Source organism: Adiantum capillus-veneris, chromosome 11, assembly GCF_014529385.1.
Source record: "Adiantum capillus-veneris isolate H3 chromosome 11, ASM1452938v2, whole genome shotgun sequence".
In the NCBI taxonomy this organism is placed as follows: domain Eukaryota; kingdom Viridiplantae; phylum Streptophyta; class Polypodiopsida; order Polypodiales; family Pteridaceae; genus Adiantum; species Adiantum capillus-veneris.
The window spans coordinates 117,131,834-117,276,012 of NC_140941.1; the positions used below are offsets into that span (position 1 = coordinate 117,131,834).

The following is a 144,179-nucleotide window of genomic DNA, read 5'->3' on the forward strand; positions in this document are numbered from 1 at the left end:
GAAAATAACTTACACATTTCTCTCTATATATTTTTATAACAATAGTCCCAACCATTTTCAAAGTTAATAAGATGGAGGAGATATTCAAGGGATAAGATTCTCAATTTAAAAATTTCCAATTTCCTTTATGTTTTATAATCATGAATCAAATGACAACGTCAACTCCCATATTTTCATAGTAGTATAAACAAGAAAGACTTCCAAGTAATTAATCAAAATCATCACTTGCCCAAAAACCATCCTTGTTTTCAATCATTGTTTAAAATATCTTTAGAGTCCAAACAAATCTAGTTTGTTTTGTCAAAAACTCAAGGGAAGTCTCAAATCTATCAACAACAAAGAAAGAAATTCTTTAAGTCCAGCAAGTCCATCCTTCCTCAACAAAATTCCATTATTAGTACAGAATCTATAAGAAACAAAAGGAACCAGGTTTGACAAAGGTTTCAAGAGATCAAAAAGCATAGCAACAATAGCAATTAGTAGGTATCCTTATCGATACATCCATTGCTAACAAACCTTGTAGAAATAATCAAATTTTCAACTCAACCAAGGATAGTACAATTAGTAAATGAGAGATTTGCCAGATACATAATAGTCATGCTATTTCCATGTATGCAAGCTCCCATAGGAGGGCCATCTACAAAAGCCAGTCATCCATTCGGCTAGGGTTTATAACCAACCACGCATTGTGCATATCCAACCATCGACACCATTAGGTAATCCAGACAAAAATCAAACGATTTAAGCAGTAAACAGTTGTATGGAACCTTTGATCTTGCTACACCCTCGACACTCTTAAGAGAGGATACCACTCAAATTTCAAAATCTAGAAGTACACGAGTTTTAGTATCCACGCTAATGCCTATTCCCTAACCAATAGCATCTCTTGGACAAAAACCAATAGTAAAGTAAGGCCAAGACTTTTTCAAAATTAGAATGATTTATTTTAAACGACACTAGATCAAGGGCGAGTGTTAGGCAAGCATACCATTAACAAAGTGTGAAGGAAAGGAATTTAAATGAGGCAAAATCCATGTAGGGGTTAGCTACTCAGACTTATCCATGTAAGTATAAGAATCCAGTGTTGGCACCACCTTAAACCACTCCCTAAGCAGTTTCAACCAGTATTATCCTTAAGGAGGCTACTTCGATGGCTAGGTTGTTTACTAGTAACCTTGAATCCCTCCGCATCTTTATATGTATAATGCAATAATCCAAGTAGTTTGGCCTTAATCCAAGTAGTTTCATCTCAACTGGAAAACCAAACCAAAGACTCAATTATGCTACCAATGACAATCACTTATTGTGTATTTGATCCAAACTTTCAAATGTAAAACGATGTGAGTAAAGCAATATCTCCCCAAAAAAATAAGCACCAACTATTTCAGAATTATGCCACAGTAAGAACATATATTTTTTCAAGCCTGAATCATGCTTTAGAAGGAAATCTATGAAGAGGAGGCATCCTCCTTACATCCATATTGAAAATAGAGTTGTAAAGTTACGTGCGTTCAAGGCTCCATAACATACACTCTCTCATTCTCTCTCGTTTAAGCAAGACAAGAAGACTAACTAAACAAAGGCTAAGTGAGGGACAAAGATCCAGCATCTGGGAGTTGGCAATAGTAGGAAATTATTGCCTTCTAGTGTAATTCTTTGAGCAAGTCACCACTTTATAGTGTCTAGAAGTTGAGAAAGGCTAGCAATCACTTTTTACAAAGCCTTGAGCAAGCATCCATGACATTCAATGACCACTCGGGCCATCGATTGCACATGTGAAAGATGTGCAAGCCAAGATAAGCACACCAAGATGATCAAGGGTATCTTGTGTATAGCTTGTCTGTGTGGGTGTGTGTGTATGGCTTTGAAGGCACCAAAAAAATGAATGTACAATGCAAAAGGAGACTTGCATGAATTACATCGGGAGGTGGAAACCATCAACAAACGAAAGGGAAGGGAAGGGAGTCACCTAGGTGTGCCAAGTAGGACATGGTTATGTAAATACACCTCATGGAGGGGGAAGAAATCCATAGACCACGCATACATAGGCCTCACAAAGGGAGAGAGATATATATATAAATATACAAAAGCAAGGAATGTCATGTTGCTTTTGAAAACTACCACCCAACCCAAAGGAAGGGATAATCCCACATGGGCATGCAAACTAGAAGATGTACTTAGATGAATATAGGATAAGCCCAAATTCAACCTTCAAGGAAAGTGCAAGCTATAGCTCATGGTAGTCACTCACAAGAAAATATAACCATCATCTCCATCATGCATATTGACCAAATACCACGATACCCCACTAACATTGGCAGTGCCCAATACTGAATGTTGAACAAGGTACCACCCTCTGACCCTAGCAATGCTATGAAGATGGAAAGCTTCATGCATCACGAGCATAACATAAAATTTGTAAAAGCATTAACCATCCCCGGCCTCAGTCCCAAGGCCTCAAACACCTTCAAAGGTGGAGAGAGCTAGTGGGGGATGAGGGTAGGAAAGAGGAAGAAGAAACATTCATAGGAGAAAGAAATAGTTCCTGACTTATCATCACTCTTCTTGCTAGCATACATAATAGCATAGTGATGAAGATGGCAAGCTTAAGCATTGAAGCATGGCTCTTGGTTGGATTTGCATTCCATAGCCAAGAGTGTTGGTGTAGGCACTCAACTTCTCAACAAGCTTGGAGAAGGAGGTGGAGTTCCTCCACTTTCACCAAGTGAGAATCTTTGAAAACTAAGTGTGTGAGAGGGTGTATACCACCAAGCACACCCCTTACTTGCTTTGGTCGACCCCTCCTTTTTGCTCAAGCTTGAAGCTCATTGGACCCCTCTAAGGTTAGCCAATCACATGCATAATGTATTTCAAGCAACATGGGTAGCATTAGGACAAGTGTCCTCCTTACCTCTTTGAGAGAGAGAGCTTGAAAATATCTAGATATTTGTTGAATTGAACTAGAAGCTCATTGGACCCCTCTTTAGCCAAGCCAATAGGATCCAAGCACACCATGTGGCTAAGCATAGGGAGAGCCTGACATGTGTCCATGTGCCCCTTGAGAAAGGGGGTGCTTTGGGTGAGTGGGAGGTTAAGTCAAAGATTCCCCTTACTTTGGGGCTTTCCCCCTCCTTTGTAGGGTCTCTTTTTGACTTAAGCACTTTACCCCCCATGCATGGGAAGCTTCTCAAGCACCTTCCTCATCAAGCATGACAAGCACCACAAGCACCTCAAGCACCTTAGTCACCAAGCATGACAAGCACCACAAGCACCTTAGTCACCAAGCATGACAAGCACCTCAAGCTTGGGCCAGTTCCCACCTCAAGCACAACCCTAGCTTGCCTAAGGTCTAATGACTTTTAACACTAAGCTTTGGAGGTCTTCAATGAAGCTAACCCTAAGGTCTTTTAAGCTCCATTAGATGCACGTTTCTCTTTGATAAACTACCTCCTTTTGGACCCCTATTGAGATGTAACCATCTCTCCTCTTGGTCCCCTGTTGAGATAAGTCTAGAAGTACTTCTTGCACATTGCTCTTTGGTAGACCGTCTCCTTTTGGACCCCTATTGAGATGCGACCATTTCTCCTTTTGATCCCCTATTGAGATAGGTCTAGAAGCACTTATTACATATTGCTCTTTGGTAGACCATCTCCTTTTGGACCCCTATTGGGATGTAACAATCTCTCCTTTTGGTCCCTTGCTGAGCTATGTCTAGAAGCACATGTCTCTATTCTAGCTCTTGTTCCGGTTTATTCTCCCACAATTGATGATCAATTTAATATGAGAAAATCATTTGGGTTAGCTAGATATTAGATTTTATGACAACAAGTAAGCTAAAGCCAGCACCCCGGTCTATCCAATTTCCTAGGAAGAGCTTGTGTTTAGGGTGTGTGTTATTGCTTAAAGATAATACCTAAATACACAAAAGGACATTATGTTTAAGAGATAAGTGGCTTTAGACAACAAGAAGGTATTTGTATATAGAATTTTCTCCATTCGATAAATTAGTGTACAATATGGTCTGAATGAAGCACCACTCCATTTATCATACAAATTAGGACAAAGAATGAAACTATAGATGAAACTGGTCTTCATCTTCAAGGTCTGGACGATAAACCTAATCCTATTAAGCAAAGATAGAATTCTCACCTGCATCCATATAAACAAGACAACATATTTCGTTAGCCTTGGATACATATTACATGTGTCAAAGTATTCATCTCATACTTAAAAATTATTAGGTGTCAAAGTATTCACGTCATACTTAAAAATTATTAGATTAGCTACTATCCTAATTAATTTCAAAAGAGCTATTGTAGTTAGGTTTTTTTGAAGTGTTATTTTGATTCAAGATTACCATCAAAAGGCCATCACCGGGGATGGCAACAAGTTTTTTAAAAGAATTAAGAGGAATGTAGTCATTTTCAAAGTTTATTTGATCCCATATTTAAGCTTAGACGACCATCCCGTCCTTTGAAGCTTACTGCAATGCATTCTGGAAATAAGATGCGAATCTCTTTACAATATTCTCTCTATTTTATTTTTAATTAAAAAAATCTTAACCATTTGTAAAGTTAATAAGATTGAGGAAACATTCAAGAGATAAGAGTCTCAATCTTAAAATTTCCTGTTTCTTTTATGTTTTAGAATCATGAATCAAATGATAATGCTAGCTCCCAAATTATCATAGTACTATAAACAAGAAAGACTTCCAAGTAATAACTGAAAATCATAACTTGCCCAACAACCGTCCTTGTTTTCAATCATTGTTTAAAATCTCCTTAGGGTCCAAACAAGTCTAGTTTGTTTTGTCAAACACTCACCAAAAGTCTCAGATCTATCAATAGTCAAAGCAAGCGATTTTTTAAGTCCGGCAAGTGCAATCCTCCTCAAATAAATTCTTATATTTTGCTAACAAACCTTGTAGAAAGAATCAAATTTTGAACTTAACCAAGGATAATACAATCAGTAAATGAGAGATTTGCTAGATACCATAATAGTCATGCTATTTCCATGTATGCAAGCTCCCGTAGGAGGGCCATCTAATGCTTATAAAAAAAGAAAAGAAAATTGGTTTGTTAAAGAGGGGATAACACTCAAATTCCAAAAACTAGCAGTACACAACAAGCGTTTTAGTACCACCCTAACGCCTATTCTTTGACCAATAGCATCTCTTGGACAAAAACCATATGGTAAAGTAAAAGAGACATATTAGGCCAAACCTTTTTCAAAATTAGAATGATTTATTATAAACAACACTAGATTGAGGGCTAGTGTTAGGCAAAACAAAGCCAAGCATACCATTACCAAAATGAGGGAAATGAAGTAGGACAAGTCAGAATCCTTGTTGGGCTTAGCTACTCAGACTTAGGCACGTGTAAGCAACCAATGTTTCACACCACCTTAAACCATCCCTGAATCAGTTTCAACCACTATTATCCTTAAGGAGGCTACATAGTCCACTCCCCGAGGTAGTAGGATCTCCTTTATAGCCAAAAGAAAATATAACAGTCAAAATAGCATAAGTCCAATTAGCACGCAATCCAATAAGCTCTATCATATCATAGCCTATGGCATTTATCATAGCGAGTAATGCTAAGAATACCCACAACATTCTCAAGTATGGACAAGAGCAGTAAACAAGCTATTATGTAGATGCAATGCATCTTTTCCAACATGTGCTCATCATATGTATGTTATGGAGCACTTTTAGCCTAACAATATGAAGGAATCCAAAGCAGGTATGCAAGAGAAATCCCAACATAACCTTGTTAGCCATCACACGTACCAAATTCAACCATAATCCAAAAAAAAAAAAAACTACTCAAGAAAATCTTTTAGAGGTTTTTAAGAATGTCAGCTACAACATGTCAAGCTGTAATCGTGTGCGAGTGAAAAATGCTATGTGGGACCTATGATGATGTGCCACCATCACATTCTTCATGTGTTGCACAATCCTTCTAAGAGAGCTTAGAGGTATGAGGACATCAAGTCAAATATTAAAAAAGTACATCAGGAAAACAAATGAAAAAAGTATATCAAGTCAAATATTCAAAAAGTACATCAAGAAAACAAATGAATACTGACTGGGAGTAATTCAAATGCATTACACACAGAAACATGGGCAGGAATTCAAAGCCATTAGTAAACAACCAAGCCATCCAAGGTCAAAGCCATCATCACTTCAAGCCTTGCCATAATCTAGGCCTTAATCCAAGTAGTTTATCCTCAAATGGAAAACCAAACCAAAGACTCAGAGTGAGTATGCTACCAATGAAGTTGCTAATTGTGTATTTGATCCAAACTTTCTAATCTAAAACCGATCAAGTACAACAATATCTCCCAAAAAAACGTAAGCACCAACTATTTCAGACTTATGCCCTAATAAGGACATAATTTTCAAGCCTGAATCATATTTTAGTAGGAAAGTCACTGGAGGTTGTTTAGGACAATAAGACATCAATTAATGAGTGTAATAACAAGAACAATTAGCGACGGCCTGTCAGTTGCGGGTGCGAGCTGTCGAAGCTGGATGGCAGAGGTCTCTCCTCCTGCTTCCTCGGACGGTCCTACTCGCACCAGATCTAGCAAGCTCTTTTTCAACATCTCCCAAGACAAGGCAAGCGCTTACTTTTGCGATTTGAACAGAACAGAAAGCAATCCCACAGACCATCACTTCACTTCAATCGTTCAAGCTACTTTCTTTCTTATCCCACCCATTTTTCTAGAACCCTCAAAATTGATATTTTCTGATTCAGGTCCCATTGATATATTCACCCTCTTACAACATTGCCTTTTTGGGCTTCGAAAAACTGTAGGTGCCTTTACTTGATATTCATTTGAGTAAATCTTTCTGTCATTTTCTGACTTCTTAAGTTTTGACATCAGTGTGAGCCTCACGTCCTTCATAATATCGTTTATATGACATTTTACAGTTTGGTTGGCTTGGTTTTTATTGTCCATTTTCCCCTTCTTTCTCCCAAAGCCAATCAATTTTTTTTGCTTAAATTGATTCTTCTTCGCTTTCCTTTTGCAAGAAGAACTATGTTGTGTGTTTGCATGTATATATACTTTGTTCAGCTTCTTGATTGATGTGTATTCTCCAATGCAACGGACAAGCATCCTCTGTTTATACATTGAGACATTATTATTATTGTCCTTACCTCCTCATATAACTATTTGGCACATACAGTTGGAAGGTTTCATTGCATTTGATCTCCTATCTTTCTACTAACATGATACATGTAACTTGGGAGAATGAAGCTATGTGTACCTAGTACTCATATATAGTGTTCATTTCATGCCACATAGTTGTTCTTGACTTGGGTATAAGGGAGGGACGTCTCATGAGCCTGCCCCATTCTCATAACCACTAAAAGGAACGAGAGAATGAGAGGGTTTCTACCTCCTATGACACATTGAAGTGGGCTAGGCAACTGTTTGTCTTGATTTTGAGAGGGCTTGTAATAGGGGTTATTGGAGTGTTGTTAAGCAGGATTCAATTTTGATGATCACCCTTGCCGGTCAAGTTTCAAAGATTTCGGACAATTTAGTGCATTGTTTGAAGGGGTAGTGTAAATTTTTACCCAAAACCCAAAAACGGGTAGTGTTGTAGCTGGAAGGGCACCACATGTTGTCTGAAATGAACAATTGGAAACAAATTTTAGCACTTAAACACTTGAATTGAAAAGAGAAATGCACACTTGATACGAGACATAGAGTGGCGGAGTTCCACTCCTAGATGGGCTGGTCCCTAGCTAGGTGCCCCTTGTAATATTCTTTATTATTGATCTTCTTTGATACAATTGGAGAGAGGAGCTGCTGATACAAGCACATAGTGAAATAGCTTTTCTAAGGCACATATTTAAAGGACCTTGGCCTTAGCTTTTACAAGTGGTCAAAAGCACCAAAAGTAACCGAGATGAAAAGATTTGCAAAAAGTCAATGCTTTCATATCTTTGCCAGAAAGTGCCAGTGTCCATGTGCGACGTCAGGAAAGCATATGGCTTGCCATGTGAGCACTATGAAAAGTGTCGTAGAACTCACCGAGATTCTTGCCGCGTATTTTGTTGTATATCGGCTATTGTTACGTCGGGTGTCACGTGCACATGGCTTTGTGTGCCACGTGGACACGCTTCATCAACTTCCAGAGCCAATTTTCCACCCATCCCTAGATAGGAGTGTCTAGAATCCTAGGAGGATTAGTATTGGCAAATTTGGGAGCCTGTTCGCAGGACTTGCATGTCCGTATGAGTCCATTAGATTAGGTTTTCCAGTTTTGGAACTCTCTGCATAAATGGATTATACAAGCATTTTGACAGATCTTGTTACGATCCAGAAATTTAGCCCTGGTCAAACTTATCAATAAATCATTCTAATGATTTATTTTATAAGAATTTGACAGAGGTTTATAAAGGGACGAGAAGAACCAGCGATCTTAGGCAGTTGCAGTAGCGCCCAAAATCAGCCCCAGCATTTTGCAGACAGCAGATCAGCCTGGCGTTTTTGCAACTAGCAGCTCTAGCGTTTTGCAGAGCCATCCCTGGTGTTTTGCTGTAGATCAGCCCTAGCGTTTTGGAGGCAGATCAAGCCAGCGTTTTTGCATGCTCAGCCCCAGCGCTAGCCATTCCCAACAGATAAGCAAGCGTTTTCAGTTTTCAGCCCATTTCCTTGTTGGAGATCCAGTATTTTGGCAGTCCATTGAGCCTCTTCTTGGCCATTCCCTCGCTGCATTGAGTGCTCTTATTACTGCCCATGATCGGCATCATTGAGAGTAGCACTTTCGGCCCTTCATTCTTCTCACATCGGGAGCTCAAATCAGCCCGAGATCTACTCCTTGGTGGTCATCAACAATCCCACATCGAGACGGATCCAAAGGTGCATCAAATCAGCCCCGGAGGTGCTTCATCTTGAAGAGTTACCATGGTGACATTCCCCATTTGAATCAGTAGAGTTTGCACTTGAGGTATTGCATGTGTGTACATTGCATTTACGCAATCAAAAGCAAATGCCACATCGGCAACGGTGTGGAGGGCCCTTGAGAGAGAGGGTTGGGATCCCATCGGGTGTCATTCTCCTCCTCCTCCTCCTCTCTCTCTACATGTCTCTACCTCTCTCTCTCATTGTCTCTCTTAAGGAAGTAAAAGGAACCATCATTCATTCCAAGTTGTAGTCATTAATGCAAGAAAAGAAGTAAAGATTTGTGGAAGTGTCAAACCTAGATCTTCACCATTTCAATTCCGCTGTGTCTGACATTGATATGAAAGCTTTGAAGATTTTGCACTAATCCACTAATCCCCAAATTTTTTTCTTCCTCTTGTGTTTTCGGTTGTGTTTGCAGCCCTTCGGTGATACTCCTTCCACTTGTGGAACAACAGGTCTGCCATAGCGTGTGGGACCGTGCTGTGAAAGTGTGCGTGTACGGAAGAGAGAGAGAGAGAGAGAGAGAGAGAGAGAGAGTAGACCACAAATGCAAGATATGGTGAAGAAGGGGCGATTAGCCCCCCATGACTACCATGAGAAGAAGACCCAATACACAATAACTAGATGATGGAAGTGGGTACCGGGTACCCCCCCTGCCCCCATAAATAGGTGCTCAAGGGGAGGTAGGGCAATGCCTAGAAAAAATCCCCCACGACCCAACAAGAAAAAATGAAATATGAGGGCGCCCCGGACAAGGTGGGTGGCGGGACAATGCAGTCTATATGCATATGCAAAGGGTGGCTAGCCCGGAGGCACACTAGCCGTACATGCATGCCCTAGACGTGTGAAGCAGTAGAGTGGTGTAGGTCTAACACCCCCTCTCAACACCCGATGCTGAACAAACTGCGTAAAGCCGAAGATGTGAGACAAATGATGAAGATGTCTGTTGCAATGTCCATTGAAGGATACTCCATGAGTGTAGCAGCAGTCTGGGGTGTCCCGACCGTCAAGAAAACTCTATGGTGTGATGCTGTCACAAGCAGTGTAGCAAACTGCCCTACTCTGCTAATGTAGGGTGAAAATACTGCGTGAAGGTCCCGAATTGAGTGTGAAAACAATTCCTTGTCGTAAAAGAAGTGCCAATAGGCCTGCAAGTGTCCTGCCCAATAGGATCTGTGGTGTCTGTAGTCAAACCGTCTGGAGAAAATGGGGAAGCCCAGGAACCGTCATGAGAATGACCGGAAGCCTGTCAATGCATGAACCTGTGACTTAGTGTGGCCAGGTGGCTAAGCTGTTAAAAATTCCAGGAAGGCCAGATGTAGCAATTTGTGCCGTAAACGTCCTCCGAAACAAGGAAAGCCAGGCTAAGCAATCTACACTGTAGAAGCTACGGTAAGTTGTAGCAATCACCAATAGACCGCATGGACCACCATCAGATGGTGTCCTATCAGTAGGTAGGGTACTCCAAGATGAGGGAAAGCTAGACTCAACAGTTTGCACTGTGAAGAGCCTCTGAGAAGAGACGTGGTCAGACCAAGCTGTCTGCACCGTAATCATCCTGTATGAAGAAGGGAAGCCAGACTAAGCAGTCTGCACTGTGAATAATCTCTAAGAAGAGGAGTGGCAAGACCAATCTGTCTTCGCCATCTTGCTTGTATCTCCTGCCTCCAATCCTCTGGTGTGAACTGAAACATAATCCACGCCAACAACGCCACCAAACCGCATCTCAGTGTGGCTCTCAATGTGAATGAGCTGGGAGTGGCCTATTGCCCAGCTTGGGGGATACGTCCGCTGTAAGGTTACTGAGGTGAGTGTAAGCAACTTGGAAGGTAGCAATCCAAATGATCAGGAGTGTAGAAGAGCAACTGTACTTCCTTCCAAGCCAAGCTCCAGGTGACTCCAGATGTAGTCGCGTAATGATGCCTGATCTCCCGCATCTTGCGGGTAAACCCTCCAAGAGAGTCCAAAGCACTGAAGTCCCACTCCAGTCTGTAGATCCAAGCAATGAACTTGTCCAAGAAGAGATCTAGGATCCTCTCCCCAAGTCCATGTAGATGCTCCTATGTAAGCAAGTGATATGACGTGTCGAGGTCAAGTGGTAAGTGTATGTCCACCTAAGATGATGGTGTCTTCTTTGGGAATGTCGGAATCCCATATGCCATGAGCATGGCCATATCTGGTGTGAACTCCTTTGATGAGTGCATAGGTGTGTCCATAGCAAACTACAAGTCACCACCCCCTATGGAGTGCGCAATCGCCGAGTGAAGGTTGGAATGAATGGATCTCCCAAGGATTGTATGCCCGTAGATGATCAAGCCGATGTCGAAGATACCGTGTATTGCAGCAGTCACTGAGAGACCGCATGGACCACCACCAAGGGGTGTCCTATCAGGAGGTAACTTCATCCTCTGTGAAAAACACAAGTCAAGTGTCTGCCGTCCACCCAAAAACGCATGTAGAGGGAGGAGTGTTCGGGTGACGAGTTGTTCCAAAGTGTAGCGCTAGCAATAGAAACAACAGATCTGATGGTTACTTGCAAAAAGGCAGGTGGCAAAGCATTCCTTCGCGATGGAAGCTGTCCAGAAGATGGCAGGCTGAAAAGCTGCATTTTTCACGATGGAATGCTGCAGAAAGCTAGCGCTAGGCCTCAGCAAGTGCTGGATCACAGGATCTCCCATGTATTGGCGACTAATACCATGTGAGTGCGTGTGCGCAGAGAAGAGAGAGAGAGAGAGAGAGAGAGAGAGAGAGAGAGAGAGAGAGAGAGAGAGAGAGAGCACAAACGCAAGATATGGTGAAGAGGGGCGATCAGCCCCCTATGACTACCATGAGCAGAAGACTCAATACGAAGTGGGTATCCCCCTGGCCCCATAAATAGGTGCCCAAGGGGAGGTAGGGCAATGCTTGGAAAAATCCCCCATGACCCAACAAGAAATTAATGAAATATGAGGTCGCTGGACAAGGTGGGCGGCTGAACAGTGCCGTCTATATGCATATGCAAAGGGTGGCCAACCCGGAGGCACACTAGCCGTACATGCATGCCCTAGACTTGTGAAGCAGCAGAGTGGTGCAAGTCTAACACGTGCGCCTTGAGCGTCTGAAAATAGCAACCAATTGTATACCGGGTATTGCATGCGGGGTGCACCGACGAGGCGGTAGATAGTCTCCCGAAGATTAGTCTGTGACCTTCCTTGAACCAAGAGCCGAAATCCTTGCATGGTCAAAAATCGTAGCGGTATAAATACCTCCACCAATTCAAAAGGCGAGCAAGTTTCATCTTCGGATTCTCCCACGAGTCCTCCCCGTACCCCTCCATCCTTGCCGCCAATTCCCATGGATGCCATGATGCGGATGATGATGGAGATGATGGTGCGGCAAGAACAATCACGCCGACCAGAGCACGTGGACGTGGAGAAGGCATGTCGACAAGAGCGTGTGGAAGCGGAGGAGCGGGAGGAATATTGATTGGCGCCCGAAGCTGAGACTCGTAGGTTGGAAAGGGCAGCCATGCGTGATCTCATCGCATCTCTGGCAGTACCCCATCCCCGGAGGTGGATTATGAAAAGCTTGCCAAGGCCATCGCGGAGGCGATGAATGCTACATGGACGACCAAAGAACCAATTCTGGAGAAGACTATGTTCAGTAAGTATGACTGTTGCTAAATAGACTATTTTCTTATTTTCTTATTTTCTCGAGTAATTTCTTTTTATTGAAATTAGGATATTTAGAGATGTGCACTTGAACCGTAAGGTTAGGAACTGTAGATTTACTGGAATTATTAAAAGCCATCAGGAACGGAAAACTCTGATGCGTCATATGATGGGTGACATTAAGCATCGCGAAGGGGTTTTACCGTTAGTTCGGTGGGAGAGACCGGGAAACGAATATTCCTGATGCGTCACGTGATGGGGTGACGGGAGCATCGGAAAGGGAATATCTCGTGGGTCTGGCAGGAAACCCGAACTGGAAAGAGGAATACGCATAAAGACGCAAGCACAAGAATAAAGATGGGTTCAGAGAAGCTTTTCTTAAAAAGCGGAATATTTTAATGAGTTTTCCGGGAAGGGCAAACGCTTTCCCGCAAGGAATCTATGTTTGCATTGCATTCGTGCATGTGGTTGCATCCAGGGACGCCTGGGAAATGTTGTGTAAGGCATTGTTTTTAACTTATAAGGTTTTATTGAGTTTTTGAACAGGTTCAGACCAATTTTAAAAATATGCCGGCCGCCCACTTAATAAGTGGGCAGCCACTTAGAAAATAAAGCAACAAAACCAGCCAACAAATTCTCTCTCCCTATTTCGGGTAAAGCAGCGCAAAAAAAAGAAAAAAGAAAAAAGAAAAAAAAACGGCTGCGATCTCTACGCAAGCAGCTATTCGTGCCGTGGCCAAGGAGCTATAAAAGCACCACATGCCCTCACTGAAAGGGAGGTTACCAACGTTAGCAAGAGAAGACTCTACCGCAAGAGATCGCGAGACTACGAAGCACGGAAGTCGCTTTTCCCGTGCAAGAGCGACAGTGGTATCAGAGCTCGGATTCCTCTCTTTCTCTGCAAAGAAGGACGATTCCAGGAAGGAACGGGAAGAACCATGACAAGCCACGGAAGAACCGCTGAAGACGAACTTCAGCAAGTGCGAGCCCAACTCGCGGAATTGCAACAACTCATTTCGTTGCCGGCTGTCCAAAAGGCTTTGGACAGAATCAAGAAGCCACAAGGAACGGATGCCGATGGGCGTTAGGAAAATCCTGTTAATGGAAGCAACCAACAGGTGGATGGTGCGGAAAAAGGTGCCGAAACGCACAAGGGATCTCCGGATCAGGACAAACGGTCTTCTAAGAGCAAGGGCCAGGAAAAAGAACTCTCTCTGCTTAATGAAAGCAAGGATATCTCTCTCTTCTCCATCATACTCTCTTGATTATACTACTACATCTACTTCTCATACAGTATCTAAATCTTCTCCCAAGAAGAAAACTCCTACTACTTCCCTACATGCTACTAAAGAGAAGCCCCAGTTCAAGAGGGATAACCGCAGACGTCATCGCAAGATGCGGATTTTCAAATCCGGTGACAAGGATGTGAAGTTTGATAACTACACAGGACGGAGAGATATCTCCAAGGCACTGTCTTTCATCAGGCAGTTTGAAGTTGCTTTTGCCAACGGAAACTTCAGAGAAAAATCCAAGTTGCGTCATGTTGGGATGCATCTCAAGGAGACTGCAAGCAATTGGTGGCTAGCCAAAATTCTGGAAGGTACTCAAGCCAGAATCTGGGCTCAATTCAAAGCTGAATTCTATGAACAATTTCTTCCACCGGATTTCGAGAAGGACATTCGGAAGGAATGGGACTGGCTCGCCCAGAAGGAACAAGAGAAAGTCACGGCTTATGTTGACAAGTTTTGGTCGGTTCTTCTAAAAGTTACGGCTTTTATGAAGATTTCCGACAAAGAGAAGATGCGAAAGTTTGAAGCAGGTCTTCAACCACCACTTCGGAAGAGCATGAAGGTGTACCCACATGACACCCTTCAGCGGATGATGGAGTCGGCAATCATTGCCGAGGATTTACATTCCACTGGTACCCCCACACGGATGGAACATAGCACATACCGTGCAAGGCAAAGAGCAGTCTATGATGACCATGGCAACCAAGGCAAAAAGCGTTCCCCAGAGGATCCGGATGAGCCTAAGAAGCCAGAGGGTACTGGAAAACGGCTTAAGTATCTCACACCAAACCAAGTACAAACCTTCAAAGAGCAAGGAAGGTGCTTCTACTGTGGTGAAAAAGGACATATGAAGCCCGACTGCCCTATTCGGCAGCAACGGCAGGAACAAGTATCTTCGAAGAGGGAACAATCGAAGAAGGAACCCGCTCCACCGAGCTTGAATTCCATTCCTGATGTGCAAGGGAATATAGAAACCGAGAAAGGGAAGCGCCAGCTCCTTAAAGGCTGGGGTTCTGTGAATAACCAGCGGGTGTTGATCCTCTACGACCCTGGATCGACGGACAACTTCATTTCACTGGAAACTGCAGAACGTTTGGGCCTTACACCGGCTCAGCTTGGAACTCCAGTCACTTCCGGATCGGCATTTGAGGGGTTGACCACCAATGCAACTCCCGTGCAAGGACAACTCAATCTCCGGATTGGTGAATACAAGGACCGCGAATGCTTTTTGATGGCACCTATCGAGGGATGTGATATCATCTTGGGTATGCCATGGCATTACCATATGCAACCGGTCCTAGATTATGTAGAAAAGACCCTCGCTTTTGAGCATGAGGGCAAGAAAATTAAAATTTTTGCTGATGCAGGGGATTGGCTATTCCCTATTGTAAGCCATATCTCCATTAAGAAGGAAATAAAGAAGTGCGTTTTTGCTTACTTGATTTTTGCACGTGAAAGAGATAAAACTAATGAGGGTTCGCTCTCTAGTTTGGAAATTAAACGTTTTCAATTTCTTGAAAAGTATAAAGATTGTTTCACGGATACTCTACCAGACAAGCTACCTCCAGAACGTCCGGAAGATCATCGCATTGATCTTGTACCAGGTAGCTCTCCCCCAAACCTACCCCCTTATCGGGTTAGTCTTGCTCAGCAAGAGGAAATTTTGAAGCAAGTCAACGAGCTTCTGGAAAAAGGTCTAGTACGACCAGTACTTCGCCTTACTGCTCTCCAGTTCTACTGGTGCAGAAGAAAGACGGCACGTTTCGAATGTGCATAGATTATCGATCTCTAAACAAGATCACTATCAAGAATCGCTTTCCAATACCCCGGATTGATGATATTCTCGATAAGGTGCAGGGAGCAAGCATCTTTAGTCGCATTGACTTAAAAAGCGGGTATCATCAGATACGCATAGCCCCTGAAGATGTCCATAAGACTGCCTTTCGCACCACTTTTGGACTTTATGACTTTTTGGTAATGCCGTTTGGCTTGACCAATGCTCCTGCCACATTCAATCGAATGATGGACTGAATTTTCAGCCCACACCGAGGAGTGTTCTTTGATGACATACTCTTCTTTTCAAAGACCGAGGAGGAACATCGGAAACACTTGGATATAGTGTTTCAGGAATTGTGAAAGCATGAGTTGCATGTGAATGCAAAGAAGAGTGAGTTCTTCCTCACTGAGATACACTATCTCGGCCATATAGTCTCACACAACCAAGTGAAAATGGATCCCGCAAAGATCCAAGTCGTGCAAGATTGGCCAACTCCCACTACGGTACATGATGTACGAAGTTTTCTGGGATTGTGTTCTTACTATCGGAGGTTTATTCGAGGCTTTGCTCAAGTAGCAGGACCACTTCATGACCTAACAAGGAAAAAGATCCCTTTCAGGTGGGGATCGAGACAACAAGGTGCCTTTGGTAGGCTAAAGTACCTATTAAGCCATGGACCTATTTTGATAGTGCCAGACTTAAGGAAACCATTCGAGGTTCACTGCGATGCTTCAGGTGATTGCATCGGTGCAATGCTTAACCAAGAAGCCCATGCAGTGGCTTATGAAAGTAGACGACTGAAGGATGCAGAATTGCATGCCTCGATCTACGGGAAGGAACTTATGGTTGTGATCCACGCCTTGTCTACCTGGAAGCATTATCTTCTAGGAGCGGATTTTGTGATCAAAACCGATCACCAGAGTTTGCGGTATTTTCTTACGCAACGGAAATTATCTGAGAAGCAAATGAGATGGGCCAACTTTTTGTCCATGTTTCACTTCCAGATCCTCCATACGGCTGGGAGTAAGAATGTGGCTGCAGACGCATTGTCTAGACGGCCTAGGGTGAACGCAGTTACTTCTGTGTATCACCAAGAATTGGAATCACTTCCAGAGTTGTATCCGAATGACCCAGACTTCTCCTCCACTTGGAATAAATTACAGAACGGAGAGGATGAATATCCCTATTCTATTCGGGATGGTTACCTCTATCACCACCAAGCAATTTGCGTGGCAGAACCATTGAGAAAGAAAATCATGGAAGAAGCACATGCTTCACCATATGCAGGTCATCGGGGAATTCTCCCTACGACCCTTAGCATTGGAAAGATATTTCTTTTGGCCAAGCCTTAAAGCAGACATTGATCAATATGTCAGGGAATGCTTGGTTTGCCAAAAAGTAAAGTATGATCGGCATAAGACGCCTGGGTTACTCCAACCTTTACCTGTGCCTGATCAACCCCGGGAGAGTCTTGCCATGGATTTTATTATGGATCTCCCAAAGACTCAAACTGGAAATGATGCGATCTGGACTATCGTGGACAGATTTAGCAAGCAAGCTCAATTTATTCCAGTTAAGAAAACAATCAAAGCAGACCATATGGCTAGAATTTTTCTAGCACAGATCTTTAAGCATCATGGGCTGCCCAAGTCTATTGTGAGTGATCGAGATCCTCGCATGACAGGCAACTTTTGGCGTGCCTTGTTTGATAACCTTGGCACAAAGTTGAATTTTTTCTTCTGCATATCATCCTCAAACGGATGGGCAGAGTGAGATCGCTAATTCCACAGTATTGGATATGCTGAAATCTTATGTGTCAGAAAGACAGTCTGACTGGGAGAAGTATTTGCCCCTTGTTGAGTACATGTATAACAATACCGTACATTCGTCTACGGGGAAAGCACCTTTTGAGATTCTTTATGGTAAGCCTTTGCTTCCACCGATCCTTGTCACTAAGGATAAGATTTTCGTAGCAGATGAGTTTGTCCGAGATTTGGACACGGCCTACGGCCAAGTTAAGAGAGCAATTTTACGCTCTCAGGAAAAACATAAGAAAGTTGCGGACAAGCACAGAAGGAATCTGGACTTAACAGTCGGTCAATTAGTCTTACTCAAGTTTGAGAAGGCAAGACTAAAGAAACAAACGACTCATAAAGGGAAAGTGGTAAAACTTTCCAATCGCTATTATGGGCCGTTTAAGATAATTGACCAAGTGAACGATGTGACGTTCCGATTAGACTTACCATCTAATTGGAAGATCCACAATGCTTTCCATGTTAGTTTACTCCGGCCATATGTCGGACCGCCTCCAAGTCAGCCTATTGCTGAGGAACCTCCTGAGGTTGAGGAAACGGAAGAAATACTCCAACCGGAACAGATCATTCATCATCAGGAGCGGCCACTTAAGTCCGGGAAGATTACACGGAAGTATTTGGTAAAGTTTAAGAATTATTTAACTCTAGATGCGCAGTGGATGACCGAGCAAGAATTAGCACCCTATCCCCAGGTTCTGGAAGGATATGTACAAGCACTACAGTTGAGGACAACTGTTAGAAGCCAGAGGGATGTTGCTAAATAGACTATTTTCTTATTTTCTCGAGTAATTTCTTTTTATTGAAATTAGGATATTTAGAGATGTGCACTTGAACCGTAAAGTTAGGAACTGTAGATCTACTGGAATTATTAAAAGCCATCAGGAACGGAAAACTCTGATGCGTCATATGATGGGTGACATTAAGCATCGCGAAGGGGTTTTACCGTTAGTTCGGTGGGAGAGACCGGGAAACGAATATTCCTGATGCGTCACGTGATGGGGTGACGGGAGCATCGGAAAGGGAATATCTCGTGGGTCTGGCAGGAAACCCGAACTGGAAAGAGGAATACGCGTAAAGACGCAAGCACAAGAATAAAGATGGGTTCAGAGAAGCTTTTCTTAAAAAGCGGAATATTTTAACGAGTTTTCCGGGAAGGGCAGACGCTTTCCCGCAAGGAATCTATGTTTGCATTGCATTCGTGCATGTGGTTGCATCCAGGGACGCCTGGGAAATGTTGTGCAAGGCATTGTTTTTAACTTATAAGGTTTTATTGAGTTTTTGAACAGGTTCAGACCAATTTTAAAAATATGCCGGCCGCCCACTTAATAAGTGGGCAGCCACTTAGAAAATAAAGCAACAAAACCAGCCAACGAATTCTCTCTCCCTATTTCGGGTAAAGCAGCGCAAAAAAAAAAAAAAAGAAAAAAAGAAAAAAAGAAAAAAGAAAAAAACGGCTGCGATCTCTATGCGAGCAGCTATTCGTGCCGTGGCCAAGGAGCTATAAAAGCACCACATGCCCTCACTGAAAGGGAGGTTACCAACGTTAGCAAGAGAAGACTCTACCGCAAGAGATCGCGAGACTACGAAGCACGGAAGTCGCTTTTCCCGTGCAAGAGCGACAATGACGATAAGATGGATACTATTGTCATTTATTCTTGGTTGCATCAATTTACATCCTATTTTGCGGTTGTTAAAAATTCTAATAATAACAAAGTTCTCTTGGCTTTTGTAATGGGAAGGCCCCAAGTGCCTACGGAAAAGAACAGACGAGACAAACTTTTAAGTGCTTCAATAACAATTGAACTGAAGAGAGAGACACAACACACAAGACTCGAAGTGGCAGAATTCAACCCCAAGATGGCGCCCCTTTCGGTATATCTTTATATTACTTCAGCTGATTACAATGCCTGTACTCTTGCTCTGCATCTGCCTGCGGTAGAATGCCGGAGTATGAGCCCTTGGTACATATTTAAAGGCCCTTGGCCATGAAAAGTAGTACACATGAAAAGCATCTGATCCTAAAAGCATCTGGTCTCCAAAAGCAATTGGCACAAAATCAAGGAATTTCGTACACTGCCATGTCAGCACTTGTCACTGCAAAACGTGGAATGTGCCGTACTATGCCACATCAACACCTATCAGCGCAAAACGCGGAGTCTGCCACGTCAGCCAGTTAGTGTAAATTGCAAGGATCCATACTGCAGTTGCCATGTCAACAGTCTTTTACGCTAGTCTTTTGTGTGTGCGGGTTCTGCTTTATTATAAGCCTTAGGAACTTGGGCCCCATCGGACAGGGTCTTATAAGTTGGTGGAAACTCATTTAATAGTTTGCTCCACTCGTCGAGGATCTGGAAGTTGGTGAGAACTTCTGCTTCTTCTAGTGCTTCTAGGGTTTTGGCCCCTGGGCTTGGATTTGCAAGTCGGTTAGGGTTAAGTTTGGGAAACCTTAACCCGTCGGGTCTTCAATGGGTTGGCACGTAAGCAGTTTGTGACATCTCCCCTTCTTGAAAGAAGAATAATTGTCGGTGATTACAGTGTATCTGCAGAACAACTCAAGTTAGCTCAAAAAATATCTGAGAGGCATTCAGAGGGTCATTCAATTTCCTCATTGCATATTAGAGCTCTTGATATTGTGGCGTAGCAAAATTAGCCATCACACCCAGACCGCTCTAATCTATAACAGGTGTCTCGATGCACTAAAATTACATATCCAAGCAATTTCACCCAATTAGGAATATTTAGTAGTTGGCACACCACAATGCAACAAAAATGCTCACATATGCATGCTACAAGACACAACGGACAGTGCCATTAGCACTCCTCCGAGATGGACGGTTTGTGGCGTGAAGCTACTCGACGATTACCTCGTCACTCCCCCCGCAAATAACCTAAAAAGGTTCGGGCCATGAGCTCAGAGGACCCAGACCGCTGCCTGCATCCCTTGGAGGTTTCAAGCATACAAATAAATGCTCCCTAGACACCCGGTCTGCGTCGTTGCGAGGTTTTCTAGCATACAACGAAACGCTCCCTAGACACCCGATCTGCGTCGTTTCGAGGTTTTCAAGCATACAATGAGATGCTCCCCAGACAGTGAAACGAGTATTAAAGCCAGAGTCAAACAATTTAAATGGGCATCAAGACAGGTTTAAAAGAGGTACCATCTTGTCACAAAATGCTGACGTGTCAAGTCACTGAAGAATGGAGCCAACCTTCAGATTCGGCCAAGGGGCCTAAACCCTAGAAGCAGCAGCAGGAGTTAAACCCTAGGAGCAGCAAAAGAAGTTGAAGTTCTCACCAATCAACAGATCCTCACCGAGTAGGTCTATTTTTAAAGAAGAGTTCCCACCAACTTATGGGACCTGTCCGATGGGGCCCAGGAACCTAAAGAGATTAAAATAAAGCAGGACCCGCTTACACACACAGATAGAGGTGTCACGAGGACGTGGCAATTGCTAAGCTTGGTTGTTGGTTTCTTTCCAATGATTTTTGTTTTATTTTTGAGACTCTTTTTTTGAAGTTGCAAATGGTTGGACATTGTATGGCCAATTTGGACGGTAGTTTCACCCGCAGACAGGAAGTTGGTCGGCATTGGAACTCGTAAAGTAAAAGGATGTCTAGGTTCAGTTCAAGATCATGTAGGTCCCGCCGTTGCACTTAGCAAGTTGGTGGATACTAGGAAGTGAACTCAATAAAGGCATAAAGTCAAGGTGAGACTATGAGCAGAAAGTATCCGACAATTGGGCCACATTGCACTTTTGGATGCGGTCCCAATGAGGATAGATGGTCAGATGACCAGTGGGAGCCCAACAGAATCATTTTCTAAAATTTAGGGAACTGCTATTTTGGGCCATGAAATCTGTTCGCGTCATTAGCTTCAGAATGACAAGGGGAAGATTTTAGTACTCTGCTGCAAAGTCAACTGATGCACCAGTTGAGAGATTTTCAAGCGGGAAGCCCAATGCGGGAAATTGCATGCATGAGTGCCAAGTGGCACTTTTTGGCCAATTTACCAAGTTTGGGACAACAGAACTCGTAACGGACTTTTTGGAGTAGTTTTGGAGGCTGATAACTGTGATTTTCAGCCATTTCTCTCCATTTTTGAGCTTCCCATGACTTTACCTAGGACCAAGGACATCATTTTCAGCATTGGAAGGAATCAGATGTGTGTTTACAGGACTGTTTTGCTGTGTTTTCAGCGATACGCAGGTTTTGGCAGCCATGGAAATCTTCCCCTTTTTGCATCTATTTGTTCATAGATGCATTATAGGTCAAGGGCAGCAGAGGGGGCGCTCGATTTATGATGGGGGGATGCTTCATTGAGAACCTCACAGGTTAAGAGCTATGGAGTGCTTTCTTTCCCTCCCATGTATAGTGTGGTGCTAGGAGTGACGCCCTACACGTTACACACTGCCCTCTCTCCTCTACGTGCAGTTATGTGATGCCCCACAAGAGGGCTCTTCATTTGATTGATGTACAGCTGTGTGGTTTCATGCTTTTGTGCTGAGGCAAGAGCCTCCTTGAGCAGGAACAGGGGTAGCTAATTGCTACTCCAAAGCAAGCACCGGTGAGGGTCATAACCTCACCGTACAGGTGCGTTTCCAGTGCTGTGTATGCGCTGTAAATTGACTGTTTTTCAGCCATACGGATGCCAGAACACTTTGGAATAGTGCCTCACTGGCAGAGGACAGTTAGGGGACTGTTTGGGGCTGAAAACAGGGCAAAAACCAGTAAATACAGCGTGCTGAATTTACTGTTTTTTGGCAGGAATTAGAGGGTTTATGCCAGTGGAAGTGAGTTCCAGCAGGGGAATTGGTTTTGCGCAAGTTTTGGGGTTGTTATGCTGCCGAAATTTGGCCAAATCAAGTGGTATCTAGCTGGATACAGGTAAAGGATTCCTAGGACTCTACTTTGTAAATCAACCCTCTCAAAGTATAAAGAAATACCGAAAGGGGCGCCAATTTTGGGGCCTACAAGTTGTCGGCGTCTGCTCGGGGCATTCTAGCTTCCGAGCCGTGTGTGTATTCAAGTGTTAATTCCCGTCGCAGATTCTCTCTGCAAAGTGCTTTGTGTGTGTGTCTAGAGTAAAGAATTTTCGGGTGAAAGCCAACGCCTACCGCCCCACGGGCCGGTTTCAAGAGGTTCGTAGAAGATGATGACGTGGCAGTTGTACGGACGCCCAGGATTTGCCTTGACAGTGCCCCATGGCAGCTTGTATGGAATTCGCTGATTTTACATTGGCGTGTTGATGTGGCATCCTGTATGGATTTCCGTGATCTACGTTGTAGTTTTCAGCGCCAGCTATTGAGCTAGTTGCTTTTGAGTTTCAAGCTTTTCATGTAAACTGTTTTTCAAGGCCAAGGGCCTTTAAATAAATGCAGAGGGCTCAGTCTCTGGCACTCTTCTGGGAGAAGGTGCAGAGCGCGAGTACCGGCGTTGTATTGAGTTCAAGTAATATAAAGAAATACTGAAAGGGGCGCCAAGGTTTGGGGCCAATACTCTCTGGGGTGGAATTCCGCTACTTCGTGGTGCGTGTGCTCTCTCTCTTTCAGTTTCAATTGTTATTGAAGTGCTAAAAGTCTGTTCAGTCTGTTCTTTTCTGTTGGCACATGGTGCCCGTCTTGTGACAGTGGCATCAGAGCATCAGGCGTGTGCTTTTCTGAAAGCATACCGGTCCTACAAAAGAGCAGACAGAGCAAACCGGCGCTTCCAAAGTCTATTGGAATCTTATTTGGAGTATCTTCGGGTCCACCCTTACTTCATCGCGCATTGGGCACGCTCTTGTCTTCACCGCTCATGTTTTACAGGGCATAAGCCAAAAAGATCACTTGCAAGAGAAGGATTCAAGATTTGTTTCGAGTCACTGTTTTTCTCAGAAGCAGTGCCTTACAGAGGTTGATGACTATAGCTACCAAGCCGCACACATTAAGGACTTGGCAAGCTTTCAAGAAAAGTTTTGCCCGAAGTTATATGGTTTCTGACATCTTCCATCAGAGTGCAACTTCTGGCAGAGTGGGGTATCCTGAAATGCTTGTCATGGAAAGCCTAGCAAATTACAACTTCAAATTTCTCGATATTTCTCAGTTGGTGTCTCTTCTCGAGCTGATAACCTTGGAGGTCTAGTGTGATTGCTATGTTTTGAGACTAACATCACCGCCAGAGGAGGACTCTCTGTCCAAGAGCTGATGGACCATGCTGTGGTCGGCTACGACCTTATGGAAGGAATCTAACCCTGATTTTTGGTGCAGGTTTTAGGATGGAAAGTGAGTCGACTTTTCGAGCTCGACTGATATCGAGATTGCTTTTTAAGTTTTAATTTGATTGAGAACTTGTTTGGTGATCCTGTTTGGAGTTTGTTTGAAGTGGATGGTATCTATTTTGAACCTGTCTTGGTGCTGATTTGAATTGTTTAATACTGGTTTCATTGATTGGTGATTGTACTCCTGGGTCAAGAAGTGAGAAATACTGTTTTGGTATTGTTTGAACCTCGGAATGACGCAGGCCGATGTTTGGGGAGCATTTCATTGTATGTTTGAAAACCTCGGAACGACGCAGGCCGATGTCTGGGGAGCGTTCTATTGTATGCTAGAAAACCTCTGAGCGACGCAAACTGATGTCTGGGGAGCGTTTGGTTGCATGCTTGAACCTCCAAGCGACGCAGATTGTGGTCTGGGGAGCGTTTGGTTGTATAGTCCTTTGAGTCATGGCTCCGACCTTTTTTACGTTATTTGCGGGGGGAGTGACGAGGTAGTCGTTGAGTAGCTTCATACCGCAGACTGTTCGTCTCAGGGGAGTGCTCAATGGCGGTGTTCGTTGTGTCTTGTAACATGCATATGTGAGCATTTGTGTTGCATTGTGAAGTGCCAACCACTGAATATTTCTAATTAAATGAGATTGCTTGGGTATGTAATTTTAGTGCATCAAGACACGCGTGGAAGATCAATGCGGTCTGGGTGTGATGGTTAATTTTACTACAGCTAGAATATCAAGAGTTCCGATCTGGACGAAAGGAGAAGCCAACTCCGTGATCAAAAGAGCCGAAAGGAGAAGCCAACTCTTTAACAAAAAAGAGCAAACTGATATGGACAAAGGAGAAGCCAACTCCTTAACAAAAAAGAGCAAACTGGTTGTCCCTCATAAATTTTTTCTTAGCTAACTTGAGTGGTTTTGCAGATATACTATAATCACGGACGATTACTTTCTTTCAAGAAGGGGGGGATGTCACAAAATGCTGACGTGTCAAGTCACTGAAGATTGGAGCCAACCTTCAGATTCGGGCCTAAACCCTAGAAGCAGCAGAAGAAGTTGAATTTCTCACCAATTTACAGATCCTCGCCGAGTGGGTCTATTTTTAAAGAAGAGTTCCCACCAACTTATGGGACCCCGTTCGATGGGGCGCAGGAACCTAAAGAGATTAAATAAAGTAGGACCCACTTACACACACAGATAGAGGTGCGTAAAAGATGATGATGTGGCAATTGTACGGACGCCAGCGATTTGCGCTGACAGTGCCACGTGGCAGCCTGTACAAAATTCCGTGATTTTACACTGGCCTATTGACGAGGCAGCCTGTACGGATTTCCGTGATTTACGTTGGGCAGTTTTCAGCGCCAGCTGTTGAGCCAGTTGTTTTTGAGTTTCAAGCTTTTCATGTGAACTGCTTTTCAAGACCAAGGGCCTTTAATAGTGCAGAGGGCTCAGTCTCTGGCACTCTTTTGGGAGGTGCAGAGCGCGGGTACCGACATTGTATTGAGTTCAAGTAATATAAAGAAATACCGAAAGGGGCGCCAAGTTTGGGGCCAATACACTCCGGGGTGGAATTCCGCCACTCCGTGTCGCGTGTGCTCTCTTTCTTTTAGTTTCAGTTGCTATTGAAGTGCTAAAAGTCTGTTCAGTCTGTTCTTTTCCGTTGGCACATGGTGCCAGTCTTGTGACCATCAATTTCAAACAGTAGTTTCTCAAACAAACTTCAAAAGTATCTTAAGACAAAGCAACTAGAAAATTTATTCGGGTTTTTATTCGGACAGCGGAACTCTTGAGGACGATTGGCTTGTCCTTTTGCATCAAGGTAATTGTACGGTTCTTGATTTGGAGTGTTGCGTCATTCTTGTCGCGCTAGGCCACACCCAAGAGAACGTCGCAATTGCCCAACTTCATGATGTGGAAATCGGCTTTTCCATAGTATCCTTGGATGGTCATTGGAAGAGCACCCATAAGTTGTACCACCTTTTGAGTTTGGCCCGTGGCTAGCTTGGCCTCAAGTTTGCCACCTCGTGAGTCGTATTCAAAATCCATCTGCTTGAGGAATTCGGGATGGATGAAGTTCGTGGTAGCTTCGGAGTCAAAGGAGATTAGGGCTTTCAAGCGGTTGACTTTGCCATAGGCTCGGCACAATTCATTTGAACTTTCAAGATTAATTCCATAAATATGGGGTACAAGTCCAATGGCAAGTCTAGCTCTCTTAGTCGGAGGTAGCCCTGGGGATCTATTTGCTGTTGGAGCGAGAGGTTGCTCTAAAGACGTCGAGGCTCTCTGAGGACATGTATTGAAAGTATACTCGGTTTGAAAACATTTAAAGCATCAGCCTTCTTATAACAAGGTTTCTCATCAACGTTGTGTCAAACAAAGCCTTTGGGGTCGACTTTCACGAGATTCCCGAGGATTTGTTCGTTGTCCGAGAGTTTTGATTGTTTGCTAGAGTTGCTTCTGTAGTAAAACTCTAGCTTCCCTTTCATCGGTTTGTAGCTGACCGGGGCATGGTCCATAAGTTTTTGCATTGTCGATAAAAGAACAAATTGAACAAACTTTTAGCACTTCAATAACAACTGAAGTGAGAGAGAGACGACACGCAACACGGAGTGGTGGAATTCCACCCCAGAGAGTATTGGCCCCAAACCTTGGCGCCCCTTTCGGTATTTCTTTATATTGCATCAACACAGTACAAGCCGGTACTCTAGACTCTGCACCTTCTTCAGGAAGCATGCCAGAGAATGAGCCCATGGCCTCATATTTAAAGGCCCTAGGCCCAAAAGCAGTTTACATGAAAAGCCTTCAAACTCAAAAGCATTTGGTCCAAAAGCAATGCCCAAAAGCTGCCATCGTAAATCACGGAAATCGTTGTACCACATCAACAATCAGTGCAAAACGCTGAAATCCATACAATTGCCAAGTCATCATGTCAGCGCAAAATCAGGAAATCCGTAAATTTTGCCACGTCAGCAAGCCAACATGAATTGCGGAAATCTGCTGCTGCTTCTTCTGTTTCTTCTGCTAGAATTAGGGTTTAAGCCCCTCGGCCGGTAGCTCCGTTCTTCAATGGGTCGACACGTCAGCAGTTTGTGACAACTTCCATTGGTTCTCCAAGGGAATCAACGTAAAGAAAGACACCGGAAGCTATACATCGAGAAACCTTTGGTTGTAGTCTTCCATGGTCTCCGTGGCAAGCATTTTTCTTGCCCCATTCTGACAAAACCTGGACAAACAAAGAGGTCATATAATTGCTTGCAAATATTGTCTTGAAAGCTTGCCATGTCCTTGGAGCATGTGGTTGTGTCGCGATTGAACTCCACCACTGCATAGCATTATCCTTGAGAAATCCCGCTCCGAGAGAAATCTTTGATTCTTATGGATAGTTCCCCAAAGCATTAATGTTGTCAAATTGTTGGAGAAACTGTAAAGCTTTCTTTTGATCTTTCACTCCAGAAAAAGTAAAAAATTTTACTATCGTGCCGGCATGCTTAAAATACTTTGGTTGGTTAGGCGCAAACGCGGATATGGATAATAAGGATATCCATATGGGCTCCAACCATTGTACCCAGGTGACGGTGGTGGTGGGGGAGGTGGTGGCAACAACAATGGCAGAGGTGGTTGCACTAGATCAGGGTAGATAGATGCACCATGTTCTTGAAGACTCCCCCAATCAAAAAAGATGGTTGAGAAGGTTACCGGTTAGAAGCTCTTGCACTTTCTGGTGCCGGAGGAGGGGGTATCACCTGGGGCATGAGAGGGGGTAACATGTAGTTAAAAAACTGTTGGAAACTTTGTAGCATCGGGAGATTCTGACGAGGATACCGTGAACATATGTTGCAAAGCTCGTTGAGAAGAAACTGGAGGTGCTCTGCCGAATCTATAAACGCCATCATGCTCTATCTATTCTTGGTGGGACCGGTATGCATATAGAAAAGCAGACGAGTGAAGCTCTGATACCATTGTAACGGGAAGGCACCACGTGCCAAGGGAAAACTTCTGCTTCTTCTCCTGCTTCTAGGGTTTAGGCCCCTCGATCGGGATTTGCAAGTCGGTTAGGGTTATGTTTGGGAAACCCTAACCCGTTCGGTCTTCAATGGCTTGACACGTCAGCAGTTTGTGACAACTTTTGTGCATCTAACGGGTGATGCCATCACCTGGAAGGATGAGTGGATGGAGGAGGAGGAGGTGTCACCAGCGTGTGACTACTATCTATCCTTTTTGTTGATTTCTTTCTTATTATCTATTTACTTTCACTTTTTGGAAGCACCCCTCGGGAAATCTAACTGCCCTGCATTGCATAGCTAGTGTGGAACTGTCCAGAGGGAGTCCAGGCCTGAGGGCAAGAGAGCGGTAAGGTTGGACAAGGACTATGGTTAGCCAAGTGGGGTCATTGACTAGCCAAAGTGGAATCCTTTGCTACAGAGGCTACATTTCAGTTCTGGATGTGGCCGCAGTGTACAAAGAGGGTCGGATGACCTAGAAAGATACAATGGCAGCATCTCCTAAAATTTAGGGAACTGCTATTTTGGGACCTGAAAATGTCTTCGCATCATTACGTGCAGTTTGACATGGGGATCATTTTGTTACTCTGTGGCCAAGTCAACAGAGGCTGCAGGTGAGATATTTTTAGACCCGAGGGTCTAAAGTGGGAAAATGTACAAATGAGTGACACTTGGCACTCTGAGGCAAGTTTACTACTAATAGAGAAGGCAAAAACGTGATTTATAGCTGGGAGGCTCATTTTGCAAGTCTCTGTCACAGGTTAAGAGCTATGGAGTGCTTGCTTTCCCTCTTATGCACAGTGCGGTGCCAGGAGTGATGCCCTACACGCTACGCCACTGCCCTCTCTCTCCCCTTTGGCAGTATGTTATGCCCCTCTAGTGGGCTTTTCATTTGACCAATGTACAGTTGTGTGGGTTCACGCGCGATTGCCGAGGCAAGAGCCTCTTGCACAGGTACTGGATTAGCTAGCGGCTAATCCCCCCGCAGGTACAGGTGAATTCGGAGAGGTTTCACGCCAGAAATCTCGTCCGATTCAAAGGGCAAGTAGCCCTACAGGTGCGGGAGCTCGAGGACTTGCTACGGATGCGACCGGCACGCGAAACGGAGCCCGAAACAGTGAATTACAGCCTGCTGTGTATTTTTGCAGGTTTAGGGTTTTGGCCCTAAACGGACCCTAATACCCCCAGGAGGTTCGGGGACGCAAGGGGACCGCTGTACAGGTGATTTGGCGCATTTTCAGGGCTGAAAACAGAGAATTCAGCGTGCTGCAGATTCTCGCCAGGTTTTGCGAAGTGCCCGTATGCGTCGGGAAAGTCAGTCAATGCGCGGGAATACTGACTGTGAAGTGTTCTAGTACAGTTATGCTGCCGAAATCGGGCTGGAACAGTGGAAATTCAGCCGAGTTTGTGCGGGGCAGCTTGTAAAGAACCACAGTGAATATTCACTCTTTTTTAACAATAAAGAAATACCGAAAGGGGCGCCTAAGTTAGGGGCCAATCTGGTGTCCGTCTACTCATACAGGTGCAATCTAGCAGCCTGTATCCCTCTCCCCTTTGTTGTGTCTTGAAAGTACAGGTAAAATAGACGACTAATAATGGGTGAAAGCTAAATCAAGGTTTAAAGTAAAGTCTACCGCCCTTTTTGGAGTGAACAGGCCGGTTTCATGGTTCCATCGACGCGATTAAATCACTTTTTCCCATAGAAGTGAGCCTTGGTCAGTTTTGGGCTTGAAGACAGAGGGGATCATAGAGGCTTGAAGACAGAGGGGATCATAGACCAGACACAGGGAATTGCAATTATGGCTGACAGACCAGATGATGTGACTGAAGAGGTTTCCTCTTCACAGGGTCAACAGACACATGAAGTGGGTGAGTCTTCAAGACCACCACAGACAGATGACGATATATTTAGGACCCAGTTGGCTACTGCTGTGGCTATGTTCACACAAGTAATGCAGAATCCGAGGTTTTTAGCCTTTTTGCAACCTCCTGTTCCGTCTCAGCAAGTTGGGTCACTGGATCAAATTCAAAGTCCTGTTAAGGCTCGAGCACAGGTGATTCATACCGCACAGTCAATGGAAACACCTGTACATTTGACGGAGAACATGCAATCTCCACAACCTATGCCTAAGGTGCAAGAACAGGTGGCTGAGATGCCAGTATTTCAAACTGTACCAGTTCAACCCGCCACCTTTCAGCAGCCTATAGCTAGTTCTAATGGGCAGGGAAGCAACCTACAGGCTATGCAACAGGTCTTCCCACCACCTTAAGTACACCCTGGCTATTTTGGAGGTGGATCCGTATTCCAGAGCATGGATGGTCATGCACCTGGAAATCAGTTTTATACGCCAGGAACAGTGTTTGGGGGTGCTCAAACAATGATGCCTAACCCCATGTATGGTGTCACAGGCATGCTACCAGGGTTTCAAAACACTCAGGGCCAATTTGGGATGCCACATGCAAATTTTGGTATGGCTGGAATTACAAATCAGCAGCCAAATATGGCATTTCCAGGTCAAGTTAATAGCGGCCAAGGAACACAAATGAACCCTAACAGTGTTCCCATGTTTCAGTCACTTCCATATGACAATTTAACGCCGCTGGAGAGGCCAACTCCGTACAAAGAAGGTGGCAAAGGTGTGACATTCACGACCTTTACAGGGTTTGATGACAGGAAGAAGGCTCTTTCATTCCTCCAGCAGTTTGACAAGGCCTATGCAGGGGGAAACTTTACAGAGGCTTCAAAGGTCCGCAAGGCAGCCACTTTCTTGACAGGGAATGCGGGACAATGGTGGACAACTTTATTGCTTCAAGGGCAAGCTCCGTCCACATGGATTTACTTCAAGCAGATTTTTGCAGCAGCATGGTTATCTGATGACTTTGAAGCAGATGTCATGACAAAATGGCACCAGCTTAATGCTGCCACTTGCAGAAATCTGGATGATTACAATCGGAAGTTTTGGAAAGCTCTACTTCCAGTAACTTCCTATAGGTTTGTGCCATTGACAGAACAGATTGAAAAATACTGTTGTGGCCTACCCAAAGGATTGAGAAAATACTGCACGAAGACAAAAGTCACTACTTTGACGCAGCTCATCGAGGTAGCAAACACTGGCAATGGTTTGCTCAAGGGAGAAGATTGTGAATTTAACACTGGCGTCAAGGCAGGATTAGGCAAGAAAAATTCAGCCAAGAAGCACGTTCCCAATGAGGCTCCTAAAGGGACTCAGGAGTCAGCCAACGCAGGGAAAGATAAAGCTACGGCTGAATCAGAAAAAGGACCAGCAAAGAAATGGAAAAGACGTTTTCCTCGCAAGTCAGAAGAGCAAAAGAAGGTCCTGAGGACAGAGAACAAATGCTTTATATGTGAGCAGCCTGGCCACATTGCTTACAACTGTCCTACAAAGAAAAGGCCAGCTGATTCTGATGACAAGGAAGACAAGAAAGGAAAGAAGCCCATGGCTGGTCTAGTGCCAGATATGGTGGGCGACAAGCCAAATTCAGATGCAAGTGAGCTTTGCAGAGCATGGGGAAAGGTCAGGGATCAAACAGTGCTTATCTTCTTTGATCCAGGTGCCAAAGCCAACTTTATTTCCCCAGAATTGGCTTCAAAGTTGGGAATCAGACCTGAAGAGATGGGGTATACAGCAGAGGCAGGTTTGGCATGTCCTGGCCATACAGAGGCTGTGACGCCCATCATTGGAAAGTTGCGTCTACATATCCAGTCCTATGCAGATGCTGAAGAATTTTACATCTGGACGGATGTGATGTGTTGTTAGGTATTCCTTGGTTGTTTCGTGTACAGGGAATCATGGATGCCTACAACAAAAAGATCACTGTACAGAGCAGGGGAAAGACTTACATTCTGGATGTAAAGCTTAAAGGGGAGTCTATTCCTACTGTATCAGCTTCTGCTATTACTTCTGTAATGAAAAAGCATCTTTCTGCGTACTTGGTTTTTGCACGTGAAGTGTCAGATTGTGATGAATCAAATTTATCTGTGCTAGATAAAGAAAGGTCAATGTTTTTACAACAGTACAGTGATTGTTTTTCTGATTCATTACCGTCTCAATTACCGCCAGAGAGACCCGAGGACCATGCGATAGATTTGGTGCCAGGCAGTAGCCCACCAAATAAGCCTCCGTACAGGGTTAGTGCGGCTCAGCAGAAAGAGATAATGGGCCAAGTACAGGAGTTGTTAGAAAAGGGGCTGATTCAGACCAGTTCATCTCCATTCTGTTCTCCAGTGTTGTTGGTGCCGAAAAAGGATGGCTCATGGCGTATGTGCATCGACTATCGTGCACTGAACAAGAATACCATCAAGAATAGGTTCCTATACCTAGAATTGATGATATTATGGACAAATTAGAAGGAGCAGCTATGTTTAGCAGGATAGATCTAAAGAGTGGGTACCATCAGATCCGCATTAGATCAGAGGATGTGCACAAGATTGCTTTTAGAACGACGTTTGGCCTTTACGAATTTTTAGTGATGCCCTTTGGTCTCACAAATGCTCCTGCTACGTTCAATAGGATGATGGACAGAATTTTCCGTCCACAGCAGCAGTTTGTTGGTACATTCTTTGATGACATGATAGTCTACTCAAAGAATGAAGAGGAGCATAGGCATCACTTGGCCATTGTGTTCAAAGAGCTACGCAGTCATAGGTTGCTCATCAATGCAAAGAAAAGTGAGTTTTTTCTGGAAGAGATTCACTTTCTGGGACACATTGTCTCAAAAGATGGTGTCAGAATGGATCCTGCAAAAGTTGAAGCGATCAAGTCATGGCCAAATTTGAAGACGGTGCATGATGTCCGAAGCTTTTTGGGACTATGCTCCTATTACAGAAGGTTTATCCGAAATTTCGCTGAGATTGCTACACCTTTACATGCTCTTCAAAAGAAGGCAGTCACTTTTAGATGGACACAAAAAGAGATTTCAGCTTTTAATCTCTTAAAGGAAAAGATGACTTCAGATCCAGTCATTGTGTTGCCAGATCTTAGGAAGTCATTTGTTGTCCAGTGTGATGCCTGCGGTAGTAGCATTGGTGCAGTGCTAATGCAAGATGGCAGGGTAGTAGCCTATGAGAGCAGAATTTTGCAAGGGCCAGAGATGACCATGCAGGTCTATGAGAAAGAGTTACTGGCTGTGATTCATGCGCTCTTAAGTTGGAAACACTACCTGTTAGGTGCAGATTTCGTTGTCCAAACGGATCATCAGACCTTGCGATACTTCTTGACACAAACAAAGTTATCTGAGAAGCATATGCGATGGGCAAATATCTTGTCCATGTTCCATTTTCAGATTGTGCATGTGGAAGGCAAGAAGAACGTTGTGGCTGATGCCTTGTCAAGGAAGCCACAAATTTCAGCTGTGTCAATTCCTTATCATCATGAACTTGATGATATGAGAGAACAGTATGCAAATGATGAAGATTTTGCAAGGGTCTTCGAGCAACTAATGGATGGACAACGTCATGAACACTATCTTCTTAGAGACGGGTTCATGATGATGCATGGCAGATTGTGTGTCACAAAGCCATTGCGACGCAAAGTTATGGAAGAGAGTCATGTCCCACCGTATGCAGGGCATCGTGGTATCGATGCTACAGTTAAAGCGGTTGAGACATTCTTCTATTGGCTTCATTGAGAAGAGATGTGGATGCCTTTGTGCGAGAATGCCTAATATGCCAAAAGGTCAAGTTTGACAGGCAAAAGGCACCAGGGTTATTGCAACCACTACCTATTCCAGATAAACCATGGGAAAGTATTGCTATGGATTTTATCTTTGATCTTCCGAGAACGTAGACAGGAAACGATGGTATTTGGACCATTATTTGCAGATTCAGCAAACAGGCTCATTTTATTCCTATCAGGAAGAAGATAAAGCCAGATCATATGGCACGCTTGTTTATGAGCAATATTTTCAAGTATCATGGCATGCCACAGTCGATTGTTAGCGACCGTGATCCACGCATGACAAGTTTGTTCTGGAGAGGTTTGTTTGAGAATATGGGCACCACGCTCAAATTCTCTTCGTCATTTCATCCTCAAACAGATGGGCAGTCAGAAGAGGCAAATTCTACTGTCCTAGATCTGCTGAAGTTCTATGTGTCAGAGCATAAAGGAAAGTGGGAGCAGTATTTGCCATTGGTGGAGTATGCATACAATAATACAGTGCATTCATCAACTGGCAAGGCACCTTTTGAGATAGTTGAAGGTGGCAAGAAAGTTCCTCCCATACTGCATACAAAGGACAAGATATTTGAAGCAGATAAGTATGTTCAGGACATGGATGAAATGTACAAGAAGGTCAAAGTGGCCTTAGAAAGGACTCAGGCAAAGCAAAAGAAAGCAGCTGATCGTCACCGTCGTGAAGTGGTGTATTCACTTGGTGATTGGGTGCTTTTACGCTTTGAAAAGGCAAGGTTAAAGAAGATGAAGGGCAAGGAAAGACTGTTTCCAAAGCTCAGCATGCGTTACTATGGGCCTTTTCAAGTATGCGACATAATCAGTGATGTTGCATATAGGCTGAAATTGCCTGACAATTGGAAGATTCACAATGCGTTTCATGTGAGTCTTCTCAGACCCTATGTGGGTGATGTGCCAGAAGATATGCCAGCTGAAGATCAGCCGGAAGTCGAGGAACTTGACGAGATCTTGGTCTCTGAACAGATTTTGGCACACAAAGAAAGGAAAGTGAAAGGCAAGGTTGCTAGGCGTTACTTGGTAAAGTTCAGAAACTATCCACCAATGGATGCTAAGTGGATGGAAGAAGGTGAACTTGCAGAGTCACCAACTGTGTTATCACTTTACCTGGAAGCCTTCGATTTGCAACCTACCTTGACCCCTTGAGTTTCAGAGCTACATGGATTGTCAGTGTGACAATGGCTTCTGAAACAAATGATGTACATGGTGTTTAAAGTGAGCTCAAATCAAATACCTGTTACATGAATGTTAGAGCTGTACAGATTGTCAGTTTGGCAATTGCTCTTATGGAATGTCCAAAAGTTTGGTTAGTGCTATAGAAGTGAGTATTTCTTGTCAGTTTGTCAAGGATACAATGATTGCTTCTATTGAAGAGTACATGTGTAACTGCATTCTTAAACTGTCGGTTTGGGTATGCTCGAAAGTGTTACGGGATCCAACGTGTACTATAAGACAGTGGCAAAATGTGCAGCTACCATTTTGTCATTGGAAAGTGGGCAAGAGAGCGCTAAGGTTGGACAAGGACTATGGTTAGCCAAGTGGGGTCATTGACTAGCCAAAGTGGAATCCTTTGCTACAGAGGCTACATTTCAGTTCTGGATGTGGCCGCAGTGTACAAAGAGGGTCGGATGACCTAGAAAGATACAATGGCAGCATCTCCTAAAATTTAGGGAACTGCTATTTTGGGACCTGAAAATGTCTTCGCGTCATTACGTGCAGTTTGACATGGGGATCATTTTGTTACTCTGTGGCCAAGTCAACAGAGGCTGCAGGTGAGATATTTTTAGACCCGAGGGTCTAAAGCGGGTAAAATGCACAAATGAGTGACACTTGGCACTCTGAGGCAAGTTTACTACTTATAGAGAAGGCAAAAACGTGATTTATAGCTGGGAGGCTCATTTTGCAAGTCTCTGTCACAGGTTAAGAGCTATGGAGTGCTTGCTTTCCCTCTTATGCACAGTGCGGTGCCAGGAGTGATGCCCTACACGCTACGCACTGCCCTCTCTCTCCCCTTTGGCAGTATGTTATGCCCCTCTAGTGGGCTTTTCATTTGACCAATGTACAGTTGTGTGGGTTCACGCGCGATTGCCGAGGCAAGAGCCTCTTGCACAGGTACTGGATTAGCTAGCGGCTAATCCCCCCGCAGGTACAGGTGAATTCGGAGAGGTTTCACGCCAGAAATCTCGTCCGATTCAAAGGGCAAGTAGCCCTACAGGTGCGGGAGCTCGAGGACTTGCTACGGATGCGACCGGCACGCGAAACGGAGCCCGAAACAGTGAATTACAGCCTGCTGTGTATTTTTGCAGGTTTAGGGTTTTGGCCCTAAACGGACCCTAATACCCCCAGGAGGTTCGGGGACGCAAGGGGACCGCTGTACAGGTGATTTGGCGCATTTTCAGGGCTGAAAACAGAGAATTCAGCGTGCTGCAGATTCTCGCCAGGTTTTGCGAAGTGCCCGTATGCGTCGGGAAAGTCAGTCAATGCGCGGGAATACTGACTGTGAAGTGTTCTAGTACAGTTATGCTGCCGAAATCGGGCTGGAACAGTGGAAATTCAGCCGAGTTTGTGCGGGGCAGCTTGTAAAGAACCACAGTGAATATTCACTCTTTTTTAACAATAAAGAAATACCGAAAGGGGCGCCTAAGTTAGGGGCCAATCTGGTGTCCGTCTACTCATACAGGTGCAATCTAGCAGCCTGTATCCCTCTCCCCTTTGTTGTGTCTTGAAAGTACAGGTAAAATAGACGACTAATAATGGGTGAAAGCTAAATCAAGGTTTAAAGTAAAGTCTACTGCCCTTTTTGGAGTGAACATGCCGGTTTCAGGAGGAGGAGGAAGCCCACAAGGCAGCCCATTCTGAGTCTCTCCTCGTTCCCCCTCTTGAGCGTAGTTGGGAGGAGTTCGAGGACAAAGACTCACTTCTTGCCTCCAGAGTACTTGAAGCAATTGAACTTTGAAGGAGGATTTTCGGGCTTTGTCTCAACAAGGTAAACGTGTGATGTTGTATGCTAACCGTGTGTCCTAGTTAGGTGAACAGTTGAGGAAATTAGATGAGCAAAGGTTGGAGGTGTCACAAACTGATGACGTGGCATGACCACTTAATAGTTGCTTCCAACTTATGCCGAGGGGCCAAAGGGACACCTAGGCATTAAATTAAAGCGAAGGACCTGCTGACGTGGCTACTGTACGGACGATTGCGATTGGCGCGGACTGCTGTACGGATGGCCGCAAAACAATAGATAAATCCTTGTCACGATTGTGACTATGTTACAGTATTACATCTACTCCTAGTTTCAGATATGCGAAGTGCCATGCCAAGGAGGATCCCTCCGCTTGGATGGTTACGACTCTTCACTCATAGGACACGCCTCTTCGTCAAAATCCACACTCCTTCTACGACTGGTCACACCCCTTCGCTCTATGGGTGTGACCCTTCGCCCAATGGTTGCAGCTCTTCGTCCAAGGGTTGTGTCTCTACGCCTAGAGTCATGTCTATTCGCCATGAGATGTGACTGCCACTCGTGACTCTTCGTCTCCTATATAAGGAGCCTATTGTACTCAGTAAGAAATCATTCAATCAATGAATCAATCAAACACAGAGTCTTCTGAGTCTTATCTCTGAGTCAAGTTCAAGTTTCTTAAGTCTTAATCATGAGTTTAAGTACTACTTAAGGATTAGTAACTAGAATCCTTAAAGTGGTATCATAGTAAATTTTTTCCCAGGACTCGAAGGTTGTGAGTCTCTCACCCTCGCCGCTACATTCTACCCCCTTCCTGGAGTTGCATGGAAGCAGAATAAAGGTGGTGCACACACGCATACGCGTATGAGGTAACATGAATTTTTCTGTTCCAATTACATCAATACAGGACAGAAACGCAGATGTGTGTGTGGGGTACCCGATGAATTTTGGGAGCACAACAGGACAGAAACACAGATGTGTGTGGCGTACCCGATGAATTTTGGGATCGTTGTGCTTAGCGTGCCCTTTCATTGGGATGTACCATTTCGTTGGTGCCCCTTCACGTAATAAGGTACTGGTGTTTTTATTTTATGCAAACAAACTCCAGCAGCGCATGACCTTTTAGCTGGCTGAATTCTTCGCTTGTGTTTCTACGTACACAAGCCAGCGCAAGGCATTTCCCATACTTAGTTTTAATGCCCGAAAGTCGCTGGTCAGCCCCAAATTTTTAAGCCCATGTGAATACACTTTATATACATTAAAGCCCAATTCACTTTTTTAATTAAAAAAAAACTACATGACCAGCAATTCCCTTTTACCTGCACTGCTCTCCATCCTTTGTCCTCCAGCGCTGGCCTTCTGTGCTTTTGCCGTGGAAGGGATACTTTTTTGTAGCCATGGCCGCGGACGACTTCAATATGCGGTCCCATTTCTCTAGATGAGATTTCGGACACGTTCTCTCGGAGAATCCTCCCGCACCCTAAGTGATTATCATTCCCCAATACTCTAGAACCCGAAGTAATTGTGGTTCACAATACCCCGGAGCTGGAAACCGTTCCAGATATCGTTCTTGTTCCCGGAGTACTCATTCGAGAACCTGTTCCTGCAGCAGCATCTACTGCCGCACAGGTTCCGGTTCTCGAGCCTCGGCGTGAGCTTATTCCAAGTTATCAATTACTTTCTTTAAGGAGTCAGCATGACTCGATCACAAGGTGGCGACGACCATATTATGCCCGAAAACCTGATAGCAGTTCTCAAAAAGCAGATGGAAGCAATTTCAACAAGCCTTGCATCTATTCACACTTGCTTGGATCAGATGCAGACGCAAAACATTTCCTGGAGTCATACTACTACTTCTTTGACTACACATGCTGCTTCTTTGCCATCTTCTTCCGACGCTTCAGTGGTCGACCATGAAGAACCACTCAAACAAAAGCCTTCAGAATGCAAATTTTCTCACCCGAAGCATGGTTTCTCAGAAACAACTAGACACAAAGTACCTTCGTTCGAGCAACAAAAGTCTCAGCATGAATATTCTTGGAAATGTTACAGTTCTAAGCAACCAACTTCTTATTGGAATCATCAGCAACTTAAGTAGCAACATGAAGCTTCCAAAGGATCTTATCTTAAAAAGCAATCAACCATGTCAAGAAATGCTTACTTAGTGGCACATATATCCGACCCTAGTACTCGGCCGTGAATGCCGCGACGTTGGACAAGTTCCCCCTCGCTAGCCATGCCCTACATTTAAGTCTTTCTTGTCTGATGGTGGTAAAGTTGAAGATTTATTGATCCTTTCCTTGTGCAAGAGGATTCTTTAGAGGTCTAAGAGACAACAGCTCCCTCGACCTCCCCCTTCTCAATTGGAAGCCTTAATACCCGCTGAAACAGCTGAAGATTCAGAAGATTCTGGTTCTTGTGTGATAACCAATAGGCACATAACCACTTCTTTGGCTGTGTTCCAGGCAGAAAAATTTACCTCGTCACCACCCTTGCAGAGTAAAGTCTTTGTCACTGAACAGATACCGGATGTTGTGGTGAATGATATTTTTTTCAAACTTGAAGATACCAATCCTTACCTTCAATGGTGCAAAGGATAAAACAGATGCAGACCCTGGCAACACAACTTTAGTCGCTGCAACTGAATCTTTGGACACAACTTGTTGTATTGATAAACCTTTACAGATGTATATACCTCCAAACACTACTTTGTTTCAGTCTACAACATCCCTTCAGGAGGATTTTACTGTTCCAGACAAACCAATGGAATACCTTATAGATTTCCAACCAGTGGTCATCACTCAACAGAAAACTCAAGTCAGTTTACCAATAGTTTCACTCGAAGCAAATAAAGATTCAATCTTTTATTGGACAAAGCTCGAAGTTACAAATAACTTTGACAAAGGCACTAATCAAGTTGCAGTTTTCAGTTTGGCAAAATAGTCATGGTAAATAATAGTGCTATGACATGGGACTCAACAGTTAGAGCTTTGGATGCAGAAGCAAGAAGACACCTCTGCTAAAAGGCAGGCCTGGAGGAGATCATGCACCTCTCCTCTGCTAGGTAGGGTGCCGATGATCTTGCAGATGACGGAGTCGCTTGGAGGCGCTCTCCTCTACGGCTAGGCTCGCTTGCTCTGTCGGCGAGAGAGCAAGTCGGATGGTGGGCTTTGCAGGGTTGGGCGAGGGGGCTTCTGGAGAGTCCCTTTGGGGCGGAGCATGAGCCTCCATCTGTGTCTACTGCTGTGAATGTGGCGGATGAAAGGACCAGTCGACTTCTGATGAGCTCCAACGGTGAAGGACAATCCCTCAAGGTCGAGGCGTAGGAGAAAAACCGATGGCACAAGGGGGGTGTTGTGCAGGGGAGAAACGGGAGGGGGGAGCTGGAGGTGGTGGTCAGCGAAGGCCGGGGGGGGGGGGGCTGGAGGCTTAGCGTGTGAGGACAGAGGGCGAGTGGGGCGGGCTGCGCGCCTTCGCGCGCAGCATCAGCGCTCAGGACAGGGCAGTGGGCAGCACGTGGCGAAGAGGGGGGGGGAGTTCAGCGATGGCTGGAGGGGCAGCGTACAGCAGCAGCGAGCTCTTGTTTTACCGTCTTCAGTAATTCAGTCAAGTAATCTTCTCTCACCTATTATTTTTTTTTTCTCAAATTTTTTTTTGAAGTTCATATTATTATATTGGTTTGTTTATATCTTTTTTTTGTTTAAACAACTAAGGTGATTTAGTTTTTCTTCTTTATCCATTGTCTTGTGTGCTTTCTGTAAGTGTTTTAGCCTCACTTATCATTCATAAGTTCAGACTTTTGGACCTTATGAAGGTATATCTGTGTTTGTATGTATATATGTATGAGTATTTTGTGTTCATATACACACATATGTTGTGCCTCTGCTTGTGTGCTTCATTCATGCATTTTCTGCTTATATGTATCTTCCAAAATAGATAGCATGCAAAGATGCATGAATAGTTGTGTAATTGTTTTTGTACCATTGTGTGCAATTTTCGATTTCAGGTCAAGGTGCACATGCATGCTTGTATGCATGCATCCAAGCATGCTGTGTGGAGCAATGGTTGACGCTAATCTATTGCATGCCTTGTATTTATGTGCATCACTTCATTTAGGTTGATTATGTGTTAACTTCTTATGCTGTGGTATTGCATGTGGGCCACTAGGCATCCTTTTGATTCAAAAAAATGGGGGCGGATCAAGGATCTTCTTGTCAAAAGTGGACTTGTGGATCCAAAGCAGATTGTGGAGCCTAATGCGGCTACGGAAGACGACCTACTCGTGGTAATGCCAATATGTTTGCGTGTCGTTGAAAATTCTGTTTTCTCCACCCATATCAAGTTTGTGTTAGTATTTTGCGAAAGTGAACATTATTTTCGGGCTTATCAAGATGTACAGGTAACCCTAGAGAATCTCCTCCATTTTTGCAAGTTACCTGTGTTAAATTTGTCTGAATTCAGAGGCCAAAAAGGCTGAAGGTCTTTTAGCTAAGACGAGTTTGAGATTGCAGTGGATATCAAGATTTGCAGCCTAGGTGGCAGCAACAATTTGCTGTTTCCGTACAACCTTTTGTAAAATTCTCTGAGCTTTGTTAGGCTGATTACATCTAAACCAATTGAAAACGAAGATTTGCGAGACTGCTTTTCTCCAAGCCAATTGAAAATGAGACAAGTTTGTAGACTGCAATCTGATCTGTCAATCTGAAAATCCAACTCTCATTGAAAGTTGAAACTGCGATGTCGTATAAAAGAACATACATCAAGCACTATGAATGCAGCGAGCTTTTTCTGAGGATTGATCTCCTGATGCATGGAAGTCAGCCCAAAGAGGGTCTTCTTGTACCTTGCATAATAATGATGCTATTTTGACCATAGAATGCACCATCTCTCAGTCTGCTGACTGTAGAAAGGACATTTGATATTACATCTCCTTCGACTGTGCAGTGATCAGCATAACAGGAAAAAAGTACTGCCTGTACTTTGAACCATGACCTCTGCTTTCACCACAAGTTCTTGATAGTGCTATTGCTTTTTGTTTATTCTGAATGCACACTTGGTAGAATGCAGAAGACATCCAGGTGACTGACTGTGCCGGCTCCAATGATGTCTGTGGGTTGGCTGCTAACATCCTTGGTTATCCATCTCATGGATTACACCTCCTGTGCAGCCGAGGTAGCGCCTCGTGGATCGGTTGAAGAAGCTGTTCCGTTGTAAGGAGGTCTTCATTCGTGCATGCTACTGTGAAGGTGGCGGGCGAGGCGACCAGGCACAAGTGGCAGCGGGAGAGGATGAGATGGAGAGGAGCACCCGACCAATTTCTAGTGAGCTGTGCCCGTGCAGAATCTGGTTGAGAGTAGTTCCTATCCATTGGCACTCAAGGTGGAACGGTGGCTGATGAGGAAGGGGAAGAAGGGAGGAGGCGTAGGTCGCAGAAGAAGAGACTGACCTGTTGTTGGAGGGGGCAGGCAGGGAGTTTTTTTGTTTTTTTTTTGGGGGGGGGGGGGTGTTGGAGAGGTGACAATAGCAGTGAGTGTAACGTCCTGCAATGAAAACATCTTTATTTTGGAAGAAAGAGGAAAAGATAGACGTTACTTCTTGTTTTGCGATGGGTTGTACTCGTTCTCCTAAGAATTGTCCTCCTCTAGAGAAAGAGAGTAGACCTTGTGCCAATACTGCTTTGGCAGACGAGCATATGAATAGAGATATAAAAAGGTCTTCAATTCATCAAGGAACTGTGAGAAAAAGGGATTTGACTTGACGTTACTTCTTGTTCTGCGATGGGTTGTATAACAGACTTGGACACTCCAAGTCAAGAATCAACCGCGACAGCACCAAATAACCACTTCAAAACAATTCACAGATCACGATAGATTTGCACTGGCCCGGCGGAGTTCCGTGCCTAGAGATATTGGCCCCAAAGACTGGCGCCCCTTTCGGTATTTCTTTTTATATTAATCAATCATCAAAGTACAAGAGAGCGGTTAGGGTTTCACTCTCAGACTCTGCGTCCAGATGCTCTGAGAAGTGAGGCCCTCACCACTAATTTAAAGGTTACAAGGGATGCCCAAAAGCAGAGCCCCAAAAGCTTTTAAAATCAAAAGCATCAGTTCTCTCTCTCTCTTAGAGAGTCTTTTCTCTTTTTTTAATAAAAAAAAAGCAAAAGCAAAATTCGCGTCGCTCATCATTTTCCATTTTTTTTTTTTTAATAAATAATCCGCCTCCGCGATTTCCGGAATTTAGGGTTTTTGGCAAAAATTAGGGTTTGCAAGAATTTTAGGGTTTCTGCTGTCCGCCACGTCATCACTTTGTGACATACCCCCCTCTTGAAAGCATTGTAATCGACCGCGATTACGCCTGCAAAACCGACAAAAGCCATAAACCGTCTTAGCAGACACTGACTGTTAGTACCTACGTACTAGGAACACACATCTAGCACATGTACAAAATCGACAGTCACATCACACGACATCACAAGACATCACCAGACATCACAGGACATCACATGACATTCAACATTCATTCGGATCTTAGACCATGATTTATCGGCAATGTAGCTAGCAATCACATCTAGGTCCAATCGGGACCTCAACGATGTCCGATTGACTAACCCCTATTGCAACCATGTCTATTCGAGATCAATCAGACCAAAATGCTGCAGTCATTTCGTCTATCAGTTCCTGCACTCACAAGAAGTCAAGAACAAATTAGTATCATAATCAGGAATTCCATTTCATAAAGTCATACAGCAGAATACTGTCAGCTCTCAGTATCCCTGAAGCTCAAAGAGACATCAGTGACTCTAGTATCTAAATCAAGGCATCTGTTGACAAAGGAGTGGAGTGACTCCCCTCTTGTGCATCCCACTGCACCAGATCTCCGGCCAAGCTGAATTCTGGGTTCCATTTGGAGTAGACTATGCTAAACCAAAAGCATCGAGGTAAAGTTTCACAATCTGAGGAGTATCTGCTAGGTCCTCCTCCTCCATCCACTTCGCATCAAGTGCAGGATAATTCTTGAACTTAACCAAGAACCGCCTTCGGACTTTACCCTTATTCTTCGTATCCTTATGTGCCAAAATCTGTTCAGGAACAAGGATCTCCTCGTTTTCTTCCACTTCGGGTTGCTTATCAGGCTCCCCATCATCAGGCACATCACCTTTAAAAGGTTTCAAGAGACTCACATGAAATGCATTGTGAATCCTCCAAGTATCTGGCAGTTTCAGTCGGAAGGAGACTTCATTTATCTTTTCAGTAATCTGGAAAGGGCCATAGTATCGCATACTAAGCTTTGGAAAAAGCCTCTCCTTTCCCTTTTTCTTTCGTAGGCGTGCCTTCTCAAAACGTAAGAGCACCCAATCATCCTCCTTCAATTTCATGTCGCGACGATGGCGATCCGTTGCCTTTTTCTGTCGTTCTTGAGACTTCTGCAAAGTCTCGCGAACCTTGGCAAAAGCCGTATCCAGATCTCGCGTATATTCATCCGCTTCAAAGATCTTATCTTTCGTGCTCAGGAAGGGTGGAACCTTCGCAACACCTTCAACAATCTCAAATGGCGCCTTACCCGTCGACGAGTGTATCGTGTTATTGTAGGCAAATTCCACCAAAGGTAAAAATCTTTCCCATTGAGTCTTCTGATCTGAGATATAAGACTTCAATAAATCTAGAACCACTGAATTGGCAATCTCGGATTGCCCGTCAGTCTGCGGGTGGAACGATGACGAGAACTGCAACCGCGTGCCAATGTTCTCCCAAATTGCCTTCCAAAACAAACTCGTAAATCTGGGGTCTCTGTCGGAGACAATTGTCTCAGGCATGCCATGTAATCTGAAAATCTGGGCCACAAACAGTCTCGCCAAGTGATCCGGCTTGACTGTTTTCTTCACTGGAATGAAATGAGCCTGTTTGCTAAATCTGTCAATAACAGTCCAGATACCATCGTGACCACTCTGTGTTCTCGGGAGATCAAAAATGAAATCCATTGCTATACTTTCCCAGGGGCGGGTGGGTATGGGTAAAGGCTGTAACAATCCCTGTGCTTTATGCCTGTCAAACTTGACCTTCTGGCATACCAAGCAACTGCGCACAAACTCTTCCACATCTTTCTTGAGTCTCGGCCAAAAGAAATATCTCTCTACCCCTTTCATGGTGGTAGCAATGCCGCGGTGACCCGTAAAAGGTGGACAGTGGCATTCAGTCATAACCTTTTCCCTCAACGGCTGTGTAACGCACAACATAGTCTTTTTCATCAAGTAGCCTTCCCGAAGGGAGTATCCCGCTACTGTCTCCCCATCCTGTATCCGTGTGAAAATATCTGCAAAATTTGTATCTGTGGCATACTGATCGACCATATCCTCGAAGCTCCTATGATGTATCGCGGAAATAGCCAGAACCAACGGTTTCCGAGACAAAGCATCTGCCACCACATTCTTCTGTCCCTGCACATGGACAATCTGGAAGTGAAACTGTGACAAGATGTTCGCCCACCGCATCTGCTTTTCCGAAAGCTGCTTCTGTGACAAGAAGTAGCGCAAACTCTGATGGTCTGTAAAGACAATGAAATCCGCTCCGAGTAGGTAATGCCGCCACTGAGTAAGAGCATGGATAACCGCCAAAAGCTCTTTCTCATAAATCTGTGCTGTCATCTCCGGCCTAGAGAACAAACGGCTCTCGTAAGCTATGACATGGCCTTCTTGCATCAAGACCGCACCCAGACTACGACCACAAGCATCACAATATACTTCGAATGACTTCTGCAAGTCCGGCAAAGTCAAAATAGGTCTCGTAGTCAATTTCTCTTTCAATGTCTGAAAGGCAGTCACCTCTGTGGGTCCCCACGAAAAAGGTACTCCTTTCTGTGTCAAGATATGCAAAGGGGAAGCAACCTCTGCAAACTTTCGTATGAACCGCCTGTAGTACGAACATAGTCCTAAGAAGCTTCTAACTTGATGGACATTCCTCAAGTCGGGCCAATCACGGATAGTCTCTATCTTGGCCGGATCCATTTGCACTCTTGCTGCTGACACAATGTGTCCCAAAAAGTGTATCTCTGGTAGGAAAAATTCACTTTTCTTTGCATTAATCACTAACTTGTGATCTCGTAATGCCTGAAAGACTTGAAGCAGATGATCTCTGTGTTCTGCCTCATCCTTGGAGAAAACAATGATGTCGTCAAAGAAAGTGCCAACAAATAGCCTGTACTCTCGAAAAATCCTATCCATCATCCGGTTAAATGTCGCAGGAGCATTGGTTAAGCCAAAAGGCATCACCAAAAACTCAAATAACCCAAAAGTCGTCCGAAAAGCTGTCTTGTAGACGTCTTCCGGCGCTATTCTGATCTGATGATATCCACTCTTCAAGTCAATCCTGCTAAAGCACGAGGATCCCTGTAACCTGTCGAGTATATCATCGATCCTAGGAATCGGAAATCTGTTCTTGATGGTGATTTTGTTGAGAGCTCTATAATCGATGCACATTCTCCAAGATCCGTCTTTCTTCAAAAACCAACAACACTGGAGAGCAATACGGTGAAGTACTAGGCTGGACAAGACCCTTTTCCAAGAGGTCTTTCACTGGGTTCATAATCTTTTCATTCTGTACTCGGCTCAAACAATAAGGTGGCCGATTCGGTGGCGTGCTTCTAGATATCAGATCAATGGTATGATCTTCAGGTCCTCTCAAAAGCAATCGGCATGAGCGTGGAGAAAAAAAATCTTGGCGTTCTTTTCTTCAGGTCAAAACATATTCAACCTTTATCCATTGTTCAGTTCTCCCAAAAGAATGAGTAAGAAAACTGAAGTTCATCAAGTACAATCTCTAAGCCCTTTATTTATCAAAGTCGCTTTCTCGGCCCGGTAGTCAACCACGGCGTAGTTCTTGTGGTACCAAGGGATCCCGAGTAGAACGTCACTCACGTGCCCTGAACACCCTTGTCATTGCAAACGAAGTTTGCCAATGCTCGGTGTAATGGCAACATCCCATCCGGGTGCCAGCCGAACTACCTCCGCCTGTGGCGTCAGTCTGTCGGGCGTAGTTCCAAATCGAGCCGCCAATTCCAAGTGAAAAGAAGTTGTCCTTTGCTTCTTCAAAAGGGCTTCCTAATCCTTCACTTTGTCCCAAAAGCGGCAAAGTTTGTACTTTCATTCATTAGATTTGGTGCAGGTCACACGCCATGTGGTACCAGTTCTGCTTTTCTGTCTGCCTTTTCTGCCACATTCCTCAGCTGCTCTCGAACTCTCAGACCTGTCGTCGTCTTTATCATTCTGTTCTTTCTATGCCTTTTTAGGGCTCTTCGCAGAGATATGTCCATGTTCCCCGCATCCAAAGCACTTCCCCTCTCTGATGAAGCGAGCTCTCTCCTCAGGAGTAAGCTTGGGTTGTGCATCCTTTTTCTCTGGGTTGCTCTTTTTCTTTCTACTTTCATTCCCAGAAGTCTGTTCGGCTCGTTGTGTCATGGCCTCATCTGTGGGGTAGGTCAGACTGCCAGAGTGAATGGCAAAGCCCCGCTTCGCATGACTCATCAACTCCTGAACAAAAGCTGACTTCTGTTCCAAGCAGTGATTTCGGATCTCTGTAGGTAAACCCAAGGTAAACCGCTCAATCTGTTCTCTGAACGAGATCTTCTTGAATGAAGAGGCGGGTAGAAAAGAGCTCCAGAATCTTTCACAATAAGAATTCACTGTATCGCTCTTGGTCATCCGGAGATGGTTCCAAGCAGCTCGTATATCTCGCTCAAACTCTTGAGTCAACCAAGAAGAAATAAAAAGCCTCTTGAATTTCAGCCATGTAACTGGCACAGTCTTGCTTAATAGAAGCGTGGACCACCAAGTACGAGCATTCCCCTTAAAGTAAGACGCAGCTCTCCGAATCTTGGAGTGCTCTGAATAGCGTCCTCCCGCGAAAGCGATGTCAAACTGCTGAATAAAAAGACAAAAGCCTTCGAAGCATCTGAGTATCCTGAAAAGTATCAAACTTGATCGAGTGGCCACCTTCCTTAAACTCTCGGACTTTCTTGCTTTTATCTTCGAGAAAGTCATACTGGTTGGCTTTGTAAAAATTCTTCTTGTTCGCATAAAACTTTCCGTCATCGGAATCTGAGCTGTCGGTAGACGAGTCCTTAGTAGAACTGTCAGTCTCTGGGCGAGATTTAGCCTTCTTTGCCTTTCTCTTGCCCTTTCCAAAGCGTTGCTTCTTGCTTCGCTTTTTACCTTTTCTGTCTTCTTCGCTCGAATCCGAGGAGCTAGAAGAACTGTCAGAAGAAGAAGAAGAAGAACTGGGTAGGTCTTCAAACTTGACGCGCTTCTTCAATTTCTTTGCCTTGTCAAATGTCGACCGACGACCCAAATATCCTGGGAAGTCGGTGCCTTTCTTCTGCTTTTGGCTTTCTTTTGCGTGTCAAAAAGCTGAGCAATCCGTGCATCAACCACGTTCTCCAGTTCCTTCTCCGTATATTTCTTGGAGGCAGAAGGTTTCTTGAGAGCGGGTTTCGGGAGTGGTGTTGTGGTTCTCTGCCACTCCGTCTGTACCTCTTCCAAAGAGGTCTGGTTCATATATTTTGCCATCTTCGGGTCCTTGGCAAAATTGAGCATCATCTTTGTTGCATCGCTGATCAACTGGCGACGCTCTATCTCTCGCTGCTCCGCCTAAGTAGGCCAAGGCGGGCCATACTCTCTGCCTGAATCTTCGTTGTGATCCCAGCCCGCATCTCCAAATGCAGAGGGAGTCGACTGATCATTGCTTGAAGCCATAGGTGCCGCGGAAAAAAAATTCGGGGATCGGATTTCCCGTAGAAGAGAAATCGGCCGTGCTCTGATACCACTGTAACAGACTTGGACACTCCAAGTCAAGAATCAACCGCGACAGCACCAAATAACCACTTCAAAACAATTCACAGATCACAATAGATTTGCACTGGCCCGGCGGAGTTCCGTGCCTAGAGATATTGGCCCCAAAGACTGGCGCCCCTTTCGGTATTTCTTTTTATATTAATCAATCATCAAAGTACAAGAGAGCGGTTAGGGTTTCACTCTCAGACTCTGCGTCCAGATGCTCTGAGAAGTGAGGCCCTCACCACTAATTTAAAGGTTACAAGGGATGCCCAAAAGCAGAGCCCCAAAAGCTTTTAAAATCAAAAGCATCAGTTCTCTCTCTCTCTTAGAGAGTCTTTTCTCTTTTTTTAATAAAAAAACAGCAAAAGCAAAATTCGCGTCGCTCATCATTTTCCAAAATTTTTTTTTTTTTTTTAATAATCCGCCTCCGCGATTTCCGGAATTTAGGGTTTTTGGCAAAAATTAGGGTTTGCAGGAATTTTAGGGTTTCTGCTGTCCGCCACGTCATCACTTTGTGACAGGTTGTATTGCCAAGAATTGTGCTCCTTTTGTGTGTGTGTGTGTGTGTGTGTGTTAGAGAGAGAGAAGAAGAGAGAAAAAGAAGAAGAGAATTTCAACGTCGTAGGAAACTATCCCAAGAGACCTTAAAGATCTATCCGACGAGGAGTTGGACTCAACTAATCTACCACACTTAGAGATAGAGAGAGAGAGAGAGAGAGAGAGAGAGAGAGAGAGAGAGAGAGAGAGAGAGAGAGAGAGAGAGAGAGAGAGAGAGAGAGAGAGAGAGAGAGAGAGAGAGAGAGAGAGAGAGATGAAATGTCATATTAACGTCTTCAAAAGGCCACAATGACCTATGAGACCCGAAAGTTACAAAGTGGTGGATCTGATACAAAGTCAGAGTAACAAAATAACCTAACAACAGTACAAAACAAAGATATATACTATGGGGTCCTAAGTGGGTCGATGTGAGTCAAGCAAAAACTAAGCAGAATAATGGGCGGCTTGTTGGGGTAGCTGAATCACAAGAGATCTAGCATCGGTCGTTGGCGAATCTCATCAATTTCCTCCATGGTTAGTAGTCTGACCGGGCGTCGTGTATGCCTGGCCAGCGTGCTCCGAATTTTCTGTCGTAGCCTCCGTCGATGCTGGGTAGTTCTTCGTAGTCGCTAGCGCCTGGATTTCCCCAGTTCAATCGCTCGGTCAATCAGTGTGCCTCTGGTGTGAGACGGGGGGGAGCTCTGTTGTGGGAGTGGCTCTTGCGGCTGTCCCATGTCTGCTCTGAAGAAGTCTATGATCCGTCTTTGAGACTGGCTAGCCTTGCCATTCATCAGGCTATCTCTGTGTCTGCGTAGCTCGAGCAAGAACAAACCCCGACATCTCTGATCTTCGTATCCCATGACTCTTGAGAGTGGTCCAAAACCCTCTCTGAACAAGCAATGGAAGCGGCCTCGTATCTCGTAGTAGACTGGGCAGCGGCATGTATAGTGTAGCTCTGTCTCAGGTTCCATGTTACACAAGGGGCATGTCCTGTCCTCTGCTGGTACTCCGCTGTATCTCCCAGTTTCAATCCGCAACTGGTGAGAAGATGTGCATAACTGGCCAATAGCACATCGTATCCCATGAGACAAGTGGGTATCCATGTATCTGGGTCTCGCCACAAAACCATCTTCCGTAAGCTGGAGGAGGTGGTCTCTGTAGAAAGCCATCTTCGTGCCCAATTCCTGTGCTGGTTGTATCCATGTCCTCCTGGTGTCTAGCTGGGTCAGGTCTTGGCGGATGAGCTTGGTGATCTCTGACTGTGTAAGAGTGAGAGATGGTGCATCCAATGAGTACTGGAATGGTGGCAGCCTGTCTATGCGAACCCATGTGCCTGAAACCATGATGTCATCTCCCCATACCAGCATGTTGTATCTCCTTGTATGGCTAGCTGTCGAGAGGATTCAAGTGCTATGCGAGCATATCTGTCTCTAGGAAGTGCCCATGTGCGGTTTATCAAGGAGACCGATCTGGTGAGCGCCTCCACCACAAGTGGGGGGGCCGCTAGCTCTGCTCGGATAATGGCCCGTGGTACTGATGCCTTGGCTCTAATGAGCCGCGAGATCATAGAGACGAGAGGTTTCTCCGTGTTCCCCCATCCGTCTGAGAGACCCGGCCTCCCGTGGTGATCCAGTGAAGGTCCCCATATCTCGGTTCCATAGAGCAATGCTGAAGCCACCAAGGTGTCAAAGAGCCAGAGCTTTGTCCGTGGCTCCTGAAACTGAACCTGCAAACAAATCCTCTCCAATCTACCCAATGCTGCGTGGGCTCTAGTAAGTCTGGTCTTTGCTGCTCTTCTGAGTGAGAATGCAGGTCCGCTAAAAACGACTCCAAGGTAAGTGTAAGCGTCTGTGTACTCCAGTCTCCTGGCCGTATGTGAATGTAGGTGCTGACCTCCCGATCCACTGTGGGGTGGTATTAAACACCATAACCTTGGTTTTACCCAGGTTGACAGACAAACCACTTTCGTGGGCAAACGTATGCAAAGCATCCAATTGACGTTGCATTCCCTCTGGGGATTCGGAGATCAACACTTTGTCATCAGCATATAACAAAAGTGGAATGCATGTCCTTGCCAACTGAGCACCTTTATCCCCATCGCTGTCAATGTAGTCAGAAACCTCATCCACATACATACCAAAAAGAGTAGGAGAGAGCGGGCAGCCCTGCTTCACCCCAATAGTGGAGTGAACCAGTGTAGAAAGTCCCTCCGGGGTGCGTACATGCCCTACTACTGATCTGTACAATGCCATGATCCCCCAAATGAGTTCTGTGGGTACTCCCATTTCTTGGAGTCTGCGCATCAGTCTAGCTCTGGGTACCGTGTCGAAAGCTTTGCGGAAGTCCACAAAGCTACAATAGATCCGTCTCCCATGAGATCTGCTTTCTTCGATGATGGCCCTGAGTGTTTGGATATGGTCAAGAGTAGAGAAGCCTCTCCTGAATCCTGCCTGCCCAGTTGCACGTATCCCTTCCCTCTCTGCCCATCTACTCAGCTGTTGCTCCAGAATGGATGCATACAACCGTGCCAGTGTGTGCCCAATCATAATAGTGCGATGATTCCCAGGCTCCATGGGGTCTCCTGATTTGAAGATAGGTACGATCGTAGATAGGCTCCAAGTTTCCGGTAGGCCCTCACACATGGCTCGGTTAAACATAATTGCTAGAAGCTCTGCTAGTAGGTCTTTGGCATGCATGAAATGCTCAGCGACTAGGCCATCATGATCATATGCTCTCCCAGTCTTCATCCTGTCAATAGCTTTCTTCACCATCTCAGCGGTGAAAAAGACACATGCGTGTGGGCATGGATCGGGGGGGTTGGGGAGGGGCGGTTGTCCAGATACTATGTACAAAGATGATGCGTATCGCCCCCAGGTCTCTGTGGAGGAAATAGCAAGGGGGGGGGGGGGGGGGGGGGGGGACTGCTCATGAAAGAGCCGCCACGCCTCACGCGAGTCCTGGCTCAAGAAGAGCTGATAAAGATCCTGCTCGAGTCGAGCCAAAAAAGCCCTCTTCTTCCGCCGCACCAGGCGTCAGAAGTCAATGTGTGACTGTCTGTGAGTGACGTCCCCCAACAACACCTCTGTAGTCTGGCTCTAGTCTGGCGGCACTCCTCATCGTACCGGCTGTTCTGAGGCATGCTCCCTGATCGGCGGCTCTGCTCAGGCTGGGTGTGTGGGTATGCTTCTACTGTGTTGCCTCATGTAATGTCTGTGTCAGTATAGTAGTTAGCTCTTCCAGAGGTCGCTCGGGGTCCTCAGTGCATAGGCGTCTGTAGATTCCGTCCATGTATACAGAATCTGTCTCCCGTGTGAATGTGTAGCGAGTAGGGGCTGCTACTCGTGGCGTGTGTGCTACACTGAAGGAGATGGTCATCGACACCAGAGCATGATCCACTGCCACCCCGACCGGTCTGGGCTCAACTGTGAGATCCTGGATACTAGAGATGAGATTCGGTTGTGCCATGACATAGTCCACTGTGCTGGCTCCATGTTTGTGTGGGAAGCATGTAAAACCTCCCGAAGCAGGAAATCTCTGTAGGCCGTTCAAGATGGCCAATCCATGTGCAGTGCCCATGTCTATCAGGTGTCGCCCATACTCAGTATATTCCACATCGTGTGATAGTCTGGAAAGGCCCGTCTCTACAACATCTAGCTCTCTTAGCATCTCCTCTGAAGTATCATAAAACACTGCCTGGTGATGGGAAGTCCTAGCATTGAAGTCCCCTAGGATGATAATGTCACCATCCGTAGAGAACTCCCATATGTCATCATCCAAAATAGAGAAAGGGGATTGTCCTCTGGGTGATGCATAAACTGATGTACTCGGGGGAAAGTAGCAAATAGCTAGATAGAGGTATCTGCCTGTCTCTGCTTTCAGTCTCACCCACATGTACCTAGCCTGCTCGTCCCTGCGGGCTATATGTATCAGTGGCTGCAGATCCTCTAAATAACACTGCTACTCCCCCCGAGCCCCGCCCTCTGTGCTCTGAGCGTGTCTCCTGTCTGTAGGCTGTCTCCCACCTGTATCCACTGATGTGAGGCATGGATTGCCCTGGGGCCTGGTGTGTCTCAGAGTAAAAGATGATGTCTCTTCCAGTAAAGCTATCCTCAAAGGCACCCACATCAAGACGCATAGATCCATTGCAGTTCCAGGCAGCTACTTTGAGTGTGGTCCCATAAGTCTCGCACCGTCATGTGGAGCGTCGTTCTAGTATTACCACTTTTCCGTCTCGGTAAAAAGCGATCTTGCCTTTTTCCCTTGCCGCTCTAATCTCCGGCATTACTTCCTGCATATGAGCGATCTGCGAGAGGGTGAGATCATCCCCGAGAAAGATGCCAGTCTCTTTAAGAGTTGGTCTTTTCTTCAAGAATGACTTCTTTGCTTCCATGGAGGGAAAACGGAGGATGAGTGCTCTTTCTTTTGAGGTTTCTCCACTGCTTCCATTTTTCTTTATGTTGCCCACTCTCCATGCCCTTGTGTGCGTCGGCTCATGAATCCCCATCAAGGCTGTGAGTTCTTTTACTTCTTCGTCCACATTGCCTTTGTCTTTAAGACCGCAAATTCTCACATGTAAAGCGCGCACCCTTCTCCTCTGCTCCTCTAGTGTCTGATTAATGATGTTGTTGGGTGTGGGCGTGGGTGTTATCTCCTTGCCTTTTCCTTTCTTGGCCACCTTGATCCATTTCTCGGCTTCGTCCGCCTTCTGTTGAGTTTTGGTAAGAACATCCACCCAAGAAGTCGTCATTTCTTTGTGCTGCTCTTCTCCCTCTTTGATGGCCCGTACTTGCTCCTTGATCGTGTTGATTTCTTTGATTACTGAGGGTTGAAGTTCGCCCTCTTCCAGTGTGTTTCTTGATCGTGCTTCGGCAAGATCTTTCTTGAGTGACGCGATCTCTTCCTCTTGGGTCGTCACTCGGTCTTCCAACATGCTTATCTTGCTCTCTTGGATCAGCACGCGTCCTTCGAGCATGTTTATTGTGCCCCAGAGGTTGCGGTTCAACTTGGTAATGATCTCCGTCATTTCCTCTTTGCATTTTTGAATGGCATCCTCTAGGGGGTCGGCTTTATCGTTCATCTTCCTCATGCTTGATCACCGTCCGCAAGGGAGTTAGGTGTACGTGTGCACCCACCCTAGCAGCGGGCACGGCGGCTGGGAGTCACTAGATGTACGTGTGCACCCACACTGGCGGCGATCGCGACGAGTGGTGGAGCGCGAGGCGGTATGGGGGGGGAGGGGGCGATGATTAGGTGCCCTCAATATGCTCAGCTGTGTGTGTGTGTGTGTGTGTGTGTGTGTGTGTCTCTCTCTCAAACAAAAGTGAAGGAGGGGGGGGGGAGGGGGGGGGGGTAAAGTATGGTAGAAATGAAATGAAATGTTATACTAAAGTCTTCAAAAGGCCATAATGACCTATGAGACGAGAGAGAGAGAGAGAGAGAGAGAGAGAGAGAGAGAGAGAGAGAGAGAGAGAGAGAGAGAGAGAGAGAGAGAGAGAGAGAGAGAGAGAGAGAGAGAGAGAGAGAGAGAGATGAGATGAGATGAGATGAAATGTTATATTAACGTCTTCAGAAGGCCAAAATGACCTATGAGACGAGAAAGTTACAATGTGGTGGATCTGATACAAAGTCAGTAACAAAAATGACAGAATAAAATGCTATGGAATCTGAAACAACTAGGTGTGATCTAAGCAGATAGGTGGGATAGCTAAATCACAGATCACAAAAGATCCAGCTAGGTTGGATAGCTAAATCACAGATCACGAAAGATCCAGCATCGGTCGCTGGCGGATCTCATCAATCTCCTCCATGGTCAATAGCCTGACCGGGCGTCGTGCATGTTGGGCCAAAGTGATCCGAATCCTCTGATGCAACCTCCATCGATGCTGTGTAGTCCTCCGCAGTCGTGGGCGTCTGGATCTCCCTAGCTCGGTCGCTCGGTCGATCAGTGTGCCTCTGGTGTGAGGCGGCGAGCTCTCCTGTGGTAGTAGCTCCTCCGGGTGTCCAGTGTCTGCTCTAAAGAAGTTTGTGATCCATCTCTGAGACTGGCTGGCCTCTCCTCTCATCAGGCTCTCTCTGTGTTTGCGCAGCTCTAGCAAAAACAGACCCAAGCATCTCTGATCCTCGTACCGCATGACTCTGGACAGTGGTCCGAAGGCCTCTCTGAACAAGCAGTGGAAGCGGCCGCGTATCTCGTAGTAGACGGGGCAGTGGCATGTGTAGTGCCAACTCTGTCTCAGGCTCCAGGTCACATAGGAGACATGTCCTGGCCTCTACTGGTACTCTGTTGTATCTCCTAGTCTCGATCCGCAGCTGGTGTGAAGATGTGCATAGCTGGCCAATAGCACACCGTATCCCATGAGACAAGTGGGTGTCCAGGTATCTAGGTCTCGTCACAAAACCGTCCTCCATAAGCTGGAGAAGACGCTCTCTGTAGAAAGCCATCTTCGTGCCCGACTCCTGTGCTGGCTGTATCCATGTCCTCCTGATGTCCAGCTGAGTCAGGTCCTGGCGGATGAGCCTGGTGATCTTGGACTGTGTGAGAGTCAGAGAGGGTGCATCCAGTGAGTATTGGAAGGGGGGCAGTGTGTCTATGTTGAACCCATGCGCCTGAAACCATGATGTCATCTCTCCATACTAGCATGTTGTATCTCCCTGCATGGCTAACTATCGAGAGGACTCAAGTGCAAGGTGGGCATATCTATTTCGGGGAAGTTCCCAAATGCGGTGTATGAAGGAGACAGATCTGGTGAGCGCCTCAATTACTAGCGAGGGGGCAGCTAGCTCTGCTCGTATAATGGCACATGGTACTGAAGCCTTGGCTCTAATGAGCCGTGAGATAATAGAGACTAGTGGCTTCTCCATGTCCCCCCATCCATCAGTGCAACCTGTCCTCCCATGATGGTCCAATGAAGGTCCCCAAATCTTAGCTCCATAGAGCAATGCAGAAGCCACCAGGGTGTCAAAGAGCCAGAGGTTCGTCCGAGGCTCCTAAGGGGCCCCATATCTCCACTCCGTACAGCATGGCCGAAGTGACCAAAGTGTCAAAGTGCCAAAGCTTTGTCCGAGGTTCTTGGAATTGAATTTGCGAACATATCCCCTCTCAAGTCTCCTGAACGTTGCATAGGCTGTGGTCAATCTCATATCTGCTGAACGCCTCAGGGAAAATACTGGACCACTAAAAACTGCCCCAAGATAAGTATATGCATCTGCATACTCCACAGTCTCTTAACCATATGTAAAGGTGGGGGTGGACCTCCGTTCTCACTACGCCGTAGTGTTCAACACCATTACCTTGGTCTTACCAAGGTTCACAGACAATCCACTGTCCCGTGCAAATACATGCTATAACAGATTTGGACACTCCAAGTCGAGAAGTTACTGCGACACCACAAGAAATCACTTCAAACAGTTCACAGTTCTAAATTTATACGACACTGGCCTGACGGAGTTCCGTGCCTAGAGATGTTGGCCCCAAAGAGTGGCGCCCCTTTCGGTATTTCTTTTTGTACTAATCTGCAACTCTAAGTACGAGCGAGTTGTCGGGACTCACTCTCGGACTCTGCGTCCAAATGCTCTGAGAAGTGAGAGCCCAAGCCACTATTAAATAAGTTACAAGGGATGCCAAAAGCAGAGCCCCAAAAGCTGTCCATAAAAAACTGCTCCTAAAATAGGCTTACAAAAATAAAGCAACTTAAAAAAATTAAACCCTTTCTCTCTCTTGCTGCATTGCGTTTAATAAAACAACTTTAGCGAGTTTTCAGCCAGCGCTTGCGTAGGCTTTTTCCCAGCGCCAAAAAGCAAACTGCTGTACTCAGCTTTCCGTACGCTGCTGCCACGTCAGCATTCCGCAGTTCGCGCCGGATTTTACGGGCCTGTTTGTACTGCAGTGCCACGTCGGCAGTTTCAACCGGTTTCTGCGGGACTGTCCATGCCAAAGGGGTGGATGTGTGTTGCACTAGGCAGCCACTCCATCAGTTTGTGACATAGCCCCCTCTTGAAAGCATTGTAATCGCCTTTGATTACACCCGCAAAACAGACAGAAGCCATGAATTGTCTTAGTAGACACTAACTGTTAGTACCGACGCACTAGAATCACACATCTAGCACATGTACCAATCGACAGTCACATCACACGACATCACTTGACATCACATGACAAATCACATTGAACATTCATTCGGATCTCAGACCATGATTTATCGGCAATGCAATTAGTAATCGCATCTAGATCCACTCAAGACCCTAGAGATGCCCGATTGACTAACCCCTATTGCAACCATGTCTATCGAGATCATTCAGACCAAAATGCTGCAGTCATTTCGTCTATGAGTTCCTGCACTTAAACAAGTCAAGAACAAATCAATATCATATTATCGGGAATTCCAGTTCATAAAGTCATTACAAAAGAATACTGTCAGCTCACAGTATCCCTGAAACTCAAAGAGACATCGTGACTTTAGTATCAAAAATCGAGGTATCTATTGACAAAGGAGCAGAGTAACTCCCCTCTTGTGCATACCCACTGCACCAGATTTCCAGCCAAGCTGAATTCGGGGTTCCATTTGGAATAGACTATGCTAAACCAAAAGCTTCAAGGTAAAGATTCACAATCTGAGGAGTATCTGCTAGGTCCTCCTCCTCCATCCACTTCGCATCCAATGCAGGATAGTTCTTGAATTTAACCAAGAACCGCCTTAACACTTTACCCTTAATCTTTCTGTCTTTATGTGCCAATATTTGTTCTGGAACAAGGATCTCCTCGTTTTCTTCCACTTTGGGTTGCTGATCACTCTCCCCATCTTTGGGCACATCACCTTTAAAAGGCCTCAGGAGACTCACATAAAAAGCATTGTGAATCCTCGAAGTGTTGGGCAGCTTCAGTCGGAAGGAGACATCATTTATCTTTTCGGAGATCTGGAAAGGTCCGTAGTATCTCATACTGAGCTTTGGAAAAAGCCTCTCCTTTCTTTTCTTCTTTCTTAGGCATGCCTTCTCAAAACGTAAGAGCACCCAATCGTTCTCCTTCAATTTCAAACCGCGACGATGGCGATCTGCTGCCTTTTTCTGTCTTTCTTGAGATTTCTGCAAAGCCTCGTGGACCTTGGCAAAAGCCGTGTCCAAGTCGCGCGTGTACTCATCGGCTTCAAAAATCTTATCTTTCGTGCTTAGGAAGGATGGAGCTTTCGTAGCACCTTCAATAATCTCAAATGGTGCCTTCCCCGTCGAAGAGTGTATCGTGTTATTGTAGGCAAATTCCACCAAAGGTAAATACTTTTCCCATTGAGTCTTCTGATCCGAGATGTAAGACTTCAATAAATCCAGTACCACTGAATTTGCAATCTCAGATTGCTCGTCAGTCTGTCGGTGGAAAGATAACGAGAATTGCAACCGCATGCCAATGTTCTCCCAAATAGCCTTCCAAAACAAACTCGTGAATCTGAGGTCCCTGTCGGAGACGATCATCTCGGGCATGCCATGTAATTTGAAGATCTGGGCCACAAACAGTCTCGCTAAGTGATCCAGCTTGACTGTTTTCTTCACTGAATGAAATGAGCTTGCTTGCTAAACCTGTCAATAGCAGTCGAGATACCATCGTGACCACTCTGTGTTCTCGGGAGATAAAAAATGAAATCCATTGCAATACTTTCCCAAGGGCGGGTGGGTATGGGCAAAAGCTATAACAATCCCTGTGCTTTATGCCTATCAAAACTTGACCTTCTGGCATACCAAGCAACTGCGCACAAACTCGTCCACATCCTTCTTGAGTCTCGGCCAAAAGAAGTATTTCTCTACCCCTTTCAAGGTGGTAGCAATGCCGTGGTGACCCATAAAAGGTGGATAGTGGCATTCGGTCATAACCTTTTCCCTCAACGGCTGTGTAACGCACAACATGGTTTTCCTCATCAAGTAGCCATCCCGAATGGAATATCCCGCTATTGTTTCCCCATCTCGTATCCGTATAAAAATGTCTGCAAAATCTGTATCCGTGGCATACTGATCAACCATATCCTCGAAGCTCCTATTGGTGTATCACGGAAATAGCAAGAATCAACGACTTCCGAGACAAAGCATTTGCCACCAAATTCTTTTGTCCCTGAACATGGACAATCTGGAAGTGAAACTGTGACGAGATGTTCGCCCACCGCATCTGCTTTTCCGATAGCTGCTTCTGTGACAAGAAGTAGCGTAAACTCTGATGGTCTGTAAAGACAGTAAAATCCGCTCCGAGTAGGTAATGCCACCACTGAGTAAGAGCATGGATAACCGCCAAAAGCTCTTTCTCATAATCTGTGTTGTCAATTCTGGCCTTGAGAACAATCGGCTCTTGTAAGCAATGACATGGCCTTCTTGCATTAAGACCGCACCCAGACTACAACCACAAGCATCACAATATACTTCAAATGACTTCTGCAAGTCCGGCAAAGTCAAAAGTGGTCTTGTAGTCAATTTCTCTTTCAATGTCTGAAAGGCAGTCACCTCTGTGGGTCCCCATGAGAAAAGTACTCCTTCCTGTGTCAAGATATGCAAAGGGGAACCTCTGCAAACTTTCTAATGAACCGCTTGTAGTACGAACACAAGCCCAAGAAGCTTCTAACTTCATGGACATTCTTCAAATCGGGCCAATTATGGATAGTCTCTATCTTGGCCGGGTCCATCTGCACTCTTGCTCTGCTGACACAAAGTGTCCCAAAAAGTGTATCTCTGGTAGGAAAAATTTACTTTTCTTCGCATTAATCACCAAATGCCTGACAGACCTCAAATAGATGTTCTCTATGTTCTGCCTCACCCTTGGAGAAAACAATGACGTCATCAAAGAAAGTGCCAACAAATAGTGTGTACTCTCGAAAAATCCTGTCCATTATCCGGTTAAATGTTGTAGGAGCATTGGTTAAACCAAAAGGCATCACCAAAAACTCAAATACCCCAAAAGTCGTCCGAAAGGCTGTCTTGTAGACGTCTCCCGACGCGATTTGGGTCTGATGATATCCGAATCGATCATGCTAAAGCACGAGGATCCCTGTAGTCAGTCAAGTATATCATCGATCCTAGGAATTCGAAATCTGTTCTTGATGATGATTTTGTCGAGAGCTCTATAATCGATGCACATTCTCCAAGATCTGTCTTTCTTCAAAACCAACAACATTAGAGAGCAGTACGGTGAAGTACTAGGCTGGACAAGACCGTTTTCCAAGAGGTCTTTCACTTGGTTCATAATTTCTTCGTTCTGGGCTCGGCTCACACGGTAAGGTGGCCGGTTCGGTGGTGTGCTTCCAGGTATCAGATCGATGGTATGATCCTCAGGATGAGCGGGTGGTAACTCGCCTGGCAGGCCCTCTGAAAAGCAATCGGCATGAGTGTGGAGAAAATCTTTGCGTTCTTTATCAAGTTCAGATATATTTGTCCTATTCTCATCATTCATCTCTCTCAAGAAGGTCGAGTAAACAAACAGAGTGGATTTCATTAATTTTGAAATGGCCGAAGCCGATACAATAGGGACAGACTCGCCGTGAAGTTTTACATAGAGTACAATGGTTCTACCCTTCTCTGTGGTCAAAGTTGCTTTTCTCGTCCAATAGTCGACCACGGCGTTGTTCTTGTGGTACCAGGGAATTCGCAAGAGAACATCACAACCCTCCATAGGCATTATGTAGAAGTCCTCATGCCCCAAATACCCCTGACAATGCAACCGAAGTTTGCCAATGACAGGTGTAATGGCTACGTCCTTGCTGGGTGCCGCTAGAACTGCCTCTGCTAGTGGCCCCATCCGATCGGGTGTGATCTCGAGCTGTGCCGCCAATTCAGGTGAAATGAAGCTGGCCTTGGCTCCTCCATCAAATAAAATCAGGGCTTCTTGGTCTTTCACTGTGCCCCAAGCTAGGCAAAGTTCTGTACTCTCATCAATCGTGCTTGGGTCAGTATCCATGCAATTTGGAACCGGTCTTGCTTTCATCTTGCCTTTTCGTCCACGTTCCTCAGTTGCTTTCGAACCCTCTGGCCTGTCTTCATCCTTGTTGTTCTGTTCTTTCGGTGCCTTTTTACTATTTAGGGCACTTCGCGGATATGCCCAGTTTCCCCACATTCGAAGCACTTCTTCTCTTTGATGTAGAGAGTTCTCTGTGAAAGAGTAAGCTTGGGTCGTGCATCCTTTTCTTTCTTTTCAAGGTTACTCTTCTTCTTTCTACTTTCATTGTTCGAAGTCTGTTCATTCCTTTGTGTCATGATTTCATATGTGGGGTAGGTCAAACTGCCTAAGTGAATGGCAAAACCCCGTTTCGCATGACTCATCAATTCTTGAATGGAATTTGAATTTCGTTCTAAGTAGTAATTTCGGATCTCTGTAGGAAGACCCAAGGTAAACTGCTCAATCTGTTCTTTGAACGAGATCTTCTTAAATGAAGAGGCTGGTAGAAAGGAGCTCCAAAAATTCTTGCAATATGTGTCCAAAGTATCCTTCTTGGTCATCCGAAGATGGTTCCAAGCAGTTCGTATGTTGCATTCGTACTCTCGAGTCAGCCAAGAAGAAATAAAAAGCCTTTTGAATTTCAGCCATTTAACTGGCGCTTTCCTGTTCAATAGAAGTGTGGACCACCAAGTTTGAGCATTTTCCCTGAAGTAGGAAGTAGCCCTCCGAATCTTGGAGTGCGCTGAGTAACGCCCTCCAGAGAAAGCTATGTCAAACTGCTGTATGAAGGCCAAAGCCTTCGAAGCATCTCGAAAACGAGAAAACGTGTCACAAACTGGTGACGTGGCTGCCCAGTACACACACACATATCCTCTCCTAGCATGGAATGCAACCTGGCTAGCATCGGAAATTGCGTTGTTTTGCTGATGTGGCCCGTACGACAATCCCGGAAATTGTAGCGCATATCACGGGATTCCTGCTGACGTGGCAGATTTTATGTACGGAAAAAAACAGGCAGCTTTTTGGTGGCTTTGCTTTATTTGGGCTACGCAAAAGAGGGGGGAGAGAGAGAGAAGCTCTGCTTTATTTCCTCTCAAGAGAGAGAGAGAGAGCTTGTGAGAGACAGAGGGCTTTTGCTTTATTTGGTAAGGCTTTTGATTTTCAGCTTTTGGGGCTCTGCTTTTAGCATCCCTTGTAAACTCTTTAAATTAGTAGTTTGGGCTCTCACTTCTGAGAGCATCTGGACGCGGAGTCTGAGAGTGAGTCCCAACTACTCACTTGTACTTTTGAGTTGCAGAGATTAATACAAAAAGAAATACCAAAAGGGGCGCCAGTCTTTGGGGCCAATATCTCTATGCACGGAACTTCGTCGGGCCAGTGTCGAATCAATTGTGAACTGTGAATGTTTTGAAGTGATTATTTGTGGTGTTGCGGTAGATTCTCGACTTGGAGTGTCCAAGTCTGTTATAGTGGTATCAGAGCACGGCCAATTTCTCTTCTACGGGAAATCCGATCCTTTTTACGCGACACTTATGGCTTCAAACAGAGATCAGTCAACTTCCTCTGCATCTGGAGATGCGGGAAGAGATCACAATGAAGATTCACGCGAGTACGGTCCGCCTCGGCCTACTCAGGCGGAGATCGAAGAGATGGAGCGTCGACAATTGATCGGCGATGCAACAAAGATGATGCTACATTTTGCGAAGGACCCGAAATTTGCAAAAACTTATGAGCCAGACCTCCTTCAACGAGGTGCATGCGCAGTGGCGGCAGACCACAGAACCACCCCTCAAACCGGCTCTCGAGAAACCTCCTACTCTGAGGATGTTCACAGAGCAAGAATTAGAAGAGATGGTTGATGCATGAATTGCTCAGCTTTTTGACGCGTAGAACAAAGCTAAAAAGCACGACAAAAAGCAGAAGAAAGGTGCTAACTTCCAGGTTATTTGGGCCGTCAGTCTACATTTGCATTGGCAAGAAAGGAGAAGAAGCATGTTCGATTTGAAGGAGTATCCAGTTCTTCTTCTTCTTCTTCGAGCTCTCCTAGCTCCTCTGACTCGAGCGAAGAAGACAGAAAAGGCAAAAAGCGAAGCAAAAAGCAAAGCTTCGAAAAGGGCAAGAAAAAGGCAAAGAAACCTAAATCTCACCCCGTGGTTGACAGTTCTACAGAGGACTCGTCTTCAAATAATTCGGACTCTGATGACAGCAGCTTTTACGCAAAGAAGAAGAATTTTTATAAAGCCAACTAGTAAGACTTTCTGGAAGATAAAAGCAAGAAAGTCCGAGCGTTTAGAGAAGGTGGACAATCAATTAAATTTGACACGTTTTTTGGATATCGAGATGCTTTGAAGGCTTTGGCTTTCATACAGCAGTTTGACATAGCTTTCTTTGGAGGGCGTTACTCAGAGCACTCCAAGATTCTGAGGGCTGTTTCTTACTTCTAGGGAAATGCTCGCACTTGGTGGTCCACGCTTCTATTGAACAAGACAGCGCCAGTTAAATGGCTGAAATTTAAAAGGCTTTTTATTTCTTCTTAGTTGACTCGAGAGTATGGACGCGACATACGAACTGCTTGGAACCATCTTCGGATGACCAAGAAGGATACAGTGGACGCTTATTGCGAGAGATTTTGGAGCTCTTTTCTACCAGTCTCTTCATTTAAGAAGATCTCGTTCAAAGAACAGATTGAGCGGTTTACCTTGGGTCTTCCTACAGAGATCCGAGATCACTGCTTAGAACAAAAGTCAGCTTCCATCAGGAGCTGATGAGTCATGCGAAACGGGGTTTTGCCATTCACTCAGGTAGTTTGACCTACCCCACATATGAGATCATGACGCAGAGAACTGAATAGACTTCGGGAAATGAAAGTAGAAAGAAGAAGAGCACCCCAGAAACGAGAGAAACGGATGCACGATCCCAGCTCACTCGTCGAGAGAGGATCAACTATATCAAAGAGGGGAAGTGTTTTGAATGCGGGGAAACTGGGCATATCTCCGCGAAGTGCCCTAACAAGGCACCAAATGAACAGGATGAAGAAAGGCCAGAAAGTTCCAAAGCAGCTGAGGTGGCAGAAAAGGCAGATAAAATGCAGAACTAGTACCACATTGCGTGGGGCCTGAACCGAATCAAATGAATGAAAGTACAAACTTTGTCGCTTTTAGGGGCCTCTTTTTTCTTTGATGAAGGAGCCAAGGCCAACTTCTTGGAATTGGCAGCTCGATTTGGAATTACGCTCGACAGGCTGAGGCCACAGGCGGAGGTAGTTGAGTGGCACTCGGACGGGATGTTGCCATTACATCGATCATTTGCAAACTTCGTTTGCAATGACAGGGGTGTTTAGGGCACGCGGATTTCTACGTAATTTCCTTGGGAGATTGTGATGTCCTACTCGAAATCCTTGGTACCACAAGAACAACGCCGTGGTTGACTACCGGGCCGAGAAAACGACTTTGACAAGAGAAGGGCTCAGAGATTGTACTTGATGAACTTCAGTTTCTTTTCTAACTTTTTTGAGAGAGAACTGAACGATGAATGAAGGTCGAATATGTGACCTAAACAAAGATCAAGATCGCCAAGATTTTTCTCCACTCATGCCGATTGCTTTTCAGAGGGCCTACCAGGCGACTTGCCACCAGCTTGTCCTAAGGATCACACCATTGATCTGATACTTGGAATCACACCACCGAACTGGCCACCTTACCGTGTGAGCTGAGCACAGAAATACAACTATTCGGGACACATTGTCTCAACAACACGAAAGCAGATGGACCTGGCCAAGATAGAGATTATGCGTGATTGGCCTGAATTGAAGAATGTCCATGAAGTTGAAAGCTTCTTGGGCTCATGTTCTTACTACCGGCGGTTCATCAAAAAGTTTGCAGAGGTTGTTTACCCCTTTGCATTTTTCGACATTGAAAGGAGTCCTTTTCTCGTGGGGATCCATAGAAGTGACTGCCTTTCAGGAATTGAAACAAAATTTGACTAAAGGACCAGTTTTTGACTTTGTTGGATTTGCAGAAGTTGAAGTATATTGTGATACTTGTGGTCGTAGTCTAGATGCGGTCTTAATGCAAGAAGGCCAATGTCATTGCTTACGAGAGCCGATTGTTCTCAAGGCCAGAATTGACAGCACAGATTTATGAGAAAGAGCTTTTGGCGGTTATCCATGCTCTTACTCAGTGGCCGCATTACCTACTCGGAGCCGATTTTACGGTTTTCACAGATGATGGGAGTTTATGCTACTTCTTGTCACAGAAGGAGTTATCGGAATAGCAGATGCGGTGGGCAAACATGCAAAATAGTGCTAGCTCTAGTTTGCTTATATACAAACTTAGTAAAATTGCCCTACCTACTTTTGTTGGAAAGTCACTTGTCACAGTTTACTTCCGGATTGTCGATGTGCAAGGACGGAAGAAATTGGTGGCAAATACTTTGTCCTGAAAGCCGTTGGTTCTGGCTACTTCCACGATACATCATAGAAACTTCGAGGATATGGTCGGTCAGTACGCCACAACGACAGATTTTGCAGATGTATTCGGTTGAATACAGAAAGGGGAGATAATAGCGGATTATTCCATTTGGGATGGCTACTTGATGAAGAAAACCATGTTTGTGCGTTACACAGCCGTTGAGGGAAAAGGTTTTAACCGAATGCCACTGTCCGCCTTGTACGGGTCACCGCGGCATTGCTACCACCTTGAAAGGGGTAGAGAGATACTTCTTTTGGCCGAGACTCGACAAGGATGTGGACGAGTTTGTGCGCAGTTGCTTGGTATGCCAGAAGGTCAAGTTTGATAGGCATAAAGCATAGGGATTGTTACAACCTTTACCCATACCCACCCGCCCCTGGGAAAGTATTGCAATGGATTTCATTTTTGATCTCCCGAGAACACAGCGTGGGCACGATTGTTTATTGCCCAGGTCTTCAGATTGCATGGCATGCCTGAGACGATTGTCTTCGACAAGGACCCCAGGTTCACGAGTTTGTTTTGGACGGCTATTTGGTCACGCGGTTGTAGTTCTCGTCATCGTTCCACTCGCAGACTGACGGGCAATCAATGATTGCTAATTCAGTGGTACTGGATGGTTGAAGTCTTCTTCGTGGGATCAGAAGACTACAAGGGAAAGGTTTTTTTCCTTTGGTGGAATACGCCTACAGAAACAGGATTAACTCTTTGACGGGGAAGGTGCCATTTTAGATTATTGAATTTGCTACGAAGCTTCCTTAGCATGAAAGATAAGATTTTTGAAGCCGATGAGTACACGTGCGACTTGGACACGGCTTTTGCCAAAGGCCGCGAGGCTTTGCAGAAATCTCAGGAAAGACAGAAAAAGGCAGCAGATTGCCATCGTCGCGATTTGAAATTGAAGGAGAATGATTGGGTGCTCTTACGTTTTGAGAAGGCACGCCTAAGAAAGAAAAAGGGAAAGGAGAGGCTTTTTCAAAGCTTAGTATGCGATACTACGGACCTTTCCAGATCTCCAAAAAGATCAATGATGTCTCCTTTCGACTGGCAGAAATCTCAGGAAAGACAGAAAAAGGCAGCAGATTGCCATCGTCGCGATTTGAAATTGAAGGAGAATGATTGGGTGCTCTTACGTTTTGAGAAGGCACGCCTGAGAAAGAAAAAGGGAAAGGAGACAAGAATACTTGGAGGATTCACAATGTTTTTTCATGTGAGCCTCTTGAAGCCTTCTGAAGGCGATGTGCATGACGATGAGCAACCCGAAATGGATAAAAACGAGCAGATACTCGTTCCAGAACAGAAATTGGCACAAAAAGAAAGAAGGTAAAGCAAAATGACGGTTCTTGGTTAAATTCAAGACCTACTCCGCATTGGATGCGAAGCGAATGGAGGAGGAGGACCTAGCAGATACTTCTCAGAATGTGAATCTTTACGTTGAAGCTTTTGGTTTAGCATAGTTTACTCCAAATGGAACCCCGAATTCAGCTTGGCCGGAGATCTGGTGCAGTGGGTTTGCACAAGAGGGGAGTTACTCCGCTCCCTTGTCAACAGATGCCTCGATTTTTGATACTAGAGTCATTGATGTCTCTTTGAGCTTCAGGGATACTAAGAGCTGACAATATTTTGCGTTTTGACTTTATGAATTGGAATTCCCGAACATGATACTGACTTGTTCTTGACTCGTTTAAGTGCATGAACTGATAGACGAAATGCTGCAGAAATGACTGCAGCATTTTGGTCTGAATGATCTCAATAGACATGGTTGCAATAGGGATTAGTCAATCGGGCATCTATGAGGTCCTGATCTCCGGAGTCATGACAGAAACTCAGTACGCTGAACTTTGTGTTGATGTATGCTCATGTGTGCGTGCGTGTGGTGTGTGTTGTGTTGGGGAGCATATGTTAGTACCTAGTTCTACACCCACTATTGGGCACTGACGAGGTTAGTGGGGATGTCGTGGTATTTAGTCAATACTATGCATGATGGAGCTGATGGTTATATTGTCTTGTGGGTGACTACCATGGGTCTATACCTTGCACTTTCGTTCAAGGGTGAATCTGGGCTTATCCTGGATTCATCTAGGTATATTTTTTAGTCGTATAGCGGACATGCAGACTTCACATTGTGAAGTTTTCGTCCGAGTTACGACCAGTTGATATTGTGCTAATTCTTTCTATCTTTTGTGGTGCGTATGCCCTATCAACTACCTTATTTTTGTGCTAATTTTTTCGATTTAATGCTTCTTTTAGTGCTAGGCTTCATTATGGCTGAGTCTGCCCTTGATCTCCGGAGTCATGACAGAAACTCAGTACGCTGAACTTTGTGTTGATGTATGCTCATGTGTGCGTGCGTGTGGTGTGTGTTGTGTTGGGGAGCATATGTTAGTACCTAGTTCTACACCCACTATTGGGCATTGACAACGTTAGTGGGGATGTCGTGGTATTTAGTCAATACTATGCATGATGGAGCTGATAGTTATATTGTCTTGTGGGTGACTACCATGGGTCTATACCTTGCACTTTCGTTCAAGGGTGAATCTGGGCTTATCCTGGATTCATCTAGGTATATTTTTTAGTCGTATAGCGGACATGCAGACTTCACATTGTGAAGTTTTCGTCTGAGTTACGACCAGTTGATATTGTGCTAATTCTTTCTATCTTTTGTGGTGCGTATGCCCTATCAACTACCTTATTTTTGTGCTAATTTTTTCGATTTAATGCTTCTTTTAGTGCTAGGCTTCATTATGGCTGAGTCTGCCCTTGATCTCTGGAGTCATGACAGAAACTCAGTACGCTGAACTTTGTGTTGATGTATGCTCATGTGTGCGTGCGTGTGGTGTGTGTTGTGTTGGGGAGCATATGTTAGTACCTAGTTCTACACCCACTATTGGGCACTGACGACGTTAGTGGGGATGTTGTGGTATTTAGTCAATACTATGCATGATGGAGCTGATGGTTATATTGTCTTGTGGGTGACTACCATGGGTCTATACCTTGCACTTTCGTTCAAGGGTGAATCTGGGCTTATCCTGGATTCATCTAGGTATATCTATGAGGCCCTGAGTGGATCTAGATGCGATTGCTAATTCCATTGCCGATAAATCATGGTCTGAGATCCGAATGAATGTTGAATGTGATTTGTCATGTGATGTCCTGTGATGTGATTGTCGATTGGTACATGTGCTAGATGTGTGTTCCTAGTGCGTCGGTACTAACAATCAGTGTCTGCTAAGACAGTTTATGGCTTCTGTCTGTTTTGCAGGCGTAATTTAGGGCGATTACAATGCTTTCAAGAGGAGGGTATGTCACAAACTGGTGACGTGGCTGCCCAGTACACACACACACACATCCTCTCCTAGCATGGAATGCAGCCTGGCCAGCTGGCTAGCATCGGAAATTGCGCTGTTTTGCTGACGTGGCCTGTACGGACAGCTCCGGAAATTGCGGCGCATATCACGGGATTCCGTACTACTGACGTGGCAGATTTTAAGTACGTAAAAAAAACAGGCAGCTTTTTGGTGGCTGTGCTTTATTTGGGCTACGCAAAAGAGGAGAGAGAGAGAGAGAGAGAGAGAGAGAGAGAGAGAGAGAGAGAGAGAGAGAGAGAGAGAGAGAGAGAGAGAGAGAGAGAGAGAGCTTGTGAGAGGCAGAGGGCTTTTTCTTTATTTGGCAAGGCTTTTGATTTTTAGCTTTTTATTTTGTGGCTCTGCTTTTAGCATCCCTTGTAAACTCTTTAAATTAGTAGTTTGGGCTCTCACTTCCGGACGCAGAGTCTGAGAGTGAGTCCCAACTACTCGCTTATACTTTTGAGTTGCAGATTAATACGAAAAGAAATACCGAAAGGGGAGCCAGTCTTTGGGGCCAATATCTGTCACGTGACACCCCTCGAGGAACCTTCCGCTACCATGTTAAAAGATTTTGATAAAAATAGTAGGATTTTTGTAGAATCTTGAACCAATAGGTACTCTCTAGGAGCTCTTAGAAAAGCCCTCCATAAATTACTACCATCTTTTCTTGTGTCATAGACACACAAATAATCAAGTGTATATGAATCTCTAAATGAGGAAGACAAATACATGTAAGAGAAGCTTCACAAAAACAACATTATCTCCCTTTGTAATTTTTCATGAGGTTGGATTCCCCATTCTGGTGCAATGTAAATGTTTTTCTTTTAAATGGTATTGTATTGAGTGAATATTTAATTTAGAGAAATATTGTTGATTTGCCTCTAAGATGTTGCAAGTCTCAAGTCTTAATCACTCGACCATGAAGAAATTGAGACAATATTTTGATTTTAGTTTAATCATTAATGGTTATTCTTATTAAAGTGGATCATAACCTTTGTCAAGATGTGCAAAAGGGGGAAGAGAGATGCACGAGAGAAAATCATCGTGCTACATGAGACAAGGGAGAAGGCAAGCTTTTTCGTTAAGGCTTTGATCACCTGCACCCACTACTCTCACACACACACACACACACACACACACACACACTGTAGTCACTTATGTGCAAAATCAGCCTCCATACTCAATTTTGGGTGCCTCCTCTTGGATGAGGCTTCTGGACTGTGTGTGTTGGCTTGCAGGTTTCTCTCCTACTGCCATGTGTCCAGTTTGCCCCTTTTGAGTTAATTTCCCAACTTAAAGTCCTGCCAAGGGGCCTAAATGACTTTGAATTGAGCCTAGCCAACCTTTAACTGCTCGGATTTCAGTACCGATTGGCCGACCAACTCTTGGCGACCTGACCTTTACTGCTGCGGGTGAAACTCTCGACCGTTGGCCGTTTCACACTGGCCATACAATGTCTTGCCATTTGAGGCTTCAAAAAGAGGGTCCCAAAAATTAAATAAAAATCAAGGGAAAGAAACCAACAACTAAGGTTAGTGGTTGTCACAGCCTCGTGACAGTAGTACCTCGTGGGCTGGTGGCTTTCAACGTGAGCCACATAGAAAAGCGATTTGATTATTCTTTCACACAGTTTTTGGGTGATACAGAGGCAAATGTCACTCCTTCACTCATCAGAATTCACATTTTTCTTGTGCTCGCTTGACTCTGAGGTTGGCTTCTCTTTTCCCTTGTGTGGGAGAGGTCAATAGGAGTGATTGATGGATAGTTTCTCCAGGGCTTATATTTTGGAGTTCTCCCATCACTTGAGCGACTTGGGGATGACTGATTTTCTGAAGACCTTTGGCCACTAGCATGCTTTGCATTGTCAATTCCAGATGGCTTAGGTTGGAGACACCTGGCTTTGCGCACGATTGTTGATCTGCTGAGTGCCCCTTCTTGTGTATTTGTTTATGAGGACTCTTGACGTGCGGGTGAGGCATGGCGGGTTGCTTGGAGATATTGGTCCATGATTCGAGAATTATTTTGCCACACTCGTCTTTCGCAGCCTCGTCATCGTCATAATTATGCGAGGTTTGAGTAGCTGGCCATGTGATGTGTTTTATGTAGATGGTTGCGCATTGTGAGTTAGGAGTGCCACATGGGCAAAGAGGACAGTTCGTGATGGCTGTTTGGGCTTTTACTGCGTGTGCTGGAGTCCCCTTGGGATTGTCTAAGGAATTGCCTGTAGGGGCACGGTGTGGAGCATGGTTTTCTCTAGAGCTGGGCTTCATACGGTACTTATTACTTGGATGCAGCAAGTTGACTTTATGGATTTAGGGACCACATCTTATGTCACTAGTTTGCGACGAAACCAAGGCCCTATGGGGGTAAGAGTTTTTATAGACCCAACTTGGGAATAACCGGCTGAGGTACCCCACATCCCTAGAATTGCATAATGGTGATGACGTGGCTGGCTGGACAGAACAGTGCAAAACACGGACTGCAATGCTGACGTGGCAGCGCCGGTGACATGGCAGAACTGTATGGCAGCATCAGAGTGTTTTTGGGAGGAGTTTGTAGCATAGTTACCTGGAATCGGAAATCGGAAATCGGAACGGGGAATGGCAACGGGTATGAAATGCCATTCCTTGCTACGGATATTCACATCTGAAACATGGAACGGGGATTCAGAATGGGAAGCTGGAATGGGAACGGGGAACGGAGACCTGGAAACGGCCATTTCCTGTATCTATGGTTTGTAGTGCCCAGCGTTTGGTTAGAAGAGCTTTTGGGGCCAGGAGCTTTTTAAGAACAGATGCTTATGGGGTGGCCTAGCTTTTCAGGGCCCCATATATTCTCTATAAGCGTGCCCTCCAGCCACTCTTACACACAAAAGCCATGAGAGCTTGTGGAGAGTTGGACCCTTGGGAGTTGTGCCTTTGTGATCGGCAATAAAGAAAGAAATACTGAAAGGGGTGCCAGACTTTGGGGCCAGTGCATCTAGAAGCAGAACTCTGTTGCTTTGTGTCAACTCTCCTCTTCTTTCTCTCTATTTCTAGTTCAGTTGTTGCAGTTTCTGTTCATATGTTGCTATTGATTTCTCGCTTGGGTGTCCAAACCAATTATCTTACTTTTGAAGGAGAGGTTAAATATCTTGTTCTCTTGCTTGTTCTATCGGGTCACTTTTGAGGTACTCTAGATGTCCAGAATTTTCAATCTTGAACGATAGCAAACTTTGGTGGTTTGTTGCATGCATGTCTTGAGTGTTAAGACTTTCTCCGTGATACACCGGGGATGTTTGATCTTAGCTCCCCATTTGTTGCAATTCTCTGGGGTGCATTTACTGGCTCTCCAGAGCAGGCAAGATAGTTTCATTCAAATAGATAGTAGGAGGTAGTTTGAATCTTCTTCAGAACTAATGCAAAGCCCTTGGAGTCACACTACTGGCCACCAGAGTTATGCCTCTGATCAGTCGCATTTTACATGGCTCACCAAAAGCTTGTTTTCTAACAAGAGAGAAAAAGGGCACACTTCACCTTTATAATTTAAAGGATTTGAAGTGTAAAAACACTAAAACTTGTGAAAGTTTACTGGTTTTCTTCTCAAATTTGAATGGTCCCATAGGCAGGCTAGTAGAGTGGCCTTAGGGATTTCTATGTACTACCTTGCCAAAAAGTACAAAGCATGATCAGGCTATAAGGCATATAAGAAAAAATGTTTACCAAATCTACAGACCTTGATAGCCTAAAAACGTAGATTACGAACCTGTTACCAGTGGCAATAGGCATTGTGAATAGAACCTTCACTCCCGACATTGTTCAGCAAGTAAACATATCAAAGCCCCAAAGAGGAACTCACAACATGCTGTCTGTGTCTATGTTTATGTCTGTGGCTCCTCAACACCCAATAGCAGCCTTATTAAAACAGGGCTGTATCACTCCCTTCTGTTTTTCTGAAGTTAGCCTTCAAACGATTCCATGTAGTAGCTTTAGGTTGACTAATTAGTGTGCTTCTCACTAGTTTCAAAGTTTTGTCTAGGCTGCAGAGGAGAACAAATTGTTCAGCTTGTCCAATTATCATACATGCCCGTATGCATTTAACATGCATTCAAGGTTTTTCCACTCTTTTGTTATTTTAGGTGCATTCAAAGGAGTATCTGCAGAGCTTGAAATGGAGCACCAAAGTTGCGTACATCACAGAGGTACAGATGTGTCTTAGTGAATCAAATTTTATAAACATACTAATTGAATGCACATGCAAGCATCTTTCAAGTTTTGTGATGATTCTGTTATCAAGAAGCTTATCTGTATGTCGTATCTGCTGAAGTCGTGCTGTGCAAATAATTTACATACAGTTTTCTTGCTGTATTTTTCTGGGAAAATTATTAAACTATCTCTATGTTGTGCATGCCTGGATCTGACATTTGAGGAGTAAAGTTTGTTTAAGCTCAAATCCTCTCAGATCTGTTGGTACTTTTCTGGAATCAGTAATCCAATTGTCTCCAATTTACACCTTACACCAATGTGAGTTTCTTCATATTATTATCATACATTTCTGAGTAAGTTTGCATGTCTTTTTCTCACTGTGGATTTCATTTCAATTCTTAGCTCAAAAGTCAAGTAATTTTCAATTATACTGCAGTTTGGAGTTTGAATTTGTGTATTTAAGTCATGTAAATGTTTCTTGTTTGTAATAGGGTCAAATGCCAAGCAAGTGGGTGGATTTTTAGCATGATATGCATTGTAGTTAGAAGTTGTCAATGGTATCAGTTGACTATCCCAAGTCAATGTTATACTATTTTCTTGAAAAATGGAAGCCAGTTCTTGCATTAATGTTTGTTCTCTTTATTTTTCTGGTGCGATATTTTGAGAAGTTTTTATGATTGGTACGTTTTCTTCTTGTTTCCCTCTATAACCTAATTTTTTTTTGCATGTTTGTGTGATGATAATTAATGGGCGTTTTTACTTCGCAGGTTCCTCCTGTTGCATTTCTCCCCAACTTTCTTTTGCAAAGAAAAGTTCTCCAACCATTTCGCAATCAGGTTCGTAGAGCTTTAACCTTTGCCTTGGTTGCTCTTGTTGCTTCTCCATGACCCTATTCAAAAGAGGGGCTGAAATTAAGAAAAATAAAAGAAAGCAAGAGTTTTGATGAGAATCAGCCAAATGAAGAGAGTAAAAGTGGTTTAGTATGATGAAAAGAGGCTTTCTGTAGCATTGCATGGCCAAAGTCATACCTTTTACCCCAAACATTTCTACGTGTGTGGACACACGTTATTTAAAACACGTGTGTGGACACTTGTTTTGAAAGCTTTTAATGACTTTTGATTGCTCAATGCCCCAGTCTCAATGTAGCAAGAATATACTAGTCACTTGTTCATGTGACATGCCACAAACTGACAACATAGATAACACACATAAACCTGCGCTTGTTATGGACACCTATAAGAATTTGTAGTAAAAACGTTGAAGCCCTCGCCTTCCCTGCTGGCCTCCTGAGAGTGTCCCCCCCCCCTTCCCCACACCGGTCCCCCCTCCCTCCTTCCCCCCTTTTTGCCACATCCCCACCCTTGCCTCCCCACCTCCTCTCAACCTTCTCGTGTGGAGGGGAGCTGAGTGTGTGTGTGTGTGGTTGTGTGCTCACAGCATTATCCTCGCCATCAATGCCTTCGGCTTCGGCACAATGTATAACTGTGGAGAGTCCAACTCTCTCTGAGACTGCGTCCAGATGCTCTACGGAAGAGTGGCCCTATAAACGTACAAGGGATGCCCAAATGCAGAGCCCCAAAAGCTTCAATCCCAAAAGCATCTGCACCTAAAAGCTCATGCAAAATCTACCCAAAGCAGCCAACGCAAATTGTGGAAATCCGTAGAGCAGTGCCACGTGGCAGTCAGTGCGATTTATGGAAACCCTGTCCAGCAATTAAGCTTTTGATAATTGGGTTTTAGGCCCACTCTGTCGGTGCTCCATAAGCTGGTAGGGGCTAGGATTATTGATTCCTAACCCCTCATTTACTCTGGGCCACTCGACAAGACTTTAAAGGGACTTCTTCTGTTTCTTTTGCTCTACTAGTCTGTATGCCTCTTGGCCGGTTCTTGCAAAACTCAATCAAGTTGGTCCAAGACCTTGAGGTCACAGACATGTTCCTAGCACCATGTAGATGACTTCAGATGCAAATTTCACATAGAGAGAAGTGATCATGGCACAGAGGATTTTGGCTTTGATCAAGAGATTGGGATGGACACGTTTCTAGGGAAAGTGAGTCTGTGATGGGCCAAACAAATGCATTGATCCGATGCGTCTATGACCTCGACGTAGAAAGCCTAACCCAAAACCCATCACATGCCGCCTTCTAAAATCAAAGCAATCGTCCTCAATTGCAAGATACAAGAAAATATCCACACTCCTAACGTTCATGCAACTTAAAATTGCACAGTTGATCATTCAATCGTGAAATTGAATGATCAATTCAATCATCCATTCTTGTGCCATGATGGCCGTGCACATAAAAGAGAGAAGCTAGCTGCAAACACCTCGGGTGCATCTGAAAATCTATCTTATGCCAATATCTTAGCCAATGCCTATAAAAGGTCATTGGATCTTTCTTGCATGTTGATCACACCCCCAAGATCATAATCTTAATCATAATCATAATCATAATTTCATACTAATTTCAAAATTCATGATTCTTTCCTTCAATTCTTGATGCCTAGCTTGTCGTCGCTCCTTGAGTAGCTGGAATACTGAAGTTCAACAATATCTCCTTGTTCTTGTGCTTCAATTGGATCGTTTGTTCTCTTGCGTCAAATCGGGCATGATACTTGTAGAACCAAGGCATGCCTAGTAGAAAATCACATCCTCCCAATCCATAATGTAGAAGTTAAACTGGATCTGCAAATGTTTGAACGTTAAGTCGAAGTGATTCAATTTATGGTGTCAATGATGTGTAAGTCCTATTAGCCATTTGTGCTTCAATGTGCGTCCCCTTTGGTATATTCTTCAAATCCTAATTTTGCAACTAACTCTCGGGAGAGAAAATTTTGCATGGAACCTAAATCAAAGAGGATGAGGGTATCTTGATCTTGAACTTTCCCCCTAGCTTTGCATGGTTCATTGGATGTGTTAATGGTAGGAACACCTATTAAGTCAGAAATCAATCCAACCGAGAGTCGGGTTTCTTATTCTTTGTGTTTTCATATGGAAGTGATCTTTTGTTATTCGGGTTTGTCAGATAGGCCCAGCAAATATGGCCGTGAAGGCCACATTTGTAGCACTTTCCTTCTGATCGGGACATTGCCATCTCTTTGGGAGTCAGTTGTCGAGTAGAAGTGTTGGAGAATGTACTAGTTCGCGGGTGTGGGGAATCTTAGGCAGAGGATCATGAACTTGAGTTTCTCTTCTCGAAAGGAGCGGTAATGCCGATAAATACAGTAATCCCGCAATGAAAAAGGTAGGTCCATAGTGTACTTTTTAATCTGATCTGCAAATGCAATGTCTCGAAAAGTGGAAACTGGTAGATAAACTTCCGAAAATCTTTGGTTGTATGTTGGAAGGGTGTTCGAGTGGTACATCCTAAGGCCAAACCTGGCTACAAGTATGTCTACTTCAAACGTTTCATGAAGGAAGCTTTGGTAGAAAGAGAGTTTAAAGTCATACCAGTTTGGGGACTGTCAGATTTCTTGGTTAGGGCAGCCCACCATGCCAAGGCACTATCCTTGAGGAAGGAGGTGACCTGTAGCAACTTGGATGCTTCTGTAAAGTTCTCGTTACTGAACAGGACATCAAACTGTTGAGACCATCGTGAGAATCTTGGACCCCTGAGAAGGTGAAAAATTTAACTGTTGCACCTCCATCCTTAAAGGGTTTTATGCCAGATTCTTCCAGCAGCGGTGCTGAGTAATAATACTAATGGTGATGGTGCCCATCTAATGAGTAGGAGGGCGCAGTAGGTGGTGGTGGGACATAAGGTGGAGGTGTAGAGGGCAAAGGTAGTGGTGTTTTAGAAGCTACATTCGGTCATATGCTTGAAAATGCCTCCCAGAAATTGAGAGACATCTTCAGAGCTCTATCGTGAAGAGGTAATCAAGTGATCTCAAGAAGGGTCAGGAGGAAGAGAAGAGTAAATCCGAGAAGGTTGGGGAGGAATAAAAGGGTTAACAGGAGGATTCAAGGTGCCCAAATATTTGTGCAAAGCTTCCAAGTCAATTCGATCATCTATCGGTTTGTGTTTTTTAGCTATATATACCAACCGTCAAACCACTTATTTGGCATGTGTCTCCTCAAGTTGCCTCTGAGTGGATGGGCTAGGTGGATTGCCTCCTTTCGCAATGTGATCTCTCGGTGCTTTGTTCATGTTGATAGGATCGTGCTTCGATTTGCTGAGAGCAAGGAAGCAAGCTGTACTTTGACATTGTAATCACTTGCGGCGAGGAATCGGATGGAAACACAGAGATAACTGCAATCTACACACTCAGCAACACTTTCAATACTTCAAAACAACTTGAAAAGAGAGAGGGAGAGAAAATAGTACAGCAATGCCACGTGTCAGTCAACGCGATTTATGAAAATGTTGTCCAATGATCAAGCTTTTGGTAATTGGGTTTTAGGCCCACTTGGCCGGTGCTGCATAAGTTGGTAGGTTGTAGGATTATTAATTCCCAACCCCTCATTTACTTTAGGCCACTCCACAGGACTATAAAAGTTGGGATTTCTTCTGTTTCTTCTACTCTACTAGTCTTTAGGCCTCTCGACTGGTTTGTGCAAAACTCAGTGGAGTTAGTCCAAGACCTGAAGGTCATACATATGTTCCTAGCACCATGTAGATGACTTCAGATGCAAATTCCACATAGAGAGAGCTGATCATGGCACAAAGGATTTTGGCTTTGATCAAGAGATTGGCATGGACCACCTTTCTAGGGAAAGTGAGTGTGTGATAGGCCAAACGAACGCATTGATCCGATGCGTCTATGACCTTAACGCGAAAGTCCTAACCCTAAAACATGTCACAAGGCACCTGTCTTCGGGGCGAGTGCATCTGGGCATGAAACTCCACCGTGTCATGCCAACTCTCCTCTTCTCTTTCTCTCTTTTTTCAAGTTTCGTTCAACTATTTGCAATTTTCTCACGTGTGTTTTTGTATTTGGAGTGTCCAAGTCTATTACAAGAGAGGAGGGAAAGGGGGCATATGCAAGCGGATGGTGAGAGTGTAAGGTGTGCGTTTTTGTCCTTTCACTTGGATTCTTGTGTGTGAAGGTTAATGCTAGTGAGAGTCTTTTTTTTCTCTCTTCGTTATCATTGATGCCATGAGGGCGTTCTCGGGAGATGTTCCCCCTTGGACATGGTACCACTCTCTGCTTGGCAACATAGTGAGAGTGTGTTTGAACTGAATATGGAGTATGATTTGCTGGTAGTCTGCGAGAGAAGAAAACTTTGCATGAATTTTTTTGCTGCTCATTGCCTTGTTGTACGCATGTGTCATCCAGGAGATTCGCCAACATGATGCTTTGGGCAGCCAGACCTTGGTGGCTGCTCAGCCCGTACACGGAGGACAACACTCGGGCGTGTGAAGAGATGCAGCTCCATGAGTGCGTGCTGGGAGGGCGGCCACAGGAGGACCTTCGCATGAAATTTCCACGCATGTAGCGCTAGAGCAGCGTGTTAAGCGAGAAGGGTTAAAAGAAAAAAAAACTTTATTTAACTTAACTCAAAAAATTGGCTGCCCAGGCCTTAATAAGATATGATATGGCCACTTCATTACAATTGTTATAATTTTGACTGGACAAAAGTGTGAAATCTGTTCTAACTGAGGCTTCCCCAAGCGGTTAATCTTTTGACTAGGCAACTTCTTAGGAAGTTACTTGCCCCGCATGAGGAGGCTAGATGTCTGAGCCATTTACCTTCCTGTCTACCTATAAAATGACACCGACAGTTGAGGTTGTGACCAAAAAACCGTAAGCCCTCATGTGTGCGTAATGCCATCTCTATCTCTCTCTTGTGCTAGCACTCTCTCTTATGACCTACTACTTCATTGATTGTTAGTTTAAGCATATTATTCAAGCAAACCGCTACTATATGCTCCCGTATACCATGGCATCACATTATGCTACTCCGCATGAGCCTGGGGATGCTAGCACGCATTAACCCATGGAAGATATGTCAGTTTCTCCTCCGGATTCCACACACATGCACAAGGATTGTCCCACGAGCGCTCCTTTTCCATCTCCCAGATGCAGAAGCGACACTTGGAGATGGGCGCCATGCTGATTCAGTTTCCGTTGGGGGATCTCAATAAAAAGGAATACAAGCATCAACACTAGGTTCACACGTGCGCGAAGAGAATGATCGAGTAATCCAAACCCGAAATATGTGAAGTACCTCAAGAATCATCTGCTTGATGAGGTTCATACTCGATGGCGAGAAGCCATCCACTCACCTCTCAAGTCGGCCATGAAGCCAAAAGCAAAGCTGGGTGCTGAAAAGCAAAAATTGTACTCACAAGAAGAGTTTGATGATGCTCTTGAGTAGAAGTTCAGTCAACTGATGAAATTCAAAAGGCACCCTCAGAAAAAGTCAGAGGATTATCCTGATTAGCTAGGGAGCAATTCGACTCTCGATGTGGCTAGTAGACCCAAGAAGCGTGTCCGTTTCGAGGATGACCCTACTTCTGGTCTTTAGAGAGTCACGACTGTTCCTCTTCCTCCAGTTCCAGTGAGGATGAGAAAAGACGGAAAAAGACCAAGAAAAGCTGATCCAAGAAAAGAGTGTTCCTCTGCGCTTCTTCGTCTTTAGAGAGTTCCGACTGTTCCTCTCCTCTAGTTCCATTGAGGATGAGAAAAGACAGAAGAAGCGAAAAAAGACCAAGAAAACAGATCCAAGAAAAAGTCTAGGCATTTGAAATTCTCTTCATTAGAGAGCTAAAGAAAAAAGAAAACCACCAAATAAACTTTCCATACTATCAATTTTTTATATAATAAAAAAAGTAGACAGCCTGTAATAGACTTGGACACTCCAAGTCGAAGATCTTGTGCATCACGCGAGAAAATTGAAAGAACTGAACAACAATTTAGAGGGAGACGTCACGTCACAACGTAGTTCCGTGCCTAAAGAGACTGGTCCCCTTATTGGTATTTCTTTATTATAAACTTTGCAAAGTACAATGTCCGAGGGTCCTCTTCTCTCCGCAGTGCTCCCAAGCTAATCTGTGGAAGAGAGGCTATGGAAATTCTTTTATAGGCCCTTGGCCAAAAGTAGTACATGAAAAGCATCGTCTTAAAGCATCTTGCCCATAAAGCTAGTGCCATGCTGGGCTGTCCGTACGCAGCGCCACGTCGGCATGTGAAGTACGAATTGCAGCGGGATTTGCAGAAGGCCGTACGGCTTGCCTCGTCACCAATTCTCATGCAATTTGGGGGTCCGCTTTATTTTCAAGTTTTAGGCCCCTCGGCCGGGGTACAATAAGTTGGAACAACTTTTTAGGTGAGTTTAGGCCACTTGGCAAGACATTGTAAGTCGGTGAAACTTCTTGTGCCTCTTTCTACGGCTTTGACCCCTCTGTGTTCGGAGTCCATTCTTTAGGTCATGCCACGTCATCACGTTGTGACATACCTCCTCCCTCTTGAAAGAATTGTAGTCGCCCTTGATTACGCCTGCAAAACAAACATAGGACAGAAACTAGTTTAGCAGACATTAGCTCTGTACCGATGCACTAGACCACACATATCTAGTACTTGCACAAAGACGACAATCATTGAACATGCAAATCACATTCGCATCACTATCCCCATTGAGATCTAAGATGAGAATCATGATTATTGTAACTTATTTATCATTCACACCCAAACCGCGTTGATCTCTGACGGATATCTTGATTGACTAAATCTCGTTACTATCATATCCACATCACCCCTCAGGTGTACAAGACAAATGCTGTAGTCACCTGGCACTTGCAAGACATTGTAAGGTGGTGAAACTTCTTTTGCCTCTTTCTACAGCTTTGACCCCTTTGTGTTCGGAGTCCATTCTTCAGGTCATGCCACGTCATCACGTTGTGACATATCCCCCTCTTGAAAGAATTGTAATTGCCCTTGATTACGCGTGTAACAAGCTTGGACATTACTTGAGGAGAGCATGATCTATTGCTACCCCAATAGGCCTGGACCCGTAAAGTCTTGAATAGAGGGTATGAAACTGGGCGGAGCTAAAACATAATCCATTGGCCCCATGTCTATGAGGAAAGCAAGTGAACCCACTCGACGTTGGAAATCTGTGGAGGCCATTCAAGATGGCCAGTCCTCTTGTCTTGACTTCAACCAGCTCTTTTTTAAGGGCCGATACCTCCCCTTTGAGCACGTCGATCCCATATCCAGTGTGCTCTTTATCCTGCGAACACCTTGCCAATCCCATATCACTAACATCCAATTCTCTCAACCTTTTTTCTGAGGTATCGTAGAAAGCTGTCCGAGAATGGCCCGTCCTGGCATTGAAGTCTCCCAAAAGAATGACATCTCCACCTCATCCAATATCATGTAGGGTGACTCCCCCTTGGGCGATGCATAATGAGATGTGCTGGGGGAAAAATAGTGGCCTCCCTATCTCTGCTCTCACTCTAACCCGCATATATCTGGCCTGCTCATCTCTTCGAACAATACGAATGAGGGGTTTGCAGCTCCTCCTTGAATAGGACTGCCACACCACCTACCCCCGTCCTGTATGCGTTGATCTCACTTCTTGTCTACAAGTAGTCTCCCAATGGTATCCCGTCACTCTGGGTAATGTGCCGCCAAGAGTCTGATGTGTTTCCGAGTAGAAAATAATGTCTCTTCCCTTATCCTCAAATGCACGTACATCTAGCTTCATTAATCCGCTACAATTCCATGCTGCCATTTTAAGGTTGGTCCCATTGGTCCCGCATGATGTTTTCCAACACCACTACTCTCCCTCCCCTATAGAAAGCAATTTTTCCTTTCTCCCTCGCCGCCTTGATCTCTGGCATCAGCTCTTGCATGTGTACTTCCTGTGTTAGAGTGAGGTCATCACCCAAAAATATCCCAGTTTGCTTGAGTGTTGGTGTCTTCTTCAAGAATTCCTTCCTAGCTTCCAATGTAGGGAAACGTATAATGAGTGCTCTTTCCTTGGGCCTTCCTTTCTCATCACTTCCCTTCTTGCCAACTCTCCAAGCACCTGTGTGTGTGGGTTCAGAAATACCCATGGGCTTCAAGAGCTCTTGCACTTCTTCTTCTACTTTTCCAGTGTCTTTGAGACGTGTAACACGCACATGAAGGGCTCCGGTCTTTCTCTTTTGCTCCTCCTCACTTGTCATATTGATGATAGTCGATGTTGGTGTGGCTTCAGGCATCTTATCTTTTCCTTTCTTTGCGTCCTCGATCCACGTTTCAGCTTTATGAACCTTCTCTTGTGTTTTGAATAGGTGCTCCGCCCACGAAGAGGTTGTTCGTGCCTTTTGCTCTTCCTCTTCTCGTAGAGTTTTCACTTGCTCCTGTATGCGTCCGAGCTCCTTGATCATTGAGGGTGGATTTTCTCCCTCCTTTGTGGGGGTATTTTTGCAAGCTGCAAGTCTCCCTTAAGTGCTTCGATCAATGCATCCTTTTCATTCATGCGTTCTTCCATTTTTGATTTCCAGGATTCAAACATAGCAAGTGCATCCTCTAATCTTTCCTGCATCATCCATTCCATTACATTCACTTCTGCCCTCACAATCATCTGCATTTCGGCCTTCAATGATGCGTACATCTCGTCACTCTTTTTAAGCATCTCTTTGTCCAATTCTTTCCTCATATATGCATACATAGCTTTTTGTAACTCTCCGCATTTGCATACATCTCTTTTTCAATGTCAGCCCTTAAGAGGCTCAGCTCCGCCTTAATCATCACCTGTACCTTCTTATACATTAAGTCATCTTTGACTCTAGAAAGTTTCTCTGCTCTCACAGAACCTGGCAATAGTGTGCTCTCTCGAAACCTCCACCTAAATGTCGCTTTCGATTTAGGCGGGGTTTCATATGCTGTCATCCCCGACATCGACTGGTTGGTCCATCCTCAAGCACCCTTAGTGTGCCAAGTTTCTCTATGCGTACTGTAGTTGCCTCGACGAGTGCTACCTTTGTCTCACGTGAACTACCCTCAATTGAGAGAGGAAACCAGATAGAAGAAAGTATTGCGATAGAAGACTTAGAGAGAAGAAGCCCTTGTCACGAGCGCGCCTTGCATCCCCTATCGCGTGACCCCTGGCCTCAGTCCCGTGCGGCTTTTGCAGCCTCAGCCACATGCGCTCTGTTGCCCTGCCCCGCTACTGTTGTAGCCTTTAGCATTGCAACAAAGCTTGCCTACACCAGCGCCCCCTGCCCAGGCAGAGAACGCGATAGAGGACCTTATTGCAATATGAAAGATTTTGCGATAGAGACCTTTATTGCGATAGAAAACTTTGCGAGATAGATAGATAGATAGAATCGTGAACTTCGTGCGTGGTGTGTGCCCCTTCACGACCCCTGCGAGTCCATTAGCCCTGCACGAAGTGCTGTCTGTGTGCTCGTCTACCAAAGACAGCCCTGTGCGACGAGTTGCCTCTGCGCGATTCTCTGCTGTTGTGTGAGGATCCGCCTTTGAACCTCTGCACGAATGCTCACAGCAGCCCTTGTGCGCTGAGAGAGAGAGAGAGAGAGAGAGAGAGAGAGAGAGAGAGAGAGAGAGAGAGAGAGAGAGAGAGAGAGAGAGAGAGAGAGAGAGAGAGAGAGAGAGAGAGAGAGAGATGAAAATGATATATTAACGTCTACAAAAGGCCAAAATGACCTATGAGACCAACTGATTACAATGATGAGTCTAGTACCAAGTCTGGTTACAAACGAAGAAAAACTAGATATATATATATATATATATATATATATATATATATATATATATATATAGATAGATAGATAGATAGATAGATAGATAGATAGATAGATAGATAGATAGAGAGAGAGAGAGAGAGAGAGAGAGAGAGAGAGAGAGAGAGACGACATTGCATGTCGAGTCCCAACCACCCTCAAGGGCCCCCTTGCTCTGTCGCCAGAGCAAGTACTTGCTTTATTTACTTGCACAAATGCTGATACAATGGTCCTAGATGCTGAGATGTTGATGGATAGTTGCTAGAGATGCTTGGTATTGCGAGGCTAAGGCGGGAGAACTGAAAAACGCTACAGGTTCTAAGGCTGGAATCTGCAACTTGCTTGCAATAAGGCTGAAAATTGCTTGCTAAAAGTGCTGATGTTGCGGGCTGAATTCGACGATGCTGATGCTGGAAAACACTGGTCCTAATTGGGTGGGAACGCTGGTGATGAGGCTTCCAAAACGCTGGTATGGGCTGATGATGGAAATGCTGGAGTGCTGCTGAAAACGCTAGGTGCTGCTGGTACTTGTGCTGCGCTATTGATGCTGGTACTTGTTCTTCTTCTTGCCCTAGGAGGTGACCCCCTAGGCCACTTATATAGCAAATTCTTGCTGGGTCAAGGAGTCCTCCACTGAGCCCCCACGACTCTTACCATTTATGCTTAAAATGTCACTTATTATTAAGTAGTGTAAGGGATTGTTCACATGCCTACATGCCTATATGCTGAACTGACTGTATTGTGCAAGAGAGGGTATGCAACTATGACCTGCCTGGGCATGCACATCCTGCTAGAGCCACACAAAGTGCCAGGCTAGATCTTAAGCTAAACTAAGACTAACCCAGAACTGTAGCAGAAGCTTGTCCACGTGGCACATCTGCAGTGTTCACGTGACATCATTACTATACTCTCCCATGGTTGATCTGGAATGGGTAAAGGCTTGAGGAGTCCTGTCACTTTGTGCATGTCATACTTCAGCTACGGACATATGAAACAAGTAAGCAAAAACTCATTCACATCCTTCTTGAGCTGTGGCCAATAGAAGTATCTCTGAACACCCTTAAGTGTCACCTTTGTCCCCAACAAAAGGAGGATTATGACACTACGTGAACACCTTTTGCCACGAATCACGAGTCATACACAACACACACAACATGGTCTTTAGTATCAAAAATCCTTCTATGCGAGAGTACCCTGAAACAGTCTCTCCACTCTGTACTTTGCCAAAGATCTCACCAAAATCCGGGTGTGTAGCATATTGCTCCTGCATTCATCAAAGTCCAAATGGTGCATTGAAGTGACAATGGATATTTGTGTCAATGTGGATGAATGCATGTTCTCGGTTGAGACTCATAAAAGTCTCAACAAAGACCGTGATCCCGAGGAGCAACTCCGCGACCTCTACATGGAACTCGTGGAGATTGGTCGCCGCGTCTCTCACACTGGATCGTGCAAGAAGATCGTTGTGCCAACTCCGACTGCTACATGTGGAGGAGCTTCAACATCCATCTGCCCAAGCATCAGAGACTAGTGTGTGTATAGGCTCGGGTAGTGGTAGAGCATCTACCCAAGCATCACAGACTTGTGTGTAGAGGCTCGGGTAGTGCCTCCTCTATGGTGGCTGTCACGAGGATGTGGCAACTGCTAACCTTAGTTGTTGGTTTCTTTCTAATGATTTTTGATTAATTTTTGAGACCCTCTTTTTGAAGTTGCAAATGGTCGGACATTGTATGGCCAATGTGAACGGAAGTTTCACCCGCAGACGGGAAGTTGGTCAGCATTGGAACTCGTAAAGTAAAAGGATGTCTAGGCTCAGTTCAAGATCATGTAGGTCCCCTCGTAGCACTTAGCAAGTTGGTGGATACTAGGAAGTGAACTCAATAAAGGCATAAAGTCAAGGTGGGATCACCAACAGAAAGTATCCGACAGTTGGGCCACGTTGCACTTTTGGATGCGGTCCCAATGAGGATATATGGTCAGATGACCAATGGGAGCCCAACGGAAGCATCTCCTAAAAATTAGGGAACTGCTATTTTGGGCCGTGAAATGTGTTCGCGTCATTACCTTCGGTATGACCATGGGAACATTTTATTACTCTGCTGCAAAGTCAATTGATGCACCAGTTGAGAGATTTTTAAGCGAGAAGCCCAATGCGAGAAAATTGCATGTATGAGTGCCAAGTGGCACTTTTTGGTCAATTTACCAAGTCTGGGAGAGCAGAACTGGTAACTGACTTTTTGGAGCAGTTTTGGAGGTTGATAACTTTGATTTTCAGCCATTTCTCTCCATTTTTGAGCTTCCCATGACTTTACCTAGGTCCAAGGAGCTTTTCAGTATTGGAAGGCATCATATGCGTGTTTACAGGGCTGTTTTGCTGTGTTTTCAGCGATACGCAGGTTTTGGCAGCCATGGAAATCGTCCCCTTTTGCATCTATTTGTTCACAGATGCATTACAGGTCAAGGGCAGAAGAGGGGGTGCTCAATTTATGTTGGGGGGATGCTTCATTGAGAACCTGTCACAGGTTAAGAGCTATGGAGTGCTTTCTTTCCTCTCATGTACAGTGTGGTGCTAGGAGTGATGCCCTGCACACTACACACTGCTCTCTCTCTCCCCTACGTGCAGTTATGTGATGCCCCACAAGAGGGCTCTTCATTTGAATGATGTACAGTTGTGTGGTTTCATGCGTTTGTGCTGAGGCAAGAGCCTCCTTGAGGAGGAACAGGGGTAGCTAACTGCTACTCCAAAGCAGGCACCGGTGAGATCATAACCTCACCGTACAGGTGCGTTTTCAGCGCTGCGTATGCGCTGTAAATTTACTGTTTTTTAGCCATACGGACGCCAGAACCATTGGGAATAGTGTCCCACTGGCAGAGGACAGTTCGGGGACTGTTTGGGGCTGAAAACAGCGCAAAAACCAGTAAATACAGCGTGCTGAATTTACTGTTTTTGGGTAGGAATCAGAGGGTTTATGCCAGTGGAAGAGAGTTCCAGTAGGGGAATTGGTTTTGCACAAGTTTTGGGGTTGTTATGTTGCCGAAATTTGGCCAAAACAAGTGGTATCTAGCTTGATACAGATAAAGGATTCCCAGGACTCTTCTTTGTAATTTACCCTCCTAAAGAATAAAGAAATACCGAAAGGGACGCGAATTTTGGGGCCTACAGGTTGTCGGCGTCTGCTCGGAGCATTCTAGCTTCCGAGTCGTGTGTGTATTCAAGTGTTAATTCCCGTTGCAGTTTCTCTTTGCAAAGTGCTCTGTGTGTGTGTCTAAAGTAAAGTAAAGAATTTCGGGTGAAAGCCAACGCCTACCGCCCCACGGGCCGGTTTCATGGTTCCATTGCCGGGATATAAATCACTTTTTCCTCAAGAAGTGAGCCTCGGTTGTTTAAAGTAAAGACACAGAGTGTAGGAACGCCGGATTACACTATGGCCGACAAAGGGAAGGGCATTATTGAAGAGGGTTCCTCTTCACAGGACAGACAAGAAATTCCGCATGTACGCCCTGCTAAAAAGAGGTCAAATTAGGGTTGATTTTCTACTGTGTTTTTAGGGTTTGTAAGTATGAACCAAGACGAGATATGGAGAGGTTTCACGGTGGTAGATTGGGCACTAGATCTCCTGCGGGAGTGATGTGGGTTTGCCAGGTGACACGCTGCTTGCTGATTCTCTAAGGCAATTTCTTGGATTCTATGATGCATTGGTCAATCATCTTGAAATTTGAGCTCGCTTGGTCGTAAGTGGTACGTCACAGGTTGTGGAACTATGCTCGTTTGTAGAGGCAAGAGCCTCTTGCACAGGTAAAAAGGTAAGGGACAGGTTGCAAGATGCTATGTGGTGAAGTTCAAGAACTATCCACCTATGGATGGAAAGTGGATGGAAGAGCATGAACTGTCAGAGTCACCAAATGTATTACAGCTTTACATTGAGGCCTTTGGGTTACAGCCTACGTATGTCCCAACCCAATGTCTGCAACGGAGGGGTAATGATAGAGCTAGCACGTCAAATGTACTCATGGATTCAGTGCAACAGGAGTGTACAGTTTGACAAAAGTATGAAGGTCTCATTAAGTCATTTGTACATATGTTTTGACAATCTTTCTTGCGGATACATGCGATGATAAAAGGGTGCTTACCACACAAGATCATCTATGGCATGTATTTATGGTATGCAATCGAGGACGTTTGCGATTTCAAGAGGGGGGTATGTCACGAGGACGTGGCAACTGCTAACCTTAGTTGTTGGTTTCTTTCTAATGATTTTTGATTAATTTTTGAGACCCTCTTTTTGAAGTTGCAAATGGTCGGACATTGTATGGCCAATGTGAACGGTAGTTTCACCCGCAGACGGGAAGTTGGTCGGCATTGGAACTCGTAAAATAAAAGGATGTCTAGGCTCATGTCAAGATCATGTAGGTCCCCCCGTAGCACTTAGCAAGTTGGTGGATACTAGGAAGTGAACTCAATAAAGGCATAAAGTCAAGGTGGGATCACCAACAGAAAGTATCCGACAGTTAGGCCACATTGCACTTTTGGATGCGGTCCCAATGAGGATAGATGGTCAGATGACCAATGGGAGCCCAACGGAAGCATCTCCTAAAAATTAGGAAACTGCTATTTTGGGCCGTGAAATGTGTTCGCGTCATTACCTTCGGTATGACCATGGGAACATTTTATTACTCTGCTGCAAAGTCAATTGATGCACCAGTTGAGAGATTTTTAAGCGAGAAGCTCGATGCGGGAAAATTGCATGTATGAGTGTCAAGTGGCACTTTTTGGTCAATTTACCAAGTCTGGGAGAGCAGGACTGGTAACTGACTTTTTGGAGCAGTTTTGGAGGCTGATAACTTTGATTTTCAGCCATTTCTCTCCATTTTTGAGCTTCCCATGACTTTACCTAGGTACGAGGAGCTCATTTTCAGCATTGGAAGGCATCAGACGCGTGTTTACAGGGCTGTTTTGCTGCGTTTTCAGCGATACGCAGGTTTTGACAGCCATGGAAATCTTCCCCTTTTGCATCTATTTGTTCACAGATGCTTTACAGGTCAAGGGCAGAAGAGGGGGTGCTCAATTTATGCTGGGGGGAATGCTTCATTGAGAACCTGTCACAGGTTAAGAGCTATGGAGTGCTTTCTTTCCCTCTCATGTACAGTGTGGTGCTAGGAGTGATGCCCTACACACTACACACTGCTCTCTCTCTCCCCTACGTGCAGTTATGGGATGCCCCACAAGAGGGCTCTTCATTTGAATGATGTACAGCTGTGTGGTTTTATGCTTTTGTGTTGAGGCAAGAGCCTCCTTGAGCAAGAACAAGTGTAGCTAACTGCTACTCCAAAGCAGGCACTGGTGAGGGTCATAACCTCATCGTACAGGTGCGTTTTCAGCGCTGTGTATGCGTTGTAAATTGACTGTTTTTCAGCCATACGGACGCGAGAACCATTGGGAATAGTGCCCCACTGGCAGAGGACAGTTAGGGGACTGTTTGGGGCTGAAAACAACGCAAAAACCAGTAAATACAGCGTGCTGAATTTACTGTTTTTGGGCAGGAATCAGAGGGTTTATGCGAGTGAAAGTGACTTCCAGCAGGGGAATTTGTTTCGCGCAAGTTTTGGGGTTGTTATGTTGCCGAAATTTGGCCAAATCAAGCGGTATCTAGTTGGATATAGACGAAGGATTCCCAAGACTCTACTTTGTAAATTTACCCTCTCAAAATATAAAGAAATACCGAAAGGGGCGCCAATTTTGGGGCCTACAGGTTGTCAGCGTCTGCTCGGGGCATTCTAGCTTCCGAGCCGTGTGTGTATTCAAGTGTTAATTCCCGTCGCAGGTTTCCGTTGCAAAGTGGTCTGTGTGTGTGTCTAAAGTAAAGAATTTCGGGTGAAAGCCAACGCCTACTGCCCCACGGGCCGGTTTCAGTGGCCTCCACTCTGGAGGATGTGCCTCTTTCTATGTGTCCAAAGCCTAGGGAGCAAGAGTTTGATGATGAGGACAACATCCTCAGCGAGAAGGATTATGGCATCGAGTTGGTGTGGGTCTCAAGCGGGAGGCATGTCAGGAATCATGGTGTATCCATTTGGAGGTGGTGCAGTCGGCGGTCCTTGGCATGGCCCTCACACATACCATAACGAATCATGTTCTTAGCTAAAAGTTGGGTCTAGCGTAGCAATACAACCTAAGTACTTCACAATGCTTTGGTTGCACATATTGAGTGAGTTGTTTGATATCATAATTAATTACATGATTTACATTGATCAGTCATAATTAATTACATCATACATGATTTACATTGATCAGTCATCCTGGTACAAAATTGAGTGGCTCTGTCATTTGGGTTTAGTTATTGGAGTTTTTAGCGAGAAAGAGGTGTGCATGCATTTGAGTATTCTTTTTTAAGCACAGAACCCCAGCCTTCTAACTGATTAAGAAATCCTGATGTGGTTGGGTGAGGCCTTCACACAGGCTTACGGGTGCCCTGTTATTCTGAAATAGAAAGCTGTGAGGCTTTTCTCCTCTGAATTAAGTTGTCAAACGATCTAAAATGGATTACTGTGATGGTAATCCATCAAGATGCAATTTTTGCGAGCATACTTCTAAAGAACTACCTTTCATCACTGTTTTTGAGATTGGCACTCTTTTTTGACATGGAATTTCTAATAACTTAGATTACTTTAGGTAGGAGGGACAGTACTGGCTGCCAAACTTGCGATGGAAAGAGGCTGGGCCATCAATCTTGGAGGAGGGTTCCACCATTGCTCAGCAACACAAGGAGGGGGCTTTTGTGCATATGCAGATATCACACTATGTTTGCAGTTTGCGTTCAATGAACTGGCCATTTCAAGGTATTTACAATTGTCCTAGATTTGAAACAGTGATTTAGTGTAAAATGCTTCTTGTTGTAGTTAGCGTCTACATGGCTGTTAGTTTGTGCTCTTTAACTTTTATCTTGACAAGAGCATTATTATTATCAAGTGCATTTCAAAGGCACAGACCATGAGGGAAATTTTCCAAATAGAGAATTTCATCAGAGGAATATGCAATAATGGACCCGTAACTTGCAAACTTTTTTTAAGTGCAAGCCATTTATTTGCTTTATTCCTAACAGGTCTGCTAGGCTGCCATGGAGCCCCCCACATGATAAGCAGAACCTCCCTCCTGACATCTGCTAGTTACCAAGCTGTCACTTAACTGGTGAAGGATTTTGAATGGAGGAAAATAAAAGTAGGCATAGTTAAGGCTTGGTTGCAGGGACTGTCACCTTTAAACATCGCTATTTCCTTGTCCAGTTTAACTTCTTCTTATCTTTGATTCAAGGATACTTTATAGTAGCAACAATCAATGGAGTGACTACTGGGGCCATTGAATGACACCTTCCAGAAGATTTATTATCAGTAAACTGGAAGGGAGACAAGCTGAGGAGGGTATTGTACGAGGAATAAAATTAACAAGATCTATATGAGAGAACCAGATAAATTATCCTTGTCTCAACTGTAGTTTAGAGACACCCACACCCTCTATTCGAACAAGAGAATGTGAGTAGAAAATATCTGGGCACCAATCTGCTAGAGCTGCTTCCAGTCCATGTGCAATTTTTTAAAACCAAAGGGAGAGTCTAGGCTTGTAACTCGTTGATGGATGGCGCATAAGATGTCTGAGAGGAAAGCCTGATGCTAATAATAGAAACCACAAACTCCAAACATGCTCATGCTGCTTGCAGAATTCTCTATGCTTAAAACGCAACTTGAGTGTGCAGAACTTCAAACAGTTGTCTTGCACCTTTGCGCTGGAGCTGCTTCCATTCTATTGCAACTTTCCGAACCAACATAAAGTCTAGACTTACAGTTCGGTGCTGGATGATGCATAAGATGTTTGCAAGGAAAGGTGAGTTTGTGTGTGTTGGAATTAGGGTTGCAGAGAAACACACGCAGCTTGGAGAAGACGAAGGAAGCTCAAGGCACACAATAGAGAGTGTATTACTTAGTGTGCAATGGAAAGATAGATAGCCCTAGAGTGATGGGCGTATATATAATGCTTGGGGGAAAAAACCTCCTAAAGAGGGAAAAAATGCCCCGGCGGTCCTAGTGTGTTCACACACATCACTACCACATGTATATGGTAACAAATCCCCCCTGGAGTGATGCGGTGAACGAGAGCTGGCACATGAGTAAAGGGAAGTGCCATGCCCTAAGGACATGATGAGTCCACAAAGGGGAGTAAGCCCAAAGCTTTGCGGAAAGCTTCAAGCTTCTCACGAGACAATGCCTTTGTGAAAAGATCTGTAAGGTTGTCTTGTGTTGGCACATAAGCCAAGCTGATCTCTCCTGCTGAGAGCCTCTCCCTGACATAGTGGTAACGCACCTCAATGTGCTGTGTGCGAGCATGAAAAACTGAGTTCCTTGCAACTGCCAATGCGCTCTGACTGTCAGTGTAGATAGTGTTGGCAGTGTCCTGTCCAACACCCAAATCAGCCATAAGGCGTCTGAGCCATACACACTCAACCGTAGCTGTGAAGACTGCCCTGTACTCAGCCTCACAACTCGAAGTGGCCACAGTAGGTTGCTTCTTGCTCAACCATGATATACATGAACTGCCAAGCATGAAACAAAAACCACTTGTGGACACTCGCGTGTCAAAACAACCAGCCCAATCTGAGTCCGAAAAAGCATGTAAGTCTAGCGGCAATGATCCCCCCTTGGGATAAAACAAGCCAAGATGTAAAGTGCCACTAAGGTAGCGGAAAATCCTCTTGACAGCCTGCCAATGCTTAGACCTTGGGCTATGCATAAATCTGCTGACCTGTGAGACTGCAAACTGAATATCCGGCCTCGTGTTGCATACATAACTGAGGCAGCTAACAACAGTTTGATAAAGAGTGACATTAGCAGGATCGCCAGCATCATGTAGACTCAATTTCAAACCTGTTTCCATGGGAGTGGCAATAGGTTTGCAATCCTCAAGTCCAAACTTACATAGCAATGTCTCTATGTAACTTTTCTGACACAAGGCAATACCACCATCACACTGCTTAAACTGTATACCCAAATAATGATGCAACAGCCCCAAATCTTTCATCTTGAAAGTAGCATTCAAATCAGCCTTAAATTCAACAATATGTCTCTCATTTGGTCCAGTGATCAGCAAATCATCGACATAAAGAACCACGATGAGAAGTATATCATCCTCACGCTTTACATACAATGTGCTTTCTGTTGGACTGTTACGAAAGCCTTGTTTGACCAAATGAGTGTCAGCTTTCTCATACCAAGCACGAGGAGATTGCTTCAACCCATACAAAGCCTTGTTACATTTGCACACTTTGTCCTCTTGTCCTTTTATGACAAAACCGCGAGGCTGCGTTACATAAACTTCCTTAAATATGTCACCATTCAAGAAAGAAGTAACAATGTCTGATTGATGTACATCCCAACCAAAATGAGCTGCCAATGCACATAGAAAACGCACAGTAGTCATACGACAAGTGGGAGCAAAAGTCTCTTCATAATCTATGCCTTTTTGCTGTGCATAACCCTTTGCAACAAGTCGAGCCTTATGGCGATCGATCTCACCATCCGGTTTGCGTTTCAACTTGTAAACCCACTTCGTACCAATGGCCTTTTTGCCAGGAGGCAAATCACATAAAGTCCATGTGTCATTTTCTATAAGTGCATCATATTCTGATTGCATGGCAGCCATCCAATTTTCTGAATTCTGTGCTTCATCAAAAGACAGAGGCTCCTCAACATCATGTAAACTAGACACAGCCAAAGCATAACAATCTGATGCATAAGATGCATGGCGAGAGCCTGAACGAGTACGACTAGACAAAGGTGCATCCAATTTACTGTCACGCAAAGTGTGCACCAACCATTTTGGCATACCTCTAGCTTGCTCATTTTCAGCCCTTTCCTCATCAAGTACATCATGTACATCTCCATCAGTAATAGGCTGATCTAGAACATTTTCAGAAACCCCCATAGGCTGTACATTTGCCTCATTGGAACTTACATTCGTATTTCCACCACTGAAAAGAGGCAACAAAGTGTCATAAATGTCCTGTGAGCTTACATTACTGTCTCTAGTACATGACAGTAAGGGCTGAACAGAATCTTCCACAAACACTACATCCCGAGAAACCAGAATACGTTTTGGTTGCGGATGATACAACGTGTAACCTTTGCTTTCAGCACTATAACTAACAAAAATACATTTGACAGCCTTATCATCCAATTTTCTGCGCTGCAGTTGTGGCACCAAAGCATATGCCAAACAGCCAAAAACACGCATGTGCTCAATAGAAGGCTTTCTATCATGCCATGCTTCATATGGAGTAATAGACTGCAACGCTTTCGTAGGACACCTGTTAAGTACATAAGTGGCACATATGATGGCCTCAAGCCAAAAAGAATGCGGCAAAGCTTGACTTTTGACCATACATCGTGCCATTTCTGTTAGTGACCTGTTTTTCCTCTCAGCAACACCATTTTGCTGAGGTGTATAAGGCACTGTACATTGGTGTTTTATCCCACGACTAGCCAGAAATGCATTAAATTCATGAGACATAAACTACCCCCCTCGATCGGAACGGAGGGTGCCCATAGTACATTTTGAGACTTTTTCAGCCATAGCCAGAAATTGTGTGAAGCACATAAAAACTTCGGACTTCGCTTTAAGCGGAAATACCCATGCATGCCTGGAGTAATCATCAATGAAAGTCACGAAGTACAGGTAATTGCCCAAGGACGGAGTTTGCATGGGCCCACAAACATCACTATGCACAAGCTGCAACCTGCATGTGGCCCGAACTGAACCATCCTATGGAAACTTAGAACGCTGCATCTTACCCAAAATACAGCCTTCACAAACATGTTTGACAGGTGCTTCAAGAGGCGGCAAAGAAGCAACCATATCAGATCTCTGCAAACGTAGGAGACTGACAAAATTTAGATGACCAAAACGTGCATGCCAAAGTTTTGCATCTGAAATAGCTCTTGAATCTGCAACAGCATTTGCAAAATTTTGTCCACACTTGTCATACAAAGTGAGCTTATACAGCCCACGACACAAAAGGCCAGATGCAACAATTTCATCACCAAAACTGAGATCATGAACTGTACATCTGTCATCCACAAATTTGACTAGAAGTCCAAGTCTAGCAAGTGCGGATACAGACAAGAGATTCTTCTTGATCCCAGGTACATAAAGTGCATCAACAAGTGTGAAGGAACTGCCATTAGCAGCACTGAGCACAATCTTTCCAACTCCCTGAACTGGATAAGAGGCGTTGTTGGCACAAGTGATTGAATTCCCATGAGGGATAGACTCGAGAGAGGTAAACAATTCACGATGTGAGGTAATGTGCTTTGTAGCACCATTGTCGAAATACCACACATGTGAATCTGCAGCAACTGACAAGCATGCATCATGGACAACAGGATTGTAAGTGCACTCTGCGCTAAAAGCCCATTCTGCATCAACATCAGCAACACAGTCTCCTTTCACAGAAGACTCAACAATGGCTGCATTTGTAGTGGAACCAGCATTTGTAGTGGAACCACCCTCTTTCTTCTTAGCCTCTTTGGTCTTCAACTTAGGACACGACTTGATCAAGTGATCATTGGCTTTACAATAATGGCAACGCATCTTCTTTTTGCCCTTATCACCAGAATTGCCAGACGAAGTACTGCCAGCCGAAGCATTAGGAACAGAATTTTTGCCACTCGCAGTAGAACCATAAGAAGTGGCTGCATTGCTGTTACCTCCCTTTCTTTGAGAAGCAATAAAAGCCTATTCAACTGCACGCTGCCTAGTCCTGTTTTTTCTGGAAAGTGACTCTTGCAACAGCAATGTGTATAATGCATCAAACTTGACAACTTCTGGATTTCCTTGGGTCATCAGTCTCCAAGTAATAGCAAAAGTCTGGTAGGAATCTGGTAAGGCATCAAGAACAGTCTGCACAAGGGAACTGTCTGAAATAACTTCACCTGTAGAAATAAGTTGCTCATTGATATCCTTGACACTAGCAAGGAAAGTGTCCATATCATCTTCCTCATGCATAATCTTCGACTCCAACTCTTTACGCAGCAAAGCAATTTTAGCCTCATTGCGGCTTGCATAAAGACCTACTAGAATATCCCAAGCCTGTTTTGCAGATTTTGCTGTGAGGAACAATGGTGCGCTTCACAGACAATGCAATCAATGCATGAGCCTGCGCATCCTTAACATCCCAATCAGCTTGTTCTACCGTAGGCAAAACAACTCTAACTGTAGCAATCCTTGCAGCAAGGCCTGCAACATCCTCAACATCGCCTACATCTTCAGAACCAGGACGTACATCAATGCCCTGCACAATGTTCCAGACGTCTTTTGACACAAGAACATGTTGCATCATATAAGCCCACATAGGGTAGTTGTCCCCGTCCAACCTGTCCTCAGCAGCAAATATCTTGAACACAGCTGTGTTGTTGTTGTCAGCCATGGTAAATGCTGCACCTGATGTGAAAACTGCCGGAAAATAGGAGAAACGGAGCTGGAACAACACGTGCTATATAGCACAAACCGTAGAAGACTATAAGGCACCTGTTATGCAGAAAACGGCACTGATAGAAATTCTGCACAAAATGACGAAATAGCCTGTGCAATACTGCCTGTAGTGGAAACGGAGGCCGAAATGAGCCCAAATCAAAAATCTGAGCAGACCGAGCTCTTCGAACGCACCCGAAATGTTTGTCGACCTACGGACGCTCCCCAAAGCTCACTGAAAGCGGAGAAAGTGAGCAGGCGTGTACTGGAGCAGCTGGCGACTAAGCCCGGGAGGACGTAACTTGCTCTGATACCAATTGTTGGAATTAGGGTTGCAGAGAAACACACACAGCTTGGAGAAGACGAAGGAAGCTCAAGGCACACAATAGAGAGTGTATTACTTAGTGTGCAATGGAAAGATAGATAGCCCTAGAGTGATGGGCGTATATATAATGCTCGGGGGAAAAAACCTCCTAAAGAGGGAAAAAATGCCCCGGCAGTCCTAGTGTGTTCACACACATCACTACCACATGTATATGGTAACAGTGTGGTGGCTAGGCTGCCAAAAGTGGAGAGTGAGAGGAGAATTCGTAAGGCTGTAGAGCTGGCTGATGTAGGAGGGAGGGAGTGATTGGTGGATATTGTAGAGGTGGTAGGCTGGAAACAGTGGAAATTGTTGTCACCTACAGACCGGCTCTGTTTAACATGAGGAAGTATTGTACCTATTTTAGAGCCACGTAATTCCAGGAAGCCTTGGGGATCTTAGTTTGGCACCTTTGTGAGCTTGATGCTTTGAAACAAAGCCATTAACAAAGGTATAAAATCACATTTAGAGTGTTCATGGTATTGAAGTTGCACCCTTCAAGGCAACAAAGCCAGTTAAAAAACCAACCGAAAGGGCTGATCGAGTGCAGAAGTTGGGTAGTCTGATCTGCATCTAATCCAGGAGACTCAAGCGTTCTGTTTGCTGTCCTTTCCCATTCGTTGCAGCATAGTCACGTGGAATGGGAACGGGAACAAGACTGGCAAGCCCATCAAAGGCAGAGATGGCTTGCTCATTTCATTGGAACGGTTTAGAAACGGTTTTTTATAGGTATATTGTGTATAAAACGTTTGGAACTCCCTAAAGAAACGATAAAACGGAAGCGAGAAATGGGGGACTTTGGAAATGGAGTTTCCAATCTGATCGGCCACAAAATGGAGTTTCCTTGTAACTATGCTTGCTATGCAGGACAGGCCATATTCACTCCTTAGGCTGTGCGTGTTTGCAGCCCATATTCATCCAAGAAAACCCCTTCTTTGATCAGCCTTTGCATGGCCATGGGTATCCTAAGTATTGGCAACAAACTTCTGCCCTGGCAGCCCTCTTGGTGGCCTTATGCGGCCAGCATCACCACCTTCAGCTTCCAGCTTTTCAACCAAACCCTCGTGGACTCATCTGGAGGATGGTGGTGCCCAAGCAAAAGAAGAGCAGCATAAACCATTAAATTGTGATGCCATTGAAAAGACGATTGCATGACAGATGGGCATTTTACTCTATACATTAGTTGTTTGCCTGTGTCTCTCTTCATCTCTCCCTAGTATACCTTCACTTCTCTTCTATACTCCTTAAGGGTGAAGGAACATTGTGAAAGAAATCAAGCGGAGGAAATGGATTGTGTGATACTACATCTTGTCACCTTTTATCATCCATTGTAGCAGGGACATGGAAGAGGTGGGGCACGGATAACAGTACATAGCAAGGTAATAGTGTGCAGGTATGCTTTAAGGTCTTCACTGTAGCATTTTGTCAAGCAGGTTGTTAAATCTTTGTCAGTGACATGCAAGAGGAGTGGTTACACCAACATATTCTACAGCCAACATGTTCTTTTGTCACTTTCGTTGTCCCACTGGTCCTATCTTGGTTAAGTGTTACTCATAGTTTTCGTGCGCAACATGCAGGGCGATGATTATTGACCTTGATGCACATCAGGGGAATGGGCATGAAAGGGATTTTGCTGGGGACAGTAAGGCGTTTTATTTTGTTTTTAATCCGTGTCGTTTTCTGAGACCTTGCATCAAGAACTATGTAAGATATTCAAGTTATAGAATCTCAGCTGGTTTGGAACTTATTACGAAACTTTGTTCTGCAGAAAGGGTCTATATCCTGGATGTGTACAACTCTGAGGTTTATCCTCAGGTAAATTTTAGTTTATCTGATGTATTGTTAGTGTAGTAGGCCAGTCATCCCAATTTGTAACAGTCAACTGACAATAAGCATGCTCAGGACTTCCAAGCAAAGAGGGCAATTACTCAGCGGGTTGAGCTATCAGTAAGTGACTGGCAATGGAGAACCTTTATCTCTGCAGAAAAGTTTTAGTCTCTGCCTGCAAAGTTAATAGCGCTTTTGAAATGCTAGAGTGGGACAACAACAGATGTTTACTTGCAACGGTTACAAGAAGAACTGAAGGTACTTAATTTGGCTTGGCAAATGCAACGTGAGGGTTTAAGGGCTTGCAATCTTCTCTTTATGCTACAAGTAAGTCATGCTAAAAGCATCATGGTCCAGAGCCTACACACGTAGATGCCTGTGCAGAACCTAGTCAAGAATGATGGAGAGTGAAATGCAGGTTTAGAAATTATATACTTAAGCCTAGAGATTGAGGCCCTCACCAAATATACTTCTCACTATTCTTACAGTCAGCCCCCTTCTCCATTGATTGTTTGATGTTTTTAGTTCTTTTACATCCTCTGGTCAAGTTTTGAGCTAACCAAGAAAACAGAAGAAGCTCATCAATTCAGATAATTTGTTATGTTGTAGGGGTGATAGCTTTTTCAATTCTTCTCCATTTACTTGTTTCCTTCTCCAAAATGCAGGTTGCTCGAAGTGCATTTCAGCCACAAATAATACTGTACAATGCTGGAACAGATGTTCTTGAAGGAGATCCCCTTGGAAGATTGCTTGTATGCTATAAATAGATGAATTCATGTGCTGAAAATGGGCACCTTTTTTGTACGTTAAAGAAGCATATATGATTGCAGGTGTCACCGGATGGTGTCAAAGAAAGAGACGAGAGAGTTTTTCAGTTTGCTAAAGAGAAAAGTTGTCCAATCTTAATGGTGACATCAGGTCTAGCCTCCATCCTTCAGTTTTATCAGAAACATGCTTGCTACATGTGCTGTATTTTATGGAAATTTATTGCTTGCATCAAGAGATTGGTGTTTGGGATCTCAATGCAATACTTGAGGAAGGAGAAGGATAAGGGACTCCTGCAGGACCCCAGGTCTATGGGAAGAATCAAGACATAGCGGTAGTTTTTGCATGGCTTTCTAGATTGTCCTTAAAGGTGATCGATCACCTATATTTCTTATGACATATAGGAAGTACATGACCCTGAGATTCTCAAGTTCGAAAAAACAGCAAAGATCGAGTTGGATTTAGGCACTACTACCATAGACAATTTCGTGAAGCTGGAAACCTTGCACTCGGTAGAGTTTTGAAGTCTCTGCTAACTGCTTTTCCTCCTCTTGCCATTTTTCCTTGCCCCTCTCACTTTGGCAAACTCGGTGGCTCTATTCTTTAGTTTCAATGCGGTGAGTCATCCAAAATCTACACGGAGGCTCTGTTTAAAGATCTTGTCTTCTTCATAACTGCTATCTTCTCCTTCATGCCTAGGTATTTAACCTTGGCTTCTTTGCCCTTGATCTCCATGCACATATATCTGTGCAGCCAAGCAATTTGGTCACCCAAGTCGTGATCTTCTACACCTCGGCCAGGTTCGGAGATGGTCTGTCTTCACTTTTGAGGGCAGCCAAATGGAGGTTTCTGATTCAAATGTTTACGTGGGAATCATCTTTACCAGTAGAACAGGGAGAGACTCAAAATATGGCATATATATTTCATTCTTTATGGACACTGCAAGGTCAGAGCATAGCTACACCTGCAGCAGCCGTCAAGATAAGATCTGGAGCCTATCTTGGCTTCCAGGAGGCCGAGGAGAGGGGCATTCGTCCTTTTGCTTATGCCACTCTGTGGTCTTGCGGTTGGTGTTTGCCTAGACTATGGGAGACTGGCTGCGACTTGGCCGTGTCGTGCTGCGTACAGGAGACCCAGAAGTATTGCATATGGGAGAGCTTGGCTCTCACACCCTCACAAATAACGAGGCCCTAATCAGCTCCCAGCTGTGCAGCTATATCCTATCCAAGCAAGGGAGATAGGCTCCTATGCCTGTACAATGATGGGAATAACTTGTAAAATAATATAGACATTTACCATTCATAATTATGGCACTTTAATAAATGATTTTTTCTGGTTCATAGTATTATTCTGATTTCATGGTGAAACATGGGTTTATTAATAGAGCCATAATGCTCTGTTCTGTACAGGTGGGTACACAAAGAAGAGTGCTGGAGTAATAGCAGACTCTATTATCAATCTCTCAGCGAAAGATTTCATCTCATTGGGTACGAAAGGAGTTTGAACACTTGTGGAAACTTTAAAACAGAAGCTGCCTTTTCAACATGTACATACTAAGATGTTGGAAGACAGCATTCATAATCAACAAAAATTAACCTCTTAGTCACATCATTACATATCCTCCAATGGTCTGATAATATTAAATAGTAGGAAAATCTCCTCATGGTATTGAAGGCATACCCCCCTGGGGATGCAGTTATTAAAGTTTTTATTTACCGGAAATACACCGATTAGCATCGCTACATAACATTCATTCTCACCTTGCGAAGGCCTGTTGTAAACTTTGATGTTTTGCAGATTATTTGTAATAAAAAGGATAAATAATATGAAGCTTGTGTAATGGATCAAATTTGCTCCCAATGATCAGCTTAATAAATCGGCTGGTTCAGATTTTGTTGCTGGATCATTTTCAACTAAAACTTCCCATGTGAATAAGTATGTTGGGCAGTTGTACATGCCAAAATACATCCAATTCAATTTTCTTTCCAAAATTGTGTTTCCTTAGTTTGTTTGCCTGTTTGATTATATAATTGTGTTTGAAATACTTATCTTGAACAAAACCAATCTAATAGCAACCTACTACTACTTCAGAGTTTGAAATAAATCATGTTGCTTGAATTAGTTTCGTGTGTCTAAAAGTTTTCTATTACCTCAGTAGAAGACTTGTGAGATTGCACTTTAAAATTCCAATGGAGGTAAGGTAAAGGGTAATGCGTGATATTTGCGTAGAGCACTTTAAAGACTATGGAAGGAGTTCAAAGCCTGTTGGTTTGGTCAGTAGCTAAAAGTAGCCTTGACCTAGGCTGTTTAACCTTGATGAAGTAATTTAACCTCAACAGATATAAGGTTAATTCTATATTTTGCATTCCAACATATTGAACCTTCCACAAGCTTCAACAAACATATTTACGCTTGTTTGTTAAGATGTAACATTTAATTACCTCTTTCCCAACATGCTAGAAATTGAGAGTGTGAAATAGGTCGCCTTTATTAGAGATTTTTATGTTAAATGACATGAAGCATGGTTTTTTTGCAAATTATGTATGCCAATGAGCCTACAAAATTGCTCGATTGTGAATAAGCCTTCTAATGGAGAAAAATAAGCTCTTGTGAAGCACTAGATATTAGTATGTTTATTGAGAATGGAGATTGCTATATTGTGAGTCCAGTCTTCTTTGGAATCGGTACCAGCCTTTTGTAACATTGGACTCTATGAGTTTCAACTAGTTTCAACCAAAGCTAGGAATATGTGATTCTTCTCACAAAACTTCTGCATTTTACCAAATTTTATGGAAAGGAGAGTTTGATGGTGAGTTGGAACTGAAATTCAGGCTTCCACCGATGTTTAGAAACATAGTCTCGCACTCGCAAGTTCCTTACATTCTGTGATGGAAAAAGTGTGTGTGAGTGGTGAAACACATTTCTTATGTTCCCTGAGGAAAGTTTTGTTTCTAACATTTTTTGTTGAGCTCTACATTTCCTCAAACATACTAGACTAATTGAACACATGATTGTTGGTAGCTATTTTTGACGGTCATAGCCAGTATTAAGACTCCATTTATAAAGTGGACTTTTACAAGCTTGAAATGCTAGACCATTATTTAAAGGGATAATCATCTGAATTTTAACGTACACTTTGCCTCGGTTGATGTAGCCTTTGGTCCTTGCTTTGGCTTTGTAGCACTTGACAACGGTGTTTCTTCTTCTCCTTGAGTGAGTTCACACTTTTTGGTTGTTTTGCAAAGGATGACTCTCCTTTGTAGATAAGTATTGAATGATCCATTACTTTAAAGAGAGAATTCATGGTAAAGCTTGTTGGTGCCAATTCAATCTTTTGAGAGAGAGAGAGAGAGAGAGAGAGAGAGAGAGAGATAGAGTTTTTGTAGTGCTTGCTGGTCTTTAACAGGAATATTTTGCTTAATTAAGACAAACTAAAGCACTATTTGGTTGGTTGAACCAATTGTTGGATCGAGAAAGTATGCTTTGTTTTAACAATGAGAGAGAGAGAGAGAGAGAGAGAGAGAGAGAGATTGGATTATTGTCCACGGAGGTTAGATATGACCTATGGGACCAAAAACAAACATTACAATGGGTGTGTTTTTGTGGCAAATCACGTTGATACATATTAGTTAAGGATTGAGGGTCCATTGGGAAGATGGAAAAGAAAAAGGAGGAAAGACAAAAACCTAGGGGGGTCATCTGTGGGGAGAGCCGGTTTGGGATTTCAAAACTTCTGGATGATAGCTTTACCACCTCGGTAGACTGCCCATTTACCTTGTTTGCGGGCTTCATGTACCTTCTTGAGCTCTTCACTTTTACATTTGAGTTGTAGCGGAGTGAGTTCTTTTGTGATCCAAAACTTGGTACCTTTGAGAAGGCATGATTATTGGAGAAGCTTGAGCCGACCTTCCCTACTGCCAAATTCTAGGATGGCATGCCCGTGTGGTATAGGCTTGTCGGGGCCTCTCAAGGTGATACAATCTATCTCATTGTAGTTGAAACTTGATCGTCTTGAGAGTCTCATTGAGGAAATTGATGCACTCCGAGAAGTCATTCTTGTTGTTTCTCATGCTTGGGGTAGCCTGCCAATGCATATCTTGAGGGTATTTTCTTCTTGAAGTCGTTGTTCTCAAAGCTCTATTGTCACACATGTCTTCATCTTCGCAAGTGTTGCCGAGTGGGTTTTGATGGCCTTGGCTTCGACCTGTTTCACTTTGTTGGTTGTAAGACGGCCATGGACTCAAATTGTCCCTCAAGCTTGCTAAGGCGAGCTTTGAGATCGCGATTCTCTTTCATGATTCGATCGAGATCTGCTTGGAGGCGCTCGATTCGCTCGGATTTTCTCGGTGCCGTTAAGACCGCAGCAAAACTCGGTTGTGTTTTCGTCTTCGGGGTATTTGCTTTGGTCGTCATGTTTCCTATGGGAAGCTTCTCCTTGTCGAGTGTCCACACACAATCGAAGCTGTGAGAATTGTGGCCTCTGGGAACCCCTGTGGTGTAGACAACCGAGGCTATAAGAACGGTGGCCTGTGGGAACCCCCTTTGGGAACCCTTTTTGACCCTTGTTCTTAGGTTGGGCGTCGGCGGCAGGGGACGATTTAGCAGCCGCCGACAGAGCAGCGGGGCCGACACAGCGGTGGAGCCAATCCACAGCAGCAGGGCCGACACAACACCACGGGGCGAGAGTCGTGGGCTTGTGAGGCCGTATGTCTGAGGGAGGCAGCGTTGGGTTTAACCCCCCCCCGTCTAGGCGCTGCCCCTGCAGCCTGGCGGAGCAGAAGCGATGTTGTAGGCTAGGGTAGGGCAGGGCAGAAACGCAGAGAGAGAGAGAGAGAGAGAGAGAGAGAGAGAGAGAGAGAGGAGATTGTGGTGAAGCCCAAGAGCCTAGATGCTATTTTCTTGGGAAGTGAAGGTAGAGAGAAAAATTATGATTGATTATTAAACCTAAGTGATGCTAACATCCAAAATGGGTGGAATATGCAAAAAATGTGAGTATTTAAGACAAGCTTGTGTCTTAAGAGCAATTTGCAATGTTTCTTCTAAAACAAGAAGGGTACAATAACTACATTGAAACTTTTAACAAAAAATACAAAACCACATATGCGCATATGCATCCACAAACTACGCTACTAGCTTGATCAGCGATCGAGGTGATCTACCTTAAGGGTAGTTAGAGAGCAATTATGGAATAAATTGGGATGCTTAATGAGATCAACCTAGCATTATTGGATTTGATATAATTTATTGCGATACTGATGGATCCTATATTTTCTTTTTTCATGATGGGTGGTGTGTGTGTGTGTGTGTGTGTGTGTGGAGGTAGACTCAATGAGAAAGAGAACATGGGAAGATACTAGAAGGCAAAGAATTATACCAAACAGATTACATTTGTCAAAATGAGTTGGCGCCTTTTTAACCGTTTTTTAAATCCAACATGGTGTATTTATCTCTTAGTTTTTGTGGAGACATGTGCACATTCAACCTTTTTCCAATGTAGTGCCCCATGCTAGTCTTTTAAAAATATAGTGGCATCGCCGTATCTAAGCGGACAATAAAAAAGGTGTTAGTGAGATTCTATATTTCATCTTTCGGTTCAGAGTAAGTCAACCAATTTCATTTTTACACAATCCTTTTGGGAGTGTATCAACTTTTTCTTTGAACATTCGCAGAATTGTTATGTAAGTCCAATTAGACCTTATTCTTCAGTTGGAGTTTTAAGGAGACATTTGCTAGAAAATCCAATAATGCAGCAAAATCCAAATGAGGATTAAGACCACATAACTGTTTTAAGCAATTTTTTGTGAGCGATGCACTTGAAGAGAAGGAGGTTGCTAATTCTTCATTGAGAAATTTTAATGACCAATCATTTGTTTCATAAGATCCACAATGGATTTAACACCCTCTTAACATCTTTGTCAATAGTTGCAAGTAGTCAAACCCAATCATTAAATGTAAGAAAAGGGAAAATACTGAGAACCTTATGAGACAAGGGATTATTTCCTTCTTCAATATCCGAGATACATCTAAGAGAGATAATGTGAAAGTACAAGAAGGAGTAAGGTCCGATTCTATAAGATTATATATTCAGCCGAATTTTAGCTAAAGCAATTTTCTCGAATTATTTTCAGTAGTGATAAATTTCAAAAAGGAGTAAGGTTTGATTCTATAAGATTATATATTTAGCCAAATTCTGTAAGATTATATAGTCAACCAAATCCTAGCTAAAGCAATTTTCTCGAATTATTTTGTCATTAGTGATAACTTTCTTTCTAACAGGCTTATAAAAATTAATGACAATGAAAATTTATTTAGGTGCTCCTGCATCCTGAAATAATCAACCATTTTGATAGATATTATGGATGTGTATAGGAATCCTCTTCCTAGACTACTTAATCATTAGCCTATCTTGTAACTTATAATCAACCCAACAAGTAGAAGGGTTGTGAGGCTAAAACCTACCAGTCTCAAGAGAATGGGATCTAATGGTCAAGGTCTCCAATGTAACAATGAAACATTTTTAGTCCTTGTGTTTAGGTGTGTGTGAGTTGTTATTGTTTAATACTAGTACATATAACACAAAAGAACTTGTGATATAGTTCAAAGGAGACAATTGACCAAAGACAATGACTATTTTGTATAGGATTTCAAAAGGCTATAAAAGTTTGTACAAATTTTGTCAAAGAAGAAAATTTCATTCTATTTAGTATAAGGGTAGAAGCTAATTTGATCCTTCATACAAACAAGAAAAACATTGTCTTTAGTTTGGATGTATTTTACACCTGTCAATAAACCATTACCAGTTGTTATATATCCCTAAGAAGAAAAATATTTACTACCATACAATGAGTAATTATTAAGGAAAGCATCAATGATTCTTTTTCAAGAAGTGTGTCACAATTATAACCATGAGAACTAAAAGCCAAATTCGTGATCTAATATATTTTAGAGGCGCTTGTTGTGTCACCTTCAACCATTATTCCTTGGTAGGCCCTTCCTAAGTGTGAACAATTGTCAGCATATACTCTATAGCACTAATTTCATGACCAACAATCCATTATAGAAATAGACCTACTAATAAGAATAGCAAGGATTGTAGATGTTATCTTTGTTGGTTTCCTCAAAAGGTCCTTATTACACATCTAATCCAAGAGTGATTAGACCTTGTAATGTATCAACATAACAAGAAGCATATTGAACTAAGACTAATGGATATCATGTCAATAATGTTATCATTGAAGTTTTAAAACTAATTGATAAAAAGACGCGAAAGGTAGCCAAAGTTTAGGCAACATGTAAACATGCCAAAAAATCAACCTCATGAAGTCAAATTTACCATCTTACTAGATGGTACGCATACCACCTCTTATGTGAACTCAAAAGCCATTGGAAGTGCTAAACTTTACAATGCTCACACCTCCACCCACACTTTCTAATAAACCTTTTGCAAGAAAGCAAAAAGAGATTCAAGAATCTTGACAATTAATTCAAAGAAGCACTAGCACTTCATGCTTAAAAGGGAGAATAGATTGTAAAGAAAGAGGATGCAAGAGAGCTACACAAGACAAGCACAAAGCACACAGAGATGGAAAGCTTCTTCTTCTTCTCACAAAAAAGAGAGTACAAAATGACTAAGTGCTAAAACTGAAAAGTAGCACATATGTACATGCGGTCACTAAATGTGAACTTGCTAGAAGCGTACTAGGTTGGCACTATAAGTGTAGTCCAGCTGTAGAATCACTGGCAGAGATCCTCCGTGTCGGTCACCTAACACGCCAGTGAGTAAATGCTGTAAGCGGCCAAGATCCATAGTGGATGCCAGCTCAAGATGTAGAGCTCGACATCTCAACACTCCCCCTCGAGCTCTGAATGTCGTAGAGTCCAAGCATAGTCGAAGCTTCTCAGCTCCGAGGGCCTTGGTAAAGATATTTGCTATCTGCTCCTCTGTGCTGACATAGACCAAGTCGATGTTGCCCGCCAACACTCGCTCTCGAGCATAGTGGTAATGGACCTCTATGTGCTTGGTCCTGGCATGGAACACTGGGTTCCTAGCCAACTGCAAGCTGCTGAGGTTGTCACAATGGATGACAATCTGCTGGTCCACCTGCACTCCCAAGTCCTCAAGTAATGTGCGTAGCTAAGCTACCTCGCATGCAACAACTGCTGCACCTCTGTACTCTGCCTCTGTGCTCGATAAAGCAACCGTAGGCTGCTTTTTGCTACTCCAAGTAACAACAGTACTTCCAAAAGAGAACATGAAGCCACTCGTAGATCTCCTATCAACAATGCTACCTGCCCAATCTGCATCTGTATACCCATACAATGCTAATGGCACATCTGCTGCATAGAATAATGCGTAGTCAAGAGTCCCTTGCACATACCGAAGTGTGCGTCGTACTCCATCCAAATGTGGCTTCCTTGAAAGCTGCATGAACTGACTCTCCAAGCCTACTGTGTAGCTCAAGTCTGGCCTCGTGATAGTCAAGTAGATTAGACTACCCACAATCTTCCTGTACATCTTGACATCCTCAACAACATCACCCTCCTCTGCACTCAACTTTGCATTCACATCCAAGGGAATAGAAATTGGCTTACAATCAGCCATACCATACTTTGACAACATGTCCAAAGCATACTGTCTCTGTGTGACAGCCATACACCCTCTGGAGTCCTGATCACCTCAATGCCAAGAAAGTAGCGCAACTCGCCCAAATCTTTCATTTCAAACTCCTGTTTGAGAAGACCCTTCACATGGTCAATCTCCATAGCATTGTCACCCACAATAATAAGGTCATCTACATATATGGTAATGACCACAATCCCCACATCACTCTCACGTACATAGAGTGAATGATCAACATGAGCTCTCCTAAACCCAATACTGACAAGATACTTGGCAATCCTGTCATACCATGCTCTAGAGCCTTACTTCAAACCATACAAAGCTTTGAGAAGTCTGCATACATAATTTGGGTAACCTGGATCGACATAACCAGGTGGCTGATCCATATACACTTCCTCTTGCAACTCACCATTCAAGAAGGAATTCTTTACATCCATTTGATGCATAATCCATCCTCTAGATGCAGCCACCGCTATGACAGCTCTCACAGTCGTCATCTTTGCCACTGGAGCAAAGGTCTCCTCATAGTCTATGCCATACGTCTGTGCATAACCCTTTGCAACTAGCCTTGCCTTGTGACGCTCAATGTTACCATCAGCCTTATGCTTGGTTTTATACACCCATTTATAGCCAATAGCTTTCTTGCCACTTGGCAATGGCACCAACTCCCATGTGTCGTTTGCTTCCAATGCAGCCATCTCTTCATTCATTGCACCATCCCAATGCACATTTCCAACTGCATCCTCAAAACATGTGGGCTCCACATCCTGTATCACCTTAGCCATGTAGGCTTGGTGATGCGCTAGATATCCATCATAAGTCAATTTTTGAACTAGATTTCTGACTCTGTTAGATTTGCGCGGTCCTGGGTCACTCCTTTGCCCTCTAGCATCTTCTTGTACTTTCCTTACACCAGGTGTCCTGACGGCCGGAATTCCAAATTCCTCATCAAGACTTTGTTCAGAACCATCTGAATCCATGTCTACATGTGAAAACCCTGATGATGCATCGGCCATAAAGGGAGGTTCATCTACCTTTTCCTTTCTTTTTCGTGATACATTCCCTGTATCTGCTGGTGGAGTAACCTGTGTACGTAGTCTACCATTCCATGGCTTCTCAACAGAGCCACGAGAAGAGGACTCTTGTGGTCCACTTAAAACCTGTGACTATGGCCTCATATTTTGTACAACCACATCATCTTTTACATCAGCCCCAATAGTGCCATGTGCATTACTGTACCAACTGCTCATCTCATCAAAGACTACATCTCTGCTCACTCGTAATTCTCGTGTAGTAGGATTGTAGCACCTGTACCCCTTTTGTTCAAGGGAATATCCCACAAGAATACATTTCTCTGCTTTAGGATCCAATTTCCTACGCAAATCATCTGGTACATGCACGTAAGCTATGCAGCCAAACACTTTCAAGTGTGCCAAATCAGGCTTTGTACCTGTAAACTTTTCCTCAGGCGTTACATCATGCACCACAGCTGTAGGTGTCCTGTTCATAATGTACACAAATGTATTTACAACTTCAGCCCAGAAATGATGAGGCATGTTCTTCTCATTCATAAATGCACGTGCAACCTCTGCAATGTGCTTGTTTTTCCTTTCTGCGACCCCATTCTGCTGTGGAGTATATCTGCATGTAAACTGCCTGCGTATACCATGCATTCATAGAAAATCTGAAAAATCGTTGGAGAAGTACTCTCCTCCTCCATCTGACCTCAATGTCTTGATTTTCATATCTGTCTCCTTCTCAATCATGACTTTGAAGTCCTAAAAGTGACCAAACACTTCACTTTTGTTACGCATGAAGTAGACCCATACTTTCCTTGTATGGTCATCAATGAAAGAGACATAATACTTGCAACCATGTATACTTGTAGTATCGGTTGAACCCCAAACATCTGTGTGCACCACCTCAAGTGGCTTTTTACATACATTGCGCTCATGTGGAAATGAGCCCTTTGACTGTTTTCCAAACTGGCATGCTGCACACACTTTATGCATACCATCCACCTTGAATTTGGGCAAACCTTTTACAATCTGTTTTGATTGCATGCTGCGCAATCTCTGCTCATTGACATGGCCAATGCGTTTGTGCCAAATGTCAACATCAGCCACAACAACTGTGCCCTATGCAAATAATGCAGCTTTTACCTCAGGCATGTCTACATTCAGCATAAACATTCTATCCATACATTTCCCCTCTGTGATCAGCTTACAGCCATTCTGGAAATCTTCTACATAACAGCCATTTGGATTGAAGCGAACCTGCAAACCCTGCTCAACCATTTGTCCAACAGAAACAAGATTCTTTGTAATGTTTGGGACATGAAGTACATCTGCTAAGTACTTTGATTTCCCACTCTTCGTATTTAGAGGTATGTCCCCTACATGAGCAATGGGGTGAGCTGTGTCATCTCCTGTCTGTACATAGCCTGACACATCTGGTTTGCGCATATCTCTAACCACTATCCACGAGACGTCATGTGATTAGAGGCACCTGAATCCACATACCAAACATCATCTTGGGTGGAATTCTCTGCAGTCATTGTATTCATTACATGCTGCATAACAAACATGCGCTCGTTTTTGATGTCATCTGCATCTCTGCTAGTAGATGCATAGTTGCCCTGTTCTCTCTTTCCACTTGCTTTTCCCTTACCACGACCTCTTTGACTTCCCCTGCCTTGAGACTGGTTTCCCCTACCACCTGTATTGTTTTGATTTGATTGAACTTCTTGAAATTGGCCCCTGCAACCACTTGGGCCTCGACCATGACCTCTACCTCTACCTCTGTTGGAGTTAGAATAGAAGGCCTGTTCAGACCTATTTCTGCCATGAGAAGTAGATGTGTCAAGACCAAGGTTCTTCTCCTCAAGAATAAGCATATAAATCAAATCTTGGAACACGGGGATGTCGTCTCTTGTATTCATGGAAGACCTGAAATGTACATACTCATCTCCTAGACCATCCAAGGATGCACGGACAATGTCATCGCCTTCCACTGAGACTTTAATAGATCCAAGAGCCTCAATGATACTCTTGATCTTCAAGGCATAATCATTGATGGAGAGGTTGTTCCTCTTAACCTGATTTAGCTCCGACTTTAGTTGAAGCTTCCTGGCCTTGGTGTTCACCTCAAACACTCTGCCTAAGTTTTTCCAAGCAATGGCGGGGGTTTTAGCATCATGTAGATAGCCCATCATGCCATCTGCGATGCTCATAGAAAGCCAATACATCACTTTGCTCTGGCCTTGTTGCCAGTCCCTCAAAGCTTTTCTTTGTTCTGCTGTAGCACTTACCTCGGGAATCTCTGGTTCCTTTTCATTGTCTCCTTCTACATAGTCCTAATAACCTTTTCCTTTTAGGAAATTAGTTATTCTGAACTTCCATGCAGGGTAGTTATTTTTATCAAGCTTCTTAGTAACAATCTGACTGAAACCGTCAGACATCTTGAAGCACTAAGACAAAATAGCTGCAATCTGCAAAAACCTGCAAATCTGCTGAACCTGCTATCGTGGTACCTGTAACGCTTTCTACACTCAAAGAGTGTCCACAATCAAGCGTACATACAACCACTGTACTTGTACAGTAAATCTTTGTGTACTGTACTTTGGAGACCTGTTCAGAAACTTGTACGAAAAACTTGCATCTGGTCGTGGATTGCGAACGAAGAGATTGTGATGCTCTTGCTCTCTTAGCCTCTCTTGCCTGCACCAGGCTCTGATACCATGTAAAGAAAGAGGATGCAAGAGAGCTACACAAGACAAGCACAAAGCACACAGAGATGGAAAGCTTCTTCTTCTTCTCACAGAAAAGAGAGTACAAAATGACTAAGTGCTAAAACTGAAAAGTAGCACATATGTACATGCGGTCACTAAGTGTGAACTCGCTAGAAGCGTACTAGGCTGGCACTATAAGTGTAGTCCAGCTGTAGAATCACTGGCAGAGATCCTCCGTGTCGGTCACCTAACGCGCCTGTGAGTAAATGCCGTAAGCGGCCAAGACCCGTAGTGGATGCCAGCTCAAGATGTAGAGCTCGACATCTCAACATAGATCATCCCTGATAAATTTTGGAGAGTTTGAAGCACATAGTATCATGTGAAGTCCATGAAACTTGAAGGCTTCAAGAAAAGTTTGGACTCAAATTTCAGCCTTGTAAGAAATGCTATGGCATCGTAGAGAGAATGAAAAATTCATTTTCTCCTTTTTCATACATGTTTTCCAAAAATCTGGATATCTCCTTCATTACAAGGCACATTTATAAAAAAACCAAAAAGAAATTCTGTCATGCTAGCAATTCTGTCTAGGCGGCTAAGAATTCAATGGTGAATATCTCAATTTTTTGCATTTTTTAAATCTAGGCTTTGCTTTCTTAGATCCCCCCCCCCCCCAACACACACACACACACATTTCCTTCTACGTGCTCTCGTGCGTGAATATTGAATGTTCTTTTCTCCATTGCCCTCACCTCCTCTTGCAACACATAGTTTCAATTAGTCATGTCTCAATCGAGGCTTGTAGCTTTTCCACAAAGAACTTCTATGAAATATTAGAGAGATGTGTATCATATGCATATAGAGATCTCACAAGACTATGAGCCCCTCTCTAAAAAAAACAAAAAAAACACAATTTCTAAATCTTTGAAGGAGAACTTTAGATCATAGGGCATAAAAAATGTGGATCTTTGGATAAACAATAGAATATATCCTAAGCATCTTGTCACAAAATCCACTACTCCTTTCAAGGATATAACATCTTTGGTGAACTATGTGAAAGATGGCCACAATGGCTTGTATGGCTACACCAAGCAGTTGACTGCAAGAAATGATGTCCTGCAATGAGAGAGAGAGAGACATTTCATGCAATGAGAATGTGCGCTTACACTAGAAAGTTGTACAATGTGCTCAATAAGTTGAAGGTGGCAAGGAGACCATCAAGGAGCTTACATAACAATTCAAAGCAAAAAAATAGTGCTAGGTCCTCGACAAAGAAAAATAGAATTAGGGGACATCAAACAATTGAAGGTTGGTATGAGAGGAATTAAGAAAAGAGTGTAAGCCATCACGTAAATCCATCTATCCTTGTTAGATTTAAGTTCATAAGCTCTCAACCATATCTCTTACTTTTGACATGCATGCCAAAACCTTTGTTTAACATGGACAAGAAAGTGGAGCGTAGAACAACCACCTCATCAGCCCCTTATGGGCTCATATTGAACCGAAAAAATGTTGCTAGCCTCTTGGATGAAAAGCGCTATGGAAAGATCATTACCAAACAGATTAACAACCTTTTAAAGGAGAACCAACTCCATGCATGAAACGTTTAGTTAATTTTGGATGAAGCCGATACATTGAATAAAGCATATGCTACCATTTACAAATATGTAGCATAATTTGCAATGCTATTCTACTAAGAAATGGAAGCACACGCTACTTCCAAACCCTTTCTCTACTCAAAACACAATACGGAATGTGAACAAGGAGGTGTTTCAAATGTTGGGAAGTCCTTTCCACATTGAATCAACATACAATTAGTTTGAGCACAATTGTTTGTTTCAATTCTGGCTCAAATTGTCTTTGCATTGTGTGTTTAATCATGTATTTTGTATTGTCGTATTAAATACATTGAGTTTTAACTCTCATTTATAATATGGGGGCATCCTTCCTGGGCTTGATAAGCATCAGTAGAATGTTAAGGCTTGCTCTAGGTGTGAGTGCACGTGTGCACAAATATGTGCATGCGTGCACGGTGAGGTGTGTGAGGGAAAAGGGAAAGAGCACAAGCCGATGTGGCTAGAGCAGCCTCAAGAAGTAATGATGAAGAGCTCCTTATTCTCATATGAAATGAAGAATAAGGGTATGTACACACGTGGGCGGGCGGGTGGCCGCGGACACTGGACGTCGGGCGGGCAAAAGACGGAGAGCTTTTACCCCAACAATCTTCCACTTTAAGGCGATGCGCTGATAAGTAAGACCTACTAGCTAAACTACTAGTATGTACAAGAAAACAGGCGAGAGACTCTCTCAACCTACGCCCACTGGCTCACTCTGTCAATCTACACGCAATCATATCGGCTCTGGTGGTAGGTGAATTTATGTACCCAAGCTAGAGCCTGCATGTAAATCCCAGACTACTCTGTATGGTATACAAAGCTCCACGAAGCATCATGCTAGTGTTAGTCACCGTATGGCTGACTATTCTTGCTGCAAATGCTCCCACTGCATATGCTAGGTTGCACCTCAACACTAACAAGCTGAACATGACGTCCGAACGCTGACGAAATCTGTATAAACCTGGCTGTACTCGCCTTCCCTACTATAATCACTGCATCATCAAGACTACCCACCACGGATGGATGTGTCAACACCAACATTGGGGAAGCTACGTCCCTCTCACCCATAGGCAAAACTGTGCATCCTGGCTCCAACTCATCAGCCTCTAACATGAGCATGTCAAAAAACTCCATAACTGTCAGCTCTTTCTGTGTCTCTAGGGAGTAGACCTGCTCTACCTCTGCCTGCACAAAGTCTGACAACACTTGCTATGTCTCACTAGAGCACTGCCGCTCTATCTCCGTCTTTATAGAGTCTAGTGGGACGTCCTGCACAACTAAATTCTCTGTCTCATGAGCATGGTGGAGCTCACCTGCGAAAGAGACACGCCTTTTCTCTCGCTCAAAGCATGCCAGCAACAATAAGATCAAGACTACGCCGTTTCGAACCTCAGACACATGCATAGGACATACCAGGCCGCTGCGGGCTCCTCTGGCAATCACTAGTGAACCGCAATGCATCTGGAAATAATACTCTCTAAGCAGTATTTGACAACCAAAAGCTGCCAACTGTCTCACAGAGATCAAGCTCTGTCTCAGCTAAGGAACGTAGCGCACATGCCGTAGTGTGTATGATGAACCACTGGGAAAAGACAAACAAACGTCTCCTGCACCCTCTATGTCAAATGCTGAACCATCGGCCAAGTGCACACATCCAAGTCTCCCACTAGAAAATGTACTAAACCACTCATAACATCGAAAAATGCATCGCTATCTAGTAAAACCACTGTGGAGAAAGTGTGCTAACCATAGACAATCTAGAAGAGGTACACTCGAGGTAAGCATGACATCACCATCACTAGCATAGACTGCCACTGGAACTGCCTCTCTAACCTGTGTCAAAGCCGTATCTGCATCTCGCATACATCTCTGCTGCTATCTCATACGTCTGAAACAACGGGGTCTAATGTTCCCTGTGTGACAGCAATGCCAACAATGCAAGTATCGGCAAGAACGAGACCGCCGTCTCTCAATAGTCACAGTAGTGGACTCGACACTATCACACATATATGCAACCATAAGTGAATGGCTAAGAACCAAAGTATGGCGAGAAATATGGGAAAAATCTAACAGAATCTCCCTTGTAAACTGAGCAAAACCTCAAGTATAATCTCAACCATAAACCATGCCAAAAACTTGCAACAAAGTGGGAGGTAACTCGACCACTACACAATGCTCAAAAGCATGATCAAAGTACTCAAGACTTTGGTGGTCTATTCGTAAAATAAATGTTGTCCCTAATAAATGGTGCTTCCATGTGTCTAGGGCATGTAGAGCAGCTAAAAGCTCTTTCTCATAAATTCCAAGACCTGTTCATCCGTATTTAGCTTTCTGCTCTCATATGCTCTGGCATGTCCTTCTTGAAGCACATTAGGAGATTTCGGAGGTCTTTTGGAGGGCCTTTTGGAAGAGAGAGGAAAATAAGCTCCTCCAATGAGAGAAGAGCCTACGTTACGTAGAAAAATAGATTGATATTTAAAAAAATATGAAAGGTGTCCCTCTCCTCATTTAATAATCTAGTGGTCCTTGAAGACAATCACTCTCTTTCATTTAATGCGAGCACCTTTTTCAGAAGGTAGATCCAGTGCATTTGAAACGGCTTACGTCATCACTAGAACTCGAAAAGTCACAAAAGTATCAAGTGGTGGAAGATTTTGAAACTTTTGATACTGTCAATGCGTCCGCAACGCCCAGATATCCTAGAAATGAATGTCCAATTGCCTCGCTCCGACATCCAAAGAGGCAAAAAATGTCAAAAACCCCTAAAAGAACATTTTACTAACGGCGCGCGAGGAGGCATTCCAAAATTCCAAAAAATGTCAAAAACCCCTAAAAGAACATTTTACTAACGGCGCGCGAGGAAGCTTTTTGAGAGGAAAATGTCAAAAAACTTCTAAAAAAGGGCTTTCTTGAAAGATAAGTGTCCAAAAACCACTAAAAGGAGCTTTGTACTAACGGCACGAAGGGGGGCATTCTAGAATTTTAGAATGCCTCCTCGCACGCCTTAAGTAAAAAGCTCATTTTTAGGAGTTTTTTGACATTTTTTGTCTCTTCGGTTGTCGGAGTGAGACAAGTAGACATTCGTTTTTGGGGTATTTTGGCGTTCCGGACGCATTGGTGGTGTCATAAGCCTCAAAATCTATCACTATTTTATAGTTTGTGACTTTTCAAATTCCAATGATGACGTAAGCTGCATTAAATGCACCGCACCTGCATCCTGAAAAAGACGCTCGCATTAAATAAAAAAGTGACCATTTTCAAGGACGATTGGGAATATAAATCTACTTTTTAGAGTGTCTAGTTGTCCTTTTGGACGTACTCACAAGGTGCAAGTGTATTTTAAAAAGTTTCTAGAGAGAGAAATACAATTTCTTACAAAGCCCTCCAAATGACCTCCGAAATTTTCTAATGAGACTGCTCCAAGGCAATCACCACAAGCACCACATTGGACCTCAAATGGCTTTGGAAGATCCAGAAGCATGAGGACTGGTTGAGAGGTAAGCTTCTCTTTGAGCTTGTCAAAAGATTTTTGCTCCTTGGCAGTCCATGAATACTTAACATTCTTCTTTTTTAAGTCATGGGTCTTGTTATTTGAGAAAATTTTCTATGAAGCATCTATAGTATGCACACATATCAATAAAGCCTCTTAGCTCATGTAGATTCCTTGGATTAGGCCATGGTTTTATTACCTCTAACTTTGATGGATCCATACAGATACCATCTTGAGAGATAATATGACCTAAGTATTGAATCTCTTGAAGGAAAAATTTGCTTTTCTTTTGGTTGAGAAAAAGCTTGTTCTCCCTCAATGCTTGAAAAATCACTTGGAGATGTTGCTTGTGTTCCTCCAAGGACTTGGAGTAGATGATGATATCATCAAAGAACACTCCAATGAACTTGCGGTAGGGTCTAAATATTTTCTCCATCAAACGATTGAATGTGGCTGGTGCATTGGTCAAGCCAAATGGCATGGCTAGATATTCATAAAGACCAAACGTTGTACCAAACGCGGTCTTTAGGATATCTTCATCCACTATCCTTATTTGATGATAGCCACTTTTAAGGTCAATCCTACTGAAGTAGGTAGAGCCTTGTAGCTTATCAAATAGATATTCTATTTGAGGCACAGGAAATATGTTTTTGATAGTGATATGGTTTAGTGCTTGATAGTCCACACACATACAGTATGTACCATCTTTCTTTTTCACTAAAAGGACTGGAGAACAAAAGGGAGAGGAGCTAGACCTCACCATCCCCCCCTTTGTCTACCAATTATTGTACTTTCCTCATGATCTCCTCTTGTTGAGCTTAAGAAACTCGATAAGGAGGCTTGTTAGGCGGTGAGCTTCCTGGTAGGAGCTCAATTTGATGGTCATCATCCCCTCGTTTTGGAGGTAAGTCTATACGGATATCATCGATGAAAACATCTTAGAAAAGTAGACAAGTATAGCTCTTCTTGATTCCTACCATTTTCATTTGATAAACCATTAGCATCATTAGTGGATTCTTTGACAAAAATCATGTATGCAGAAATTGAGCTTTTCATTGACTTATCAAAAGCTGGTGAATTTACAAGTGGTATAGTACGACCAGAATCATTAGCATCTATATACATGTTCTTCCCCTGTAGGTGAAGTAGATTCTCTTTTAGGGAACTTCATGTTGGTAGCCATGCGATCAAACCATGGCGCCCCTAGGATAGCATCCTCATGTTGGAGAGGAAAGATGAAAAAGTCTTCTTTGTCGACATAGCTTTGGACATGAAGCCTCAACTTTCCAATCAAGGGAGTAACGGAGGCTTGCTTTCCCTTGAAAGCTATGTCAACCGTTACAATATCTCCCATCTCAAAATCTTGAATGCCCTACTTGGTGGCCAACTCTATTGATATGAATTTGTGAGTAGAACCAAGGTCAAACAAGATGAAGGCATTATGCTCCATTACCTTTCCCCAAGCATAGGAAAGAGATGATCCTTTGCAATGAGCATCCTCTTTTGGAGCTTCGATGGTGGAAGCCCTAGGAGTCTCATTGCGAGCATTTTTCTTGGGGCAAGAATGATAGCCATGTCCTTGCTCCCCACACTAAAACACTTATGGTCCTTACGAAAAGCTTCAAGCTCTTCATGAGAGAGTTTGTTTTTACCTTTGTAAACTCCCTTCTCCTTGGACCTATTGTTGTTGTAGTTGTTGTTGTAGGAAGTGTCTTGGGAAGAATTTTGGGCATTGATTTTTCCCTTTGCATCATTTTTGTCTTTGTTTTCCATGGGTTTGACATTTCGTCTAGCCCCTTGTTGGAAATTGATGCGGGAAGCAACCATGGTGTGGTGGATTTACTTCGATGATAGAACCAAGCCGTTGGGAGTTGACATACTCGGCCATTTCTTCAGGTAATCCCGCGCAAAATTTATTGCTTTTGCTCGGCAAAGTCTATCTTTTGGAAGACAATTGCCTTGAGATATAAATCCTAAGACTTGTCCATATATTAGTGAATAGACTCATGTGAGAGAAGCTTCAAACTGTGCCATTCGGTAAGTACTTTGTCCTTTGCATCACTTGCAAGAAATTGCTTTATGATGGAAACTCGTAGAGTTTACCATGTCTTTGGGGCTTCACCATTGCCATGAAGGCTAGCCTACCACTGACGAGCCGATTTTTGGAAGTGCATAGCTACATGGTGCGTAGCTTGGAGGACTTCGTGAAGCCCTTGTCTCCAAAGGCTGCATCAAATTATTGGATGAAGGCCAATACTTTGTCGGTCGCACCAAATGTGCCATCATAGGTGAGAAAAGAGATATTCTTTCCTCCCTCTTTGAACTTCTTGAGCTTTTGTGATCTTTGCCATGCAGGGTATGATTTGCGATTTCCTCCCCTCTTGTATTCTCTAGGAGAATAGCCATAGATTTTGTCGGGAGAGGAGAAAGGTGAAGAAGAAGGAGAAGAGGGTGACCTCTTTATTTACCTTTTCTTCATTTGTTTCGGATTCCTCCCCTTGCATGGGAGAGATTCTTCTTTTGGGGGTCTTATCAAGAGGCCTCTTAAGCTCTCTCTCCTCTTGGAGAGGAAGGGAAATCCCATAAGCACGAAGTTGTTGCGAGTAACTTCGGCTTGCAAAGTAGGGTTGCCTATAGCTTGATGTAACCTAGTAACATGATAATTGATAAACATGGGGGCATCATCATTAGCACCTTCATGTGCAAAATCATAGTTATCAATGTTCATTCTACTCTCTTGTTTATTTTCATCCATGCTAATTTATACTTATGTGTTTACTTAGTGTATTCTTTGGCAATTCAAAACCTTAGTTGCTACTCCTCTTAGCCTTTGAAAACAAGCACTTAAGTATCTACACCCACGGATCAAATTGGTTAATTATAGAGAGTAGTGGGGTGGGTCTAGCAAAGCAAATTGCTGAGGGATAGCTCCTTTCATACTTCTTATGGCTCATTAATGGTAAAGCCATAGGCAAGTCTAAAAAGACCCCATTATTGAGACCAAAGCTCCCAAGGTGTGCACCATGTCCCACATAGTGGGCTCAACAAAATCGATAATAGATCGCAGTCCCACTTACCCTACTATAATTAACAAAATCAACCATTAATAGGCTACTTAAGGACCTCTCTTCTTAAGCAAGAAAAGAGAAACCAAATGCTCTGATACCAATGTAATGGAAATGGCCTATGAACTTTGAGAATAGAGGAATTAAGAGAATTAGAGTGAGCATTTTTGTGAGATTACTTTGAGAACATAGAGGGGGAACTAATTGATGGTAGCAACATGAACATAGTACTTAATTAACTTGGCATGAACAATACTTTTTCAAGAGACAGAGCATTAGAGAACATGACAATAGTTGAGGACCAGATTTACTTAGAGCCGGTCCCCCCTCCAAAAGGCGTTTGTATTATAGATTCTCCCATCAAGAGAGACTTGTTACAATACAATCTTTGTGTTCCTTGTGACCTTGGTGACGCTATGAAGATGGAAAGCTTTATGCATCACGAGATTAACATAAACTTAACAAAAAGCATCAACTATTCCAAGCCTCAATCCCAAGGCCTCAAACACCTTCGAAGGTGGAGAGAGCTAGCAGGGAATGAGGGTAGGGAAGAGGAAGAAGAATCATCCATAGGAGAAAGAAATAGTTCCTCACTTATCATTACTCTTCTTGCTTAGCATAGCATAATAGCATAGTAATGAAGATGAACAAGATGGAAAGCTTAAGCATTGAATCATGGCTCTTGGTTGGATTTGCATTCCATAGCGTGTTGGTGTAGGCTCTCCACTTCTCAACAAGCTTGGAGAAGGAGATGGAGCTCTTGCACTTTGCACTCCACACAATGAGAGAATGTGTGTGTGTGTGGGGGGGATAGTATACCCCTCCTCTCATGCTTGGTCACACCTCTCTCTCTCTCTCTCATATTATTTTATTATTTCATTTGGGCATCTGTCTTCTTTTTCCTCTTTGAGAGAAAGAACTTAATTATTTATTTTTATGTATCTAAATTCTCATTGGACCCCTTTTAAACCTATCCAAAGAATTCAAGCACATCATGAGGGCCACATGTGGAAGATCATTTGAACGTGTATCTTTGATGCTTATTAAGTCACTTGGTTGAATTGAATACTTCAAGGACTTAGTCAATCAAGCATGGAAATGGTGATGCCTCTTGAGAGCTATCTTTGAATTGAATACTTCAAGAACCTTAGTCATTTAAGCATGTGAGAAACACCTCAAGCTTTTGGGTAAGGTTCCCACTAACACTTAGCAAGCCAACAAGCACCTCATGCTTGGGAAGGATTCCCACCTCAAGGTCAACCCTAGCTTGCCTAAGGTCAAAGGAATTTTGAACACTAACTTTTGGAGGTCTTTAATGAAGCTAACCCTATGATCTTCAAGCTCCATTAGATAGAATTTCTCTTTAATATACCATCTCTCATTTGGACCCCTTTTAACCTTGGCCCCGTGTTGAGACAGATCCATAAGCACATGTCTATATTCTAACCCTTGTTCCTGTTTATTCTCTCACATTAAATGATCAGTTTAATATGAGAAAATCATTTGGGTTGGTTAGATATTATATTTTATGACACGGAGAGTTCTGACAAGGTCAGTTAAGCAGCTAAGTAAAGCTTATAGAGCAAGATATGGGTTTCTTGGAAAAATGGGGATGTGATTTAGTCCTCTAGCTAAATTTTTTTGGACTATGGTATCTTTAACTAAATCAAATTCACAAGTGCAGATATGCTTGCCCCATAAGTATCAAAATCTTTACAAAAAGAGACATATTTATCACAAGCACAGTTTGGAGTAGTTTTGTGTTAGAAAAAATCATAACTATAGACAAGGTTCTTAATAGATTGTTGATACTTCCAACCAATGAGCACATTATCAAGTATTTCATGCATGCCAAAAAGTAAGTCAAAACACATACAAAATATTGTTTGTGAGTGCACCCAATCCAGAAGTTCACTTTGGAAAAAACAATGATTGAATATTTTTTAGACTTATATTTACTTAAATAATTAGCATATGTTTATTTGTAGCACTTTAAAATATTTTTTATATGAATTTTTAAATCCTTTTGTACCATTTGCGATTAAAAGCCATTTAGTATAAGTACGGATTGCACTTTATTTGAAAAAATTGTAACACTGATTGCACTTTATTCTCTCTGTATTTTTAGTCATTTTTGTCTTTTTTTTTGAAATATGTAATTGATACTATTTTCTCTAATTAATTGTTTATTTTTAAGGACAAATATAGATTTTTTAAAAATAAATTATAGTCTCTCTTCCACGCATGTGCAAGATGACTCGGATGATCCTCGCCCTCCGAACGGTCCTGAACGTGATCGGTTGGCTCAAGGACAAGCTCCCTTGGTACAAACAAACTCCCTTGCCCTTGCGCCAAGTGCAAAAGGGCAATTCCTCACTTGAGAAGCATTGCTTTGTAGCATGTGGAGAACAAAGGGCTTTGGTATCCTCGAAAAAGCTCTCGGAGAAATGAGAGTGCCACTCACCCCTCTCTTGAGGAGGTGCCCCATTGGTCTGTGTTTGGTGGTGAGACAGTGGTGTGCAAGGCCGAATGATAGAGACAAGATCTATTGGACAAATTAGGCGTGGTGCATGGTGACCCTCCCACTAGATCTACTTCGACAGGTTCTCCTCTAGCATGTCAGGAGCACTTTGAGATAGAGGATGAGCACATGTTTGACATGTGTGATGAGTTACTAGCTCATGAACGTGACGTGTGCGAGGAGGATTGTTCGATGAGCAAGGACAATGGAGGACAGATTGTTGAAGAGTGTCCAAATGCCTTTTAACAATGGTGCACAATACTCGGTGCTCTAGGCATCATTGGAAGTCCTCAACTTGCAAGCAAAATTCGGTTGGAGCAATGCAAGTATTGATGCACTCCTTGGGTAAGTTCATTATATGGATTTTTATACATCGTTGTTGCTTTTCATGGTGCCTCCTTGCAATTGTATTAATATGCTTGTTTGTTGTGGTTTGATGAAAAAATTGTTACCAAAAGATCACCACATGCCTCCAGATTGCCGACGAGCTAGATCATATGTCATTGCACTTGGCATTGAGTATGAGCGCATCCACATGTGTGTCAACGATTGCATACTATACCGCAATGAGCACGCACATGCTACCTCATGTCCCATGTGCAGGGAAGCACACTACAAGATTAGAGGAAACGGGGTGCACCTACCGGAAAGGTATTGAGACAATTTCCATTAATCCTTCACATTCAACACATGTTTAAAAGTAGGTCTATCGTGGAGCTTCTCATGTGGCACACCAACCACCACTCAAATGATGGAATGATGTGTGTCCTTGCCAATTCACCTGCATGGAGACACATCAAAGCTCAATGACCAAAGTTTGGGTTGAAGCCTTGACACTTGAGGCTTGGGTTAGCAAGTGATGGTGTCAAGCCGTTTGGCATTAAGTCTACTTCATGGAGCACTTGGCCTGTGGTGATCGTCATTAACAATATTCCACCATGGGAGACAACCAAGAAGGGAAATATACTTCTTTCCTTGCTTGTTCCAGGGAAGTACAAAGTGAAAAATATTGATGTCTACCTTGACTGCCTCATCAAGGAGTTGGAGGAGTTATGGAGAGGCATCCATGTTGTAGATGTCTCACTTGCAAGGGGGGGGGGGGGGGAGACAAGCCATTGTGAGGGGAATCCTTATGTGGACTATGCACAACTATCTTGGGCTTGAGGAGATTTTTGGTATCTCCCTTTTCTTTCTCTCTCGATTTCTCTCCCTTTAGTTTGAAGCTTCTCTCTAACGATATGATATGTATGCAGGGTTGTCCACATCGGGCCACAATGCATGTCCTACTTGCGGATTGTCATTGGTGATAGGGAGGCCGGATGCCTTGTGCAAGGTAATTTAACCAAACAACCATCATTTATTACCCCAAGGTCATAGCAAGCACAAGGCTCCAACAAATGGGAAGACACCTCTAAAGTTCACGATGGCAAATTGGGAAACTATTTTGGAAGAGCACTACAACAACAATCTGGCTACTACGAGTACTCCACCAAAAGGTATGTCAAGGTATTCCATATTCTTAAGGCTTTCATATTGGAAGGACTTAAAAATACAACACCTCTTGGACCGCATGCATATATTCAAGAATGTATTCCACATTATTGGCAAGAAGGACTCATTGGTGAGTATGTGCATTTTCCGGGAGAAGAACCGGAAGCGTCCGCTAGGAAATATGTAAGATAGCACGTTCAAACAAAATAAGGGATTTAAAATTGGGTACATTTATAGAAAAATGTACTTACATAAAGGATTTTTTAATTGAGAAACTGAAAATTTTCATACATAAGAACTAGGTTTTTTAGAAAAATGCTTACATAAGGGGTACATATATTACTTGAAAATATATAGGTAAGAGATTATTTAAATACCTCTTGTTTGCACGTGTTATATGCACTCTCTGGGGACAAGAAAGTCAGGGATGCTACTTTTAAACTTGGAGAGCTAGTAAGGTACACCACAAGACTCCACTCAACTACACTTTTTTATATATACAATAACCTCAACTAGCACTTAGTGTATTCTTGTGTGTTTTCTTGTAGATTTGTGAGCTCCACAAAAATTGAAATAGATGATATCGTTGCTGCTCAAACACTTACAACAAAAACCGTGTGTGCCATTGAGGATGCATTTCCTTGATCGGTCCTTCTTAGTCAAATCCACCTCTTGGTTCACGTGGTTGAGGAGATCTCTATATGTTGAGTAGTGCCACGCATGATGGATGTTCTTTTTAGAGAGGTTTTTAAAGACTCTCAAAGATTTTGTGCGGCTACGGTCTCAACCAGAGGCATGTATGGCCGAAAGGTGGATCGTGCAAGAGGCATTTGTTTACATCTCAATGAATTTGGCACAAGTTGATCCTTCAATGCCTCGAATGTGGTCAGACGAGGAGGATGCAAGGACGACTTCACACTTGCCAAGTGGAAAGGGAAAATTATTTAACATGGATATGAATCTATTCCGAGTGGTCAATAACTTTTGTATTCTCAATGCAAATGTTATGGCCAAGTGGGTGGACTTGTGGAAAACGAAAAAGGAAAGGCATTTGCAAGAGAGAGAATCATGGAAACAAGTACATGGAGGAAGGAGGGCACCCCCACTACCTAGACACCTTGCATGTTTCCCATATCTCATTAGTGTGGAGTGGATTCATGAGAGAATGACCAAAGCAAAAGTGCACGGAGAAGACATCGCCGACAAAGAATGGGAGTATGCACGAGGTTGCGTACCAAAGGTAGAGTACTCATATACCTAATACATATTGTATAGTTTTTTCTTGATTTTATCTTTGTAATTGATAGAAAATATTTTCCTATTTTTTGGTGCATTTCCTTTAACTCTATGTGGTCAAAGGGTTTTCACTTATGTACGCACCACATTGACAAGCGTAGAACCACCATGGACTGTGGCATCATGGGCAACTTTGACGCATATGGTAATAAAGCCAGGTACTGTGGAACTATTGAAAGGATACTAAAGGTTAATTTTAGAACCTTTCATACCTTCATCTTCGAGTGCAATTTAGGAGACATGGGCTTAGAATTGGATGACACTTCTTGTAGGGATCTTTTGGAAGATGCTTCATAAATATTTTGTAGACTCTAAGTCATGAAATTTTTTGGTCGTGTCATCCATTCATCTCTCTCCCCCCCCCCTTTCTCTCTCTAACTTTGTGAAGCATGCTAAATTATGTTAATCAAGTGATAGTGATTAGTTTAGCTGTAATCAAGTGTAATCCCACCTAGCTAACTATTGTTCCATGTTTTCATATCTTCTTTTCTTAATTTAAAAATTTCATATAATGTTCTTTAATTTTTATTAAGAGGGAGGGAAACACCAAAATTTGAGAGGGAGGGAATGTTTAAGCCAAAATTTGAATGTTTAGGCGCTAAATTGGGCTTAAAAAATAAACGCGATAAATTTCACAGCAATAACAGAGATAACTATCGTGATAATAAGCGCAAAAATAAACGTGGTAATATTTGAAATGAAACACCTCCCCCCCCTCCCGCCGTCCTCTGTCTTCCCTCTCTAGCTGGTTTTGGACCTTTTCTCTACAAAATGTGGTAAAAGGCTGCGATAAACAATTAGAGATTTTCATAGTGTTAGGGTCTGCCTTTAGATGCTCTTTGAACAAGATCAAAACATTTGATGCATTTATTCTAGTTTCCCGCTCTCTTAACTTCATCCAAGAGTCCACTTTTATCTAAATAGCCCTCATGGCATCTTGATCAGGGTGGTAAAATACTTCTTCTGAGAAATTGACTTTCCTAGTTGCACTCTAAAAGTCTATCAACAAGTCAAATAGTAAACCTAATGCATAAATATAGCTTGCTTCTGTGTATGCATCTGTGCACTGTGGATCATACATTTCTGGAGCAATCCACGGCCGCTTTGCAATCTCTCCTTCCCTTGCTTCTTTTGCCTCCAAAATTGCAAAGTCCGATTGAGCGCTTGGATGCAATTAATTATTGGGCTGGTGTTCTAAGCATCATTCCCCAATCAATGATGTTGACGTGAGTAAAATCTAACATTATGTTGAAAGGATGCAAGTTGGTGTGCACTATACCAGCTGAGCGAGTAGCCGCAATGCCATCAATTAAAGCGTGTAAGATTGTTGGCATCTGCTCAATCACTTCTTTGATCTATGTAGTCTTTTTCTCTAGTAAGTGTTGATTTGCTGAAGGCAAAGTCCTCCAGCCATATTGTAGCATGTGCATGTAGCGAATGGCAGGTGGCACATCATGTCTCCCAAGGTGCCCCTATTGTAGTATGGAAAGATTGTGATCCAGGGAGCCTCGGTGGTAAAGCCAATGCATCTTATAATAAAGGGGTGAAGTGTTTGTATTCCTTGCTCTATCTAAAAGCTATCAAATTTTGCCTCATTCCCTCCCTTGTAGCATTTTCCTATATATGTATGTAATGTGCTCTAGAAAGGAAGAAATGCCTATAGTAGTGTATAATGTGCATACACCAAAAGGCCTGCTCCAACCCTTGCACCTTCCACCAGGGCCTCGTGGGGAATGTCAATAAGATGAGTGCACTTGGAATTCAATGTTGTGCGCATGCTTGTGTCAGTGCCGTTGGCATCTGATCAACCACCCAAAGCTGTTTGCGCATCTTGGGCCATCTTCAATCTCTTGGGTAAGGAGGCTCGGTCTTGAGCTTTCACCCACTTTATCTTGACCTTTTGCTCCTCCCATTGTTTGTCCCACAACTCTATTTTTGCATATCACAAGTGAGAAGGAGATCTTCTTTTAAGTCTTTGTATAGCAACAGACTTTTATATTGCCCAACACTCTCTTGACCTTATGGTGGGGGCCAAATTCTTGGATCCTTGTAGGAATCGGCAACTCATTTAATGGCCTTCGCCTTGCAGCCTGCTCTCTGTGTTCTCCCATAGAGCGCTAGTGAGGTCTTTAGTGAAGACGTCACTTCATTAATCTATTGTATGCGTGCACATGATGATATTGCCAAAATACATTCTTTGTGAATGGCACGCATAATAATTTTCTTTTGCTCTGGCGTCATTTTTGCATTCGACAATCAAAAACAACATATCAGATACAATTTCATGGGTGCACTGGCACTCTCAGACTAGTTCAGGCAAACCATAACTGTGACTTGAAGAATTCAAAAAAATGTGCACGATTATATTGATATAGATTGAAAACCATTTTCACTTTAACATGCTATGTTTAATCGTGTAAAATGCAAAAAAAAAAGTAACTCTTAAGAAAACTATCCAAATCAAACAATACATGTTAAAAACCCAAAACATTTCAGCATATTGTGATAAACCATAAGACATGAGTTCATATTTTGCACGTTGCACTCTCACACTAGTTGAGACAAACCATACCCATGACTTAGAGACTTCAAAAAATTGTGCAAGATTATATTCATTTAGGTTGATAATCATTTTCACTTTAAACTGCTATGGTTAATCGTGCAAAAATGCAATAAAAATAAGTAACTTCTAAGAAAATCATCCAAATCCAACAGAACACGTTAAAAGCCCAAAACATTTCAAAATATTCTGATAGAACATAAGATGCGAGTTTATGTTTTGCACGTTATCACTTCAAAAAAAATTGATACATTAGAAGACTTGTGCATCATGATGTACATATTGTCAATCTCATTTTAGGTCATTTTAAAACATTGATAGTATACAAGTCCGTGAGTGCAATTTTTACAAACCACTCATAAATTGCAAAGAATGTCTTGCTCTTTAAAAAGATTAAAATAAATGTTTTACATTCAAAATGTGTGAATATACTTTTTTAAAATGAAACTTTATATTAGCTATTTGTAGACATAGAGAAATAGCATAGTGTGAATATTGCTTCTGTAAATGTAGCATTTAAAATAGCAACTATTAATAAAAAATTCTTTTGAATATGATTAGATAGTATATATTTTGACAAGAACATTTAAAAACAACAATTTTAGATAATTCAAACATTTGTATTTGAAATACTCTTCAAGGTCACGTTATCGACCAAGTATTTCATATACTTAATACTTAAAAACATGAAATACACATGCGCATACAAATTATATGGCGCCCATATGATCGGGTTAACAACCTGAATGCCACATTTATGCAAAAACAAATGCTTTTAACAAACAAAACTCTATTAGCCGCGTTATCGATCGAGTGCCGCCCAAATCTAAAGAGCAATAAGGCATGCATACGAGCTCCCCCCCCACCCAAAAGCCACGAACTCATCACCCACTCGTATCAACAAACAACAAACTGCCATCCACACTGGTTGCGCAAAAGGACAAACCCAGAAGTGACTCAAACACTCAAGCTCTATAGTACATCTCTGACAAGTCCGAGTCATGATCAATGACTGCCAACCCCAAGTATCAAACATGCAATTGTGCATGTGCTAGCATTCACATGAGAAAATATATTCTTTGGTTGATCCGAAGGGTCCAACTGCATGACCAAAACTGTATCTAGAAGGTGGGGGAACATATATTGATCCTGCCAAACCTTTGATTGTCATGAACGGTGGGGAGGGCGTCGAGTCTGTGCATTCCATATACAAGGAGTTGCCTTACTACCTCCTCCACACATGAAGGCGGGTGGCGAATCAAAACAAGACGTAATTCCTTACAAATGTTCAACAAGCAATTCATAAATGACAAATGAGACGCATCCAAGGGTGCATCTCTCTTTCTCTCTCTCTCTCTCTCTCTCTCTCTCTCTCTCTCTCTCTCTCTCTCACACACACACACACACACACACACACACACACACACACACACACACACACACACACAAATGATAAATGATGACAAATGAGACGCATCCAAGGGTGCATCTCTCTTTCTCTCTCTCTCTCTCTCTCTCTCACACACACACACACACACACACACATAACTTTGGTCCCATAGGTCATACTTGACCTCTAAGAACGATAATAAAATGTATCTATCTATCTCACTCACCCTCTCTCTCTCTCTCTCTCTCTCTCTCATAGCTCAAGCTCAAGTAAAGCTCAAGTTTACTTGAGCTTGAGCTATGAGAGAGAGAGAGGGTGCATCGAGAGAGAGAGAGAGAGAGAGAGAGAGAGAGAGAGAGAGAGAGAGAGAGAGAGAGAAGAGAGAGAGATATTGCGGGAGTGGGAGATAGAGAGAAATAGAGATAAGGAGAGGTAGCAGGAGACAAAAGGGGCATGAGAGAGAGGAGATAGAGGAAGCACAGAGAGAGAGAGAGAGAGAGAGAGAGAGAGAGAGAGAGAGAGAGAGAGAGAGAGAGAGAGAGAGAGTCGCTCTAGAAGCTTGCTGCAAAAACTCTTTTTGGAGTGAGCTTTTCAGAGCAATTTTTTTTTCTAGATTTGGTTAGTTGAAGAATATTAAAAAACAGTTCACTCCAAAGCTCACTCAAAAAGCTTAATCCAAACCTCAACTCTGTTATAAAACGTAGAGCCCTTAGAAGATGACAAAGGGCGAGTGTTCTATTGTGTAATGAGATGCCCGCCAAAGTTGTTCTTTGGTGGTGCTTTGGAGCTGCTTTCCATCAAGCGTTCTAAAATGTTGTGGAAAGCCCTTGGTGATGGGCCATCCCATGAATGCCTTTTCAAAGGCTATGGTAAGAACTTCCTCCCTTGGACATAAAGGTGCACACTTTCTTGTGAACCTTCCCACAAAAGGTTTGTCTCCTACGATGGCTTGGATCAAGACAACTATGGATAATGCAAAGATAAAGGGTTTTTGCGCAAAGCTTCCACCTTGAATGACCAAAACCAACCATCATCTATGGAAAGTGGATTGATGAGTACCCAGCAAGCGGCCTATACAACGGTAAAGTTCTCAAGGAGACCATCATTTTTTTTGGCTCTACATTGTGAATCCGAAGCAACTGCATGAGTTTGCTAGAGGATAGGAACAAAGGCAAGCTTGACAAGGATGGAAATACCAATTCTCAGTTAGTTGCCTCAATACCCATGAGGTCCAAGATCGGTTGTTCTAAATGCAAGAAGATGCTTTCTTTGGCTCAGGAATGCAAAGCCAAAGGAAAAAGTGGGAACTCACAAGAGGACAAAGGCAAAGGCAAGACAAGCAAAGATAATAGTGATAAAGAATCGACAAAGGATATCATAATGGAACATGTGGCAGTGGTGGCCATAGTGGCCACGAGGCTAGATTTCTAATCAGGTGGCGAGCGATTGCCGCAACTAGCTACAACCAGGGAGAGGCTTCTGAGAAAGAGAGAGCGGGGGGGGGGACAATGCTCCTTACAAATAATTTGGACCCATGTGTTGGAGTTCAAGTTATCAATGTTTGAACCCATTGGTCGGAGTTCAAGGCACATGCATCTACCAATCAAACATATCTAAAACACTATGTATGTGTGCACCAATTCATTGTTGTTGGCCAAATTATGGACATGATGTGTTTCAAAGTTCATTGTCTAGGAAAGTACGTGATGTGTTCACAACTCACGAATGGGGAATCTTGGACATAGTGTGGTCTACAATTCAATTTTCCATGAGGCAAACGGTGCTCAAAATGGCATTCTTCTGAGGTTAAAATATTGGTGAAAGCATAACCAAGGTGTATCCAATGGAGTGTACAACTGTTGGTGTGTCCATAGTAGCTTCTTCATCGACTAGGTCTTCCTACATATATCCACTATGACTCGTGAGTTGTAGAGAGGGTGTTAAAGTTATAGATCTCAAGTGAATAGCCCAATGTGATCTCAATATTTATTTTGGCTTTAGGTATTTATTTTACTTATTTGTCAAAGTTTGGGTAGGGCAAATTTCTAAGGTGAGTATATAAGCACCACCTTGCTCCCATTGTATTATAATCAAGTCATTGCCAAGGTTGGTTGATTTAGCAGTATCTCATTCTCTCTCTCTCTCTCTCTCTCTCTCTCTCTCTCTCTCTCTCTCTCTCTCTCTCTCTCTCCACATGGTAGAATGGGATCCAACAACAATCAGTTTTCTTGCACACGAGCATCCTACCAATCATGCAATCCTCACTTTCAAAAACAAGGCAGACCGAATCAAACTCCTTGAGCAATCGAGGCTTCTCAAGGACACCAACATCTGGTTTGCAGAAGATCTCATACCCACTCAACCCAAGTAGAAGAAGGTAGAACTCCAAAAGATGCGAGAAGCATGCATAGCAAGAAAATGGGCAGTTTACTGCGGAGGTAAATCCATTATTCAAGAATTTAAAACTCCCAAACTGGCTTCCTCCTCACCCCCCTGTCCATAGGTTTTGTTCAGTCTATCTTTACCCCTTCCCCCTTTTCTGGACCCTCGGTCCTTAAATGAGATGTATCCCACAACCCCTTTGCAGAGTCTATTGTATTTTTTTTTGTTTTTGGTCCCATCAATCATATCTGACATCTGTGGATGATAATTCAATCAATCTATCTATTTATCTCTTAGCCGTTTTTGACATAGTAGACAACAATTTACTCTTTTGATCATAAATTCTTCATCCAAACTCCGATTTAGGTGATCTATAGACTCAATTAAAGAGCACGACACCCTATACGCATTGATGTAAAGACAAAAAAACTCAAAGTTATGGAAGGTGTTTCTGTAGCAGCATTTTTGAAGTAAACAAGTTCAGGAAAGTTGACTCTCATCTCTTATTTTACATACAATGTCTTTCGATACTCGCAAGGGTTCTTCTTCTTCAACAAGGTCCACAATCCGATCATGATCATGGAATACTTGGTATCGTTTGCAAGAGACCGTAAACAAACAAGGTGAAGACTTACGGGCACTTGCAATGGAGAATGGCACGCTAAGGGTTCTTGTGGTTGAGAATGAGAATCTCAACAGGACACTTGAGATGCAAACAAGACATTTGATGCAACTTGAAGAGCAAGTTAAGGAATGTAAACTCTCTCTTGTGGACTTGAATGCTTTGAAAGAGCACATGAGCAAAGTAAAGCATGACCATGTATTGAAAGAGGAGAAATTTGACACCATGAGCCGAAATGTATGTGACATGAAAAATGTATGCACAAACAAGTCTTGGGTTGATGTATGTGGTAGCAATGTGGTTCCTAGTTCCTCGCTCATGCAAGTTATGGCTCAAACAAATAATGTTCAGAATGTGGATGTGGAGGAGTCGAAGGGACGGGAGCAATGTTCCAAGAACATTGTTATTCGTGGAATTCTCAAAGAGAAGTTAGAGATGCCTCCTTCTCTTGCCATTGTTATCACAGATTTCTTCAAAACCCACTTTGGCATGTCCGGAGTTATGGTCTATGGAGCACATAGAGTGGGTAAGCAAGGAGCTCCTCGCTCAGGAGAATGGCCAATTGTATGCATGATGCCGGATGAGACCAAACAAAAGATTATCCTTGATAATACTTGGATCTATTTGAGGGATACAAAATGTTTTGTATGTGAAGATCGCACTATTAAGAAACAAAATATGCGTCACAAGGCATATGAGGAAAAGAATAAGAAAAACAAGGAGATCTCTCACGAAGAAAATGTGCCTAGGAAGGAGGTAAGTCCCTCGACCAAATAGGGATGTGCGATCTATCAGGTTGAGTTACAATTGAAAATATGATTTTGGAATTGCAATGGATATCCATAGAATGCGGGGGTTGGCATTGATGAACTAACAAGCAAAGCCTGTTGTACTTCTTGTTGAAACTTGGGAGCATGATATACAAAGGATTAACGGCTCGGAGGATTACAATATACATTCATTGATGTGGTCAAAGAATCTCAAGAAAGAAAGAGGGCAAGGAGGGGTAGCATGTATGGTTAAGAAAGGATTGGAAGATTTTGTAATAATTGTAAAAGATAACAAGGACAAACATTACATATGGCTGAAAATTATGCCACCAAAAAGAGCATCCATTTTTGTAGCCGGTTGCTATATTCCTCATCATGATTCCCCCTTTTATGCTTGCATGGATAGAGATCATCCATTATTGAGAAGAGGAAATTGCTTATTTCAAAGGCGAAGGTGATGTTATTGTATTTGGGGATATAAATGCTCACACAAAAACATTGCAACATGATACTCAACAATTTGATATGCCATACATTTCAAGGGAGTTGGAGGAAGTTCACTTGTATGATCGTACTTCAATGGATGAGAAAGAGCAAGATCACTATGGAAAGTTACTTTTACACATGTATAATAGCACGGGTATGCTCATTGCTAACGGTGTATCTTTGTGGAGTGTAACCAATGGATTTACATGTAAAAAACATAATGGGGATAGTGTGATTTGACTATATGCTACTCTCTGAAGCCATCATGTACTGCATAAATAGTTTTATGTTTGTCCAATGGACCCCAAAATTAGACCATTGGACCTTATGTTTTGACCTTGTATGTGGAGAAGCAACTAAGCATGATAATCTCAGCCAAAGGGAAGAGAAGTTATCACTATGTATGAATTTCAAACGGGTGCCAATGTACATTAAAATGGTTGAGCAAAAGTTACGGATAACAAACCTTCAATATGATGCACCATTGGAGACCGAATGGGAAGCTTTCAAGAAAGTTATTTGTTCTTGTGCCATGCTTTCTCATAGAGCATGTCCATGGTATCAACAAAGATAGATCACACAAAAGGTGGTTTGATAAAGAATGTCAAGATACTCAAAAATCCTTGATAAATCTTGATGCAACTATGGACAAAGACAACTATCAAAGTCATTTGCATACATACAAGGCATTGATTCAAAAGAAGAGAAGAAGATGGGAAGTAAAGAAACAACTTTTTCAAGTCCAAGAAAAGTCACGTGCATGTGGAAGACTCTGGAGAAACTTGAGGGAAAAGTGGCTTGAGAATTTTGGTAGCTTGAGTCTTGTGGATATGTACACACATTGTAGGCAACTATATGAGCAAACAAATGTTGAAAAAATGCCATTTTATGGTTCACTCCCATCTATGCCCTCTTTTTTTTTACTATTGAGGATGTATGCGGAGGACTTGAAAAGTTGGCCACCCACAAAGCGAGAGATCTTCAAGGTATCAAGCCGGAGATTATCAAATGGACGAGAGATTTTACCCACGGGTGGATGTGTGATATGTTCAACCTTGCACTTCAACATGGTGTGCATTATGATTGGAATACTAATTGGATCAAGCCTTTGCATAAAGGAGGGGATGTAAATAATGTAAACAACTACCGGACTATAATGATTGGATCTCTTATGGAAAACTTGTTTGGGTGCATAATGGAGATGAAATTGAGTGATTGGGCTGAAGAAAATGACAAGCGTGCAAAAGGACAAGCAGGTTTTCATCGATGACATAGTACCATTGATCATCTTGTCACTCTTTGTGTTCTCCTAGAGGAAAGTTGATTCAAAGGCTAGCGATTGTATTATTTTTTGTGGACTTTAAGAAAGTCTTTGATATAATTGCACGTAGCAATTTGTGGAGAAGGATGGAAGAACTCCAAGTGCCAAGTGAGTTTATGCTTGCGGTTTCTCAAATCTATGAGAAGGTGATGTGTCAATTGCGCATGGAAAGAGGAATTTCAAAAAAAATTATAAGCACTATTGGGGTTACACAAGGATGTCTGTTGTCACCAACTCTCTTTGGTCTATTCCTCGATCAATTGTAACAAATGGTACTTGACTTTATGCAAAAGGAAGGCATTGAGGAGGTCACTATTTGCAATGCAATAATCATGATTTTGTTGTATGCGGATGATATAGTGCTTCTAGAACACACTTTAGAAGATGCACAAAAGCATATGGTTGTCCTTGAGAACTTTTGCTTGCATAGTGGGCTGATTGTGAATGAATCCAAAACAAAGGTTATGAAGGAGTACGAGCGGAAGTGCGACGCGAGAGAGAGAGTGCGAGAAGAAGAGCACGACGATATGGTGAACTCGCTCTACTGTAATGTGTAGAGCATAGTGAGTTCTTATTAGGTTTTTACAAAAGAATATGTGTACATACCTGGCGGCCCGCCCACTTACCTGGGCGACCACATTGGGCTTTATACCCCAACAACCTCCCACTTAAAGTCTAATGTGGTACTTTAAGTGTGAGAGAAGCTACTATACAAGCTAATATACAAGAGATGTAGAGAAGTGATGTACTACCCTACACCTAACTGCTTGCGAAAATGCGCAAAGCTCTCTGAGGGAAGTCCTTTTGTAAGTAGATCAGCAAGATTTTCTGTGGTGTGAACTTTGACAAGATGAAGTTTCTTATCCTCGAGCATTTCCCTGATGAAATGATACTTCACATCCACATGCTTTGTCTTTGAGTGATAAACTGGATTGCGAGCCAATTGTATAGCACTTTGACTATCACAATATAACACAGGCATCTCTTCTTTGATTCCCAAATCTGTTACTAGTCGATTAAGCCAAATTGATTCTTTGCATGCCTCTAATGCTGCAACATATTCAGCCTCTGTAGTAGACTGAGTAACACAATCTTGTAATCTAGAACGCCATGATACTGCTCCACCAGCCAATGTAAAGACATACCTTGACGTACACCTTCGGTTGTCTAAGTCACCTGCATAATATGAGTCTGTAAAACCCTTTACACTTAGCTCCTGACTCCCATAGCATATACGCATACTCTTTGTAGCTTTCAGGTATCTCAATATTCCTTTCACTGCCTCCCAATGTTTCTTGCCTGGGTTTGACATGTATCGACTTACTACTCCCACTGCAAATGCAATGTCTGGGCGAGTAGCAATCATTGCATACATCAAACTACCCACTGCAGATGCATATGGAATCTTATCCATTTCAGCCTGTTCTTCCTGAGACACAGGACAATCTTGTTTGCTAAGTTTCACATATGGTGGCAATGGAACACTCAGTGCCTTTCCCTTCTCCATATTGAAACGTTGAAAAACCTTGTCAATATACTCTCTTTGAGATAACCAAATCAACTTCTTTGATCTGTCTCTCTCAATGCGCATACCAAGTATATGACTTGCCTCACCCATGTCTTTCATGTCAAACGATTTTGCCATCTTTGACTTCAAAGCTGAAATTTCTTCAAAGTGCTTGCCAGCAATCAACATGTCATCCACATACAAAATAAGGATCAGCCAGCTACCATCCTTAGCCTTATTTGTATATAGACAGTGATCGAACTCACTACGTTTGTAGCCTTGAGAAAGCATAAACTTGTGGAATTTATGGTACCATGCCCTCGGTGATTGTTTTAAGCCATAAAGACTCTTTAACAACTGGCATACCCAATCTTCCTTGCCTTTCTCAACAAACCCTTCTGGCTGCTGCATATAAATTTCCACATCTAAATCACCATGCAAGAACGTTGTCTTGACATCCATTTGGTGCAACACCAAATCTAATATGGCAACCAATGCAAGAAAGAATCTCAATGTAGTCATCTTGACCACCGGAGAGAAGACTTCATCAAAGTCAATGCCTTGTTCTTGCTTAAAGCCCTTGGCAACAAGCCTTGCTTTGTACTTTGGCTGACTATCATGAGCGGTGATCTTATACCTGTAAACCCATTTACAAGGTAGAGCCTTTTTGCCCTGTGGTAATTTAACTAGCTTCCATGTCTTGTTTTTATGCAGAGCTGTCATCTCTGACTGCATGGCCAATTGCCAATTCCCGGAGTCCTTCATTTTCACTGCTTCCTTGTAACATGAAGGCTCATTGCAATCAGTCAACATGACATAGTTCATAGATGGAACAAACCTATCAGGAGGTCGCGTGATACGTCCAGATCTACGCACAATAGGTGGCTCAGGCTCAGCCACAACCTGTGGTTCCACTCTATCCTGTCCTTGCTCCTCTTGAGCCCTGACATTTTGTCTTGCACGTGCAGGTCCATCTTCTTGGAAGACAACTCTTCTAATCTCCTCAACCCTCTCTGGTTTAGAATGATATTTGGATTCATTAAAGTGAACATCATTGCTGCGGACAACCTTTCTGGATTCGGGATCCCAAAGTCTGTACCCCATCTCACCAGAATTACCATAGCCTAGAAAGATGCACTTTCTACTCTTTGGCTCAAGTTTGTTCCTAAATTCCTTTGGAACGTGAGTATATGCCTCACAGCCAAAGACTCTAAGATACTTGTATGAGGGCACCTTGCCTGACCATACCATCTCTGGCACTGAATCCTTCTGCAAAACCTTGCTAGGAGATCTATTTACAAGATGAACAGCTGTTGATACAGCTTCAGCCCAAAACCCATTTGGCAGCTGTGCATTAGACAACATACTTCTGACCTTCTCTTGTATGGTCCTATTCATCCTCTCAGCAACACCATTTTGAGGAGGATTTTAAGGAGCAGTAAGTTCATGTTTTATACCTTTTGACTCACAAAAGTCCTGAAAGGCCTTTGAAACATACTCTCCACCATTGTCAGCGCGTAAGCATTTAAGCTTCTTGCCACTCTGATTCTCCACAAGTGTCACAAACGTTTTGAAAACACTAAATGCTTCATCCTTGTGCTTGAGAAAGTAAACCCATACTTTTCTCGAGTAATCATCTATAAATGTCATAAAGTAAGAAGCTCCCCCTAGAGATAGGTTAGGCATAGGTACACACAAATCACTATGAACAAGTGCCAACTGTGTATCTCTTCTACTGCTTCTATGCTTATGTGGCTGCTGTGTTTGCTTACCATACAGACAATGTTCACAGAATTCAAAATCATTAAATGAAAAGCCAGGCAAATAACCAGAACGAGACAAGATTTCCATTCCCTTCTTGGACATATGTCCTAACCGGCTATTCCACAAAGAAACGTTCGGCTGCTCGGTATGATTACATTTTTAGAGACATTTGATACATAAATCATGTAAAGTCCTCCAGACTTTACTCCATGTGCTACTGTCATAGAACCCTTGGATATCTTCCACATGTTCTGTCCAAAAGTGGTGACGTAGCCAGCATCATCAAGTAAACCTGTGCTGATCAAGCTCTTTGTAATTGCGGGAACATGTCTCACATTCTTTAGCGTGAAAGAAGAGCCATTCTGAAACTTCAATTGAACATCTCCAACACCTAAGATCTCACATGTCTGCCCATTGCCTAGCCGAACATGATCTTTAGTGGTCACATAAGAGGTAAACCACTCCTTTTTTGGAGACACATGAAGTGATTCCCCTGAGTCTATAATCCAGTCACTCAGTGCATTTCCATCAGATGCTGTAAGAAGAGCTGAGTCCATTGTATTCTTCAAGAAGTAGATGTCTCCTGACACTAGACTGTCATCCTCTGCAATAGTGTTTGTCACATTTATTTCTTGAATCTTCACTGAGGACTTGTTCTTCTCACCATGGTCTTCAACTTTCTCTTTGCCTTTTTCTACTTTCCATTCTCTGCAGTCTCTTTTCATGTGACCCTTCTTGCCACAATGGTAGAATTCTATGTCACTCTTGCCTTTAGCACTGCGGGACTTGCTACGAGACTGATTCCTCTTTCCACCTTTGTACTTTTCTTTGGTCCTTCCCCTGACAACTAAGGCTGTTCCTTCGCCTTTTTCCATTGTCTTTCTATTGGTTTCTTCAGTAAGCAGACTTCCTTCTACACCTGCTATGTTCAAACCATCTGGAGGTGCAGAATTACTCAAAGTTGTGCGAAAAGTGTCCCAACTTTCCGACAATGTGATCAATAGGAACATAGCTCTAACAGGTTCATCAAACTTGACACCTTGAGCTAGCAACTGACTGTAGATGGTGTTGAATTCATTCAAATGATTGGACATAGGTGTCCCTTCTTTCATCTTCAAGTCAACAAGCTTCTTAAGCACCTGTGACGCTGCACTCTGCTTCTCATAAAGATCACTCAGCTTTATCCATGCTTGATAAGCCGACATCTCGTTTGCTACATTGAAGTAAACGCTTTCTGCCAAAGTCAGCATAATGGTAGAAAGTGCCAATTCATCCATTTCGCTCCATTCATCTTCGTCCATATCTTCTGGTTTTATCCCCTTGAGCTTTATAGGTTTTATCTGCTTCTTTTGTACCAACACGTGCCAAATCTGCTTCTTCCACAATGGGAAATTGGTTCCATCCAGCTTCTTGATATTGTAAAGAGCAGTGTCCTGTGATCCAGCCATAGCTACGCTTCACAGTTGTTTACTTTCCTGGGAAAAATTCGGCAGAGTTTCTCTTGTAAACTGACCTCTGAACCAATATCAACCTGTCAAATGAACCAAGAAAGCTTCAGATTTTGCATAAATTTCGGCAGAGTCTCCTTTGTAAATTGGCTCTGGTGTACTCAAAAACAGACCAAAAAACAGCTCAAAAAACATTGTCTCTCTGACACTGTAAGCTGCGGGTAAACCTGTCCTGCACCTGTATTGTCTCTCACTGTTCTGTCACTGTGCTGTAAGCATAGACTGCGACAATGCCTCAACGGCAGTAAAGCAAAGATGCAATCCCAACTGTCTAACTCACAGTCAATACATCCTAGCTGCCTATCTAAGGGTGCTCGAGGGATTGCTCCAAGACCTGTATCACCGAAAGGATCTCAACATTCGAGAATCCCCCAGCTCAATAAAACCTCACTCGACCCTCAACAAAGGCTGCAGTAAATCTGACAGTACATAGACTTCCCACAAAGTCATACATCCACAAATTTCCCATTGTATGCTGTAACCGCTGCGGCGGTTGTTTGCTGCGTGACTCACAGCCATCAAACCCTCAACAGACATACATCATCTCTGACAATACATCCCATGTGGAAGTACCTGCAATGTCAGGATGAAATCTGGAATATCAAGCAGCAAACACAAGCTACCTGATGAACTAGTGGATGTCGCCTACAGTCTGTGTGTAGATGCGACCGTTTCGTATGTGACACGCCTCCAAGAACTGTGAGCCGTCCTTCGATGTATAGACAGCCACAAATCAACACTCTGGGAGTGCCGATATCCTCAGCACCTGCAGTCGTAAGCCGAAACCCCAAATTTGCAGAGTCGGATCTGCACCCGCTGAGACCACGTAGTCGAAAATGGCCTGCACAGAACTTTGTCGAAGCCGAACGGTGACCGAGATGACCTCAGAATGAAATTCTGAGACACCAGGCCCTATGGGTTCTCCCACAAGATTTGGGGCCGTGTCTTTGCCTATCGAATTTCACTCCAATCTGAGTTGGTGACTCTAGCCTCCTGCAGTGCTGCCCCGAGCCTCGATCTGAGCTCTGATACCAGTTGAAGGAGTACAAGCGGAAGTGCGACGCGAGAGAGAGTGCGAGAAGAAGAGCACGACGATATGGTGAACTCGCTCTACTGTAATGTGTAGAGCATAGTGAGTTCTTATTAGGTTTTTACAAAAGAATATGTGTACATACCTGGCGGCCCGCCCACTTACCTGGGCGACTACATTGGGCTTTATACCCCAACAGGTTATGCTCGTGAAAACCAACCATAAGAAGAAGCCATGCATTGCGTACAACAATAAGACTCTTGAAGTTGGTGGGAGCTTTAAGTACGTTGGGCTTGAGGTTCTGTCCAATCACAAGTGGCATGAATATGCTATGCATCATTTGGAAGCAGGAAAGAGAGCATATTATACATTTGAGAACATGTGTAATGCAGGAAACATCAAGTTTTGGGTTTTCAAGAAGTACCTTTTTTATGAATTGGTGACACCGGTTCTTCTTTATGGAGTTGAAGTGTGGGACGGGAGCATCTCATAGTCTACTTGGAAAGAGTTTGAGAATTTCCAAAAGCGTTTTCTTAAAACTTTCTCCAAGTTAAGACACAAACACCATATATGCTCCTACTTCTTGAGTCGGATCTCTTCCAATTGAAGTTATGGGCATGGAAAGGGTTGTAGAGTACATGATAAATATGTGTCAAAACACCTCACATCGACTTCCTACAATTGCATAGGAAGCAAGAAAAAAAAATCAAAAGACGCATAAAAGCAAGATCTTCAACATGGGATGGATGCAAGACATAAAGAAGTGGTTTGGGAGATGGGATGCATTACACTTATTACATGATGCTTCAATTGACTCCCAAGTGAATTTTCGACAACACCAACATATTACAGCTTGGGAGAAATCCGGTGGGTCACACTTCATACATTACACCACCCATATTGCCCCCAACTACAAGACCGTGTTCTTTGTTGAAAGAGAAAACCGTACTCACACTTAAATGCTTGAGACTATCCCCTTGTTGGCGATACGCACTATCGTAGCCATTCGGCTTAGCTCTCATTCCCTTCAATGCGAGACATGGCGTTGGGGCGATGGAGAAGAGTCAAATCGACTCTGCACATTATGCTCACCGCAAGTTCGAGAGTCTGAGTACCACACACTACTAGAGTAGGTCACATCCGAACTTGCTTCTCTCACATTTTCAGCCATAACTTAGACCTACACACTTTCTTCTCCCATCCACAATATGGCTCTCCATGTTGAAGGGTAAATACAAAGTCGGATATGTAGTCGGATATCGGATGTATTGTTTGATTGTTAGTAGCTAGTTGGATATTGTAAGCCTGAAGACCTTAATTGGATATTGTTGGTGTATGCCAAGAATCAGGCAGTTCTAAGTGAATTCAGGGCGCAGCTTTATATTTGGGAATGGGGAACTTTGGGAAGTCGCAATTGTATTGAGTCTTCTTTAGGAACTTGTACTGGGGATTTTCTTGATATACAATCTCTGATTTTTTGTCTGAGTCTCTGTCGTTCTCTCACTGTCTCTCTGATTTCTTGATTCTATCTCACACACAGTACTACTTAGCCCTGAATTAATCAGAACTCGATCTCTTGGAGATTGTTCATTGCTTGTGTGTTTATTCAACAACACATTTGGCGATCCCGCTGTTTGCAGACCTCTCATTGAGGTTGTAATTCAGGTTCTAAGGGTCGTACTGTGCTTTGTGTATTATTCAGAGATGATGCATGTCCAAGAGGGGTAGGAGAAGGTCGAGGGTGTACTATACCCGTGCTCAGACTCAAGCAGGAAATATATATCCTTTTCATTATGATTATGTCAGTGATGATAATGCACCTACTTCACCACCTGAAGTTCCATTGTTGAATCAAGGACAGGAGAGTGAAGGAGCATCAGAGGAAAGTTCAGTGAGGCAATTCTTGGGGGCACTACTCTTGGCAAGAAGACCAATTAGAAGTAGACGTCAACTAAGCTTTGACCCACTGTTGTTAGCTACCAGGCAAAGACCTAGGAGGCTCCAACAACCTATTCCGATGGCTCAACCACCCCCTAATCCACAGATCAAAGTAGAAAAGTTCAAGGGTAGTTCTAAGGAGGATGTAGATTGCCATGTGGCTCAGTTTGAAACAAGGTGGTAGGCTAGATTAATTACAATAGTTTGCAACAACTTTGCAGCAACTTTGGAAGGTAAGGCTATGAGTTGGTTTAGCCAATATGGTGTTGCTCACTTTACAACTTATGATGAGTTGAAGGTTTCTTTCTTGCAAAGATTTAGAAAGGGGAAAACTATATTGATGTTCTGAGTAAACTCAGAAGAATTAAACACGGTTCAATGTTGGTGGAAGATTTTGCCCAAACATTCAAGATTTTGGTTGAGAGACTTAAAGGTAATGAGAGGCCCACTAATGAAATGTTGGTAGGGTACTTTCTCAAAGGGTTAAGGACATGTTTGAAAAATGCTGTGGCAAGTATTGATATTGTAGGGGGTTTTGACAATTTGGTGGTGGCAGCAACTAGAGTTGAGAAAAGATTGGGCATGACTAAGTCCAGAAGCAGCAGGAGTTCTGATTCCAGTGGTGATTCTGCATCAACTGAACACTCAGAGTCGGATTCTCAGTCTGAAGTTTCATCTGATAGTGACAGTAGCAAAAGTAAAGTGAGGAAGAAAAAGGGGTCTCCAAGCATTGTTAAGAAAAAGGATAAGAAGGATGCTGAAGATGAATTGGTGCAGAAATTGAAGGGTATATGTTATTCTATTCTTGCTCCTAGTGACACGAGGTTTTGTAAAATTTGTGAAAAGGATGGGCATACCACTACTCAATGCTAGTACAATCCAAAGCAGAGAAATAAACCACCTCCCAATGTGGGTAGGGGTAGGGCTATGGCTGATGTAAATCAGGTGGCTCCTTTCAGGGGAAGACCACCATTTCAGGGACCTCCTAGATAGCCTGGTAGAAATCAGGATAATAATCAGAGGAGACCACAGGGGGTTAGGCCTTGTGTGTATTGTGGAGATCCTAATCATTTTGTAGGAATCAGATGTGACTTATGGGTCAAACATAGAGAAGAAAGGGGGATACCTGTTGTACCTTATAATTAGGAAAATCAGCAAGCAAGACCACAACCAGATCCTCAGATTCCACCTCAGCTTCAGGCTAATGTTATCATTATTGACATTCCAATTTTTACAGCACCTGTACATGGACCAGCTTTCTCTGTGATTATTGAGGAGATACTTGATGAGGATCCAGGTAACAGTTATCCAGATTTGAGCTTTGAAGGAATTGAGGTTTTGGCAGTAACTAGGTCCAAGGCCAAGGGTCCTATTGACTGGGAACAACAAAAAGGGATCAGAGATAGGGTACACGAGTAGGTGGAAAAGGAACAAAGTTATCAGGTTTTGGATAATGGAGTTTCAGAGTTAGCAGAATCTTTATCTCTTAAAAGGGAGGAAGTGCAGGTTTTAGGTGAAGCAAGGGATTGGTTTGAAGAACTGATCAACTCTCCTTTGCAATTGTCCCTAGATCAGATGCTGTGTTTGGTTCCAGCTTTCAGGGAAAGATTTTTGAATAAATTGTTTGATAGAGGAGGTGAATTGTCCTCACCCATTATTGAACCAGGTGTTCACTCTATACACCCTTTTGATGTTGATTTTGTAGTACCAGTGATTAAGGTGACTTTTCAAGGAAGACTGTTTGAAGAAGTGCTGCTTGATGGAGGATCTGGAGTTAACATATTACCTCAATCTGTGTATCTTGCTATGAATTTGGGGAAATTAGAACCAACACCTTTCTAAGTTAGATGGTCGATCAAACAAGGGTGCAACCAGTTGGAATTCTGAGATAGACTTTTGTGCTAATATCAGGTATGCAATTTTTGGTGAACTTTGTGGTACTTAGGATGAAAGAAGGGCATAGTTCTTATGAGAAGGGCATACTTCTTGAGGATGCATCTCCTTCCCAAAGGAGAACTCAAGAGCCTCCACCGAAGGAACGAAAAAGAAGTGAGTCTCCCGCCACCTCTGCGGAGATGGCTCCTGTTTTACTTGAGCTGCAAAATTAGAGTTCATTATGTACCTCTGTTAAGAACTATGCCCTTCTTTCATCTCATAAGAACTATCCCCCCTCCAAAAGGCTTTGTATTATGGTTTCTCCCATCAAGAGAGACATTGTACAATACAATTCTTTGTGTTCCTTCAAGACTAGCTAGTGCAATGAAGATGAAAGCTTCATGCACTAAGAAAAACACTTAGCAAACACAACT

General features: G+C 43.5%; 1 protein-coding gene across 1 annotated transcript; it reads left to right on the plus strand.

The window, feature by feature from the left end:
- The first annotated feature begins 6,445 nt into the window (after nt 1-6,445).
- On the plus strand, nt 6,446-100,615 carry LOC147447893 (histone deacetylase 2-like). Its single transcript, XM_086523796.1, has 13 exons — nt 6,446-6,619; nt 6,759-6,814; nt 40,534-40,651; nt 72,560-72,622; nt 73,394-73,462; nt 89,967-90,133; nt 97,752-97,816; nt 97,943-97,989; nt 98,077-98,121; nt 98,209-98,259; nt 98,667-98,753; nt 98,832-98,919; nt 100,176-100,615. Exons 1-13 carry the CDS (start codon nt 6,467-6,469, stop codon nt 100,268-100,270), a joined length of 1,104 nt encoding a protein of 367 aa, XP_086379922.1. The 5' UTR covers nt 6,446-6,466; the 3' UTR covers nt 100,271-100,615.
- The last annotated feature ends 43,564 nt before the right edge of the window (nt 100,616-144,179 follow it).

Excerpts from the sequence above, each read along its gene's own strand:
- LOC147447893 (XM_086523796.1), top strand. The coding sequence starts at position 6,467 with ATGAGTGTAATAACAAGAACAATTAGCGACGGCCTGTCAGTTGCGGGT. Across the intron at positions 72,623-73,393 it reads AAGTTGCGTACATCACAGAG|GTTCCTCCTGTTGCATTTCT; the intron begins GTACAGATGTGT and ends TTTACTTCGCAG. Across the intron at positions 98,122-98,208 it reads CTCAGCGGGTTGAGCTATCA|AGTGGGACAACAACAGATGT; the intron begins GTAAGTGACTGG and ends TTGAAATGCTAG.